At 39.9% G+C, this 144179-nt stretch overlaps 3 protein-coding genes and 1 pseudogene across 3 annotated transcripts; 2 read left to right on the top strand and 2 right to left on the bottom strand.

Moving 5' to 3' along the window:
• Positions 1 to 13976: 13976 nt before the first annotated feature.
• On the top strand, positions 13977 to 15168 carry LOC111147478 (annotated as a pseudogene).
• Positions 15169 to 34945: 19777 nt separating this feature from the next.
• On the bottom strand, positions 34946 to 56066 carry LOC111147867 (adenosine deaminase, tRNA specific 2). Its single transcript, XM_022504132.1, has 6 exons — positions 55968 to 56066; positions 46101 to 46205; positions 42765 to 42915; positions 41224 to 41330; positions 35667 to 35739; positions 34946 to 35551 (listed from the first exon to the last, which is right to left on the bottom strand). Exons 1-6 carry the CDS (start codon positions 56064 to 56066, stop codon positions 35508 to 35510), a joined length of 579 nt encoding a protein of 192 aa, XP_022359840.1. The 3' UTR covers positions 34946 to 35507.
• A 116-nt stretch (positions 56067 to 56182) lies between these two features.
• LOC111147832 (peroxisomal biogenesis factor 3) lies at positions 56183 to 89765 on the top strand. Its single transcript, XM_022504086.1, has 12 exons — positions 56183 to 56538; positions 64958 to 65089; positions 69849 to 69930; positions 74293 to 74336; positions 75538 to 75662; positions 75954 to 76020; positions 76126 to 76180; positions 76731 to 76899; positions 79600 to 79670; positions 82373 to 82495; positions 86265 to 86361; positions 88906 to 89765. Exons 1-12 carry the CDS (start codon positions 56466 to 56468, stop codon positions 88987 to 88989), a joined length of 1122 nt encoding a protein of 373 aa, XP_022359794.1. The 5' UTR covers positions 56183 to 56465; the 3' UTR covers positions 88990 to 89765.
• A 3662-nt stretch (positions 89766 to 93427) lies between these two features.
• LOC111147647 (alpha-L-fucosidase 2) lies at positions 93428 to 110743 on the bottom strand. Its single transcript, XM_022503841.1, has 7 exons — positions 110505 to 110743; positions 107103 to 107290; positions 103607 to 103946; positions 101862 to 102072; positions 101459 to 101649; positions 96116 to 96224; positions 93428 to 94203 (listed from the first exon to the last, which is right to left on the bottom strand). Exons 1-7 carry the CDS (start codon positions 110741 to 110743, stop codon positions 94063 to 94065), a joined length of 1419 nt encoding a protein of 472 aa, XP_022359549.1. The 3' UTR covers positions 93428 to 94062.
• Between the last annotated feature and the right edge of the window lie 33436 nt (positions 110744 to 144179).

Below are 144179 nucleotides of genomic sequence, written 5' to 3' on the forward strand. Positions count from 1 at the left end.
AATGTGGCAATATTAAAGATCGTATTGTTGAAAGGGTGTAAACACACACATGAACACAAACAACTCCTCGGCTGTATGTATGTCCCCAGGGTTTCACGTGGCCAGGGTGCTCCGGACCGTCCTTTCTCTTAACTCTCTCCCTAGCTTCCTCTGAACATCCCGCCCGAGCAGGCCAAGGAGATCGTGGGCTGACTCCCTGATTTGTACAGGAGGGACTGTCAATAGTTTTAGAAAATAGTTTCAATTACACCTAAATGTAAATTACAAACGACCTGGATGGTAAGTGTGTGTTTGAGGCCATGCTGAGCAGTGGGCTGACGCTAGCTACAGCATTCAGCAAACCCGGACGGGCAGCCTGACTCTTCTACATTTCCCATTTAAACCAGATACCTTCTATACACACCACTCCCAACTTCCTTGCCTTTAAGAAAGGTTTGTTGGCTACTGGGATTTTTATCCCCTTGATGTCCTGGACCATGCTGGTTAGGCTAAAGGATTTTCACCACTGTTTTGTTAAAGCGTGCCTTGCTTTATGCTCTCTTTACCCACTCCTCCTTACAAATGAGTATGTTTTTATGGTTTCTCTTCATAAAAACTAATTTGGACACCAAAGGATATTATTTTAAAATAAAGACTCTTTAAAAGAAAACATTTTGGGGGTGCCTGGGTGCCTCAGTTGGTTAAACGTCCAATTCTTGATTTCGACTCACGTCATGATCTTGGGGTCGTGGATCGAGCCCCGTGTCAGGCTCCACACTTACTGGGGAGTATGCTTGAGATTCTTTTTCTCTGTCTCCCCCTACCCCACATCTCCCCCCACTCTCACGTGCTCCCTCTCTTTCTCTCTCTCTCAAATAATTACATATATCTTTTTAAAACATTTAAAAAAATTTGTTCTCTTGAGGAAATAGTTGCACTCCATCAATCAGAGTTGCAAAACAGGAAGAAATGGCTCAATATAATGCTGGGGATACTGAGGTGTTCTTTTGAAGCTATTTACAAATAGGGCTGTTGTTCAAACCCTGGAGGCTGGGTCACAAAGTCTAAGTACATAACAGAAGCTTCCGTGCCCAAGAGAAGTCTGGTCTTCATCAAGAATGCATCAGCAATTGTCCTAAGGTCAAAGACAGCCTGTGGGGAAGAAAGGTGTTCAAGAGCTCTCCTCACTGTGACTGCCTACAAACAAAGCCAGTTGCCAAAGGTGGCAATCTGTAAGATATCAGAAAAAAAATTAAGAAAAAATCTGGCACCGATTAATTTGGATTTCCACACTCAACTCTTTATGTATTTGGCCAAATCTTCCTACTGGAATGAGCAGTCTATTAGAAGAAAATTTAAGGGGCACCTGGGTGGCTTAGTGGGTTAAAGCCTTTGGCTCAGGGGAGGAGTCAAGATGACGGAGAAGTAGCAGGCTGAGATGACATCAGGTAGCAGGAGATCAGCTAGATAGCTTATCTGACCATTGTGAACACCTACAATTCCAACGGGAAATCAAAAAGAAGAAGAGCAACAATTCTAGAAACAGAAAATCGATCACTTTCTGAAAGGTAGGACCTGTGGAGAAGTAAATCCAAAGCGACGGGAAGATAGATCACAGGGGGAGGGGCCGGCTCCCGGCAAGCGGCGGAGCATCGGAGCACAAAATCAGGACTTTTAAAAGTCTGTTCTACTGAGGGACATCGCTCCAGAGGCCAAACCGGGGTGAAGCCCACGCTGGGACAGCATAACCCCAGGTCCCGCGGGGGTCACAGAAGGACCGGGGGTGTCTGAGTGTCACAGAGCTCGCAGGTATTAGAGCAGGGAAGCTGTCTACAGCGACAAAGCCGAGGTGTGAGCTCTCAGCTCGGGGTTACCTTGAACTGGGCACAGGCTGGGTGAGCTCAGAGCATGGCCGGAGGCCAGGGAGACAGAATGACTGAGCACTTTTCTCTAAGCACGCGGCTGGAGGCCAGGGAGACGGAAGCAACCGAACACTTTTCTCCAAGCGTGATCGAGCGCTTTTCTCCAAGCACGACCAGAGGCCAGGGAGACGGGAGCGATTGGGAGATTTTCTCTGAGGGCGCACTGAGGAGCGGGACCCGAGCTCTCAGCATCTCCGGACCGGAGAATGGGAGGCCACCATTAGTATTCCCGTCCTCCGGAACTCTACAGAAAGCGTTCAGGGAACAAAAGCTCCCGAAAGCAAACCCGAGCAGATTACTTAGCCTGGCCCCTAATAAGGGCGGTGCAATTCCACCTCCGGCAAAGACACTCGAGAATCACTACAATAGGCCCCTCGCCCAGAAGATCAACAAGAAACCCAGCCAAGACCAACTTCACTCACCAAGGAGAACAGCGGAATTCCGGAGGAGGAGAAAGCAAATCTTATCTGGACAAAATGACAAGGCAGAAAAATTCACCACAAAAAAAAGAACAAGAGGCAGTACCGAAGGCTGGGGACCTAATCAATATGGACATTGGTAATATGACAGATCTAGAGTTCAGAATGACGATTCTCAAGGTTCTAGCCGGGCTCGAAAAAGGTATGGAAGATATTAGAGAAACCCTCTCCAGAGAGATAAAAGCCCTTTCTGGAGAAATAAAAGAACTAAAATCTAACCAAGTTGAAATTTAAAAAGCTATTAATGAGGTGCAATAAAAAATGGAAGCTCTTACTGCTAGGATAAATGAGGCAGAAGAAAGAATCAATGACATAGAAGACCAAATGACAGAGAATAAAGAAGCTGAGCAAAGGAGAGACAAACAAATACTGGACCACGAGGAGAGAATTTGAGAGATAAGTGACACCATAAGACGACACAACATTAGAATAATTGGGATTCCAGAAGAAGAAGAAAGAGAGAGGGGAGCAGAAGGTATATTGGAGATAATTATTGGAGAGAATTTCCCCAATATGGCAAAGGGAACAAACATCAAAATCCAGGAGATGCAAAACGCCCCTCAAAATCAATAAAAATAGGTCCACAAGCCCGTCACCTGAGAGTAAAATTTACAAGTCTTAGTGACAAAGAGAAAATCCTGAAAGCAGCCCGGGACAAGAAGTCTGTAACATACAAGGGTAAAAACATTATATTGGCAGTGACCTATCCACAGAGACCTGGCAGGCCAGAAAGAACTGGCATGTTATATGCAGAGCACTAAATGAGAAAAACATGCAGCCAAGAATACTATATCCAGCTGGGCTATCACTGAAAATAGAAGGAGAGATAAAAAGCTTCCAGGACAAACAAAAACTGAAAGAATTTGCAAACACCAAACCAACTCTACAGGAAATATTGAAAGGGGTCCTCTAAGCAAAGAGAGACCCTAAAAGTAGTAGATCAGAAAGAAACAGAGACAATACACAGTAACAGTCACCTTACAGGCAATACAATGGCACTAAATTCATATCTCTCAGTAGTTACCCTGAATGTTAATGGGCTAAATGCCCCAAGCAAAAGACACAGGGTATCAGAATGGATAAAAAAACAAAACCCATCAATATGCTGCCTACAAGAAACTCATTCTAGACCCAAAGACACCTCCAGATTTAAAGTGAGGGGGTGGAAAAGAATTTACCATGCTAATGGACATCAGAAGAAAGCTGGGGTGGCAATCCTTATATCAGATCAATTAGATTTTAAGCCAAAGACTATAATAAGAGATGAGGAAGGACACTATATCATACTCAAAGGTTCTGTCCAACAAGAAGACCTAACAATTTTAAATATCTATTCCCCTAACATGGGAGCAGCCAACTATATAAACCAATTAATAACAAAATCAAAGAACTCCATAGACAATAAAACAATAATAGTAGGGGACTTTAACACTCCCCTCACTGAAATGGACAGATCATCTAAGCAAAAGGTCAACAAGGAAATAAAGGCCTTAAATGACACACTGGACCAGATGGACATATATATTATGTCCATATATATTCAGAACATTCCATCCCAAAATACATTCTTCTCTAGTGCACATGGAACATTCTCCAGAATAGACCACATCCTGGGATATAAATCAGGTCTCAACTGGTATCAAAAGATTGAGATCATTCCCCGCATATTTTCAGACCACAATGCTCTGAAGCTAGAACTCAATCACAAGAGGAAATTGGGAAAGAACCCAAATACATGGAGACTAAACAGTATCCTTCTAAAAAATGAATGGGTCAACCAGGAAACTAAAGAAGAATTGAAAAAATTCATGGAAACAAATGGTAATGAAAACACAATGGTTCAAAATCTGTGGGACACGGCAAAGGCAGTCCTGAGAGGAAAATATATAGTGGTACAGCCTTTTGCAAGAAACAAGAAAGGTCTCAAATATACAACCTGACCCTACACCTAAAGGAGCTGGAGAAAGAACAACAAAGAAACCCTAAACCCAGCAGGAGAAGAGAAATCATAAAGATCATAGCAGAAATCAATGAAATAGAAAGCAAAAAAACAATAGAACAAATCAACGAAACTAGGAGCTGTTTCTTTGAAAGAATTAATAAGATTGACAAACCCCTGGCCAGACTTATCAAAAAGAAAAGAGAAAGGACCCAAATAAATAAAATCATGAATGAAAGAGGAGAGATCACAACCGACACCAAAGAAATACAGACAATTATAAGAACATACTATAAGCAACTCTATGCCAACAAATTCGACAATCTGGAAGAAATGGATACATTTCTAGAGACATATAAACTACCACAACTGAACCAGGAAGAAATAGAAAACCTGAACAGACCCATAACCAGTAAAGAGATTGAAACAGTCATCAAAAATCTCCAAACAAACGAAAGTCCAGGGCCAGATGGCTTCCCAGGGGAATTCTACCAAACATTTAAAGAAGAATTAATTCCTATCCTCCTGAAACTGTTCCAAAAAAATAGAAATGGAAGGAAAACTTCCAAACTCATTTTATGAGGCCAGCATCACCTTGATCCCAAAACCAGACAAGGATCCCATCAAAAAAGAGAATTACAGACCAATATCCTTGATGAACACAGATGCAAAAATTCACACCAAAATACTGGCCAATAGGATCCAACAGTACATTAAAAGGATTATTCACCATGACCAAGTGGGATTTCCAGGGCTGCAAGGGTGGTTCAACATCCATGAATCAATCAATGTGATACAATACATTAATAAAAGAAAGAACAAGAACCATATGATACTCTCCATAGATGCTGAGAAAGCATTTGACAAAGTGCAGCATCCCTTCCTGATTAAAACTCTTCAAAGTATAGGGATAGAGGGCACATACCTCAATATTATCAAAACCATCTATGAAAAACCCACTGCAAATATCATTCTCAATGGAGAAAAACTGAAAGCTTTTCTGCTAAGGTCAGGAACACGGCAGGGATGTCCATTATCACCACTGCTCTTCAACATAGTACTAGAAGTCCTAGCCTCAGCAATCAGACAACAAAAGGAAATTAAAGGCATCCAAATCAGCAAAGAAGTCAAACTATCACTCTTCGCAGATGATATGATACTATATGTGGAAAACCCAAAAGGCTCCACTCCAAAACTGCTAGAACGTATACAGGAATTCAGTAAAGTGTCAGGATATAAAGTCAATGCACAGAAATCAGTTGCGTTTCTTTACACTAACAACAAGACAGAAGAAAGAGAAATGAAGGAGTCAATCCCATTTACAATTGCACCCAAAACCATAAGATACCTAGGAATAAACCTAACCAAAGAGGCAAAGAATCTATACTCAGAAAACTATAAAGTACTCATGAAAGAAATTGAGGAAGACACAAAGAAATGGAAAAATGTTCCATGCTCCTGGATTGGAAGAATAAATATTGTGAAAATGTCTATTCTACCTAAAGCAATCTACACATTTAATGCAATTCCTATCAAAATCCCATCCATTTTTTTTCAAAGAAATAGAACAAATAACCCTAAAATTTATATGGAACCAGAAAAGACCTCGAATAGCCAAAGGAATATTGAAAAAGAAAGCCAAAGTTGGTGGCATCACAATTCCAGACTTCAAGCTCTATTACAAAGCTGTCATCATCAAGACAGCATGGTACTGGCACAAAAACAGACACATAGATCAATGGAACAGAATAGAGAGCCCAGAAATAGACCCTCAACTCTATGGTCAACTAATCTTTGACAAAGCAGGAAGGAATGTCCAGTGGAAAAAAGACAGCCTCTTCAACAAATGGTGTTGGGAAAACTGGACAGCCACATGCAGATGTTGACCCCAGAAACCTACTTCACACGAAAATAGACTCAAAATGGATGAAGGACCTCAATGTGAGAATGGAATCCATCAAAATCCTTGAGGAGAACACAGGCAGCAACCTCTTTGACCTCAGCCACAGCAACTTCTTCCTGGAAACATCGCCAAAGGCAAGGGAAGCAAGGGCAAAAATGAACTATTGGGATTTCATCAAGATCAAAAGCTTTTGCACAGCAAAGGAAACAGTTAACAAAACCAAAAGACAACTGACAGAATGGGAGAAGATATTTGCAAATAACATATCAGATAAAGGGTTAGTATCCAAAATCTACAAAGAGCTTAGCAAACTCAACACCCAAAGAACAAATAATCCAATCAAGAAATGGGCAGAGGACATTTCTGCAAAGAAGACATCCAGATGGCCAACAGACACATGAAAAAATGCTCCACATCACTCGGCATCAGGGAAATACAAATCAAAACCACAATGAGATACCACCTCACACCAGTCAGAATGGCTAAAATTAACAAGTCAAAAAATGACAGATGCTGGCGGGGATGCGGAGAGAGGGGAACCCTCCTACACTGTTGGTGGGAATGCAAGCTGGTGCAATCACTCTGGAAAACAGTGTGGCGGTTCCTCAAAAAACTGAAAATAGAACTACCCTATGACACAGCGATTGCACTACTGGGTATATATCCTACAGATACAAACGTGGTGGTCCGAAGGGGCACGTGCACCCGAATGTTTATAGCAACAATGTCCACAATAGCCAAACTATGGAAAGAACCTAGATGTCCATCAACAGATGAATGGATAAAGAAGATGGGGTATATATATATACAATGGAATACTATGCAGCCATCAAAAGAAATTAAATCTTGCCATTTGCGACGACATGGATGGAACTAGAGGGTATTATGCTTAACGAAATAAGTCAATTGGAGAAAGACAACTATCATATGATCTCCCTGATATGAGGAAGTGGAGATGCAATGTGGGGGGTTTGGGGGAGTAGGAAACAAAAAAAATGAAAGAAGATGGGATCAGGAGGGAGACAAACCATAAAAGACTCAATCTCAAAAAACAGACTGAAGGTTGCTGGGGGGAGGGGGGACGGGAGAGGGTGGTGGGGATATGGACATTGGGGAGGGTATGTGCTATGATGAGTGCTGTGAAATGTATAAACCTGGCGATTCACAGACTGTACCCCTAGGGATAAAAATACATTATATATTTCTTTAAAAATTTAAAAATTAAATTTAAAAAAATTGGAAAAAGAAAAAGAAGAAAAAAAAAGCCTTTGGCTCAGGTCATGATCCCAGGGTCCTGGGATCAAGCCCTGCATTGGGCTCTCTGCTCAGCGGGGAGCCTGCTTCTTCCTCTCTCTCTGCCTGCCTCTCTGCCTACTTGTAATCTCTTTGTCAAATAAATAAATTAATTAAATCTTTAAAAAAGAAGAAGAAGAAAATTTAAAACAAGCAAAACAAAAAAAATTTTTTTCAACAGAATTGACCATTCTTTATGGAGGAGTTGCTTCTCTCCCCCTGCCTCTCTCTGAGATGGACATACAAACAGCCACAGCCTAACAAACCATTCCACCAACCCTGCTGCCTCCTGAGAGTTTAGCTAAAACACTCATCCTGGTCGACTGGAGCTCTGAGCAAGCAATGCATGGTTTAGTGTTGTTTACTGGAAATGGGTGAATTATTCCATGATCTAAGTGTTGATCCCACTAGAATGCTTTTCCAGTAGCTACATTCTTGAGAAAACTGAAAAAAAAAAAAACCCCACAGAGAAGAGCGTACATGACTTGAAGGAGTCTGGGAAATATGGTGCAGGCACAAGAGTCAAGGGAAAATTGTTTTTGAACAATACGGTGTCACTGTAGCAATCTAAGGACGGGTTCCCTCAGCGGAGAATGTGATGACTAACACAAGCCAACTAGGAGTGAGTAAGCAGTGCAAAGAAGTGAAAAATGAAAGACAATTCAAATAAGTTATGATGTTATGTTTCTGAAATTAAACTTCCAGTTAAACATGATAAAGGAAGGAGGGATTTTATTTTACTCTCCTCTCTTAAAACTCACTGAAACAAACAAACAAAAAATGAGCTGGCCCCATACAGAACTACAGCACATAATGCCAAAAAACTCTAAAGCCTGGACTGAGGTGGGGAAGAAGGGTGAGGACCATACCCTAGGGCTCAGGCAAAATGCCAATTTCCCAAGTGTCAGATCTGATAGACAAACCAGCAGTGCCCTACGAAAGGATGCCTGGCCCAGGCAGTGAGTGGAAGGAGCTGGAATCAAGCTCACTCTCTGTTCTGCAAACAGAGATAAATCCTTTTTCCAAATCAGGCAAAGGCAACATCTGCTCACCAACCATGGGCCCACAGGGTTGTTCTCACCCAAAGTGATACCTTCTTGCAAATCACACAGGGCTCTGTGTGGGCTCGTTGACAGCCCTGGGTCCTCAGTTAGAGACTGAAGGTCCGGGAGTAAGACAGGCCGTGGGTGAAGGGGAGAAGTTCTGAGTGGAACGTGGCTCCACATGGAGTCAGCCCCTATGTGTGTGTCGGGGGGGTGTTGAGGTGGGGGCACATCTCTCCGTATCTGCTCATTCCTCTCCTTGGAAATACGTCTCATTTATTTTTAGCCTCCAAGAGTGAGGGTGGCTCTCAGTGAAGTCCCTGAAGTAAAAAATAACCTGCTCGTAGGTGCTCCTCCCTCTCTAGGCAGACAAGCATAAGAAGAATACAGGGAAAGCAGGTGAAGAGCTTACAGCACAAGAAGACATGACTAAGGAAGCAAATTTCAACCAGCAAGATTTCTAAAGATAAAAACAAAAAAGGAAGAAAGTGTGATGATTAATTTTACGTGCCAGTGTGACTGGGCTAAGAGATGCCCAGATAGCTGGTAAAACATTATCTCTGGGTGTGTCTGTGAGGGTGTTTCTGGAAAAGATTAGCATTTGACTAGGTAGCCTGGGTAAAAGACATCCACCCTTACCAATGTGAGCCAGCATCATCCAATCTGCTGGGGACCTGAATAGAACGAAAAGGAGGAGGAAGGGGAAATTCGCTATTTTTGCTTGAGCTGGGTCAACCATCTTCTCCCGCCCTCCCACAGCAGTGCTCCTGCTCTCAGGCCTTCAGATTCTGACCAAGACTTAGTCTCTGACTCCCTGGTTATTGGGCCTTTGGTCTCAGACTGAATCACCCCACTGACTTTGCTTGTTCTCCAGAATGCACCTGGCAGATAGTGGGACTTCTTGGCCTCCATAATATTGTGTCAACCAGTTCCTATAGTAAATCTCTACATCTCTTATAGATAGAGACGTAGATCTAGATATACAGACATAGATAAAATCTCCAGTTGGTCTCTTTCTCCAGAGAAACCTGACTACTATAGAAAGAAAAGACACAAAAACTCAAAATAAATGATGAGAAGATAACCAAAAGTAAACTAGCAAATATGCATATTTCAAATTTTGATCAACACTCTTAACTGGGCATCTACAGAGGTCCATCTCTCATCAAAATATAGGTTTTCCCACATCCATGTTGACTTTGGATGTTTTCAATCTTTTAGATCGGAGTAATCTGTTGGATGAAAAATAATGGCTTCTCAATTTTAATTAGCATTTCTCTGATGATTTGTGAAGTCAAGCATGTGTACATATATTTACTGATCATTTGTATTTGGCTGCCCCTAGAAGGAGCCTCCTATGGTGGGCGGAATCCTCAAAGAAATGTGAATGACATTCTCAATTAGGAGAAAACCGACTCGGTGCTTTTGAGGTCAGACTTTGCTGGAACTTCAGCTGTAGAGTCAGCTTAGTCATTAGGGACAGACTTACTTTTGAGAAAATCTAAAGGGCCAAATTATGTTATGAGGTTTTTTAAATTTTGGGTCAGCCAAAGGCACAGAAAAGAGAAGAAACAGAATCGAAGGAGTCAGAGGAATCTTACTCAGGGTCAGACAAGGCAGCCTGCTAACCCGAATGACTGGGATAAAGGGGTCAAACCGAAAAAAGCCTTCATCTACCAAAGTATCCTTGCTAGAGCCCGAAACTTAGAAAGCTATGCTTTTGGGGTCAGGCTTTGAATCTTTAAAAGTCCATGAGCAACCCCAAATTTGTGCTATGTGCTGGACACTGTCCTAGGCATTGAGGAAATCAAAAAGCACCATGATTCAGCTTGGGCTCTGGGTTAAGCAGAGGTAACAGAAAATCCTGGATCAACTAATGATAGTGGAAAAATGAGGATAAAAACATCCAGTTCAAAAAAAGAAATTCTTTTTAAAAGAACCAAAAAGAAACACTGCCTCATCAACGACTTGGTTGGTTGGAGTCGTTCTTACAAAGAGGGCACGATAAACGATCCCTTCCCTTTATTTGCTAGCTTGTAAAAAAATAAAAACAAATCCCCAGTTCATAGAAAGCTAAAATAATTGGATAGAAGGTATGTAAACAGATTTTTGTCTTGGACAGAGTAGCTGCTCTGCAGATATTAATCCTCCCCCCCTTCCTCCAATTCCCGTTACCAGTTAACATGCCATTTTCAATCCCTGAAATGGAACCCAGAACTGGGGACACTGGGCTCCTCCAGCCAGGGAAGCAGCATGAGTGGTACCACAGGAGAAAAGCCATGACAAACTGTGCTTGCTTCCCAGTCTTTTCCCAAGTGTGACAAGCCATGGTGTACCGTATTCCTATCTATGAACATATGTGCTAAATTCCATGCAGCGAAACAGCGCACGATGCTCTAGGGGAGGGAGTTCCAAGAGGTCTCATGTCTGACTTTTTTTGGCAGGAGGGAAGTGAAATGTGTGTGTGGAGGGCAGCACTGGTGGGGGTCCCATGGGACAGGGAGCAGGGTGGGACCCAGGACAGAGACACAGACGACAGCGGGGCCCCAAACTGACTCTCCACTTAGGGCTGCAATGTTTTCTTCCTGCAAATATCAAACCGGACACCATCGAAAGTGCTTCGTTTATCATTAGCATTTTATTTCATCAAAGATTTTCACTTTACAGTAACAATGCTTTAGAGAGCACTCATCCAAGGTACCATTCTCAAGGCTATTTAAGGAGAGGAACCCTTTGCCATCTCCACAGGCTCTGAAATAGCCCCAAATGTGAGAATTTGCATCAGCTCTTGCTGTGATGCAAATCAGAGAGCGGCTGGTAGGGTGGCCCTGTTTATTTTCGTCAATGTGTGGGTAGGGGAGGGAAAGTGGCTGCTTAAAATGCATTTAAAACTTTTAGTTTCAAATTAGTGAACTCTGGAAGAAAGGACTTAGATTTACCAGGAACAAAATAAAACAAAGTTTACTTCAGAAATATGTCGGGCATAAATACACTTGACCAAAACCCTTTAGCCACATTGTTGATGGCTGGAATTAGAGAGTTGAGGATTTTCCTACCGAGCAGATAATATAAACTCATCTCATCTGCAGACTCGGAACTGGTGGGCTCCCACATGGAACCCAAGGGCTCTTTGCCACCCCCTGTATACAGTCATGATTCCCCAGCCTCTTCTGGGCCTGATCACTGCTTCGGAACTTCCAATCTGATGCTGTAGCCAACTGTGACTTCCGGGATGCACTCTGACCCTGGGTTTGCCTCCTACCTCTATGACTTTCCTCACCCCATCTGGGGTACTAATACCTGGTCCTCAATCTTCTTCCAGGGCCCAGGTATCTGCCGGAGACTCCCATTGGCTAAAGTATTAACTGTTAAAGCAAACGTTACCTCTGAGCTCCTGAATTGCTTCCTCAGTTCCGCTAGCATCACATAATTGAATCATATTAACTATCAAGGACAAGTTAGTATGGAAAAATAAAATGTACACGAATAGCTGGGAAATCAATTAAAATGCACAGCTGTAGGGGAAACTAGTTCTACCAGGCACTGAAGGCTACTCTGGGGCCTCTCTTTCTGAAACAGTCTGGAAATGGCACATGATCCAGCAAACAGACCAGAAGAAGAGAATAAAGAGTCCCAAAAGAGACCCAAGTATGTATGGAAATTTAGTGTGTGATAAAGGGGGCATTTCAAATTGTTGGGGCAAAGATGGAGAAAACTGGGTACTTACTGGCAAGAGATAAAATCTGTATCTCACACCATGCATAAGAATAAACTTGAAATGGATCAGGAATCAAATGTAAACATTTAAATTATAGAAAAACTACGAAGAACAAGGGTAAATTCCTCCTTGATCTTGGTACAGGGAAAGTCTTTCTAAGCACAGCTCACAATCCAGACAAGATAAAAGAATCGATCAATAAACATGGCTATATAAAAATATAAAAACATTTGCACAGCAGGAGGACCTTACATAAAGTCAAAAGACAACAGACACACTGGGGAAAAGGTCTGGAACTTACACCACAGATGATGGGCTAATTCCCTCAATATTTAAAGAGTTCTTAAAAAGGGAGAAAGGACCAAAATCAACAGAAGAATGGGAAAAAGATAGGATCAGAAAATTCACTTATAAACATAGACATGGCATTTAAACCTGTGAAAAGATATTCAAATAGCTCACAATTAAAGACATGCAAGTTAGGACTACACCATTTCTCACCTATCAGATAAGCAACAATTTTAAAGTATTACAACACATCCTGTTGGCAAGGCTAGGGAAAGCAGGCACTTTCATGTATGGCTGGTGGGAATACAAATTGGCACAGCCCTTTGAAAGGGGAACTTGGCAATGACTAACAAAGCAATTCATGGACTGACTTTCCAACTGAGCAATCCCACTTCTAGGAATCTACCCGGAAGATACATCTCCAAAAATACAAAAAATATGTATGCACACATTATTCACTGCAGCCTTGTGCAGAAACAGCTTAAATATCGATCCTTGAGAGAGTGGCTGGGTAAAGTCTGGTACACTTAGGTTAGGCAGTGGAGTACTACACAGCTGTAAAAAGAATGACAAAGATTCCTGTGGACTGGCGTGGTACGCTCACCAGGAGAGACTGTGACGTGGAGAAAAAAGCAAAATGTAAAAGGATGTCAGTAGGATGCTACCTTTTACGGAAAAGGAAATCAGAAATTATGCACTTATCTTCTCAATAGTGCAAAAGGAAATAAAGGATAAACTAGAAACTAGTGAGACAGAAACAAGGAGTAGGTGGAAGGAGTTGGAAAGCGTGGGAAATGAAAGCAGGACAGAAGGGAGGGTGAGGGGAGGAGAGTGACTTTTCCTAGGAAGTCTTTTTATACAGTTTGTACTTTAAGCGACCGTCGTCGTGATGCACTTACTGAGGATAGAGAGATAAATAAAATCAGCAAGGATGGGAAAGGGAATCCACTATGGGGTATGTATGAGTCAGGGTCACATCAGGAAGCAGAAATCACACAGTCATTTGAACAGGGAAATTTAATATAAACTTGTCACGGGGGAATAACTGGAAAGGTGTGAAGAGAACTCTGAAGAATGCTGTCAGGCAGAGACGGAGAGCCCAAGGAATGAAGAAACTTGGAAAGGGCCTCTCCCCAAGGATGAGATTCAGATCTCACTGGAGAGGGTGTGGTAGATGGAGACATTCAGTGAATGCTAAAAATTGGTGGGTTGCCTGGCCCAGAGCTGCCCCACAGTCACCAAACAAGCAGGAAATACCCTTCCGGGGTGCAGGCCGGCAGAAGCTGGCAGGAAGGAATTGCGGCCAGGGCCAGCAAGACAAAAGCACTCCCCTGGGGTAGATGTGGCCAAGACAACAGACAGGCACACAAAAGGGGTTGGGAGACCGGAAGCCCGGTCACCAGAAGAGCAGCATGAGGCCCGGAGTGTGTGATGTCCACAGTGGGAGCGCCACAGTGAGGTGGTCGCTGGACGGGGACCAAAGCTGTGAGCTCACCAAGTGACTATGTGGTCTGGACAAGTAGCTGGGGCCGAACGGCCCTGGATTTTTCCACACACTGCTGGCAGCCATGTGGTAGGAGTGAGGGGACAAAACAGCAGCACACTGGAACGGGGAAGAGAAGCACCTGTCACCTATAATGTCCCCTCAGTGTCCTTCCCTGGTAAATCGTGCTCTCTGGGGAGGAGAAATGCTTCATTTCCAGCCCCGTTATTATGAGTAGGTCACAAAGGGTGAATTTGGATGAACATGAATGACAGGGTGAGAAGACCAAACAAATGAACCTCACTACATAATAACAAATCAGGAACAATACCGCACAGAAAGGAAAGGAGAAACCCAAAGCAATGAGTGCCCAGATCTGGGTTTCTGCACACCATTCTCCAACAAAAAGAACCGGGGCTTTTCAGAGAAATGGTCATGCCATGGCCAGGCCAGAGAAAGTCCAAGAGGAGCCTGGAACATCTTGTCATGCCAGAACATAAGTGTTTTAAAGCAAAAGGTTGGGAGGGCAGTGGTGCTGGGAGCCTGGTGGGCACTGCCCGGTCCTCACAGCAGCCTGGTGGGGCCGCAGGAAGGGAAGCTCCGTGCTGAGCACATTCCAGAGCCTGAGTGGCCGCTGAGACACCGTTTGCCCCCACCATTCCCGGGACACCCCCTGTGCTGGTGCAGCCACCCTCGCTCCCTCTGATCTTCCTCCCTTCCTCAGCCCCTGGATGAACAGCTGACTGAAGGACAAATCCCTGAGTTCAGGGAGGCTTTCTCCCTATTTGACAAACTTGGAACTGTTGTGAGGTCACCGGATCAGAGCCCAACAGGAGCCAGATTTCCACATCTGATTGACAAGGGGGATGCTGATGGTCATGGCATTATTGACTTCCCACAATTTTTGACTACGACGGCTAGAAAAATGAAAGAGACAGTGAAGAAGAAATTCACAAGGCATGCAGAATCTCTGACAAGGATGGTGACATCAGTGTGGCAGAGCAATGTGAGGTCATGACCAACTTAGGAGAAAAGCTAACAGATGAAGAAGATGAAATGATCAGAGAAGCCATGGACAAGGCAGCTATGAAGAATTCCTACTGATGATGACTGCCAAATGAAAACCTACTTTCAACTCTTTTTCCCCCTCTAGAAGAATCGAACTGAATCTTGAGGAAAAAAAAAAAAAAGTCCATGTAGTCATTCTGTTTCTGTATAGCAAAACTGAATGTTAAAAGTGCCTTGTGTGCACACCCACAAAAACTGCACGTATTGGTTGGTGGTTCCTGTGCCCTAAAGATCAAGCTACACGTGTTTTACAGTATAAACCCTTGTCCTATCTTAATGATAAGGAAGCACTTAGCAGACTCCTTGCTGTTCCATTTGCTCGTATTAATACACTGTTTGGGCTGGCTAGTTTTTCATGCATGCATCTTGACAACGGCGCACAGTCAAGCATTTGTATTTAAAACAAAAAAAAATGAAAAAAATTTAAAACTTATTTAAATGGGTTCTAATTCAATTCGTTTGTAGGAACTGTCATAGCTGGTTTACTGGAAACAAACACTTAAAATTGGTTCATTGCACGATGCTGTGCAGAAACATGGGTGAAGAATAAACTGTCTAGATGTCGCCCCACCTAGTAGGACGGCCCTTTCCCACTTCCAGGTGCCCCCACCCTGGGTGACGACGACACTCATCCTGGTGGCCTGCTGTGTGTGTGGTTTCAGCATTGTCTGTGTTGTGCTAGAGTGAAATGGGTGTCGGGCCATACACTTTTTTAAAAAAGAAACTTTTAGCAAGAGGATATCCCTGGACTCTCTGTTTTTAAAACCTTCTGAATCATGACTTCGAGGCAGCAAAGTAGTCTGGGCTGTGGACTTCAGCACAAGCATCCACACTGCTGTACAAGAAATTACAGTTTACAACCATTTCAAGTTCTAAATGCAAGTCTTTTTTTTTCTCCCCAAAAAAAAAAAAAAATTCGCTTAAAAAAATAAAAATAATACAACAAAATGATGGGAAACATGTCAAAAGGCTAACAGCCAAACTTGAAGGGGCTCTTTCGGCCAAATAGGGGACAGTCTGGACAAACAAAATAGCCAATAATATTAATATACCCCACAGAATATAGTAAGAATCCATGAGTCGATATTGATATAAATAAATAATTGAATAAGAAGGGAAGAAGAGGAAGCTCTTCCTTATGATGGAATTCCAATTAATATATGTATGAATAATGATGGAAAAAGAATGCCACCATTTTTAAGGACTATAATAATCATTGTTTTAGGCAAGAATCATCAATGAATGATAAAATTAATGGCTAAGGTATTATGAGAAACCAGCTATTTACATAGTTGCAAAGTAGCTCCCCCAGAAAATACTAATTAATAAAAGAGGAAAAATATTTACTTCACAGTGGGGAAATCTAGCAGATACTACCTTAGCCAAATGATCACAGTTGAGATCACCAGTGACGTGACAAATCATGTATCTCTTGGTAGGATGCTGAGAAGGACACAACATAACTTCCATAGTATTTTTACCAAAAATGCACAATGCAAATTTATTCATGAAGAAACATCAGACAAACCCAAATGAGGTACATTCTGCAAGAATAACTGGCTAGTACTTTTTTGAAGTGTTAAGGTTATGAAAGACAAAGAAAGACAAGGAACTGTTCTAGTTTAAAGAGATGAATCGGGCAAAGGGGCTAAGAGGGAAATGGGAGGTGCTCACCCCCGAGATCAGGTCAGCATAGGGTTGGCCCGGAAGGAGACCAAAGAGACATGACATCTAAATGCAGCATGTCATCCTGGTTTAGATCCTGGGCATGAATGCGGAAACTGGGAAAATTCAAATAAGTTCTGAAGATGATGTAATAGAATTGCATCCATGTTAATTTCCTGATTTTGGTCATTGTGCTGTGGTTACAGAAGATTAACATTTGAGGACTCTGAATACACAGGAATTTTTGTTTTGTACTATTTGTACAGCATCATTAAGTTTAAAATTAATTTAAAATAAAAAGTTTAAAAGTTTTTAATTAAGAAATATTAAAGACAAACAACAGTAAGGGAACAGGCTGCTGGTGGAGAGCCTCGCATAATGTCACAAGTGGGAGAACTTGAGAAGTTAGGAAATGATACTGCACAGTGAGAGCACAGGCTCTGGAACTATCCACACGTGGCCTCAGTTCTGACCTTGTTACTTATTGTGTGATGCCCTAATCTTCCTAAGCCTCAGTTTACCAATACGTAAAGTAGATTGTCATAATAATACCTACTTTTTATGATTGATTATGATTATTTACATTCCTATCCCTATTGTGATGATCTATATTCAATAAACAGTATTTGTAGAGAACTCAATACAAACTCAACTTAATAGAATTCTCCGTGGTTGTTATTGAGACTCTTATGATTAGCCCCATCAACAACTAGGCTATTCCTTGTGAATGGTTATATCCTGTGCACTAATGAGCCCCCTCAAGAACAGAGAGATCCCCCAGACTATGTTTCTAAAGTGTTGATGCATCTCACTGTAAGTAAATCTAACACATGACATTTTAAACAGATACATAATAAGTGATTATTTTTTATTAAAACATGATTCATGGGCTTTGGGGGGGAGAATAGCATTTGGCTTATTTTAATTTTTGCAGAAACAGGTCTATGGCATAAAGCAAATATTTGTGCGTTGCCTTAAGTAGACTGAGTAGGGGCCACTGCTGGGTGGCTTAGGAGTGGGGAGATTCTGGCTGACCAATAAGCCTTAGAGCTTGATGCTTTCTAAGGTGTAAAGAGAAGCCAAATTCCCTGGTTTGTCTTTTCTAAGCAGATTCTGAACTACTTAAATGTGATGACATAGATCAAATATTTGAGGTTACAGATTGCTTGTAGGTTCATGCTTTCTCCTTGAGTCCATTTTTGAGATAACTCCAGCATAAATACTGGAGAAGCATGGAAGAAGGTTGAAAATGGCTAAGCATATTCTATTCAGTGCTATTTCAGTGCTAAGTCAAACACTGAAACGTCTGGTGTTTCTAGTAATACATTTATTTTATGAAATGATATAAGACCAAGAGACGTCTGTGGCAACCGCTCCGTGTGTAAATAAAGGGTGCAAATCATCACAAAATATGCCAATCTGTCGTTTTCCAAATATTTCCAATAATCCTTTAAGTCTAGGAACAAAAGTTAAATTCCTGAATAAACTCTCTTATCTTTAAAATCTGCTCCAGGGCGCCTGGGTGGCTCAGTGGGTTAAGCCGCTGCCTTCGGCTCAGGTCATGATCTCAGGGTCCTGGGATCGAGTCCCGCATCGGGCTCTCTGCTCAGCAGGGAGACTGCTTCCCTCTATCTCTCTCTCTCTCTCTCTGCCTGCCTCTCCGTCTACTTGTGATCTCTCTCTGTCAAATAAATAAATAAAATCTTTAAAAAAATAAAATAAAATAAATAAATAAATAAATAAAATCTGCTCCAAAGGTTTGGAAACCCTAGCTTTTGAATACTAACCAAAAAGAGTTTCCACCTAGTCATTGGAAACTTTGCTCAAATTCATGCTAACTTTAACCAAGCAGAGGTGTTATTTTGTAATTGTTCACTGACTCCTTGTTGATTCCTAAGCACTGTGGCCTGAGCACACTGGATATTCTAAAGCATCTTCCTTCTGAGTCTCACCCAACATTACTCCCCTTCACTCAGCAGTGATTTCTACCTCATGTTGCTAAGACTTAGTATATTTAGAACAAGTGTCATCTAAAGCATTATGCTGGTGTCTCCATCCCCACCTAGTCCCCATCCTGTCCTTCAGCCTTTGGACAAGCAGCGACTCTCTCCTTCTTCTTTTTTTTTTTAAGATTTTATTTATTTATTTGATAGAGAGAGAAACACAGAGAGAGAGGGAACACAAGCAGGGGGAATGGTAGAGGGAGAAGCAGGCTCCCCCCAGAGCACGGAGCCCAATGTAGGACTCAGTCCCAGGACCCTGGGATCATGACCTGAGCCAAAGGCAGACACTTAACAACTGAGCCACCCAGGCACTCCAATCACTTTCTCCTTTTTCAAGACACTTCCCTTCACCTGTGTTCTCAATCTCATACCCAAAGCTTCTTCCAATGTACCATTTAGTTTTCTGATTTTCTTTTAAAAATACATAGACTTCTCCTATGCTTTCCAGGGAATGTTTTCTGTACAATTAGCTCTACACTTATTTTTTTTTCTTTTTTTTTTAATTTATTTATTTCTACACTTATTTTTTTTAAAGATTTTATTTATTTATTGGACAGATAGATCACAATTAGGCAGGGGGCGGGGGAAGCAGGCTCCCTGCTGAGCAGAGAGCCTGATGCGGGACTCGATCCGAGGACCCTGGGATCATGACCTGAGCCGAAGGCAGAGGCTTTAACCCACTGAGTCACCCAGGTGCCCCATTAGCTCTACACTTACTGTTTCTCTGCCTGAACTGTTGGTTTATTGTTTAAACCTACTATCCATCCTTACTTCACTACAGAAAAAAATCCTAGGATCTTTTATTGACATCTGTCTTCTCTGTCTCCACCAGTTCTGCCTTTGGTGAACACATCAGGCTCAGTCCTAACCCTAAACCTTTTTTCCTCTTGTGGCCCTGGCTGAAATCTCTCCTCTTCTTGATTTATCTCACGCCTACCCATCCTTAAAGGTCCAGCTGAGTCCCTTTGCATCTGTGAAGTCTCACCAGAATCTCCCTTCTCTGAACTCTTGTAATACCAGGTATAGGATTCACTGCATCTCAGAGGGGCCCCTGAATTGTGCTCACGGACCTACATGGTCCATTCCTCACGAAGTCTTGCCTAGCTGCTCTTTCTTGGCCAAACTGTGTGAGCATGTATGCTTCATCATGCCAACTGGACTCTGTCTCCAAGGAATGTGACCCTTGTATAGAGTGATGGAAGGAGAAAATGGATGGAGCTCAACCGGCCAGGCTGCAGAGACCTGGTGAGTCTTCGTCAACCCCCTAGATTCTCAGAGATACATGATTGTGCTGGACTTGGCTCTTCATATGTCCTTCATTTCTGTGAGCCACACATTCCCCCCCCCTTAAGTTGGCCAGAGTAAATATTCCTCCCTACAACCAAATAAACTTAACTAGGACCCTCCTATTGCCTTTTATTACTGTTTAATTTGAGGAGAAAGAAGCTAATGAAGTCTTGCAAACCAATGAGATAGAAAATTTCTTAAGGGCAGAAACTCTGTCTTATGACTCTATATTCCTTACATAAATTTTTAACAATTCAACTGCATGACAATAACATATGAAAATCCTCATCTAAACACAAAGAGACAAGAACAGCCACCTAAGATCATCTTTAGATTCTCTGCTGCAGTTGGGGATCATTCATTCATTCCATAAACACATTCCAAGTACCAACTATTGAACATGTACTAAATTGGGCACAGGAGTTGTGTGCAAAATGAAAAAAATGGGGGCAACTCGGTGGTCAGCCATTAAAAATCTGCCTTTGGCTCTGGACATGATCCCAGAGTCCCAGGATCGAGCCCCGCATCGGGCTCCCTGCTCAGTAGGAGGCCTGCTTCTCCCTCTCCCACTCCCCCTGTTTGTGTTCCCTCTCTTGCTGTCTCTCTCTCTGTCAAATACATAAATAAAATCTTTAAAAAAGAAAAAACAAAAGATAAGTCCCCTTCCCTGGCTCCTGTATCTGGAGTTCCACTTTTCAGTTTAACTTGTGTCTTATACAATGATAGTACCTAGTATTAATTTGTACTTTTACTTCTGAAGCATTTTCAAATATAACACATTATTTGTTATTCCAATTGGATACACAGGAAAGCTGCTGTTAGGTCATGTGGCCAAGATCAAAACCAGAGCTACAATGAGAAGACAGGTCCCTTGACTTATAGTGATATTCCTTCCCTCTCTACTGGAATGAGAAACACATCCTTCAGGACACAATTAAATATGGTATTATATTTTATTTAATTCCCACATTACATCCAACTCATAGGTTATTCTTTTCTTATACCAGATAAAGGCAGTTTCTGAGTTTTTGCTAGAGGAAAACAATAGAAGTACTAGCTGGTTCCGGGACATGTGTTTAGCAAATATTTATGTAGTGGACACTAATGCAATGCATTGAGCTACCTTGTCTTAATAATGCCAGTCAAGGGGCACCTGGGCGGCTCAGTCGGTTAAACTCCTGCCTTCAGCTCAGGTGATGATTCCAGGTCCCACACCGGACTCCCTGCTCAGCAGAGTCTGCTTCTCCCTCTCCCTCTGCTCTTCCCAGCCCCACTTGTGCTCTCTCTCTCATGGCTTTCTGAAATAAAAAATAATAATAATAACGCCAGTCAAGACACACACAGTCCCTGCCTTCATTATTTATGGTCTTGTGGGAGAACAGGTAAGGGCCATATGTGAAGCGGGTGCTAGGATGAGAAGACAGAGCACGTACCCAAGTTCCCCAAATTTTTATGTTCACAAAGAATCTGAATTGAATTTCTGTCTTTCTCCATCATTTGTATCTTGATTGAAACTGATCAGCCTTGGTTTTTCCTTCATTTCAGAGCCAATGTCCCTTCATCTTTACAGTATCACCTCTCTAAATTTCCCCCTTTCTTCGTTATAGTCCCCTTCCAAATTCTGAATTTCTAAGGAGATCCCCAACACCTTTCTGACCCATGGGGCATTCACAAAGACCCTGAAGGACCCTCAGCGGTCCTCAGAGGTCCATAAAAAAGTTCCTTTCAACTTCTTGAAAGCAGAAAGTTGTGTCTGTGTTATAGTCAGTGCTCCAGGACAGGACCAGGATGTCGAGAGCCAAAGGGTACACCATGGAATTTCTTTAGGAATGCATTTTCGTCAAGCACCAAGTATGAATGTGTCCTTCTGATGTTTTGCTCCCAGGGTCAACAGAAGTATAAAAAAACTTTTCAACTTTCTTCAAAACCCGGTGCTATGAAATTGGCTTAAGAAAAGGAATAACAGGGGTGCCTGGGTGGCTCAGTCATTAAGTGTCTGCCTTCAACTCTGGTCATGATCCCAGAGTCCTGGGATAAAGCACCACATCAGGCTCCCTGATCAGTGGGAAGCCTGCTTCTCCCTCTACCACCGCTCGCTGCCCCCGGCTTGTGTTCCATCTCTTGCTGTCTCTCTGACTATCAGATAAATAAATAAAATCTCTTTTTAAAAAGTCTTCAAAATTAAAATAAAATAAAATAAAATAAAAAATAAAGGGAATAACAATAGTAGCAGCAAGTTACGAGGCAAAACCAGGCCAGGAAGCATTTGTTGAAAGGACACTTGATACAAAGACTAGATTTTTCTATCAGCTCAGAGTCCAAATTTGTCATTTGTCAACTGCCAAAATGTACAACTTTCTGGCCAGTCTTAAAGACGCTACTGTCACCTGGAATTTTTGAAAAAGGAATCTGTATAGAGTATCATCGTCACGTATAGTTACTGCTAATATAGGCAGATTGGGGGTACCACTAGGATGGTTTGCCAAGGAGGAGTAAGAGCATTAAGAGATTTTATACCCAGTACAATTCTAAATTCTGGCAGGTGAGAGAGATCTGAAAGACTACAAAATGTAAAATGAGGTCAAGCACTGATTTAAAAGTTTGTATATTTCTTTGATCATAATACCTAGCACTTGTTCAGAGAATTTGCTAACATTAACGACTCCTCACAGCATTCTCATTCTATAATATCAACAGCTGCATTTTGTCTTCATTGGTGAAGATGCATAAAAAGGGAGCAAAAAGATTGTTCATATCTGGAAAGGAATTGGAGGCAGAACTGGTTTCTAAATCTTGCATTTATAGTACCTTATTAAGAGTTCCAGCTCTGAGAAAAGATAAACCCGGGGTCAAACTTAAGCTCTGCTATTTAATATCTAGGCAAGCCACTTACTTCCATGTCTCAAGTTCTTTGCCTGTTTAAAAAAAAAAAAAAAAAAAAAAAAGGACTATGTGATCGATTACAAAAATGGGCCCAGTTGTTCTGCATTGCCTATACTCATGCCTTTTGCCATACTTTTTCCCAATGCTCTCCCAAGGGATGGAGTGCATAATTCCCCAACCTTATATTTAGCTACATGACTTGCTTTGACCAAGAGATATTAACGGAGACACTGCGAGCAGAAAGTTGAAATGCACTTATGCAATCAGGCTTGTTCGGAGTTTGCAATCAGAGCTTGCAGCTCTTTAATCACCAACAGAACATGCCCAGCCCAGCCTGATGGAGGATAAGAGACAAATAAATGGAGGAGCTGAGTTGCCCATTCATCTGAACCAGGGCCAGGCGAGATCAGTCCTCAGTGAGCCAAACCCCATGTGTTGTAAGCCAGCCCAGCCAAGATTGGCAGATCTGTTTAGCCAATCACTCTAGATGTAAAAACAATAAATAGTTATTTTTGTATGCCACTGAGGTTTTGTGGGTTCTTGTTATGCAGCATTGCTGTGATAGTAGGTAAGTGATACATGATGGTAAAACCTATCACATACGTATTAATGTGAGAATACATGTAAATCAGTTAGCACAATACCTAATGGTAATAATAACAATAATAGTGAAAACGTGTGCTGTTGTTTTGAGGAAACAATTACAGACTACGCAAAGGTATTGGTACTTCATCCATGCTTCCTTAACAGGACCCGTCTTACTGGAATTTTTTTTACAGAATCATGCAATTTTATTTCCAGCTTTTGAAAAGAACCAAGCTGATGATCCAATGGTATTCTTTTAATTTTATAAGTACCCTGGGATCTGTTCTCACAAGTAAAACAGTTCTTTTCCTTCTAGAAGATGTGCTTTATTAAATTTTTTTAAAATACAAGACATACACACACAGTAGAAAAAGACATTCAAATTCATTACCTACTGAAAGAAGACAAAAACTACCCTCATGAATAAACCCAAGTTATGGTGTTTTGTTTCAGTGGAGGGCTGGGCAGGAAACAAGATTCAGCACCCTTTTTGTTCTTTTCCTATTTGGGTAACCTTCTCGAAATAGTTTACTATGATGGTTAAGAAATGTGAGCTTCCAGAGTTTAAATTCTGGTTCTGTTCTGACTAGGTCTGTGATCTTGAGCAAATTAAACCCTATAAACCTCTGTTAACTCACTCCTTAAGTGGGAAAAAGAACAAGAGCCTCCTAGGTTTGCTTCCAGGATCATGTAATAGGTGCAAAGCCTTAACAGCTGAGCCTGGCAGCAATAGAGAGGCTAGGAATATTAGCTACTACTACTTCTTCTAATGAAGGAGCATCCGTCAGCTTCATTTCTAACTAGGCTACATTGCGGAGAACACTATCTAAGTAAGGTGAGCTTATAGGCCTCGATTCAAAACAGACCTTTGGTGTGGAACTACCCATAGCCACCCTAAATGTAAACCAAAAACTGAAATCTTAGACATTACATTCCAATGTAAGGAAAAGCCACTCGTGAGAGAGAAGATACAAGGTTTGGACAAATGCCAAGAGCAATATTTCCCAGCTGCTTCCAAGCCATCTTTCCCAGCCTCAAATGAGATTTCAAAGTGTCTTCTAACTTTGCAGTGTAGTTCTGTCCATTAACATGGACACAAATCAATGCTCTTCCCCTAACTAACCAAGAGCCTGAATAGAGAAGTGTCTTACCTTCCCTTAGACACAGATATTCTCCCCTTGTTGTCTATTTGTCTTATTAAGCCAGTGAAATTAATCAAAGCCACTCCATGCCAAGGGATGCTTTCCCCCTCAGAAAGGGAGGACAGGAGAGAACATTCTTCTTCATGGAGCCACTTTCTCCATATCTTCTCTTCCCTTCTCTTTTTCCACATTTTCTTGGTGTCAAAGAGAAGGCCACTTCATCCCCTTGGTGCTTTTATGAGTGCCTCTCTGTTGTGGCCTCCAGAAGCCACTAAAACAGGTCATGACATTCATTACATTAAGCCCCAATGCCACAGGCAGCCCCACTTCTCTTTCTCATCTTGGATCCTGCTCAGCTCCGCTAGCCAACCAGGCAGGGTGAACAATGAGCACCAGATGAAAATATGGCCCAAATAATATGCCAGTCCTATAAAACTCATGAAATTTACTGGGCCACCTTATAAAAGTTAACAATACAAACTTTCTCCCATTATCAATTCAATCTGTTGCTCCCACAGAGAAATTTCAGTCCAAAATGCTGCCCTACCCTATTTCCTTTTACTGACTCAGTTCCAGACAGAAGAGGTGGTATTTGGGCCTTCGGATGGAATCTGGGATCTTCGTCAGCAGCTGCGCCCTGGGCCGTCTGCCAATATAATCGGAGTGGAGCCTTAGCACCTCCAAAGTCTGATTATTTCAACCCTCAGACTCTCATTTCCCTCTTTTCTAAAATACCTACAGGTCAACGGAACACATGAGAATATCACAGCACCAGCCTTAATCCCACAGAATTCAGAAGCACAAACAAATTCCCAGTAATAATCTAAACGTCAGTTTCCATCTGAGGGCAGTTCCCAAGCAGAGGATTGCATTTCCCAGAGTCTAACACGTTACACTCCAGATACTTGTTGCTAGTGCCAACTACAGATCATTGTAAAGATCTGGTGTTATCCAGGTCTGCAAAGGAAAAAAAAAAAGTTCCAGAAAAAGACCTCTGTCTTCCTTTTGATTTCAGGATGCCAGTGAATTCGTACCAAAGGTTCGAATTCAGGTCTTGGGAAGTCAAGTTCCCAGGGAGAGAGCAATCCTGTAGTGAGACGTGAACCGTGCCATTGTGTGCTCATTGCCATGATTTGCCGGCACAACTGAGCTTATATACACAAACAGCAACTTAAAAAGATGAAGGATGTTCAATGGCACTCCTTGCCCTCCACTGTTGCCAAGAGTAATCAGCAATGAAAAGATAAAGCCATCAGTATTTGAATTTAAATGTTAAAATAATAATAAATCTTATGGTCTCCCTAAGGTTAGTTTATAATAAAAATAACTTCTTGATCCTGGAAAACTTATCTGGTTTCTTTCTTCCTTTCATTCTCCACTTAATGGCTGAAGTTACTATTTCCATGGTGGTCTCCAAACCACACTTGGTTTCTATGTAGATTGGCATGTCACCTCCAACAATTTCACCAGCTGCCTTTTCCTCTCCAGGGGATATGATTAAAATATTAATCCAGTTTCTGGACTAATCTAGCAAGCAAGTTATATAAATCAATTTCCACACAGCATCTGAGTTGCTCTGAAATAGGCAACGTGTCATCTCTTTTATTTGTTACCCCTCCACAAGAAAGGTAGTTTCTAGGAAGGCAGATAGATATTTTTAACCTCCCTGACCTTCTACGGCTTCCTGATTTCTCAAACCTGAAAATGGGAAATCACAAGCCTCAGTCCAAAATGTAGGTTTCCAAATGAGAAGAGATGAGCTAGAGGAAGACATCGGAATCATCTCAGTCGTGCTCCCTTGGCTGCCACACTGTCTGGCAGTGACGGTCTTAGCAAAAATGCTTATAGACCAAGTCTGTTCAGTCCAGAAGGCTGGACAGTGTCCTCTTGGGAGTGCTAATTCACCCATTCGCCCTGACTCCTGGAAACCATCCAGAGCTGCAAATCCATCACTCAGCAAGCATTTACTGAAACCGCCTCTGGGCCTAGCATTGGGCTAAATCCTTGCTTTGGAGGAGCTTACGATCTAATTACTGTAATTAGAGACCAATTGAGATTAAACTATGTGACACTAAGTAGGAATTTTGAAGAAAACGATCATTGTGGGCTAGAGTCGTTGGAAAAGATTTCATGGAGAACGCAGGACTTTGAAGGGAAGAGCAAAATCATGCTAGAGGCTTATGAAGTTGATAATAAAAGAACACTGTGTGGTGTTGCGGGCTTACCTGAGGAGGACGTCTACGGGAGCAGGCAGCCCAAGGCGCTCAGCACAGCCTCTGCCTGAGAAGATGGGATTTCTCTCAGGTCCAGAAGAAATTTAATCTTTCCTGAAATTGTTTAGCATTTGAATCAGGATGGTGACATTGCCCCTATGAGAATCAAGCTGACATCCTTAATTTATTTAGCCCTCCAATACAGAAATGTCACTAAAAGAAATGACTTTCAATCAATCCTGGCACAGGCGAGATTAAAAGCTGGAAGCACTTTCCTGTGAAGTTAGGATCACTGGTGGAGTGACAGGATCACTGGTAAGACCTCCTAGGATTAGGACGACAACAGGCAAGCAGTAGAATTCTGGGCCATTGATTTGGAAAAGGCCTATTGTAGGTTTCAATCTGAGTAGTGAATAAAAATGGTTACTACTTTGTTTTATTATTTTCCCTTAATTATTAACTTGGCATGCATCTGCGTATTTTAATTAAACTCTGGGCATTACAGGACCAACGTGTGTCTGGAGGAACCGTCCGGTTTATCCAGCTCTCGAGATCGACGCCAGAACAGACGGGCCAGGGCGCAAACATTTTTCAACATGGCAAACCTGACTTTCCAAAGAAAACACTGTCAAGGCCCATTTTCTCCCTCATGTTTAGCTAAATTGTTGATTGAATCAACTAGGGTAGTCGGGTAACTGTGAAATCTCAACTGTAATTATTATGTAAAACAGAGACATACCTTTATTTCAGTTTCTCCTTTTCGGGAAGTTTTATTTTTTGCGTTTTGGGTTTTTTTGTTTTGTTTTGTTTTGTCTTAATGGAGGAGGAACAATCTCCTATCGTTCCAAGGGCCATTTGCAGATCCGGGTTTCCACAAAGCAGACAGACGGGTGAAACCTGTGTTTCTGAATTATTTGTCAACACTTTGGCCTAGGAACCGACAGCAGAGTGGGCTGTGGTAGAAGGGAGAGCTGGGCTTTCTGTGGGCCCTGAAAGGACAGTCAAAAGCAGTGCCATGTTCCCTGGGCTGTGATGAACCCAGTCCACCGCACTCCCTGTAGAGACTCTCTTGGAAGCCTGGACTCCACCACTCACTCTCCCAGTTCTCAGGTGCCCATGATCCTATCAGAAGATCACAGTCATACGGGTGGGCTGCAGGTTCAGAGCCGCTTCTCAGCCACCACCATCCGGGGATGGACCACAAGCCTAGGATGCTTCAAGAGAAGCAACTCCGGTGCTTTGCAGCCCACATACGTGATGCGTGGTGTGCCTGTGTGGACTCACACCCAGGGGCGTTCCCAGGATCCTGCACAATTCCCTGAATGCTGGCTCTAACCGCACCCCTTGTCCAGAACAGGAAAGCATGTCCATGAGAGGGAGTCATGGGGAAAGGCTCGAATCTGCTCTAAGGTATGCTTTGAATAAGAATAAATAATTCATAGATGTCAGCCTGTTATTAAGAAAAAAATGAACTGAAACGTTTTCACAGGGTTGCGACATCATGTTGACAACTGCTGCCTGGGACACCCAGTATCGGTGTCACATGAGACAACTGCAACTGGTCAGTCTCGAGGGAGGGCTACCCTGACTGGTGGCCACCAAGTAGGGCAGCTGCCATGATGCTGTCCTTTCTCGACAGGGAAGGGACCAACACCCATGACTGTATGGGGTGATAAAGACCTCCCACTCTGGGCCAGCCTGTCTGAATTTGAGTCCTGACTTCACATTTTCTCCTCTTCATTGGGTGGTTCACAAATACTGCAATTCTCCTCCTTCTGACATAGATGGTAGATTACGTCTCCTGCCAGCTTGACGTTAGACATGGCTACGTGACTTATGTGAGCAGAAATGACCTGTCACTTCCAGGCAAAAGCCAGTAAGCAGTCCTTAATCGAAAGGGGGCCCTGCTCCCTATAGGAATGCCCCGGAGGCTCGCTAGAGATGCAGAAGGGCGGCCCATCCCTGGCCTCCAGAACTAACGTGCATTGAATGAGCCCCTTGGGCAATTCAGATGCACATTCAAGTTGGTGAAGCCCACCCTGTTCAGAGATGCAGAGCTGTATTCACCATCTTCTCTTATCCCTGCCACGGTGACTGATGGCCATCCAGACAGTGGAGTTTAACCTGAACCCCTGGCCTGACCTGAGATGGACAAGAAGTGAAGCATAAAGAAATTAAAACTTTGTTCGAAGGCACAAAACCCTGAAGCCTACTACCTTGGCATAACCCAGTCGACTCGGCTGACACCGTCTCTTAGTACTCTGCGACCTGCAAGGTACTTCATCTCTCTGGGCCTCAGTTTCCCTGAAGTAAAGGGGAGATGGGAACAGTACGAGGATTAACAAGGTAACATATGAATAGAACCTGGCAAGTTTGACGTGAATACTAGCGTCTAATATCGACACACTCCATCCCCCCAACAGCTCAAATCTTGCCAGGTGATGTGTGGTTCCAGTCTTCTTACCACAGTGACTGTGATGTCAGAACCTTCGTCCCTGGCAAGGCCCCACCCCAAAACACACATACTCCAGGAATGAGTAGGAAATCACACATCAGAAAGAAGGGGGAAATTACACTTTTAAATTAAAAAAAAAAAAAGATTTTATTTATTTATTTGACAGAGAGAGAGATCACAAGTAGGCAGAAAGGCAGGCAGACGGGGCGGGGTGGGGTAGGGGAAGCAGGATCCCCGCTGAGCAGAGAGCCCGATGCAGGGCTCGATCCCAGGACCCCAGGAGCATGATCTGAGCCGAAGGCAGAGGCTTAACCCGCTGAGCTACCCAGGCACCCGAAAAATTACCCTTTCTCAGAAAAAAAGGAGATCTTATGATAACACAGCCCAAGCATCCCATCCCTATGTCTTCACATGACAGTAATCTACTCTAGCCCCCACTACCATGCTGTCTCACCTACCTTCCAAACCCCACCCGCCTTTCCAAGCACAGCAGGTGTCCTTCTCCATAAGTCTCCTTCCAATCCTGCTTTACTATACAACTTAGAGTTTGGTTTTTTTGTTTTTTGATTTGTTTTCACAACTTAAAAATTTAGACATAGTATTTGTCTGTTAGACGTAAGGCTTTGTCCTAAACTCAATGCCGGGTAAAATAAACAAATTTCCTAATAAATTTTTTTTTGTCTTTTCTCCAAACTCAGCGTATGTAACCTGTTACAGAGAGAACTGGGGGAGGCACAGTGATGGGGATGGTATAGAAACAGTTTCTATTTGAGTTCTGGTTTTTAAAAGGATCCACAGATTTCTGCCATTAGAGTAACTTTTTACAGATGATAAATACTTGATAATATGTTTAAGGTGAAAATCATAAATAAAATATTGTTTATTCTTACCAAAAGAAATTGATAAATGATCTTTTCTCCTTGCCTCTTAAAGTGGATGTAAGGAAACCAAATATTCTAAGCCAGAATAAATATTTTAGGAGCTTGGATTTCTCTTTCATATTTATAAACCAACTTAAAGAAAAAAATCATGGTACTAAAGCAATTTACCATGCTGCCCAGTGAGCCACACTCTTCAGTTCCAACATCCTAGAACTTCAACAAGCACCTTAGAGATCGAACCTCCACATTTTCTATTCTTTAGACCAGGGGGCACAAACAGTGTCCTAAAGAGCCTGACACAAAATATTTCGGGCTTTGAGAGGCACTGGCCTGTCACCCCTACTTCACCCACTGTAGTAGCGAAGGGGGAACTCCAGACCACACGAAAATGGGCGCGCTACCCTATAATAAAGCAATCTGCGGACAATGAAATTTGAATTCCGTACAATGTTCACAGGTCACTCAAGTCTTTTGATTTTTTTTTTTCAACCATTTCAAAATATAAAACCATCTTTAACTTGTTAGCGGTACCAAAAGAGGCAGTAGGCTGGGTTTGGCCCACGGGCCATATTTTGCTGACTTCTGTTCTAGACTCACAAGATTCATGCTTCTTCAACCACACGACACGACAAGTCTCCCTAATAGTCACAGACACATGGTGTTTAGCTCAATATTCACTTAAAAACTGGGTGTGAAATAATCCCATGAGCCTCTTTTTTATTAGCTCAACTTGAAAAAACATAAGATCCTAAAGATGTCAAACTTTCACCAGAACTTATGCCAGGCTTACCCATAAAAATAACGTCACCCATCACCCTTTTCTTCACCACACACAATTAACAATTTACGGAGTAAGAAAATAGTTGGCAGTTGTCTTCATAGATGAAGTCAGTGTAGTCTCATTCCTTTGCCAAAAGGCAGAGAAACCAGTTCTTGATGCCTCTTCTCCCCAAGGCTATTCAAGGCCAGTTGATGAAGAATGACTAGGAAGGACAAGCTTTGGCTTCAACGTGGATTTTTAACCAGGAACTTTACTACTTTAAAAATTTTTAACGATTTTTTTAAAGAGCCTTGGTTTTTGCTATTTTTACTGACACTCATTTTAAAAGCAGCAGTGTTTAAAACATTTTAAGTCTAGATGTCTCTATGGAAACCCAAGAGAACTCCGCTTTTATGGCCAATGACTACCTACCTAGATTATACATCCTACTGGATCACCGTGGGCCATCTGTGATACCAGAAACATCTCAGACCTATGTTTCCAAAACTCTCTCATCAGATGTAATTAAATTGATGTAAGTATTAGTTTTGCTGAGGAGGAGAAGAACTTATTTGAGACTTCCTTTTCATTTTTATTAAGACAGCCCTATTTGAAATATTCTTATTACAAAAAGAATTTGTAAATTTCAGCAGACATAATAAAAGAGGAAGAATAACCTGACAGTTGCTCTGAAATTCATATCTTTGATTTTTCCTCCTCCTTTCCACTAATGTCAAATACATTTTCCTTTAAAAATTTAAGTTTCTCTCCCCAGATTGCTTATTCATTGCAAAGGGGGAAAAAAAAAAAACAATAATTATATCGCATAGAACTAAGGTGATCAAAATTAACCGGGTGACCAAAATTAACATCACCAGTTAGGAACTGATGCCCTTTGGGTGCCTTCAGCTGTGATATTCTGAGAACATAACATCTCCTAAAATGTATAACCTGAATCTAATCACGAGAACACACCATTATTGAAAAAAGAGAAAAGTTGGGCGCCTAGATGGCTCAGACGGTTAAGTGTGGGACTCATGATTTCAGTTCAGATCATGACCCCAGGGTCTTGGGATGGAGCCCTGCACCAGGCTCCCTGCTCAGTGGAAAGTCTGCTTCTCCCTCTGCCCCTCCCCCTGCTTGTGCTCTCTGAGAGCAAATCTCAAATAAAGAAATAAAATCTTTTTTAAAAAATAAAAGAAAAATTAAGAGTTCTTTTCTACATTGGCATTCTTGGCTATCTATTTTACCTCTGTAATATTCCAAATACAACACAGGAAGAGATGCTTGTACCATGTAACAAGAAAATGCAAAGTTATTTTAACATAATCTTTTATCAGTGATCTAAGCCTGCCAAAGCATTACACACCACCCATTCTCAGCAGAGTCCACTGCAAAGACCAGCAGACACTGGATACTCTAGCAACTTAGATGCAATCATTTCCTACAAACTCCTCCAAACAGGGCCGTGATTCTAAGACCCTTTCACATCCCACAACTTCCAGATTCATCCCATGCACAAAACAAGTCTCTCAGCAAATCTCTTAGACTGGCACTATCCATGTCAATCAGTTGGATTCTATCTGAACTGTAGCTTCCTAACATTTTAAGCCATGTCTAAGTAGCTAGAGAATGTGGAGCTCAGGGAGCAGGATTACCTCATCATACATCCACAACTCACCACAGCTTTGAAACTGCCTTCAGAAACCCGTAGACTTGACTGACATCTATGCCCTCACAAAGCTCCCATCTCAGCACTAGAGGCGCTGACCGGCAATCTGCCATATGCTGTCTGACCTGATTTTTTCCCCAAAAGCAGAAGAGGAAACTCTGCCTAAGACTAAAAATATAGGAGAGACTTTTCTATAAGTCAATCAATCACTGGAGAGAGAATCAAAAAGGTCGTAACCAAAATTAAAATTTTCGGCCATGCTTAGAAATGAGGAAGCACCCATTCCCCAAAACAAAGCAGAGACAGAATATATGTATATCAGTAAGTCTTTTCTTTCAATCCTTTCTGGTTTCATTTTATTACTTTCTTCACACTTTCAATATTGACAATTTTAAAGCTAAAATGCCCATATACTATTTTGGGCTTTGACTATTTATCCTAGATATTCCCCTTATTATTTTCTCCAAACTTCAATCAATAATGTTACTTAACAAATGTTTACCAAGAACCTACTTGCCATAGATGCACTGGACAAACTTACTGGTCCTTACTGGCACTGGAGGAAAGGTCCCAGGTTTTCTGTCTAAGAATAATCCCTGAAAAAGCGATGATATGAAGACAGTAAGTGCACTAACATCAGCTTGCAGAAAAGCATAAGGAGCCAGAAATGAATTATGACCAACTGCAGAAAGGAATAAACTAGTCAAAGCACTAAAATTTAATGAAGAGATAATTTTTTAAAGTAGGTGAAATTGAGAAGTTACATGTAACATTACTATAGATTTAAAATTATGCATATTCTTCCCCATAAAATTTATCAAATGCAGTTAAAAACACACATGTACAAAACCAAGCAATTATAAATCCTCTGAAGCATGTAACTGTGATTAGCTGCTACTCTCAGCAATATAAAAATACTTTTACCACAATTACATTCCAGCCTGTAATGTAATTCAAAACAAACAAGTCAGACATCGCTCAAATGGCAGAACCAACAAATACAGATGCTTTGCATCAAGGAAATGAATCCACTGAAGAAATGCAACAGGGGCCCGGAGCTGGGCTTCTGGTGGAACAGCGAGGCCCCCTTCTGGGCAGACGCAGTGGAACCCAGCAAGGCTGTGCAAGCTTGCTCGCTCACCAGCGTGGGCCCCTTACTGGCTGCAGTCAGAAGGCTGAGTATCGGGGACTTCCTGCTGCAGAGACCCTTTCCAAGGTTGTGTGCACATTTTTGCATTTTAGCTTTCAATTCTAAATATGGACTTTAATAAAAAGAAATAATTTGATTTCAGATTAAACGAACCATTCTATTTACTTGCACAACCAGCAGTCCCAACCCCAAATGCCATGTCTATCCTCTTTACCCTGTTTACCCTGTTTTTTTTCTTGTTGTCCTAATTCTTTTTTTTTTAAATTTTTTATTTCTTTTCAGCATAACAGTATTCATTGTTTTTGCACCACACCCAGTGCTCCATGCAATCCGTGCCCTCTCCAATACCCACCACCTTGTTCCCTCAACCTCCCACCCCCCGCCCCTTCAAAACCCTCAGATTGTTTTTCAGAGTCCATAGTCTCTCATGGTTCACCTCCCCTTCCAATTTCCCTCAACTCCCTTCTCCTCTCCATCTCCCCTTCTAAAATACTATATAATCTAGGTGGCGTCTCCCCCTGCTACAACAGCAGCTCCATGTTTTGTTTGAGGATTCACTTAATGAATAGAGCCTGGCATAGGACAGCTGCTTGATAATAAAGAAGGAACTGTCTCATTTCCACTTTTACCTTTTACTTTTTTTTTTAAGATTTTATTTATTTATTTGACAGACGGAGATCACAGAGAAGCAGGCAGAGAGAGAGGAGGAAGCAGGCTCCCTGCTGAGCAGAGAGCCCGATACAGGGCTCAATCCCAGGATCCTGGGATCATGACCTGAGCCGAAGACAGAGGCTTTAACCCACTGAGCCACCCAGGCGCCCCTTACCTTTTATTTTTAAGAAAATATTCATCTTCTTTTTTTTTTTTTTGACAGATCACAAGTAGGCAGAGAGGCAGGCAGAGAGAGAGAGAGAGGAGGAGGAGGCAGGCTCCCTGCTGAGCAGAGAGCCCGATGCGGGACTCGATCCCAGGACCCTGAGATCACGACCTGAGCCGAAGGCAGAGGATTTAACCACTGAGCCACCCAGGCGCCCCTCATCTTCATTTTTAAAGAAGGCATAAGGATGGTTTTATGATAGCAATATGCTCTGAGTTAAAAATGACGCTCAAGCACTTGTCTTAAAAATATGCATTTTTTCTGCTTTATAAAAGCAAAAAAACAACAACAAAAAACCTGTTCTGAGGAGCAAACATTCATAGTCTAGATGTACATAACTCTTCTACAGATTCCAAGGAAGTCACGGCCCTCAACCCCTGGGAGAACAGAGTGACGACAAACAATGAAGCATCCAATTCTGAAGAGCCAGGCATAACGCAGGTGTCCCCCGCGTGGTACATCCAGTCCAGACACATGCCAGCCCACTGGGTATGGAGGCACATACGCTGAAACTCAGTACTTCCCTGACCTGGGCACAGTGATTTTTGGCAAGAAGGTTATGCACTGCTTACTGATTTCTAAAACCTCAATCTTTGTTTTTTTCCCCCTTCTTAAAATGTTCTTTAAGCTTACAGAAAAGCTAATCATTGTTCACAACTGGGAGACTTTTTAAAAGTGCTGATTTGTTCCATCAACAGAGCAAATGGGGAGAGATGATTTTCCCAGGAGTTAAGGACATATGTAAACATGATTCAACGATGTCAACAGCTTTCAGTCCAAGAATGTCACCGAGAGGCATCAGCCTTCCATTAGAGCAAGTCAAGGTTTCTGACATTCCTTTTTCCGAACTTTTGACTTGGGTGCTGTGAAAAGAATAGAAAAGGAAAAGAGAAAATGAAGAGGTGGGCCCTTGTCGAGTCTCTTCACACTGATTTGTCTTCAGTGAGGTTACGTTCTGTACAACAGGGGAAAACTGACCATTTGGATTTTCCTGTTTGTAGAAGGTCTTTAACATTTCCACCGCTTCCTCAGCCCGATATCCGGGAATGCACTGATGAAATGAGAAAACTGAGAATGAATTTTGGCATATGAAAATGTGGCCTATATCCCATAAACACAGCAATGTATACATAATTACATAAACTTATTTCAGATAACATTAATATACTTTGGGGATAGCAGCAATGTGGGTAAGTAAGAACATTACCAAAAGAACAGATGTACGGACTCAACATCACTCCAATCAACTATTCTTTCTCAACCACGTACTAAATTATTAGCTGTGTGATCTTCCGTATGACAGTTAAACTCTCTGTGCCTCAGCTTTCTTGTGTGTAAAAGGTAGGTAATTATAGCACTTACCTCAGAGGGATTTCATGAAGATTAAATAAGATTACAAAAATAACACCTGTTACATACCTCGCATATCTTCAGTGTTTGTTAAGCATGAACTATTTTTCTCTACTCCTATTTACCAGTGGCCCATCTTGGGGTGGTGAGGTTGGCCCCCGGGAGGGGCTCTGTGTTTAGTGCAGAGCTGGCCTTCCTCTGCCCCCGCTCCTTGTGCTCCCTCTCTCTCAGATAAATAATCTTTTTTAAAGTGTTCAGTTTGATCTGTCTTTGGTATCTAACTAGAGAGGAGATCGATACGTGAAAGAATAAGAAACTGTGATAATGGTAAGGAGTGAAATTACATGAAATATTATAAGAAGACGAAATCTGAACTTGTCTTAAAGATAGCAAATATTTAAGATGTCTAGTGGCTCAGTCAGTTAAGCATCCGACTCTCGATTTAGGCACAGGTCATGATCTCAGGATCATGAGATCGAGCCTCTAGACGGGCTCCCCCCGAGGCACTGAGCATGCTTAAGATTCTCTCTCTCTCGGGGCGCCTGGGTGGCTCAGTTGGTTAAGCAACTGCCTTCGGCTCAGGTCATGATCCTGTAGTCCTGGGATCGAGTCCCACATCGGACTCCCTGCTCGGTGGGGAGTCTGCTTCTCCCGCTGATCTCTCTCTCCTTTCATGCTCTCTCTCTCTCTCTCTCTCTCTCTCTCTCAAATAAATAAATAAAATCATTTAAAAAAATTTAAAAAAAAAAAGATTCTCTCTCTCTCTCTCTCTCTATCCTTCTGCCATATCCCCCAACTCGCATGCAAGTGCACGTGTGCTCTCTAGAATAAATAAAAATTTAAAATTAAGAGAAAAACAAATATTTTAAGACACTGAGCAGAACAGTTCAGGGAAAGAGTAAGAATAAGCTTGGGCTGTGTGAGGAAACCAACTAATGGGGGGTGGGGGCCTATAGATAAAGAATTAGATAAAATGAGGTCAAAATATGCAGGGCTTTGAAGCTGTGTCACAGGAATTTGGACTTGATACATGGCATCCTTCTAAGGTGCATGAAATGATAAAATGGACAGAGATTCTGGGGAGGCACATCTGGAAGCAGCCACAGGAGGGGAGGCTGGTAATGAGCACCGACACAAGGGCCTGGCTGGTGTGGTCTATTGGTCAGAACGAACCTCCCTTTCTCTTGTGCCTTCAGTCAGCTCTTACCTGAGCCTCTATGGCCTACATAAACCTTCCCCGTTAAAAGAAATAACCTTTAAGAGTTCGATGTTTTTAGACTGCATATGTAAGTGAGATGATACTGTATTTGTCTTTCTCTGACTTACTTCACTCGGCATAGTACCCTCAAGGTCCATCCACACTGTCTCAAATGGCAGAATTTCCTTCTTTTTTACTGCTGAACACTCTATTGCATATATATAATGATATATATAGCTATAAAACACTTTCTTTATAGAAGCAGAGAGTAGAATGGTAGTTGCCAGGAGTGGAGGGGTGGGGGGTTGGAGGGAATGAAGAACATTGTATCCCAGGATACAAATTTTCAGTTCTAAGGTAAATTCTGAGGATCTAAGGTATAGCAGGGCGACTCTAGTTAACAATACTATATCGTGTTCTTGAAAACTGTTATGTTAAGAGTGTAGAGTTTAAATGTTCTCACCATAACAACAACAAAATGGTAATTATGTGAGGTGGATGTGTGTTAACTAGCTTTATTGTGGTAAATATTTCATAATCTATACATCTATCAAATCCTCACATTGTATACCTTAAACGTACACAGCGTTATATGTCAATTATAGCTCAGTAAAGCTTGGGGGGGATCCCAATAACCTCTCTTCCACCCTGCCCCTCAGGCAAACTGCTACCCTGCTGGTCCCTGAGAACATTCCAGACTCCTCGCTCTTGCTCGTGTGATTCTCACTTCCTCCTCAACCTCATCCTCACTGGCTTTGCTTCCAGATATCCCACAGGCCCCTACTGACCAAAACACTGGTTCCCTTTCCAACCTCCTCAACTCTCTGCAGCTGTGAAGACTACTGACCATTCTTGCTTCCTTTTAGAGCTCTCTCCTCCCTTGGCTTCTCAGTTCTCACAACCTTCTCAGATCATGCTAACCATGGTGGGTCAGTCCCCTTCTCCTCACACCACATTAAGCGTTCATGCTGCTCAGAGCGCCACCTCTCATGCTCTCATGAACACCAACTAACACAAAGCACTCTCCTCTCCTATGAAGTTAGACCAGTGTTCCTCCACCTTGGCTGCTCAGTGGAATCACCTGGGAACTCTGTGGGATTATGGCTGAACGCCTCTCTGTCAGAATCCCCCCCAGGTGGAAGATAAGATAGTGATGTGGAAACTTGGTTGGTCCCCGATAGCTGGTCCCCCTGCCGTCCCAGCCCAAGGCTGCCTGGGCGACCCCACCCCCTCACCCCCACAGTCCCGTTCGGAAAGGGTCTGGTGTGGTGAGCCCCTCTCCTGAGAAACAGGGAGAACACATAAAGGGGCCTGTCCCCTCACCCATCATCAATGAATGTTCATGGAAAACCTGCTTCTGGGTGAAGGGTTTCTCACGTAGCAGAGCAGCTCCCTCCCTGCAATCTAGTGAAAGTTAGCCCTGGACACAGAGTTTGTGAAAAATAAATAAAACTAAAAAAGAAAAAAAAATATTATATTCTCTTCTACCCTCTCACCTTCTTATCCAATTGGTCTGGGGTGGGGACCTCCCACAGCCACACCTAAAAGCTCTGTAATATGCAGTCTGGGATGAGACCCCTGAGTTATAGATGGAGAAGGAAACTGCATCACTCTGTGATACCAAGACAGTATTTTCAATTATTCATTATAACTACAAATTTGTGGCTTTAATAAAAAGCACACATTCTTATTAAAATAAATGTTTAAAAAATGGACCAGGTCTGTATTAGAAGGTAATCACCATCTTCTCGGAAAAGAATAATTCTATAGGTCTCCTCTATGAGCTTAATGCTGCTTAGAAGCATTAAATGACTCTATGACTCTGCAGTACAGAAACAGCATCCCACCTCCCACAAACTCTCCTACCCAACCCAGTCCAATAAAGGGAGAAAACACAGGATCCAGAAACCTAAGGTATGTTTTCTTTAGAATCTCAGACACTGGGGCACCTGGGTGGCTCAGTGGGTTAAGCCTCTGCCTTTGGCTCAGGTCATGGTCTTAGGGTCCTGGGATCGAGCCCCATATTGGGCTCTCTGCTCGGCAGGGAGCCCGCTTCCCTCTCTCTGCCTGCCTCTCTTCCTACTTGTGATCTCTCTCTCTCTCTGTGTCAAATAAATAAATAAAATCTTAATTTAAAAAAAAAAGAATCTCAGACACTTAAAAAAAAAAAAAAACTAATTTGGCATCGAACCTGGAGATATGGCTTCAAATCATGGTCATTCATTTCCCTGGAGCCACTTTGGCCAGATACACACACTACAAACAAACTTACTCTTCAGTTCAGCCAGATCCGCCCTGTGCAGAGATGCGTAGGCGAGGACTGTTTATGCACCAATGTCACTGAGGTGTTGGAGAGAAATTTTCTACCCGTGTCTGATATCTAAAGGCACATCCTCATTCTGCCCAGAAACTTTTAGAAATTCTTTACCTCTTTTTCATAAATGAAGTACAAAGTCAGCAGCAATTCACTTGCAAAGAGTTAGGTAATCAAAATTCAAGCTACTGATATAAGGGATTGGAAAAATAAAATCACTTTGCAGATTTTTTTAAATGGTCAAGCTGATTATATTGTTTACTCTCCATCATTTTATTACAATTTCTTTCCTGATGTGATGTTAAATGTCATCTATTCTAAAATGTACAGAAGTTGTTAGGAAAACTAATGTTCAGCTGGGAAGACTCAAAATAGAATGTTTTCCAAAACTTATTCTCAGTGGGATTCAGCCAAATTTAGCCCTTCATAGGTACTCAGTATTCTCCTAAGAATATCTGAGGGCTTTGAAGTTAACCACCCACCATGTCCAGCATTTATTAAATCCTTTTCTTTTTAAAACATTATATTTCAGGATTAACCTTGGAAAAAACAATCAAACCAGTTTGCAAAAAATGCTATGTGTCTGTAAGCCAAACTCTGAACTACCAATTCTTAATGCACATAGCCTCAAACATAAAAACTTTGGGACAGGTGGCAAGATTAAAGGGAAAATAAAATTTTTAAGAAAAGATGAAAGCAGGGGTGCCTGGGTGGCTCAGTTGGTTAAGCCTCTGCCTTTGGTTCAGGACATGATCCCAGGGTCCTGGGATAGAGCCCCGCATTGGGCTCCCTGCTCAGCGGAGAGCCTGATTCTCCCTCTCATACTCCCCTTGCTTGTGTTCCCTCTCTCATTGTCTCTCTCTGTCAAACAAATAAGTAAAATCTTTAAAAAAGAGAGAGAGACAGAGAGAAAGAGAAGATGAAAGCAATGTGGATACTAGGGTCTGGGGAAAATTTCAATATTAAAAAGACAGGGGGAACATAATGAAAATACAAGTATTCATTGCTAGACACAAAAATAGTACATAGCAACAGGGATGCCCGGGTGGCCCAGCTGGTTAAGTATGTGGCCCTCAGTTTTGGCTCCATTCATGATCTTAGGGTTTTGAGATTGAGCCCCATGTTGAGCTCTAGGCTCAGTGCAGAGTCTGCTTGTCCCTCTCCCTCTGCTCCTCCCCCACCCACACTCTCTCTCACTGTCTCTCTCATAAGTAAAATCTTTTTTAAAAATGTAAAAAAAAATAGTACATAGTGATAAAGCAAAAGGACTTTGAGCAAATATATTGTGTGTGCATCATAAATAGTATCTACTGTCACTGACAGAGGCCCAGCTTCACATAAGCATGGGGCAGCAGGGAGCTGGGGACACTCACCGAGGGAAAATGTCAACAGTGACAGCGTCTCCAAAACAGGCGCTGGTGAAACCATCAGGAGATACCTGAGAAGGCCATGGACTCTCCTTCTGGAGAGATTCTGCTAATTAAGAGAGGCAAGCACTCACCTGGAAATGATTACCTGTCTTCTACTGAGGCACAAATGAACTTGATGAGAAGTCCCAGAGTCTGTCTAGTCCCAGCATGGCTTTCTGGTGTACTGACCACACATGAACTATTCCCAAGCCCGTGAAGAGATCAAAGTCATTAGCAAGAAAGAGCATAAATGGGAGACATTACCTGAAATGGTCTCCCGGTATTTGGTAAATCAGCAGAGGCAATATTTAGGACAGAGCCACAACCACCAAACCGTTCGTTCTGACAGCCATACACAACCAGCGGGATTTATGAAAAAGAATTAAGGTCCTGAAAAGAGTATGCAGCTCAAGTGCATAGAGTGACAAAACCAGGCCACCCTGGACAGACAAGCTCAGGCTACTCTTAAAAACAGTTAAGTTTAGGCTTAATTTTAAAAATCATACAATCCCATTACACAAAAGAAGTTTTAAGGATTTAGAGATTAACATCTCACAATTGCAAATATTGAAGTTGAAAACCAAATACATAGTTGCTGAATGTTCATTGTTTGGTGTTCTCTCTTGTCTTTCCTAATTCACTTTCCTTGAGTCATTAGAGAATTGGAGTCAGAAAGGAAGCAGGAATTTAATCTGGGGATTTTCACCTTTTTAAAAATAGGATTGTCCCCTAACCTTTTGCCAAATAAAATATAACCCATGCCCCAATATAAAACAGACCAAAGTTGAGCCACCCTGTGAGGCAGGATGGGGAGAAAGTTCTAAGTTTACCAGAACCCCCTTCTTCACAAAGTAGAGACTATACATGTAATACTCAAAACCCTCTGTTATTTTTAAAGTGATAAAAATTTTTCACATATACATAGCAAAATAAGTACATAAAAAATGTGCAAGTATGAAATTGAGTTTTTGAACAAGTGAGTAATTTTTTAAAGATCTTAGAGACAAACTTGCTAACACTCGGTGTTTGTGTCACTTACTCTATGAAAGACACAATTCAAAGAGCTGTAACTTTCTTAGGGGCGTCTGGGTGGCTCAGTGGATTAAAGCCTCTGCCTTCTGCTCAGGACATGATCCCAGGGTCCTGGGATCAAGCCCCACATTGGGCTCTCTGCTTGGCAGGGAGCCTGCTTCCTCCTCTCTCTCTGCCTGCCTCTCTGCCTACTTGTCATTTCTGTCTGTCAAATAACTAAAATCTTTAAAAAATAATAATAATAAATTTAAAAAAAAGCTGTAACTTTCTCAATTTCCCATTTATTTACAATTATAATATCATCAGTGACTTGTTTTTTACCTTATGTTTACTTTTGACTTAAAATTTTTCACACAATTTAACAGGTATTCTTGGCAAAAATATATAAACAAAACACATACAAACAAAAACATATAAACAGAGAAAGAAAAATTTTAAATCACTTATTATTCAAAGGTACATATTCTTCAGACATTTTCTCTGCAGTTTTATAATCCACTTTAATTTTGTGACTTATCTTTACATAAGTTTGTTAGCTCTTAGTTTTTCTTCCTCTAGTTTATTTGGTTAATAGTTTTACATCTATTGATAAAAAATGAAGAAATCCTATGATTTAAAAATCCTTCCTAAAAATTTTTGGCCAAGGGGTACAATCTATTTTAACTTGCTTCATAAATCTGTTTTTGCATATGAGAAAAGCAGGTTATGTGTCTGGCCATTTTCAAGGTTACAGGAAGGGCACACGACATTTAACTCACGAAGTCAAAGGATACTCATCAGGCGGAGAGCAGCCGCGCACATAATACAGGGCTCCACGGTGACATACAGCACGGTGTGTTCAAATACTTCAGAAGGACTCTTGCCACTTCGATGACACCAGTCTAGGGCCTGGTCAATGGCCACCATTTCTGCATGTCGGGTAGCCTGGAGAAAGAGAGGCTTATTACATCAACATGTAAGTGTATTGTGCAAACATATGAAAACCAATACCAAAAAAATGGGCCTAATGCTTCTGCCAATGTTTTAATGAATAAACATTTGGGGATGCTCTTAATGCTTGGCAATGTGTCTCCCAGTTCAAGTGCCATAACCTCACCAACAAAAGACATCAAATAGGAGATAGCATGAGAATTATGCTGCATTTTTAGTTAACTACCTGTTAACTAAATGCTCTTTCAATTAAAATGACATAGAGAATATTAGTCTCAGGGAGGAAAAAAGGAATCTAGAGTTTGTGAATATTCGAGGGGAAGCCTGAAGTCTTCACAAGCATGTGGGCCATTCCAGACATTTCCAAGGCCGTCTCTCACTTGACTCTAGGCAAATCTGTAGGTAGTTAGTGGGATATCATCACTTACATTTTCTTTGGGATGAGATTTTTCACTCTGGCAGACTCTAGAGAAAAGCAGATTTGGTATCAGTCTCAGATACCTCCTGAGTGGCACAGATTATAGGAGAAATCACACAGTGTGTGGAAATAACCATAGTTGAGTCTGAATCCTGACTGTGACATCGCTTATTATGTGGCCTTGGGCAGGTTACACAACTTCTCGAAGCCTTGGTTCCCCCGTATGTAAAACAGGATTCACTGGCATCTATACCTCATAAAACACTGAATTACAAGAAGCATATGCTCCTTGCAGTCCACGTGCTCTGCCATGCAAGAATTATTAATGATATTCAGGATAATCACATTTATCAATAAGCTTACGCTAATTGTTAATTATGTACAAGCCATCGTGCTAAATCCTGCATGAGGTTACAAAGTCTGTCCTCAGCAAGTACAGTATCTGGTTGGGGCAAACAGGAAGTGCTCATGAACCTGTGGTGTGGAGTAGGGTGTGAGAGATGCTGGCACAGTGGCACGAGGTGTCACAGAAGCTACAGGCAGGTGGAAGCAAGGCTGGTCCTGAGTTACAATCTCAGAGCTGGAAGGGACTTTAGAGAATAGATTCCCAAAGCTGCCTGCATAGCAGAAGTAACTGAGGAGCTTAAAAAAAAAAGTTTCCCCAATTCAGGGGCTTTTTAACAATCAGCCTCAGAATTACTGAGTCAAATCTGCCCAGAATTCTCAATAAGTAACTATTTATCTGAATCCCTGCAACCAACCTCTCTTTTTTAGAAAATCCAGAGTGATGTAGTGTCCTGGAAACAAGTAAAGAAAGTGTTAGGTTTTTTGTTTGTTTGTTTTTTGTTTTTTTTTTTTAAGATTTTATTTATTTATTTGACAGACAGACAGAGATCACAAGTAGGCAGAGAGGCAGGCAGAGAGAGAGGGGGAAGCAGGCTCCCTGCTGAGCAGAGAGCCAATGCAGGGCTCGATCCCAGGACCCTGAGATCATGACCTGAGCCGAAGGCAGAGGCTTTAACCCACTGAGCCAGGCACCCCTGGGCTTTTTTTTTTTTTTCTTTTTTTTAAGATTTATTTATTTATCAGAGAGAAAGACAGAGAGAGAGAGAGAGGAGGGGGAGGGGCAAATAGAGAGGGAGTGGACTCCATGCTGAGCATGGAGCCCGCCTTGGGGCTCGATCCCCAGGACCCTGAGATCATGACCTGAGCCGAAATCAAGAGTTGGCTGCTTAACCGACTGAGCAACCCTGGCGCCCCTCCACCCCTCCAGAAGCTAATTTAGGACATGTTAAAAACACACAGCGGGAGAGGTGATGGTAGTATCAGAGCCAAAAGCAGGACTCAGGTTTCCTCATTTGGGGTCAAGAGTCTTTGTATAGTATTTTATAGGGCAATCTTCTATCAGGTACAGAAACCAAAATAAATGCAGGTTAATTTCAAGATACAGAAGAAACCCAGGTCACTGGGGGGTTAGATGGACATCGGGGCATTCAAAGTTCTGATATTAAAGATATTATCCCAAACCACAAAATACACAAAACAGGGAGAGAGGGCAATTACTTAAAATACAGAATTCTACTCCCCGACAAGTATCTGTGTATTTACTAATTGCTACATCATGCTTATTACTTACCTCACAAATGTTTTGATATCCAAATAATAATTGCTCTGTGAATCTGGGTTCCTACTTTGCATGTGTTTTCTTTTTGACAGATGTGATGGATAAATATTAAATACCCCATAGCACCAGTACCAGCCCCAGCCTGTTCTCTGGTTCCCAGGACTGAACGATAAGATCAAAGTCTGTGTGAGCAGTGTTATGGTTATAAGCTGTGAGTCCACCTAGTATTTCTGATAATCCTAAAACTGGAATTCATTTATACTTACTGTGACACACTGTTGTGATAGAAGAAGCGTTGCCTTAATTCACGAACTTCTCAACCTAACCACAATAACATAAAGGCACACAAACTATTAATGTGTAATATCAGGATGCCTGGGTTAAGCATCCAACTCTTGTTTTCAGCTCAGGTCATGATCTTGGGGTCATAAGATCGAGCATTGGGTGTGGAGCCTGCTTAAGATTCTCTCTCTCCCTCTCCCCACCACACTCATGCATGTGTGCCCTCTCTCTCTAAAAAAATAAATAAAAATTTTAAAAAATAATAAAGTGTATACCACACGTAGGTATAGAGACAGCAGGTAGTAGAGACTTTATTCCATTGAATTATCTAGTAAACGAACAGTTTCCTCTACACAATCCTTTAATACCTCTAAAGGTATAAACTGAAGGTGATTTTTTAATTTACTGGAAGGAAAACATTATTTAAAGGTACTACATAATGTGATATGAGTTAAATTGATGAGTTTTGTAAAGTGGAATTTTTCTGTATTAGATTTGCTTAAGATGGAGATTAGATAGATTCATTTCTTCAGTACTGACACTCCAAAGTAATAAAATTCTTTCTTGAGTTTCACTCAATGCTAAAGTAAAACTCCATGAAATAGAAAATTAGCCCCAAAGATTGTATTGTTTCATTAAACGTTTTGTATTTTCCAAATTTTAAAAAACCAACATGGATCACTTTTATAATCAGAGAGGAAGGCATTCAAAAAAAGAAAAGTTAAGGGAAACTACTCTTCCATTCATACCTACAGGTCTTGACACAGACCCACCTTCTTGCCAACTGTGATGAAGTGCAGTGCACTCCTACCCTTACTGTTGTATGTCTGCAATTAAACTATTCAACCGACATACATTTTTGGTTTGATTAACTTCGTTTCGTCCCTTCCCCACAACTTCATTGTTGTAGACCATAAGGCAGCCAACAGGAACTTCAATATTTTCTAGGGCTTCCTTGGCCTAAAAGACAAAGTAGAAAATTTAAGAAGTAATGTTCAATACTTGAAAAGACTACACATATCCTAAGCACACATGTATAAACACCAGAACAAAGAAATACAGCTGAGCTTTCCCTTCCCTCACATACAGTTCAGTATTTAGTGCCTCTGTTCTGTTCTATCTGTATTAAGGGAGACTCGGGAACAAACCCCCCTCACTGGTTCCAAGCCCCTGGTTCTTTTTCTTCTCACTGGAAGCAGAAGTGAGCAAAAGGCTGCTGCTATTGCCTCTTCCTACAGTGGCAGGGCCTGTGCAGCTTTTCGGAGATCACATACATATTTGCAAAGGAAAAGAATATATAAATACTTTTATATATAAATATAAAAGAATGTATAAGAGAAATGTATAAAACTCTTATATATATATAAAAGAATGTATAAATATTTTACTGAAGTCCTCTCCTTGTTGAAATTCTACTTGCTTCATTTTTTTGTTTCACTAAATATTATAGAAGATACCCTCTCGAGTTCCAACAGCATGAAGGTAACCAGCCTGGACGTCTCTCTGTGCTATTTCTGCTTTGACACAAGAAAAGCTTTGGAGCGCTCTATGCTAAAATGGCACAACCACTTTGGAGAACACTTGGGAAATTTTTCTAAAAAGTAAATATACATGTAGCCTATGAACAAATTCTAATCCTAAGTATTTATTAAGAGAAGGGAATACATGGCCACAAAAAAAAAAAAAAATCTTGTAAAAGAATGTTCATAATAGCTTGATTCATAATAGCCCAAATCTATGAATGGCACAGGTGTGTGCCAACAAGAGAACGGGGAAACAAACTGCGGCACAGTGGCACGATGGACTGCTAGTGAGCGATGGAAAGCAACAAGCTCGAGATACGCACAACAACACGGGTGAGTGTCAGACACGCTGAGTGCAAGAAGTCAAACACAAAAGCATACAAACTGTATGGCTCCCTTCAGGTTTAGTACTAGAACAGACAAAACTAAACACAATGATAGCAATTTCTTCCTGGAAAGGCATCTATAGACTGATTGGAAAGGGACACAAGGAACTTTTCCAGGGTGGTCAAAACTCTATCTTGTAAAGGGGGTGGGTTACACAGATGTTTGCATCAGTCTAAACTGAATGGACAACAAATCTAAGACCCGTGTATTTCATTGGCTGTAAAGAACATCTCGACTGAAAAATATCCATTAGAAAAGTAAGCTTAAGGATATGTCCACCACCCGCATCCTGGAAAGGGCAAACCACTGGTTATATTTGCAAAGTCTCCTCCATCAGAGGCTGTCCATTTTTCTCCTGACTTTGTTGCTGACTGAACCACAGCAGTTGAGGCCCAAGATAGTTAAAGAGTACTTCTTTGGGCAGAGGGCAAAAGCAAGCAGGTTATATCTGCATACTCCTTGATCCTGTTGCTGAGAGCGAACAAAGGAAGAACACAACCCTGGAACTAGTGTGTAATCATTTCCAACTCACTGTAGTCAAGAAACTCCAAGTATAGCTGTTTTTAGAAAGGCACAGCATTTCTTATTTTGACAGACCTGAAGACACTTTGGAAAACCAGATTACCAATTAAGTGTTGGTATTCACATACAGCCTAAGGCATATACAGTATAAGGTTGAAGATATTGCTTAAGACTGCATATTGTACCTCTTGCACTAGCCCCAATTCCCAGCTATGTTTTATTTAGAGTAGCAATAATTTTCTATCACCATGCTAACATGGGTTACTTAGCCACTTTAACCAGGCTCTTAACTGACACTTAACTTGTCCTAGGGCCAATAAAGGTGAAAGGAGAGGCACACAGCACAGAGATAGCAAACTGTATCTCTCCTTCCTCCTCCAGAGTGGTAGGACAGAGCTAGGGCCTACAGAGATGTAGGGAGAGAGTAGCTGAAGCAGTAAGACTGCATTCTTCTGAACTGGGTCATGAACCACCCACAGGCTAGCTCTGTTCAGTTCTGTAACAATGGCTAAAGCATGCCAGGTTATGCAAAACTCGAAAGTCTGAAGAGTTCCAAGGTTTGGTGAATATATACAAATAATAAATAAATACACAAATAAATAAATACACAAATGCACCATTGGCTACTAGAGAAAGGAAAGCCAGGAGGACGACTGACAGCTAGCGAGGATGGTGATGCTGAGTACCCACATAGTTAAGGCAATCAGCACACGAAAAATGTTATTTAAAATTAGATTGGGAGTACACAGAACCCTACGCACACACAAAAGAGAAATCATTTACTAGTCCAACAAATATTTATTGAATATCTTGAGACAGGAAAATTATCCTGGGTTATTCGGGTGGCCCTAAATGCAATCACAAGTCTCCTAATAAGAGAGGCAGAGAAAGAGATTTGAAGACGTTATACCGTTGGCTTTGAAGATAGAGGAAGGAGCCATGAGTCAAGCAAAAAAGCCATGAGTCAAGTAAAGAATGTTGCTCCAGAAGCTGGAAAAGTTGAGGAAACATATTCACCTCTAGAACCTTCAGAGGGCATAGCTTTGCTGGCACACTGGGTTTGGCTCAATGAAATGAATTTCAAAAACTTGGCAGCTAGAGCTGTAAGAGAATAAACTTGTGTCGTTTTAAGCCCCCTAGTTTGTAGTGATTTGTTACAGAAGCCACAGGAAACTAATACACTGTTACGAAAAAGAAAGCACAAGCTAAAACTGAAAGAAAGTATTTGCAAACTGCATATCCCACGAAGGTCTACTATCAAGACTATACAAAGAACTCTAAATTCAACAACAAAAAAATCCAAAAACAATCCGACTAGAAAATGGGCAAAGGACATTAAAAGGCACTTCACCAAAGAGGGCATAGAGATGGCAAATAAGCATATGTAAGGATACTCATAGCATTAGCTATTAGGGAAATGCAAATTATAACCACAATGAGTTACCACTACACACCATCAGTGGCTAAAATAAAAAGTAAAAACACCAAACGCTGGTGAGGCTGAAGAAAAATGGGGTCACTTACTTATACACTGCTGGTAGGACTACAAAATGGTACAGTCATTCTGGAAACCAGTTTGGTAGCTTCTTAAAAAGCAACACATGCAGTTAACATATGACCCAGCAATTGCACTCTCAGGCATTATCCCAAGGAACCGAAAGCTTATGCTCATACAGTACATAAATTGATATAGAGACACAAATGTTTGTAGGTATTTTATTCATAATAGGCAAAAACTGGAAATGATCCAAATGTCCTTCAGAGGATGAATAGTTGAACTATGGTACGTCCATCCCATAGAATACTACACAGCAACAAAAGGAACAGACTACTGATTCACTCAACATTTGGATGGGCCTCAAGGAAATCATGCTGAATGAAAAGAACCAACCCCTCCCAGAAGATTCTATATTCACATATATAACATTCCTGAATGCAAAATTACAGCTACGAAGAATGGATTAGTGCCTGCCAGGGCTTAAAGGCTTGAGAGAGAATAGTAGCTATGAAGGGTAGCACGAAGAAGCCTTGTGGTAACTGAGCAGTTCCGGTGGTGGGTCAACAAAACCAACCATGACAAAATTGCACAGAACTCCACACACGTGTGCATACAAAGCCAGTTCAATCTGAATAAGCTCTACGGATTGCAGCAATGTGCTTCTCCTGGTTGATCATTGCACGGCAGGTACCTAAGATGTTAACACAGAGGAAAGCTGGGTGAAGGGTACATGAGCTTTCCCTATATACTTTTTTTTTTTTTTGCAACTTCTGTGAATCTATAATTATTTCAAAAGGAAAAGTTTAAAAAATAATAGTAAAAGTAGAGTAAACGAGAAATATCTTGCAATGGAGGTTAAGAAGAAATGCCTAGGAAGGTAGGAGGAAAATCAAGAGTGTCAGAGCAACTGGGTGGCTCTGCTCAGGAGGGAGTCTGCTTCTCCCTCTCCCACTGCCGCTCCCCCTGCTTGTGCAATCTCTCTAAAATAAATAAATAAAATATTTAAAGAGAGAGAGAGAAAGAAAGGAAGAGAAAGAAAGAAAGAAAGAAAGAAAGGAAGAGAAAGAAAAAGAAAGAAAGAAAGAAAGAAAGAAAGAAAGAAAGAAAGAAAGAAAGAAAGAAAGAAAGAAAGAAAAGAAAGAAAAGGTGTCTGCTGTTAGGGAAGATGGGGGGGGGAGCCGCGGGGACGGGGGAGGGACACAGACCAAGAAAAAAGGGTCGGTGACACAGATGCAATTTTAGTGGAAGGTGAAAATGAAAACCAGTGGCTTGAAGAGTGACCTATCTACAGGTTAAAATTTCTAGCTTCTACCTATTACCATAGACTATTATGTCTACATAACAATTGTTCTAATTCTGAGCTTGCAAATTATAAGAGCTTACAACTATAGAAAAATTTACTTTGATGGGGCGCCTGGGTGGCTCAGTGGGTTAAAGCCTCTGCCTGCCTTCAGCTCAGGTCATGATCCCAGGGTCCTGGGATGGAGACCCACATAGTGCTCTCTGCTCAGCAGGAAGCCTGTTTCCTCCTCTCTCTCTCTGCCTGCCTTTCTGCCTACTTGTGATCTCTGTCTGTCAAATAAATAAATAAATAAAATCTTTAAAAAAAAAAAAAGAAAAGAAAAGAAAAATTTACTTTGACCCAGGACTATTTTAAGCATTTTATCATTATTATTGCATTTCACTTACAACCCTATGAGATCGATTCAGTGAGCTTCCCCAGCTTACAGATGAGTAAATGGAGACATGGGGGTGTTAGGGGATTTGCTCCTGTTCAGAGGACAAGGCCAAAATCCAGGCAATCTGTTTCAGGCATTCATTTCTTCAACAAATATTTATGGAACACCTACAAGGTGCAGGTTCCTGGCCACCCGGCCTCAAATTTCTACTCTAGTCACCGCTGACCAGCTACTTTGTCACTTTTGGGATTCAAAAGAGGCCTAGTTCAAGGAACAAAAGGAGAGTGAGACCTAGAAAGTTGAAGGCTAAAAAACTGCAAGAAACAAATGAGGGGGCCACGTGACACAGATTTTCTATAAAACTATCTCCTGAAGAGGTAATTCTATGTGTGGCTGTGTAGCTATCTCAAGCATGTAGAAGGGAATTCAAGGCCCAATGGGGAAGGAGTGGCAGAGGACAGGGAGAACCTGTGGAGCCCACTGTCTTTCAAGCCCTGACTTAGGTCACCTGGAAAAAAGCCCAGCAGCCTCCTGCTCCACCCAGGCCCCCAGGTGACTGGACGTGTGCCTTTCATACTTTCTTTCTGATTCTCTCTTTTTCCTTCCAGCAAATGTAGCTCCTTTATTCCACGTCCCTTCTTCTCTTCCACTGTCCTCCTATTTGCTTAGAGTAACTAGTTTTTTGTGAAAAGCCTTCAACTGGTGTCCAAATGAGAGAGAAAACATGAGCGGTGGGGCAAATCAGGTTATTAATGAGGAACTAACCCAGCCCACCATGCTGAGGGTGAGTGGTTGAGCAGCTGGGAATGGTGGGTTAGAGAGAAGGTGGTGAGAACAACCCTAAAACCCCACGAAAATGGGTTTAGGTGAAATGCTGTTCAATAAAATACATATTTGTTTTGCTGTCAAGTTCAAAATAGAATTAAACTAATTAAATAATTTACATAGTTTTCAATCCATCTCCTCTCATACTTTCCAACTCTCCCACCAACTTTCAGTCAAGTCTGATCATTTCTTTGTGAATTTGCGTTGTTACTTTGTACCTTGTCCTTTTAACATGCAGAAGTTTTTAATATTTATGTAATTAAAACCCATCTATCTTTCTCTTCTGTTTTCTGCCTTTGATGGTATAAAGAACCCATCTCTATTCCACTAACATCTACTTACCACGGGCTCCTTTCTGGTTTTCTTCTTATGCTATCTTCTTTATTAGATTTTTACTAAAAAAGCATAGTGAAAAATTTCTTTAAAATTACCCATATCTTAAAAAAAAAAAGACCCATATCTTTACCATGTTAACTAATTATTTGTGTGTGTGTTCTCCTCTAGTCTTTGTTTATTTGATAAAGAAAAAAAAAACAGCTTTTATTTATTGAGCATAATGTGTCAGGGACTTTACAAACATTATCTCTTTTAATCTAGACAACCCTGTGACATAGATATTATATACCCATTTTACAGAAGGGGCCTCTGTGGCTGAAAGGTTAAGAACCTGTCAAGGTTAGCTGGCTGTCAGTAGCCATTCTAGGGTTTGAACATAGGCCTAACCTCTAAATGTATATGTATAGTATAAAATAATTTGTATTCTGCTTGCTTAATGTTGAAAATCATATGTAGCTGTGATAGTTAATGTCATGTTTGTACCTAATAGCCATAACCGTTTTGATAAAAGCACATTATTCAACACAGTAATATACCATAATTTAACCATTTGCCTTCATCGGAAGTTTGAAATGCTTCCTAGTTTTCCCTGTTACATGAAACACTGAAATGACAATGATTACTTTTATCTTTCTAAACTATTTCCTTAAGCTAAATGCCACATATTTATCTTACTAAGTCAAATGATATGAACATTTTTTTTTTGAGGCTGTTAATCATATTATGCCAGGTTGCCTTCCAAAAATGTTATATCTGTTGAACTATTAGGGTTGTATGGCTTTTTGCTCAGACTCACTTACTTTAGACAACATTTTAAAAAAATAGATTTTAAGCTTTCTCAAAAACTGTTTTCCTTTCTTTTATAATTCAGGCTTATGTCTGTAGATTAAAATCATAGACTAGGATAGAAGTTTTCTAGCACAACCCCTTTATTTTAAACAGTAAGACCCAGAAATTATATGACTTGGCTGGTCCAATCAGAGCCAGACATTCTACTTATCCGTATCGGCCATTTACATATGTCTACTCTGCACAAATGCTATGAAGATGCTAGTATCCTCCCTACTACATGTACCCTGCATATTTCCCTGTCAAATTCCTCAGATGTGAGCACATTTGGCTCTGTCTATGCTTCTTGTCGAATCTTAAACTCTTCTCAGAAGTACATAGTAAACCTTGAATTACTTCAACAATCTTTGAAGTAGTTCAAGCTTTGAAGTTTCTGTAGTGGGGAGGGAGAGACTAAACAAAGCACAAGATTTATGACAACCACTTTTCCCCTTCTTTAAGACCTAGAAGAACATGTATAGGCCAAAACCAAAATACAAGAGCTAAGTTAAGGTCCTTCTTGACCTTATGTAGGTATAGGAAAACTAGGTAATCACATCCCCTAGGTTTTTATAATCCAATTAAGAGGGGCTCCTGGGCGACTCAGTTGGTTAAGCATCTGCCTTCCACTCAGGTCCAGATCCTGGGAGTCCTGGGATCGAGCCCCACATAGGGCTCTCTGCTCAGCGGTTAGCCTGCTTCTCCCTCTCCTCCTCACCCTGCCTTTGCTCTCTCTCTGTCAAATAAATAAATAAAATCCTAAAAAATATATAATCCAATTAAGAGACAAAAATGTCAAAGCCAGAGAGATCTGAGAAACTATGTGGAGTACAACCATCTCATATTACAGGGTAGGAAGGGAAGGGGGTAGGAGATGACTTGTGCAAGGTCACAGCAAAAAGTAGTAAAAGTACTTAAGTATTAAGTCCAGAAGTCTAGAGAAGAGTGCAGAGATAGATAGAGGAAATATTCCAATATATTATGACCAAAAGACACTTCAAGGAAAATAAAGACCCAAAATGTGAAAGGATAGAAAAAAAAAAAATCCCAGCTCTGCTACATGAGCAGGAAAACCCAATGACTGATACAGTTATCTGTTTTCAAAAACACTATTAAGTTCTCCATGGTAGCATCTCTGAAAATTTCACCTAAGCAGCCTCCGCAAATAAATACTCTGAGGAGAGAGCTCCTGAAGCAAATGAAAATAAACAGAAGGGCTCATAAATTCTGACTTCTCAGCATTCAGGCATCATCTGCCCTCTGGAACTCTCGTCCATGGAAGGACACGAATGCAGCTTACTCTAGGGAATTTTAGCCTTTTTGTGTATAATTTATCATCTTCACTATTTAGGAAGAAGCTGCCCGGCATACGCATTATTGAAATGATTTGGAGAAGGGAGAGTGAGATGTTGATATCACGTGCAAACTCCTTGTCTCCAATGTAGAGGATTTAATAACATAAAAGAGGTTCAGGACAAACAAATCCATATGACAAGTTACAAATTAATTTTTAAATGTATATGTGAACAGTAAAGTTTTGGAACGCTACATATCTTGTAAGTTTATTGGAGGAAATAAATTATGAAGTGAGCTCAAAGAATGGGTCATAAAATCAAGTTAGTGGGTCAGGACCAGCATTTTTTTTTTTTTCAAAAATGGACGAAAGAGCGTTCTGCGCTGGGGCGGTGGCGGGGGCGGGGGCGGCAGGCGCGCTCTGGACCTGCAGGGCGATGCTGGCCAATTCGTGGACCTGGCTGGACCTGCCGCGGAATCGCTCTGCCAGCAACCGCACCATCCGCACCACGGCTCACGGTCCACTCAGACGAACGTGGTTGAGTGACCAGACAACAGGCAGATTCAACTACCAGTTTACACTACGCTATCTGAGGGGCCACTACCAGGATGGGTGAGTCAGACGACTCCATTCTCCGACTGGCCAAGGCCAACAGCATCGTTCTAAAAAACTTCTGACTGAAGAGGATCACGGATGTGGAATATTTGTCAGAAATACAAGCACACCCCTCCCCCACTCAAAAAGTACCAGGAAACCTGTACAAAGGAAGGTTAAGTACTGTTCTGTGAAACTTTTGTTTCGGTGATAGCTACGTGTGTTATTCACTGGGTTGTAATATAAAATGGTCTTTTTTTACTCTGGATCGTTTTCAAAAAAGTATGAGAAACACGTTTAAAGGGACATTCTGTAAGTAGCAGAAACAAATGGATAGACGCTGTCATGCATCCGGGCTTAGAGAAAAACCTTTGGCTGTAATAGCGAATGAATGCCGGGGAAACAGTATGAACGCAGAACAGAGAGGAATATACCAAAATCAGTCTCAGGGCTGAATTCCCAATGCCAAGCATGGTGAACTCCATAAACATCTGCAGAGTGAATGAATACATAATTATGCAATCAATTAACTACTGGAGACCAGAGGCCACTAGGAAAATACAATCAGAACCATGTATGAAAAAAGATTTCCTTTACAGCAGCTTTAGAAAAATGTGAAACGGAAGGACATTTTACATACGTATGCCAAACACACTCTTCTCCCCCATGAAAGGGCTCACTGGCACACAGAAGTATGGGGAAGGCTTGGATTGTACACAAATCAGATCAGAGCCCTAATTAACCAGCCGTCCTGGAGGGAACGAAGGAAGGAAGTGAAAAGGCCAGAGGGCAGGAGGACAGATGAATGACTGGTAGGATCTGGCTGTGCAGGGATTTGTTTTTATCCTCATCTATCAGCGTCCTTTCTCCTACTGGAGAGGTTCAAGAGGTCATAAATACGGGAGAATGTGACTTTCCGGATTTGCGAGGGTGTCTGGGGGAAAGAAGGGGACTCAGCACGTTCCGTGCCAGCAGCAGCTGAATGAGGATGTTTGGCTCAGACATGCCAGTGAAAAAAAAGAAATGATTTCTCTATTTCCTCTCTGTGAGACTAAAGCACTGTGAGACTAAAGACAATTTCAGGGCAGCAAAGCCAGCTGTCCACCCAGAAAACGTGACCGCCATCCAGATTCCGGTGGCGAGAAAGCACACCCCGGGCGTCTGCTCAAATGCTCGGGTCACGAAGGGGGCTAATGAAACTTCCCACCCACGGCGTCCACCTCCTGCACCCCTCACCATCTGCATCGCATCCTCCATCCACTTTTCGGTCTCCTCCGCGGTCACAGAGCACACGCCGCCGCCAGGAGCCGGCGTGGCTGCCGCTTTCGCCTCCATGCTGCACCGGGGCCGCGGTGCTCGGCGCCAGAGGCTGGGGCCGCGGAGGAGCGCGGGTAACGGAACGCGGCGACCGCGGGCCACGGTTTCCAGGGAAGTCGAACGGCGACGCACTGGGGAGCGAATTCTGGACGGACCTGGGTGCCCGGGACCAGTGAGCTGGGACCGCGGCGCGGCGGCAGCAGCAGAAAGCGCAGCTGCTCAGCTGTATCCCACGCCCCCTTCCCGCCCCGGTGACAGTCTCTGCGGAAAGTCGCGTTTGTGATTTCTGGAGAGCACCCAGCGGGACGACGGCGGTCTTGCCTGGTCGTTCGGGCCAAGCGACGAGGAAACGGTTTCCCGGCGAACTGCCCACCCCACCCCGCGCCCCTAGGCAGCCCGTACCTGTAGGGCCTGAAGATGCTGAGATCTATGTGGAATTTTCTAAAACGTCATAAAAAGAAATGCATCTTCCTGGGCACAGTGCTCGGAGGTGGGTGACAGCGTTCTCGGAAGGGACTTTGGGAGCCAGGGGCGGAAGAGAGGTGACTGTCCTCTAAAACAGGCCGGGCGACCATAGTCCCGGATATGCAGAGCAGAGTCGCTCACCCGTCGGACGCGGCGCGGGGTGACCAGCCTCTGAGGTTCTTCCCACCTCTGCAGTCGTGGAATTTGTGTCTTTGGTCCTGACACTGCCGCTTACTCTGCTTCTCTCCTATCCTTTTCTCTCACGGACCTTGGGGGAAGCCGCCACACTTAAGTGTTTCAAGATACCATTCTCTTACAGACACGTATTTTTAAGTTGTGGTTTTTCCTGTGAGATTCTTCATGGGTATTGCGTTCTCGGTAGTTTGGCTTTTCACCCTTCTCAGAGGTTTCGTCATAGTCTAGGAGAACCTAAAGCCTGCACTCTCCAGTGTTGTTTTAAGTTCATTTTTTTTTTTTAAACCGCACACAGGTAAAGGACTGGAAGATGTGTACTAGACAGAGAAACGCAAATCGGTATTTTAGTTCTGTGTCTGCTTCTTGAGAATACAAGTTATGCAGTGAGAAGGTGTTTGGAAGATGTTGTGCAATCTTCCTCTGGATCTTCAAGGTTAGGATCAATGCCCGTCTGTCTGGCTGACATAACTGAGTCAGCTTAGGCTGAGAAGACATTAAGATACAGGTGGGATAATGGTGAGAGCCTTTTCCTTATATAGTGGTCATGTCATAACACGCAGGGATTTGAAGGAGAGAATAAAAAGCTTTGTGAGATAGAAGGAAATGTAGGAACGTTAAGAAGAATCTTTAGCGTTTGATTTTTTTGAGAAATATCACTAACTACATGCTTTGGTTACAGAAGTACTTAAAAAACAAGAACAAGTTTTCTAAGGAATTTGGTTGCTTTTATCTGACTATTAGGTAATATTCTATTGCCTCCAAACAGTTTGAGATTAACAATATTTTTGGCATCAGTAACTCAGATCTGTTGATTCTGGAAAGTTTGAAATCAGCTTATTGATGAGGTAAGGAGAGTCTTCCTCATCTCTGAGGTCTTTCACAAATCAGTACATTTTTATGTGAATTTTTACAGCCTTCTCTGAGAAATCCTTTACAAATAAACTCTCCAGTATCTTCAGCCACTGACATCTAATGTACAGATCTCCCTCAACTTGCAATGGGGTTATGACCCATTAAACATATAGGAAGTTGAAAATATCATAAGTCAAAAGTACATTTAATATTAGCTCACCTACCAAACATCATAGCTTAGCCCAGCCTACATAAAATGTGCTAGGAACACTTAGTTTAGCCTATAGTTGGACAAAATCATCCAACACAAAGCCCGTCTTGTAATAGTGTTAATATCTCCTGTAATTTATTGAATACTGTACTGAAAGTGAAAAATAGACTGGTTGAATGATTACAGAATGATTGTAAGAGTTGTTTACTCTCAAAGATTGCATGGCTAACTGGGAGCTGGGGCTCACTGCCACTGCCCAGCATCACAAAAGTATGTTACCTCATATTTGCCAGCTCAGCAAAAGATCAAAATTTAAAGTATGGATTCTACTGAATGTGTAGTACTTCTGCATCATCATAAAGTCAAAAATTTGTATAATTCAGGGACTATCTATATAATTCAGTTATGCTAAAACCACTAAGTCCATTTTATTTGCAAAGTTAAAGATATACATATGATGGAAGAAGTACAAATAAAATATTTTTTGCCTCTACTGAAGTAAGGAAAATAATCTCTCTAGCAATCTCAAAATAGCATACCCCTTCCGATTTATGGAACAACTTAATGGTAGATGAGAGATAATCATAGGGGAAGCTAAAGAGTATACTTAAGACATAGTTACAGATTTTTTTCAAAAAAATTTTTTGAGAGCTTATAATTACAGATTAAGGAAAATGAGAGAGGAAAAAAAGAAGTTCAGAGGGACAGAAAGAGAAAATAATCCAAGTGTTTTATATCTTCCTATAACATTTGAAATGTTACATTTCAGTTAATCTAAGACATATTTATCCAGTGCCTGTAGTCTTTACGGTAGTATGATTGGAAATGCAAGAGTTACAGATTTTTCAGTAATAGCTACCATTTACTGGGTGTCCAGTGGGCACTGTGCTAAGCTCTTGTGTTCAGTGGGCAGGACAACAAGAGTAGTTATTGTCATTTCCATTCAAAAATGTGGAAATTAGAGTCCTAAGAATTGAAGAAACTTGCCCAGGATCTCAGAGTTAATAATAAGGAAACTAGAATTCAAACCAGGTGTGTTAGATTCTGAAGCACTTTCTCTTTGCATACTTTACCATTCTGCCTTCATGGACTTCATGGTCTGACGGGAATGGAAAACAAGTGTCTTAGTCTGCTAGGGCTACTATAACAAAATACAATGGACTGTGTGACTGTAGACCACAGAAATTTATTTCCCCCAATTCTAGAGGCTGGATCAGGCTGCCAGCAAAGTTAGGTGAGGGCCTGCTTCCGGGTTGCAGACTTTTTGTGTCATCACATGGCCACAAGGGTAGAGGTCTCTGTGAAGTCCCTTTTATAAGAACACTAATCCCATTCATGAAGGCTCCACCCTCATGACCAAGCACCTCCCAAAGACCTCACCTCCTAATATCATCACATCAGGCATTAGGATTTCAACATGTGAATTCTGGGGGGACACAAACATTCTGAATATAACAAGTATATAAATAATTAAAATACAAAACAATAAGAGAGCTGGGGGAAAATATGGCATACAGATCAAACCAGCAGATAGCGTGTGCAATTGGAAAAAAGTAGAAAAGGTCTTCATGGAAGAAGTGGCATATTTTGTCAGGCTTGAAAACCAGGTACAATATCAACATAGATGCTCAAAGAAGTTTGGCTATCAGTGGTGGGAAAAAAAACTAAAACTTTGAGGTACAGGCCTTTCATAGGAATTTCCTACATTTTGGATGAGTAACTGCTTTAGACCAATTTGTACAATTTGACCAGTTTATGAAATGTAAACTTTTTGGTCTGAGGTCTCCTTTATACTTGTAAAAATTAAAGACTCTAAACAGCCTTTAAAAATTATATCTATTAATGGTTGCCATATTAGAAATTAAAACAAAGAATTATTTAAATATTAAATAACAATAGTAAACCATTACATAGTAACACAAATATTATTTTTTAGTAATTTTTTTTTGAAAAGAGAGGCATCATTTTACATTTTTGCTAATCTCTTCACCGTCTGGCTTAATTAAAGAAAGCTGGATTCCCATCTTTCTTTCTGCATCTAGTCAGTTTTGTTACCACGTCATGTAGCCTCTGGAATACTCTGCTGTGTGAGAGAATGAGAATGAAAAAGACAAAAACTACAAAAATGGTTTTGACTCGCAGATTCCATGAAAAGGTATTGAACACCCCCAAGCATACCCAAGCCACATTTCGAGAACCAATACTCAAGAGAAAATGTTGCAGAACAGAGAATAACCAGATTATATTTATTAGCTTGCTGATTTCTAAAAATCTCAGAGCGTTGACTTATAATTTATATCTTAATCCCTGTAATTTTTGGTCTCTTTAGTTTTCCATTTTTTTCATTCAACAAATACCTGAGTAAGAGTGAGTGCCTCTTCCCACTTTATCAGGCTCTGGGAATACAAAGGAATAAGATAGTTCTTGACTCTGAGGAACTCTTGGTGCTGACTGGAAAGCAGTACAGTGATGATACCATAATAGAGTACCATAGTAGAGCTGGTGCTGTGAGGACTTAGAGGAGAGAGAAATAAATGTGAAGGTGTCTGGCAGGCTTCACTCAGGAATTCACTTAAGTCAAGTTGTACAGCTAGCAAAAGAATGGGACACAGCTGGAAAAAGGGATATTCAACAGATTCAAATATATTGCTTGTGATGAATCAGTGTATTTCACTATGGCTAAGAACAGGGAATAAATAGGGAGCAGCAAAAGATGCATTTGGGAAACTAGCCTGAGTGCAGTTTGTGAAGGGCCTTCTATATTGTGCCATTCTACAGAATCTGGACATTATCTTGGGCACCAGTGCTTCTCAATTTTCTATGATAAAAATCACTTAAGGGGCTTAATAAAAACATAGAATTTTCTCTTTTTTTTAAGATTTTATTTATTTGTCAGACAGTGCACGCAAGCTGGGTAAGTCTCAGGCAGAAGGAGAGGCAGGCTCCCCGCTGAGCAGGGTCCTGGGATCATGACCTGAGCCAAAGGCAGCCACTTAACCAACAGAGCCACCCAGGCATCCAAAAACATAGTTTTCTTTCTCAGATTCTGATTCTTCTGGTCCAGACCAGTTCATTTATTCATCAGTTATCCAGCAAATATTTATTGAGCTTCCTCTGTGTAACAATATATGTATTGGGAATGCAGTATTGTATAAGACAAAATATTTGGGGATGATTTCAGGGAACTCCCTTAAAAGCTATGTTTTTAACGGGTGCTTCAAGTAATTCTGATGTTAAGTGAAACAGGGAATCCATCTTAAGAAAAGGTGGCAGGGTGTTGAAAAATTCTAATCACAGGAATATGTAGTCAGATTTAAATTTTAGAAAATTATTTGGCATATGAAAGGTGGATTGGAAAGGTGTGAGACCAGAAGAAGAGAGAAGAGGAAGCTGGAAACCAGTTCTTAAGAGCATTATTCAGAATCTGAATGAAGACAATGGTAAAGAAGTTGGAGTAAAGTGGCAAAATTTAGAGAATATTTCTGAAATAGAATCAGACTAGCAGGATTTGATATTTTGTTAGATTTTGAGCAGTGATAATAGATTATATTCAAACTCTTACTGAAATTATTAACCTAGTAATAATCTGGTAAAATAGTTGTATTCCAGGGATTTTTGTCCAGAAAAAGAAAACAACTAAAAGACAGTTTGGAAAAAAAAAAAAAAAAACTGAATTTATAATGTAGAAAGACTAGAAGATGTTTTGCTTTACCAGCGATGTTCTGAAAGGAAATCTCAAAACATTTTACATTGATTTGGAGGGTGGAGGGAGGATTATTTTTGTTTTTGTTTTTAGATAACTCAGGGGTGAGGGCAGAGACCTGGGAGGGAGAAGGAGAGAAAATCTCAAGCAGAGTCCAAACTGAGTGCAGAGACCAACACAGGGCTTGATCTTACAACCCTGAGGTCATGACCTGGGCTGAAACCAAGAGTTGGACACTTAACAGACTAAGCTACCTTGCGCCCCCATTTTCTGAAGTATTTAGTGATTGTTTCCATTATTCATAAATAAAACCTTAGCTACAGAAGAAACTTTTAAAGCACCTTACAATCCCAGCCTGTCATTTTATGGATGAAAAAAATTAGATACAGATAAAGGAAGAGACTTGCTTCAAGTTACCTACCTAAATGGTGCCATAACCATCAATATCTATTGTCTTCAGTCAGATGCAGGTAGCCACTCGAGTATAAAGATGATCCTGAATCCCATATTTTAGCTAATAAATTCTGTGCCCTCATACTTATTTTCCTAGGTAATAAAAAAAATCAGAATTAATTAATTTTAGGAATGAGAGCTTGGCTAAATTTGCCTTTGTATAGTAACTTACTCCAGTGCTAACTCAAAAAAAATAATAATAATGCGTTGTGGGATTTTAGCCTAATTTCATGTATTTGTTTGCTATTGTTTCCATAACGAAGTACCACAGACTGAGTGCTGAAGCAACAGAAATGTATTGTCTCATTGTTCTGGAGTCCAGAAATCTAAGATCAATGTGTTTCAGGATTTGTTTCTTCTCAGGGCTATAAGAGAAGGATCTTCTACAGGCCCCTCTCCTCAGTTTTTAGATGGTTATCGCCTCTGTGTCTTTATATCATCTTCCTTCTACACACGTCTGTGTCCAAATTTTCTCATACCAGAATACCTTCATGTTGGATTAGAGCCCACCCTAATGACCTCCTTTCAACTTGATTACCTCTGTAAAGACCCTGTCTCCAAATAAGGTAACATTCTGAAGTAGGGAGACTTCAACTTATGAATAGGGAATGGGTGTGTGTGACATAGTTCAACCCATAATAATTCATTTTCTTTTAGCTTTAGTTAGAATATACAACACTTATAAAATACAGTAGCTCCTGAAAATTTTTTATCAGACACTGTTGAGAATCTAATGAAAGCAGTATACCTTTTCTCCCAGAAAACACATATATCAGTCATTTATTATTATTCCAGAAAATTCTTAGATACGCAAATGTCATCATTGCAGTGTTTCACCTTACATTATTATTATTTTTATTTGAGAAATAGTAATCATTTTACACATAACCTTAAGCAGCCTATTGTGCAAATAAAACACAAGCAATTCATTGAGAAGTAGTTGTTACCCAAGAATTGCCTATCAAAGAGTTACTTTGTGAACTATAAGTCCGTTTTTTCATTCTGTTGGTGTTATGGCACTGTCATCAGTTTATTGAGGGTGGATTACAAAAAGGTTGCTCTGAAGCCACCTATATAACTTTCATTTGCTCTTTAAGCATGATTATAATACATGTATTTGCATATAGCTGCAGTCATAGTTTATTTCTATTTGCAGGACATACCTTTTACTGAACTATTATTTTTTTTAAGATTTTATTTATTTATTTGACAGACAGAGATCACAAGTGGGCAGAGAGGCAGACAGAGACAGAGAGAGGGGGAAGCAGGCTCCCCACCGAGCAGAGAGCCCAATGTGGGGCTTCACCCCAGGACCGTGGGATCATGACCTGAGCTGAAGGCAGAGGCTTTAACCCACTGAGCCACCCACGCACCCCTGAACTATTATTTTTAAAAATATATAATATGTTATCAGTTCATCTATAATGCTTGTATTAGTGAAAATATTTCAGGATGTGTGTTTTCTTTGCAGTCCTTACAGGGCCATCTCCTCCCCACTTGTGACAAACAGACTAACTCCAATTATTAGGTCCTGCACAGTTCTTAGGTTCTCTTTGATAGATATTGAGGGCCTCAAGCAGTTGGAGATAGGTGAGGATTTGTTACAAATTTGTTGCCAGGTTATAATGAAACACATGCTGGCACACATAAAAGCATCTGGCTAGCCAGTATAAATAAGTATCATAACTTGTTTTATAAGCTTATTGAAGTCCCAGCATTCTCTTCCCGTGCTGCAACAGAACCTTGCATAAAAAGGTACGGAGGTCAAACCCTTGGTATTTGCTTTCTCCCTCTGCCTCTCCCCCACCCACTTCTCTCTAAAAAAAAAAAAAAATTTTGCCTGAAGCAAATGTTTTGTAGGATTCTCTTGGCCACTTGGTTAACTCCTTTGACTAAGGATCCTCCTAAGTAGCAGCCGAGGATTCAAGGCTAAGTCATTCCTAAGGATAAAGGACTTTCTAGATTCATATATTCTTGCTCAAATGAGTATTACTAAAACGTTTTGGCTAATCCCGTATCTTAAACACCACTAATTTAATCTATGAAAATCCATTCCTAATATTCATTATGCTAGATAAAAGTTAGTTGAAGTACTTAAACCTTGGAGTGGGCTTTGGTCAAATGCTAACCAGCCACTCAGGAGTATTCACATTCCCAGTTAGGACAACTGACTGTGCCTGGGGCATAGACCAAAATGTGCACATTTATATCATCTGTCTATCCTAAAATGTGTTCAACAAAATTATAGGCCTCGTGACCCCACCTATATTTTTATGCTGTGGTGTTATAATGTAGGAATTTCTGTACCTTCTTCCCTCTCCCTTTTCCACTGAAAGTGCTAGTTCTCGATGTCTGTCTGACTACCTACCTTTCTTGTATTCTTTTTAATCTTTAAATAAATAAATATTTTATCTTACATTTTTAAAAAGTATTATATGTTGACTGAAGAAAATATGGAAGATGGAAAGAAGCAAATAGAAGAAAAAGATCAGCTACTATCCTACTGCTCAACAATGATTATAGTTTATGTTTTTTTCCATGTATCTACTTATATTAAAAAGGGAGACATCAAGATCTTATTTTATAAACTAACAATATATATGGATATTTCCTTGAGTTGTTGGCTAATTTAGCAAGGCAGTTGTTAACAGCCACATAAGATTTCACAAGATTTTTGTATGGATAGACCATAATTTACTTAATGGTCCCTTATTGCTGGACACTTAGAATATCTCCACTTCACTATTAAAGGCATTGCCAGACTTTGTACATTTAATTCCTTTCTGTTTTCTTCAGACATAGCTTTATGTACCCATCATTGGCTGTTAAAATGCCTATCTCCTTTTCCTTATATTTAGGTCACAATTCCTATGTAAGTCTTTAATTTAGATTTTTAAAAGTTGTGATTTTTAACTCTTCATTGATATAAACCTTATATTTGGATGAAGCATGTTAAAAATACTGTTTGGAATTTTTACCACCCTAATTAACTAGATTAACATACTTGTTTGTTTTAAAAAATAATTTTAGGAGTATATATCCTGGGAAAATATGGACAAAAGAAAATCAGAGAAATACAAGAAAGAGAAGCTGCAGAGTACATTGCTCAAGCAAGACGACAGTATCATTTTGAAAGTAACCAGAGGACTTGCAATATGACAGGTAAGGCAAAGAGAAATATTTATACATGTATATAAAGTTACTTGATGATTTATATTAATTTGCATACCTCCAGGACCAAAGAGGAAAAAGCAAAAGGATTTATATGATTTAACTGAAATACATCATTAAATGTTGATTTTTAAAATCAGTATAAATCAATATGCAATATACAATAAATGCTTGTTCATTCAGCTTATTTATTCATTCAGCAAATAATTGAGGTACCTAGAGCTGGGGAAATAAGGAGAATGATTAAAAAAAAATCCCTGACATTTAGAATTTATATGCTAATGAGAGTAACAAATGATAAACAACATATAAATAACTTAAGGCAATGATGGCTACTATAAGGAGAATAAAGATGTGTAAGGGAGCGGTTCTTTAAGAAATGGCAATCAGGAGAGTCAGGCCTCTTTGAGGAGGTGACATATGAAGAAAACCAAATGATTCAATGGAGGGAGCCATGCAGAATGCCTTCAAAGGGAACGGGCTTGACACTCAAGAATGCAAAAGGGGTATGTAGCTAGAGCAGAATGAGCAATGTAAGAGTAGTGGGAAGTAAGGCTGTAAGGATAGGCCTGATTTCATTAGGCCTAATAGCTGCAGTAAAAATTCCTGAGTGTGTTAAACTTACAGTAGGCAGCTACAAACCCGTGAGTGCAGCACAGAAGAGTACACTACTCAACAAGGATTAATGGTAATGATTTAACCTCCAGAGTTGGAAATCTACTGGGAGAATGCCATAACAAAATCAACTGCTCACATTTGAAGGGAATAGGCTTTATAACTGGTATAACCCCTTAAAGAATTAGTTCTCAAATCCATGTCAAACCTGGTTTTCTTTGTTATTGTTTAAAGCTTAATCTTTTCTCTAGCACTTCTTTTAAGAACAGTTAATTTAGAAAGAATTTGTAAAAGTAGGTTCTCTTTATTTACTTTTGAAAGCAGAATTTTTTTCTGAGTTTAAGACTTTAAATTTAGTACAATAATAGTACTTCATTCGATAAAGCAAATAGTGGTCATCAATACTGCATGTAATGACAACTCAGATAAAACACATTAGGAGGGCGCGTGATGTAATGAACACTAGGTGTATATGCAGTTGATGAATCACTGAACTCTACCTGTGAAACTAATAATACACTATAAATTAATTGAATTTAAATAAAAATTTTTTTAAAAACAGTGAGTTCCTAGGTTTTCCTTATAATATCCCTGTATCTTTGGGCAAATCTATATCTCATTTCTCTCTTCTATAAAATGATCATCATAAAACCCACTTCATAAATGTTTTATAGAATGTGAAGAGATAATGCATGTAAAGTGCTTAGTGCATAATACTCAGTAAATGATAACTTTTATTTAAAAGTTACATAATTTTTGGGGTGCCTGAGTGGCTCAGTCAGTTAAGCATCTGACTTTTGATCTTGGATCAGGTCTTGATCTCAGGGTCATGAGTTCAAGCTCTGCATTGGGCTCCATACTGGATGTGGAGCCTACTTAAAAAAAAAAAGTTATATAATTCTTTAAATTGATATTTAGCATTCAATGAAGTGATGCTATCAAGGACATGTTAATGACTTTTTAGAAAATAAGTACAGTGCATTTCTGGTTATTACTCAGATTTTCAGAAAATAGAAATAGGTAGTCTAGAGTTTGCAAATCCATCTCCATTTGACATGGACTTTTGTGTCGGTTTGGGTTCCCTGGAAAACAGATGCTAAGATGGGATTAGATGTGCAAGAGATATATTGGGGGGGTGGGGAACACCTGCAAAGAACAAAGGGGAGGGAGCAGAGGAGGCGAGGGAAGCTTTCAGACCATAGTGCAGGTCTCACACATGAATGGAAAGGGAGAAGGAAAGAAGATTAGATAAGAAGAGTTTCAGCCTATAGCACAGTTTCAAGAAAGTTTTGGCAGGCCAGTGGGGAGTCCTTAAGTCAAAGCTCTCTGGAACGGATCTCTGTTAGTATCACCACACCACTCTTCCAGCTGGGAGCGTGCAGACATGGTAATGGATCCAAAGGGGTCACAGCTGGGCTGCCAGCCAACCATGCTCCTCCTAGCAGATTTGGTGGAACATTTCCATGACCACCACAACCCTCAGATGAATAAATGGCTGCAGATAGGTAATTAAAAATAAAATACGGTAGGAGCCAAATAGAAGCTCACTGGAACACTTTCCAAATTAGCTTTCTGGTATGCATTGATAATGGGGTTATAAATCATATGATTAAATTTCTATCCTTTTGAATAAGGTGCAATGGATATACTAGAAAAATGTCATAGCTCTAGGTATATATGACTAGTTTTTTTTACCCAAAAAGTTGGCCCCAACTTGAAAGATACCATCTAATAAAATGTTTCTGTATTCTGCCCTATGGCTTTATCTTCTTCATGATTTTTACTGAATATTCAGGAGAAATACTTATTAAATTTATATATGACACAGTGCTAGGCTGGGATAAATGAATTGTTCTGCATTAAAAGTCAGTTGTACAGATACACAATTATCTAAGCTTGCTTGCAAGCAGGATATATGAGTAAGGTTTGGGAGTTCTAGTTGAGCACAAACTGGTTATAAAGACTTTAATATGATTTCTAGAAGTACTAATTTAGTCTTAGACCACAAAAATAAAATCTGATTCAGATCACAGGTAGTTGCATCATGCTCTGGAATCGTCAGAGTGCAGGTCCATTTCTGCCTCTCATATGTTAAGAAGATACAAACTGGAGGGGTGCCTGAGTGGCACAGTTGGTTAAATGCCCAACACTTGGTTTCAGCTCAGGTCATAACCTCAGCCTCATGAGATCCAGTCCCAGGCAGGGCTCAACGCTAAGTGCAGAGTCTTCCTGAGATTCTCTCTCTCCCGCTGCCCCTCCTACTCATGCTTTCTCTTTCTCTCAAATAAATAATTTTTTTAAAAAGAAGAAGAAGAAGAAGATACAAATTGGAGTGTATCAGAAAAGGCCAAACAAGGATAATAACAAGGGCTGACACTGAGCGTTCTCATGTGCAAATATTCTAAATGCTTTGTATGTCTCAGTTAAACCTTACAACAATTCTGTAAGATAGATCCAAAGTTATCCTCAGTTTACAGAGAAAACAGAGGCACTGGAGGGTTAAATAACTTGCTCAGGGTCACACAGATTCAGTAGCTGGTGAAGGGTTGTCTTGTGATTTGTGGTTGGACTGGGGGGTGTTTATCATGGAGACCAGATGTCTAAAGGAAAACATGAATGCTGCATTCAACTAGGTACAGAAACATATTTGTTCCGTGTTTTTTAAAAAACTGCCTGGAAGAAAAGAATTGACTTGTCTTCGGTTGAATAGACTGAAGGGGAAAGTGAAAAGCTCTTATCTTTCAGAATTGTTGAAGAGACTCCTCTCAAATCATGTTGTTTTACCGCATAATCTTTAAATTCATTCCTTACTAACTCCATTTTCTGTATGTAGGATTCTAAACCTTAATTTTTCTTGGTTGGCTAACATATTGCATTTGGGCTAGGCATATGTACCAAATACGCTGAGATAAGCTACCTTTTCCATTGGCTCTGAGCTGTGACTTTAGTAAATAATCTAAATGACTTAGGTGATTTAATCATACGGCTTGAGGAAATACACTGAAGCTCCATAATACAGCACTGAAATAGGTGTCTAGAGTAGGCTAAAAGCTAAATGTTCTATAGAAAAAAATAATATGGGTTTTATAATTGGTATGTCTGACGTAGTCAAGAAATAAAAATCACCCACTGAAGTTTTTCCCTTTTAGAATGTGGTATTTGTGATCTCTTGATATTTTTTCATTTTGTTATCATTACTTATTTAGTGTTAGAAACTCATTTTAAATTATTATATGTGCATTTCTCCAACTTTTCTTATACCATGCAGGAACCATAAATAAAGTAACTTCTATAAATTACATGCAGTCTTTTTTCCATAGAGCACTATGTCTTAATGTTATTCTTGGGGAGTTACAGGCAATAACCTTTGGCAAAACCAAAGTACAACTCAGCAGTTCTTAATTCCCAGCCTGATGCACTTTTGTCTAGGTTTCAGTACGTGCTTACTGCTTTGTAATATTTAATAAACTTTTCTAAAAATAGAAATAAAATATGAAACAGAAAGTGTAAAGATAAAAATGTTGTTTTGTTCATTTTATTATATCAGAAATAAATTCATTGTAAAAAAAAAAAAAAATTGGGGATTGCCTGGGTGGCTCAGTGGGTTAAGCCTCTGCCTTCAGCTCAGGTCATGATCCCAGGGTCCTGGGATCGAGCCCCACATCCGGCTTTCTGCTCAGCGGGGAGCCTGCTTCCCCTGCTCTCTCTGCCTGCCTCTCTGCCTACTTGTGATCTCTCTCTCTGTCAAATAAATAAAAAAAAATAAAATCTTTAAAAAAAAATTTGGAGAGTACAGAAAGAAGAGAAAAAGAGATGATTATTATTATTCCATCATCCAGAGACCACCACTTTTCACATCTCAGAATAATTCTTCCCATTCTTTCTTGTATGTTTACATTGCTATAGTCATAGTATATATATAATTCTACCACTTAATGTAAGCAGTTAAATGATTTGTTAGCATAAACTCAGTTTTTCTTATTCTTAATAATAACAACTTGAAACTCTACCCCCAACATTCCCTCCCAACCCTTGCTAGTTGTTAGTCCAATCATATAGCCTAAAACAACATGCGTTTCTCAGTGAAGGCAGTCATATCACTTGCAACCTTTTTTATTTTCTGTTTGCATCACAGTGTTGTCCATGCTTCCGACACTGAGAGAGGCCTTGATGCAACAACTCAATTCTGAGAGCCTAACCGCTCTGCTAAAAAACAGGTAAATGCAAGTTAACATCATTTTTTGTTTATACAGGTCACTTAAATTTATAGAATGAACTGAAATATTTTTCAAACATCTTTGTTTCTTTATTTTTCTAATTGATGCTTGTAATATACTCATTTAGAAAAAGTACTTTGTGACTCTGTCACTAAATTCATTCTATTTTGTCTGTGTATTTTTGTTCTACCTTGGTGCACAAAGGAGGCCAACAATATATATATTTAGGTCAACAATATTTATGTGCATTCTGGTTTTCATATAAATAGATCTTTTATCACTTTGGCCTTATTCAGAAATGTAATTATTGAGTGCTTACGGAATGTGTTTCTGAACCAGATGTTGTGAAGCTAAGTTATGTTAAACATTGTGCTTCTTAAAGAGTTTACAGTATAATAGGTAAAACGTGAACATTTTGAGAAAGGCATATGAATTTACATTTTATATTATTAACAAAATGAAGTGCAAATATAATATGAGTGTACAATAATAATAATTTACCTTACCATCACAGTTCTCTGAGCACAAAGCACTTTTTACACATAGGACTTTATATATGGAGTACAGCATGTGTTGGGATTTTGTAATTTAGTGTGATGCTGTGTTCATTGAGGAAACTTCCAGAAGGAAATGGCAAGATGAAGGGAAATGAACAAGATGAAGGGAAATGTTTTATTTTATTTTATTTTAATGAACAAGATGAAGGGAAATGTTTTCAGTAAATAAATTTTCATCATTGTGACCTTACTGAAGTATTCACTTCCCTTGTAATTACCTTCCAATAGCCAGGGAGAAGGAAATACTATTTCTAGAGGGTCTCTCTATGCTGAGCCCAGGACTAAACACCTTATGTACATGCTTCCATTTCATTTTCACAATATTCTTGTGAGGCAGATATTATCATCATCTGTATTTTACAGAGAGGAATTTACTACTCAGGTTAAATAACAAGCTAGAGAATTTCTTTAAAAGCATTTTCTCTATTCAGAGAATTCTTCCCAAAATAACAATGGATTTGCTTGCTTGGGATTTTTTTAATCTGATTAAAGTATAATGCTAGTCATACAAATTTTATCATTTGTAGAGGATGATGCATTTTCACCACTCGATAGTTATAAAGTTTAGCTTATAAATTAGTTCATATAATTATATACATAAGAAACATGAAAGCAGATTTCTCTTGGTCAAATGAATGCTTAATTACCACCTATGGGTACATAAGTAGAAGGTAAAGAAATATGTACCTGGGGCACCTGAGTGGCTCAGTTGGTTGAGTGTCCGACTCTTGATTTTTGGCTCAGGTCATGATCTGAAGGTGGTGAGATGGAACCCTGCATGGGGCTCCATGCTCAGCAGGGAGTTAGCTTCTCCCCCTCTTCCTCTCTCTCTCTGCCCCTCCCACCACTCAGTCTGTCTCAAATAAATAAATCTTCAAGGAAAAGGAAAAATATACGTAAGAAGTAGATAAAGAACAGAAATAGGTTTTAATTGCCTAAGTTTTAGTCTTACTAGGAAACTAAGACAAATGAAATAAGTGAATAGCACTTTATAAAAGCAACGTAATAACAGACATAAAAAATATAGTAGCATTCTTCCCTCTTGGTGACTGTTTCCTGCAAGGCCCTGTGTTGCCTATGTTTTGGAGTATTTGAGATAATTAAGATCTCTTTCCCTTTAAGACTTTGTCACCCAAAGAAAGGAGTATATGACAAATTATGATAATTCAAGATATATTGTGTTTAGTCTATGATAAAAAGTGAAAGGAAAATGTGGGCACAAAATGTGGGAGGCTAAAGAAGGGATTTATTTTGATGGATAACCCTGGACAGCTTTCAAGAAGAGGTGTCATTCCTCTTTTCTTAGTACACAAAATTCCTTAAATTCCTGAGTTTATTATTCCTTACTTACTGTTTCCTTTTTAAGTCTCTCAGTGCTATTTTTTTCTTGCCTTTCTTTTGACATAAAATTACTGTTTGTAGTTTGGGATAAAAATGTCCATTTGAAAAATATTTGCATAGAGAGGGGCTTGAGCCCTTACAAACGTGTTTAAATAAGGAAATGATTTTCCTTATTTCATGATTTAAGGACCTTGCAGGATGTACACCATACATCTTGAACTTGTGTCATCTAGGAATGGGATAACTGAACTCTAGAGTCAGTTCAATGGCAAAGAAAGATAAGAAGCTAGTTATATGCCACAATTGTAATGGTAACTCAACTTTTTACTAAAATGTAAATTTATGTCTAAATATAATAATAAAGAATATGGGTTTATAGTTTGTATATCTTTGTGGCTTTTTATTTCATTTTCCTTCTAATTTATTTGTATTGTATTTTACAAAAGTACTAGTTTGTGACAGATTGGAAATAAAAAAGGAAAATAAAATTGGTCCTTCCATGTAGATGATTTGAAAAGCACTGAACTCCATCTACATGGTATATCTACACAGTGGCGCACTGTGCCATGGTAAAAAAAAAAAAAAAAAAAAAAAAAAACAACTAAAGAAAATGCGTATAGTATGCTACCATTTATCTAAGAGGGCAAATTGCATATATAAGGCAAAACAATGATAAGTTAAAGTAAAAATTTTTAATAGTCACCTATGAAGAAGGGAGAGAGTAAAAGGGAATACAAACAGACTTACTTGAATATACTGTGCTGTGTAAATTTGACTTTAGAACCATGTAAACCTTTTACATATTTATAAAACTAGTGTTTACAAAACAATGTCTAGAAAGAGATAGTAAAATAAACCAACCTAAATGTGTAGTTGCTGTTATAACCACAAAGATAGAAACTATACCAGGTACAAAATCCTTAAAACTCTTCAATATTGCTATTGCTGTTCTGAGACTGTTGTTCATAGAGGGAAGGATGAAGCAAATTAGTAATTACATTGGTTTCATTGATTGCTAGTGTAGGCAAAAAGAAATAAATGTAAGATCAAGGAGATGAAGTTAAAAACCCTGGTAGTTTTAACACAGTTACTAGCTTAGTCTACCAAAAGGGCTTAGTAGCAATTAACATCCTTAATCAGAGATCATAGTTACGGACTATCATTTTCTGCTACAAAGAAGCAGGACTCTTTTTTTTTTTTTTTTTTTTTTTTTAAGATTTTGTTTATTTGTTTGTCAGAGAGAGAGCAAGAGCACAAGCAGGGGGAGTGGCCGGCAGAAAGAGAAGCAGGCTGCCTGCTGCAGGACTCCATCTCAGGACCCTGGGATCTTGACCTGAACCAAAGGCAGACACTTAACTGATGAGCTACCCAGGTGTCCTGGAAGCAGGACTCTTGGAGAAAGGGTGATTTCAGGTCTGCAGCAAAAATTAAACAAGATGAACCCATGGAGTGCTGGGTGGCTCAGTTGGTTGAGTGTCCAACTCTTGATTTTGGCTCAGGTCATGTTCTCAGGGTCCTGAGATCTAGCTCCACAAAGGACTCCATGCTCAGTGGGGTATCTGGTTGAGATTTCTTTTTCTCCCTGTCCCCCTGTCCCTTCCCTCTCCCCACTTATGCACTCTCTCTCTAAAATAAATAAATAAATCTTTAAAAAAAAAAAAAAAAAGGTGAACCCAGAACAACTTTTCTTGTCAGTAAGCAAGGAAGCTATCAAAAACTAGTAGGGTAATGTCAAAAGGATTCAGGAACCAGTCTGAAATAGCACCCACAATATTGGGTCAAAGACGGGCAATTTGAACACCAATAAGAATAATAAATACAGTGAGTCAAACATTAAATATATACTTATATATATTTAAATTCTTATGTTTACAATGCTATTTTAAAACAAAAAATACTTTATTATTTACCTTTGAAGGATTACTGACATGCTTCATTATTTGTGAAATGGTAAATGAGGGAAAGAAATAAACAATTTTCTTGATTTTCCTATATGATTTTATGGTATATATGCATATGCTCAGAAGGAGGATAAGAACCAGAAAGATATATACCAATACACTAGTGAAAATGGTTGTGGGTTTTGTTTTTTTTTTTAAGATTTTATTTATTTATTTGAGAGAGAGATGTAGAGAGAGCAAGCATAAGCAGAGGGAAGAGGCAGAAGTAGAGGAGAAGCAGACTCCTCTGAGCAGGGAGGCCAGTGCTGGGCTCAATCCCAGGACCCTGAGATCATGGCCTGGGCTGAAGGAAGACGCTTTGAGATACTTAGGTGCCATGTGAAAATGGTTGTTATCATTGGTTACTGAAATTACAGGTTTTTTTTTTACTATACTTACTATATTTTGTGGGCTTTGTTTCCTATAGTTCCTATAGTTATCCTGTAATAAAATAAAATTAATTATAAAGATAATAAAGTTCTAAGTTTTTTATTAGATTACCTGATTACTATTCTTTACATTAGGCCTTCAAACAAGTTGGAAATATGGGAGGATCTGAAGATAATAAGTAAGTCTTCCTACTTTGTGTGACAGCACATCTTTAAAATACATATAAAGGGAAATTTTTATACTCTTTTATGTGGATGACCCTTTTCTACCTCATAAAGTTGTCCACATTAAATAATTCTCATAAACAAGTTGATCAATATCTGGTCCTAGAAAGTATTCAGGAAATATTAGTGGTGGTGGTAGTATTACTGTTGTTATTATTATGATATGTAAACCTGTCCTAGACCACATATGCCTACATTAGGTACTGATACCTACAATATTATGTCTTTTTTTTTTTTTTTTTTTTTAGAGAGAGGGAGAGAAAGAGTGTGTGAGGAGACTGGGAGGGGCAGAGTATATAGTGTATACAGAGTATACACACAGGTCTCAGTACTTTATACTACCAAGCATTCCTACATTTTCCCATCCATTCATATGATCCTTATCAACTAAATTATGCTTTAGCTTTGCCTATTTAAAAATAAATTAAACCTTTATAGTACTCTGTTTCAACCACCCCTTATATAATACCAAAGACTTCTACATTCTTCCCTCCCACTCATTCCTTGACACCCTAGAGCCTGACTCCTACTTCTGTGTCTCCACCCAAACATATCTCACAAGCACCAATAGTAACTTCTGTGTTACTAAATCTACCGGACATTTTCCTCCTTCTAGACCTCTTGGCAGCATTTAACACCTTTGCTTTCTCCTCTGTTTTGAACACTCTGTCCCAGGCTGCTGTGAAGCTAGTCTCTGGGTGTCCCCCATCTGTCCCTTTCTCTAGCCCTTAGATGGTCTCAGCCTCCTTTACCTGCTATTGCAAACTGGAGTTCTTCCATGCTCAGCCCTCTACTCTCAGCTCTCAGCTAGCTCCCTGAACAGCTCAGAGTTCTGAGGCTACAAATCTCAGTGTTTCCCAGGTTTTTTGTGTTCTCCTTTCTAACTAATAATATGTAACTCTTTACTCAATATATTGATTATTGCTTTTATTAGTTATTTTTTCAATTAAGAGATGATACCTAATTTACATTAAACACGTTGTAAGGAGATAGACAATGAATATTTTGAATTGATATATTTTTGTACTTGAAACAACTGCAAATGTATTTCTTAAAGTCATCTTGTAAAAAAGAATAACCATAGGGATAGTTTGTGATTTTACATATTTGTTTGTTTTAATAATAGTACCAAATGGTTATCTTTTCTCTGTGAAGGTTTCACAAGAAGTATTGTAGCAGTATACAGTACTTGTATGCTGGTGGTTCTTTTGCGAGTCCAGTTAAACATAATTGGTGGATATATTTACCTGGATAATGCAGCAGTTGGCAAAAATGGCACTGTAAGTTTCATAAACTTAACATACATAAATGCCCTTTGTATTAAGATTTAATTGGATTTAACTGAATATTACTTACCCTATTAATTTCTATAAGATGGGAATTTATATTTCATGTGATTATAAACTTCTAGCATTATTTTTCATATTTTGAAACTAGACTTTTTGTTAGGTTAAAGAATATTATTTTTTCTATCATTTCAGGTCCTGACAAGTCTCAGCTCAAGTTATACTTTATAGTAAACTTATATAGTATATATTTATAGTAAGTAACCTTGTTTCTATTTTGTACAGACAGTTCTTGCTCCCCCAGATGTCCAACAACAATATTTGTCAAGTATTCAGCACCTCCTTGGAGATGGTGAGATTATTTGTGACCTGGAAACTAATTTTAATTTGTTCATTTTTATTATTGAGGAACTTAAAGTGAACAAGGCTTTTATGTTTGTTTTTCCTTTAATAATAGGCCTAACAGAATTGATCACAGTCATTAAACAAGCTGTGCAGAAGATTTTAGGAAGGTAAGGCATTTTGCTTTGGCTTCTCTGACTTCCTGATTCTGGTGAATAAAAGAAAAATAAGAATTGTTCTAGTGAAGCTGGTGATTTGACAAATGGTAGTTTGTAAAATTCTTTGTAACCTTATATAGACACAGCCCTGAGATACTGCATTGTGAATCCATTTTCTGCATTAGTGCCAACCTTTTGATACTAAGGGAACAGGTTTAATATTTAATTGTTTACTGATTGACTTCCAAACAAACCAGAAATATTTGGGTCATAACATAAAATACCTACTTTAAAATCTGCCTCTGAGCCTTTTATCTTCCATTTATACTAGTACTTTCTATAATTACAGTGGGAATTTTCTTGTGAAATCTACAGCAAGACTTGATGTGGCTCTGTAATAATGACACTTAACTGATGACTGATTTCTTAATCTACTCTAGTGATTTCAGTCAGCAGTTTCAGGTTTGAGTGGATCTCAGAGAGTAATCTGTTTAAAAAAGAGTGTGTATAGGATGTGTTGTATAGTTTCAATTTATCCCAATTCCCTTTTCTCTGTTTCTAGCGTTTCTCTTAAACATTCTTTGTCTCTTTTGGACTTGGAACAAAAACTAAAAGAAATCAGAAATCTAGTTGAACAGCATAAATCTTCTTCTTGGATTAATAAAGATGGATCCAAATCTTTATTATGCCATTATATGATGCCAGATGAAGAAACTCCATTAGCAGTTCAGGTGATTAATTCATAACCATTTAACCAAACCAGTTATTCTATATTTAAAAAATTTTTTTTACTATCTCTTGAAATTTAGATTTCTGAGGTTCTTGAAAGACTCATGATTAAAAGGCCTGTATTCCGGGGCACCTGGGTGGCTCAGTCATTAAGCATCTGCCTTCGGCTCAGGTCGAGATCTCAGGGTCCTGGGATTGAGCCCTGCATTGTGCCCCGCATTGGGCTCCCTACTCAGCTAGAAGCCTGCTTCTCCCTCTCCCACTTCACCTGCTTGTGTTCCCTCTCTTGCTGTCTCTCTCTCTGTCAAATAAATAAATAAAATCTTTAAAGAAAAATTAAATAAAAGGCCTGTATTCCAATAACTTAAATAAAACTTCATTAATTTAGAAAACAAACAGCAATTATGACTGATTTCTAATTAGAAACATAATTTTAGATTTCAGCAAATTTTTATTGAGTATTAGTTATGTGAAAGACACTGTGATATATGATTCATATAAAAAATGAATAAAACCTGTTCATTATATTTGGAGGAACTCTTGAGAAAAGTTCAGTTTATGTGGCTAAACTATATTGTATCAGACTAAGTAGCAGAAGATAGAGCTGATAGCTGGGACAAGATCATGATCAAGATCATGAGCTTCAATTTATAGAAAAAGACAAATTTTAACCAGACCAATACCACAATTACACAATCTGCTTTTTAAATAAATCAATGAAGGCAATATCAAAATGGACTAAAGGAAATTTTAGTCATCCACTTGAGAAACAAATAAGGCCTGACCTAACAGTTATCAGCTATGGTGTTGCTCCGTACAGGTGTGTCCTGGGCAGTTGTGATTTATTCATTGATTAAGAATAAGAAAAATGTTGGAGCACCTGTCTGGCTCAGTCAGTGGAACATGCAGCTCTTGATCTCAGGTCATGAGTTTGAGCCCCATGTTGGGTGTAGAGATAAATAAACTTAAAATTAAAAAAAAGAAGAAAAATGTCAAAGATTGCAGGTTATATATATCATTTTAAAATATTGGGGTTTTTTCATATGTAAGCAGGTTATACCATTCTTTACAGTTAAGAGAAGAATATCTCACTTGACAACTGGAGAAACCTTAAACCCAAGAGGCTTCTAAGCTATACCTTGTCCTAGAGGCCCCATTAGAACAAAGACTACCATGGTTTTCAATGCCAGCTGTATTTCCATCCGCAAACATAGTCCTGTTTGGGTGTCCAGAGACCTTGCCTTCATGACTAGGCCAAAGAAAGGGTTGTAGCCATTTAGGGGAACCCCATGACCTATAGGATGCAGGCTAAACTGAATAAGTGAATAGATGAAACAGAATTAATGAAAGAAAAAGGAGATAACTTATAAATTCTTCTCAAGAAGATGCAATATTAAAGAAACTTTCTGGAACAATAAAACAGTTTCCAAATTTTAAAATTCAACAGTGGAACTAAAAGAGAAAATGGTTCAAAGAACAGGTGAAGAAAGGAATGACAGACTCAATCTTACCTGAACTGAATTAAACCCTGAAACTTTAGACTGACAGGACACACAGAGCCCCAGACAAGACTAGACTTGATGAAAAAAGACATGGAGATTTTGATAAAATGTCTTACCAATTAAAGAAAAAAAAAAAATCCCAGTCCTCTGGAACCTCAAAGGACTCTTTTTCTTTGTAAATATATTCTAGAAATGTGCTCAACAGGGTCCAAATAAACAAGGATCTTACAAAGTATAATTTTACTTTGACTCATTTTTTTAGTAGAGTTGACACACAATGTTGCATTAGTTTCATAGGTAAAAATAGTGATCCCAGTCCCACATCGGGCTCTCTGCTCAGCAGGGAGCCTGCTTCCTCCTCTCTCTCTGCCTGCCTCTTTGCATACTTGTGATCTCTATCTGTCAAATAAATAAATAAAAATCTTTAAAACAAAATAGTGATCCCATAAACCTATACATTATGCTATACCACAAGTATAATTTCTATCTGTCCCCATACATCCCTATTATAATATTATTGATTATATTCCTGATGCTGTGCTTTTTATTCTCATGACTTACTTATTCCATGACTGGAAGCCTTTATCTCCCACTCCCTTCACCCATTTTGCCCAGCCCTTCACAACCCTCCCCTCTGCAACCATCAGTTTGTTCTCTATATTAATAAGTCATATTCTGCTTCTTGTTTCATTCATTTCTTTGTGTTCCACATATGAGTGATACCATATTGTATTTTTATTTTCTTACTTCACTTAGCACAATACCCTCTACATCCATCTATGTTGTCTTAAACGGTATCGTCTCATCCTTTTTTATGGCTGTGTAATATTCCCATGCACGTGTGTGTGTGTGTGTGTGTGTGTGTGTGTGTGTGTGTGTGTGTGTGTATTGTATGAGCCAGTAATTCTACTATTGAGTATTTACTCAAAGAAAACAAAAACACTAATTTTATACATACACTCCTATGTTTATTGCAACATTATTTGCAATAACTAAGATTCTGACTCATGCTTTAAATAGTACTCACCTATACATATGAACTTTTACAGTTTTCTTGAGTTTAAAAAACTTATTTCTTGATTTTTAATAAAACATAGACTTGTAGATTTCCTGAACTCTTGGGGTTTTTAATATGATTAGTTTCGTCATAACTTTGTGCTAATATTTGAAACCCTAAAGTATAGCATTTTAATTTCACAGGCCTGCGGGCTTTCTCCTAGAGATGTTACCACTATTAAACTACTCAATGAAACTAGAGACATGTTGGAAAGGTATGTATACTGCATGTAACAGAAAACATGTGTTTCTATTTTGAATGTACTTATGACTGTTTTTTAGCTTTTCTTAAACGACATATGCAATGTAGTATCTTGTTAAAATTATATTTTGAATCTGTTCCCTGTCTTTAGGTAAGATTTCCTATCTAATGTTTCTTTTATTAAGGTGATAAGAGAAACAGATTTTTATCAAGATGTCCATGCCTTCCTCAAGCTACTTCCTTAGCCTAGAGATTCTGAAATACTAGTTGAGGGACTAGAACATAGTAAGCATTTATATTTTGAGAAAAGCTCTCGGGGGTGATTCTGATATACCCAGTGTATTAGTAAATGTTTAACAACTAGCTCTGTAAAACAAACAAACCAGAAACTGAAATTGTAGCGGCAGCAGTTCTGACTACTAACTTGAAATCACTTGATACCGACTTGAGGAGTTGGGGAGAAGTGCACTTTCAAGCCAGAGATAGCCAGCTCCAGGTAGTCCTCATATATACCACACGCACACATATGCAATATGTGTACACTCCCCCCCTACACACACACACACACACACACACACACACACACACACACACACACACTCAGTTTTGAGAATGCTCCCCCTAATCCTCTAATCCTCTCAGGATAGACTATAATGTCCCTAAAACTTTGAGGGATAAAAATTTCACATCTTCCCCAAATTGAGTATTACTGTTTTAAGTCACCCAGAAGACAACCAGAGTGTTAAAAATGGAGAAAGCATCAGACTATGCAGTAGAAGACTGGAAGACCTAGATTCAGTTTTGGCTTTCCTGCTCATTAGCTGTTCAGCATTGGCTGAGCCACTTAAACTCTTTGAGGTGATTTTATCATTGTAGAATCTGAGTAGTAGTACCAGTCTTAAGTGGTTAATATATCAAAGTTTCTTTTATCCTCAAGATAATTTAGAACCATTTTCTTTAGTTTTATTTTTGGAGGAAATTATCGTCTCTACTTATATTTTCTTGATCATGACAAAAATCAGCAAATTTGGAGTTTAACTCAGCTATTGAATCTACTGTATGATTTATCAAGTTCTAGTCTCTTGATTTTCTACAATAGCCATTTCCACATATTTTCTTATTCCAGTTTCCACCAAATCACTCGACGAAGTTCTTCTAGAAAAGGTCATCATTGATCTCTTGCCAAATCCAGTCAAAAATGTTCATCTTACTTGGCCATTCTCTGATAATTAACGCTGTTGATCAAGCCTTTCTTAAAATTCTTTTCTCAAGTGGCTTCCATGACCGTTATCTCCTAATTTCTCTCCATATTCTCAGATTATTTCTTCTTAGTTTCCTCTTTATCTGTCTTTCTTACAAACATTAGTTTTCTAAGGTATTTGTTCTTATTTCATCCTCAGCTGTCCCAAGTAATTTCATATTCCCCCATTGCTTTAACAACTATCTGTATGCTAATAATTCCCAAATGTATAGCCCCTTGCCCAACACTCCCATGCACTTGAGATTTCTAGATGTCAAAGATCAAATTAATCTGTTCAACTAGGTATTTTCTAACTTTATAACACATATATATTATTCTTTTTTTTTTAAGATTTTTTTATTTATTCATTTGACAGAGAGAGAGAGAGAGAGAGATCACAAGTAGGCAGAGAGGCAGGCAGAGAGAGGAGGAAGCAGGCTCACTGCTGAGCAGAGAGCCCGATGTGGGGCTCGATCCCAGGACCCTGAGATCATGACCTGAGCTGAAGGCAGAGGCTTAACCCACTGAGCCACCCAGGCGCCCCTATTATTCTTTATATCAAAGAGGTTTGGGGGCTTATGGGTAGTTCAGTAAGTTAAGCATCCAACTCTTGATCTCAGCTCTTTAGCTATCCTTTTTGGATAGATGATCTCAAGGTTGTAAGTTCAGTCCCCAGACTGGGCTCCAAGCTGGGCATGGAACCTACTTTAAAAAAAAGAGAGGTTTTGTGTTACATAATGTAACAAAAAGAGCTTGAACTTTAAGATCAAAAAGGCCTGGCTTCAAATTCTAGCTCTCCCATTTACTAATTACATACCTTTGGACAAATTTCCTCATCTCTTAAGTATCCATTTTCTCATCTGTACATGATAATAAAACTTTCTGTCTCACTGGGATGTCATGACACAGTATGTAAAGCAAACCATTATCTGTGACTTTAAGATGATTCCTCTTCAAGAGTTTCCTAAAGAGGGGTGCCTGGGTGGCTCAGTCAGTTAAGCATCTACCTTCAGCTCTGGTCCTGCTCTCAGGATCCTGGGATCAAGCCTCTTGACATTAGACTCTCTGCTCAGCGGGGAGCCTGCTTATCCCTCTCCCTCTGCCTACCCTTCCCCCTGCTCGTGTTCTCTCTTTCCCTGTCAAATAAATAAATAAAATCTTAAAAAAAAAAAAAAAATGTTCCCTGGAGAGAAGTATTACCGTTATTGATATTTTTGAAAACGCATTGTACAAAATGCTGGATGATATTAAAAAAACTCACAAAATCATTGTGTTGTGCTAAATAATAAGCTCACTTTTTATGCTTCATTGTTAAAGATTAGCTCCTTGATATAATCTTACAATGTTTTAGGCTATAAAAAGCAGTTTGTAACTAGAAATATTGGTGGCTGTCAAAGATAACAACATAGTTACTGAATTTATTTCCTTTTCCATTGAGAATCTAAAAAGCAATTTATCCTTCTTATTTTGTATAGTCCAGATTTTAGTACAGTTTTGAATACATGTTTAAACCGAGGTTTTAGCAAACTGCTAGACAATATGGCTGAGTTCTTTCGACCTACTGAACAGGACCTTCAACATAGCAACTCCATGAGTAGGTAAGATGACAAAAAATGTTATGTGTCTAATGAATACTCTAATAAAAGAGTGCTTTGGATGTGTTTATTTTTTGTTCCAGGTAATTAAAAAAATCTTAGAGGATAAATTTGATTGATCATTTGTCAACAAATTAAACTCCCTTAAACCAATGACTCTGTAGAAGCTCCTTCTGGATTCAATATTAAAAATTTCATTTCTTCCCCAAATTTTGCCACTATATGGAAATAAACAGTGAAACTACCTTTCTGTAAGCCAAGTTCCAGTTCTAGTTCTTGGGTTTGGTTTTTTTTTTTTAACTCTTTAGAATATAAAACTGAAAATGTATTTAATTACTATAAGCCATAATTGGCCCACATAATTCAGTAGTTTGGACATTAAAATAACAAAGCAGTCTTGTTATAAATTCCCATTTGATGAATTATTTCTTACTTCTACAACTACATAATGTATTCATTTTTAGCTCTTATTGTAGGATTGGGAGTATTTAGTTAGTGCAATTGTTAGTAATTTTAATCACCATTATTTCTAAGTCATATAGTCATACTGCTAAAATATATCATATGGTTTTATTACATTCTTATTTTGGCATGAATATTTTGGGTGTCCTAGCAGAATTTATACTCTTTAATAATCTATTTTGTAGATTTTTTATATTAGACTCAGAAAACATTAAGTACTAAACCAATGTTAACTGACTATAAACTAGTCCATTAAAATGAAAAGAAACAGTAAGTGATATGCAGTATGTATGTGTAACGTCCAATTTAATTCATAAATATATAGGGTAAGAAATTATTTACTCAGTTCTCTGGAACCCTTCTTCATTGTATAAAAAAGAATAATTTGCAATTAACATTGAGGATTTGGAATACTTAGAGCAATAACATTTATCTTCTTTAACAATTTAAATATCACCCTAAATTTTTTTTAGATTTAAGTTATACAAAAATAAATTTCAGCCCCTGTATACTCCCTAAATCAGGTTGTTCCAATTAATAAAACTTCACTGTAATCTCTGCCTAGCATGGTGTTAGTTATTTCCTGAGTAGGGATAAAGAATTATAATAGTTGTTTTAATACAAATACTTGACCTTATACCCTAAAGAATTACAAAAATTTTGTTATAACCACATCAGCCAGTAGTTTAAACTCCTACAGTTTTCCATATTTTACTTTCTCATACAACCTACATTTTTCACCTCAAATCATGTTCCTCAGTTATATTTTAATGCTTCTCTCAAAGTCAGAGATTATCTAATGCCCTTGCATATCTCATTACACACACAAGGTATTCAGTAGATATCTCCTGTCTTAAGTTTTTTCTCTTCTGTATCAGTAATCAACTTAATACTCCATAATTCAATACTAGAAATATTTCCATTATGCCTTATGCTATTCCTTTTATTTAAAATGTAGTGAAAGTTCTAGCCATCACTGCAATTCAAGAAAATAGATTTTCAGTTATTGGCAAAGAGACAAAATGGTCTAGAACCTTTAAGAGATTCAACTGGAAAGTGATGCTAACTAATACAAGCTCAAATTATATAAATATATATGTGTGTGTGTGTGTGTATGTGTGTATTAATATGTATATCTTCCCATAGTACTATATACATATAACATATGCACATAATATATAATATTCAAAAAATTATTGAAAAAGTAAGCAACAAATATACTTTCCTTATAAAACATATAAGGTGAAATTATTAGAATAATATGTTATTCATAATAGATAAACCAATAGAATAGTATGTAAAATCCAGAAACAGGTTCTAAAATATACAGGAAATTAGTACATGATGAAGGTGAGGAAGAGATGTATTATTTAGTAAACAGATTAGTCATTTTACAGTGACTATTGTAAAATAATAATAAATTTAGACCCTTTTGTACCATACACATAGCCAAAAAAGCCAAGAGGTTTAAACAATAAAAACAAATGAACAGGTGAATAGGAAAATGGGAATTATGAGATCAAGTTGGAGAATTGAGCACATACAGATTATGGTTGTCATCTTGAGAGTCCTGGGGAACCACAAGGGAAGTGGCAGGAGAGTTACATGATGGAATTAACATTGTAGGATCACTTGGATTGCTCTGTGGAGAAGGAAGTGGGAAAGGAGAATCGGGGTGGGATATAGCAATGGATGAATGAAGACTTCTTTAATTGATTCAGCAAGTACATATTGAGCACATACTGTGCATCAGGCCCTTTACAAAGTACTGGGATAATACAGTAAAACAGACATGTTACCTAATCTCACAGACCTGTATGATAGTGGTGTCTTCAGTTTCTATTTTAGAAAAATTAATGTACAAAGAAAGACATCAAGCAGGTAAAAACGTGACAGATTTTGGAAAATGCTATCATAAAGGACAATAATGTGTAATTTTCTCAGGAACACATAAATCTCTACACTGCTTTTTCTTTTTATGCATTGCCTCAAATCTCGGCATAGCATACTGGTTAGACAACATAGCTTCAGCATTTTCATGATGTTTAAAAGGAAATTTCTAGTGTAGCCTCAGGTACAAATATATGAAGTGTTTCATTTAATGTAATAAACCTACATCTATAACCCACACACAAAAATTATTTCATCATTGTTTACAAATTGTTTCATCATTTAACAGTCACTATATCATCCGTAATCACACATTCATTTATTCACCAAAAAAATGATTGTTAAGCACTTACAAGTTAGAAGGTCACTGCTAAGCAGACAAGAGAAACTGCTTAGCCTGGACTAGGTTTGGCCGTAGGGAGAGGTAGACCCACTTAGGTAATATTTAGGATTGTGGAGGGATTTGATATAGTCAGGATAGAGAAATGCCCAAGTCTCCTCTTATATAGCCAGATAGATAATGGTGTAGTTCACTGGAATAGGGAGGAGAAACATTCAACATTGCTAGTAATTGAGAGAAACATAGACTAAAACTGTAAGATACTGTTTTGATCTATCAGACATATCAAGACTTTTTTATCAAGATTTTTTTAAAAACGAATGCTTGATGTAGAAAGAGGCATAATGGAGCAGGTTTTCTCACACACTGCTGCAGAAGCAGTGGGCATCTTTCAATATACATTATAAACCTTAAAAATGTTCATACACTTGAGGCGTCTGGGTGGCTCAGTCAGTTAAACGTCCAACTCTTGATTTGGGCTCAGGTAGTGATCTCAGGATCCTGAGACCAAGCCCCTCCTCATGCTCTGCCCTCAGTGGGAGGTTGCTTGGACTCTCCCTCTCTCCTTCTGTCTCTCCCCCAATTTCTGCTCTCTGTCAAACAAATAAATAATCATATCCTTTGACCCAGTAATTCAGTGTTAATACAAGAAACTATTTAAGGAAAATGAGACAAAAACTTAAACACCCAACTCCAAGGAGCTAGATCTAAATTGTCACAGCTAGAGGATGAATTAGCTTTATAATCATTAAAAACTAGATAAAAACTTCAGAAGAACTTTTAGTAAAACGGAAAAATGTTCATGACATAATAAAATACAAAACAATATTGCTGGGGAGGTTATAGTCTTGTGTTTAAAAAACACACAAAAAAGCATAGATATGTATAAAAATTACTGGAAGAAACTAACCATGATGTCAGTTACAGTTGTTATTTCTAGGGGGTAGAATTATGTGTGATTTTTATTTTCTTAATACATTTTTGTGAGTATTCTTCAGTGACTGTATTGAACTATAATTAAAATGTTAAGTTCCCATAAGAAAATTTCAGAAAATAATTATCACTATGATGATTTTTCAGTCTTTCCAGTGTCAGCTTGCCACTAGCTAAGATAATTCCAGTAGTAAATGGACAGATCCATTCAGTTTGCAGTGAGACACCTAGTCATTTTGTTCAGGTAAGAAGAAAGTTTGGGGGTATTATTAAAAAAAACATTGTATCTTTGGTTGTGGTTATATTTGTCTGAAATAAAATTACATTTCTCTCCTGTGATATTTATGTTCAAAGAAACCAAAAACTTAAAATCACACATAGAGTGTGGTAGCATGCCCCATGAGAGCAATAGTGTATCATGGCAAATTTATGAGGTTGGGAATACCTTTCTCCATGTTAGGTCCAATAGCAATTAGCCTGCATTTTTAGTCCACATACATTCTGGTGGTCGATTGAACTTACTGTGTTAATGTTTTGCATTAAACTATTGGTGATAAGATTGAGCTGTGAGATCAGTAATCCAGTTCCACAAATTTTGAGGAAAACTAAAAAAATTTTGTGGAGAAGTAAAGCATTCTAGATTTAATAAATATGACTGTTAATAGTGTACCAATAATCTCATGAAAAGCGGCATAAGACAGTACTACATATAACTCCATCCTTTCTTAGAAAAGCATTTTGGAATGCATTAAGACTACTATTATTGAAATAGTAACTTTGAATCTATTATTTTTTGTTGTTTTTTTTTGTTTTTTTTTGTTTGTTTTTGTTTTTTCTGAGTCACTTGCAAACTTGGATTAGAAAACTTGGTTTAAAAGACTAAAACTTGTATTAGAAGTAAAAACTTGTTTGCGGGGTGCCTGGGTGGCTCAGTCAGTCAAGCCTCCAACTCGTGATCTCAGTTCAGGTCTTGACTGCAGGGTCATGAGTTCAAGCCCCATGTTGGGCTCCACACGAGGCGTGGGAAAAAAAAAACGTAAAACTTGTTTGCAATACACCTCAATTCCAAACTACTGCAATAGTGGACAATGAGGAGACACTAAGGCTGGAGTGTCAGGATGGCATCTTCTCAGTAACCTGTGTCTCAGACAAGTCAGATTATATTCATTGTACTATCCACTTGGGAATGTGAAAAGCACTGAGACCACAGATTGTGTTTCTTCCTTTCTGTGTATAGTTGTCCTTCGCATGTCCTTCTCATGCTTATTTTCCCTCACTGTTCTCTTCAGTCTTTTGTGTCATCTTTCTCACCCGTGACAGTTAGACGTTCAGACTGCAGAAGGATGAGTGAATGAGACTGATCTCCTTTCACTTCAAGTTTAATTTCAGCTCAATTTTTTTAATCAAAAACTTAGTTTAAATTTTAAGTATCAGTGGGAGAAAAAGGTTGTAACTTCTGGCATTTAAACCTTCACTTTACCTTTCTCCACTTTCATAAAAGTCTCTAGTTTCGTCAGTAGGCTGTTCGTCTTGGTAACGAGTGAGAAATACAACCAGGCATACGTAATATACCACCAGCTTCAATCCTTAAGTAATTCATACACTACATTAATTAAAATCTGAATAATTTATAATGAAAACAAAAGATTTCAATCTAATAAAAACACCATTGATATTGTTTAAAGTTTTTGAGTGTGACTGAATGTAGATTAATATACTACACTATTGCTTGACAAGACTCCCACCAGTTCTTTTAACCATAATTTCTATGAGTTAAAATGCCACATTGCCTTCAGAGAATTTAATCATGAATTTATTGAGATCAAGACTTGTCTACAGATCACTTGGGCTTTCTGATACTTAAGAGAGAACACAAAGGACAGTTTCACTTACCGTTTCTCTGATGTTCACCAGGGCACTCCAATTCTTCTGTGTCATGGATCTTTTCACAATCTGGTAAAGCCTACAGGCCCCTTCTCTGAAAAATAACTATAAATGCGTATTACAAAATACATGAGTTTTAAAGAAAACCAATTATAAACAGTTTTCAAGATGCTTTTTAAAATCAAATTTATGAAGAAGCAGTATTGCTTTTTTTTCACGCATTAAATAACAAGCTATAATAGCAGTTCGTGCAACTTCCACAACTATCGTACATGAAAATGTCTGATTTCTATTGAAGACAAAGTCATGGGCCATGCTAATACTATCATAGTTGGTTGGCAATTTCATAACTGAAAGATACTAGGTTTTAGTTAAAGGTTAATGTAAATAAAAATGTAATTTTTTCTTATTCTTACATTTACAAATTTCTTAAGAATCCTTGTTCTAAAGTGTCTATGTGCAGTTTATGTACGTATATGCAATAATATATGATATGCTACATGTATTCTATGTTAGATCTTTTAAAAAAGTAATATATCTCACAACCATGTTACATCAGCTTCTAGCAAAAGTACCTTTAAATTTGTATCTTTAGACCATAATTATTCATTCAACATATAACGTATCTAGCCCTTGGCACACATAAAAGTCCATTTGTAGACTGTTTTGGGTCATCTTCTCAAAGTCACACTTGAGTACTTATCATTCCATCATTCACATAAGAACCTAAATAATAAGTATCTCCTAAATTTTATTATAAGAAAAAGTATTCCCTTCTTTAAATTTAGAGTTTCTTTTTGGCCTTAGTGCCATAAAACTTAGAGCTAAATTTATTGCTCAAATTGCAGATATGGATTCAAATGATCTATATTTCTTACAAATTGTTTTACTCTTATTTTGCTAGGATCTGTTGATGATGGAGCAAGTGAAAGACTTTGCTGCTAATGTGTATGAAGCTTTTAGTACTCCTCAGCAACTGGAGAAGTGATTTCTTTTGCTTCCAGAAAAACTACAATGGAATTCATTTACTTTTAAAAATACACTGAATAAATCAACTACATATAGGGTAATGATTTGTTACCAAAATGCCTAATAAAAATATATTCTTAATCAGAGTCTTCATTTCATAATAAAATGTTTTATTTGGCATCTTAATATATTTTTTTAAAGTCAAGTCACCAACAGACTAGTTTTTGTGGGCATATCTGAGTGTACACAGTGCAAATATTTGTTACACCATGGATATTAATTCCAAACTGATTAAAAACTAGTGTAGATACTTTTTTACTATTATATGAAATGTAATATACATTGACATTAATACTGAGAAAAAAATATGTTTGAGAATTAAGTGTGAAGTTTAGAAAAAAATGTACTTCTTAACTAATCATAAAGTTCAGTGGACTGAAGTATAGATGAGGGAATCAGACTTTTCTTCAGTTACTCTTCAAAGGTATAAATTATTTATTGTAAATAAACCTGATGAAGCACTTTTCTTTTTATGGAAATCAGTGAATTTAACAACCGTGATCAGTAATTTTTTTTTTTTTTACTATTGTTAACAATTCCTAGAAAATTAGATATTGATTTAGAGGCTAAAATTGTGCTGATGCTCTTTACTCAACAGCTATTATTAGCTACATAGTTTCATTCATTTTTATGTAAATAATTTTAATAACTTTGTATTGATTTTGAGACAGTAAATATCTTATTGCAATAAAATATTTTAGTAAAATGTGGTTTTGTTGAGTTAATACCTTAGAGCCATTAATTTTATTTGTCCCATAGCATTTTTTTGCTCTTATTTTGGGAGAATATGCTAGTTTTCAAGTTTTATTTTAACTGGTAATATAATTGATGCTTTCTTTTAACTTTTTTGTTTAGAAAAAATAACATTTCCTTCTGAAAAGAAATATTTCATTGTCTCTAGTTAAATCTATATTCTATATTTATAAGGGTAATTAGGACAGAAATATATGAATCATCAGTATAGTAAATACATTTTCAGTAATATAAGAATATTTTCAGTGACATCACTTTATTTTCCTCAAGCATAACATTACAGCTGAGTAGTAGAAGGTACAAATTAATTTTGAAGTCTCTTCCAAGGAGAAGCAGGCAAGGCCCAAAGCCAACCACTAGGTATTCTAGGTCTACAGTGTTTTAAAAAAAGAAAAGAAAAAACAGATGTAAAAGTGGTAAGAAGAGCAAATGCTTCTCTTCAAAATTTGACAGAATACAGTGATACTATTTTCTAATAGGGTAACTGAAAAACTACGTTTTAGAAAATTAGTGACTGTGTATGTAATAGGGCATGCATCTCTTCCAGCAATATTAACCCAGGATTTCATTCAAGGAATATTTGAGACTGAATAGGGTGTGGCCTTATAAAAGAATCAAAACCTGGTCAGCTGAAAATTTTTACCTGGAGTCCTACATCTGTGGAGTTGTGACAGTTAGAGATGACAAGGTAAAAACCACATGTATTTGAAGCTATTTGGGCTTAGACATTCTAAATTTGTCTTCAACTAGTACAGTAAGAGCCCTCTTATTGGAGACGCTTAGTTGTTTGGTTGATCCAAAAGGTCACTTAAAGCAGGGTATCATGCACCAAAAACTCATTCTTAGGGGCGCCTGGTTTGTTCAGTTGGTTAAACGTGTGCCTTTGGCTCAGGTCAGACAGATCCCTACATCAGGCTCTCGGTTCAGTGGAGAGTCTGCTTCCCCCTCTGCCCCCTCCCTACTCATGTGCACACATTCTCTCTCTCAGAAAAATAAAATCTTTAAAAAAAAAAAAACTTAATTTTTATATATTTTAACTAAAAATTAAATATTCTTTGTCAGTTATTAATGTAGGACCCAGGTCTTTTCTTTTTAGTATAAGGTGTACTTAAAGGTGTCCTCCAATTATCTTTCTTGTACAAACTGCAAACATTGTATTACATGCTATAGTTGGGAAGCCAGGATACAAAATTTTTGTAGATTTTTGCTATATTTTCCTCCAATCTTTTAGAACTGTTTTGCCCACAATTAATTTATGAATACCTTTAAATTTTTTTTTTAAAAAAGCGAAACACTTTTTTTTTTAAGATTTTATTTTTAAATCATCTCTACCCAGCTTGGGGTTCGAACTCACAACCCCAAGATCAAGAGTCGAGTGTTCTTTTGACAGCCAGCCATACTCCCCTAAAAGCAACACATTTTTATCTAGTCTTTCCAAAGTTCAGCTTGGTTTTTACAGAGACTACAACTCTTCAAACTCACATTATCACAGTTTGTATAATCATGATAAAAAGTTCAACTGTCATAATCTGTTTGATAACTTTTAATTTCCTAGAGCCACTATAACAAATTATAACTAATTGAGTGACTTACAACAACACAAATCTATCCTCTCACCATTTCTGCTCCTTGGAAGTCCAAAATCAAGGTGTCAGCAGGACCATGCTCCCTCTGAAGGCTCTAGGGAAGACTTCAATCCTTTCTTGACTTTCCCAGCTTCTGGTGGCCCAAGTGTTCCTTGTCTTACAGCAGCAAACTTCAGTCTCTGTCTCAGTCTTCACATGGCCTTCTCTGTATGTCTGTGTATCTCTTACAAGCATGCTCTCATTTAGGGCCCACTTACGTACAGTATGATCTTACCTCAACAGTTACTTTAATTACATTTGCAAAGACATCATTTCCAGGTAAGATCACATTCTTGGCTTCCAGGTGAACATGAATTGTTGAGAAATACTATTCAACCCACTATAGAGACAAACTCAACTCAGCTTGGTAAACATACACTGATTGCAGCAAGTAGAAATCGAAAGCTGTGCCAGACAGAAGTGTATTAACAGAAAACATGTAGCTTGCCCTAGGAACCATCAGTATGCTTTTCCAAGAAGATGGAGAGCATCAGTTAACCCAGTAAATTGGTTGAATGGAGATTACTTAAAACTGCTTCTACTTTTTCTCCTTCAAACTTATATAAATGTGTTTGTTACTGTGTATATATAAAAATTTGATAAGACCATTATTTTATTTGCTTGGAAAGTAGGAAGATTTGATCTAACGAGTTTTTTCACTTACAAAACTGAAATGAACAGAAGGCAAAACATCTGTCTTGTCTTCTGTTGTCTTGATTCATATTTAGTTGAATAGCCTGACCTTTTAGAATAATTGTGTTGCTTGAATATGGTACTCATAAAAAAAGAGAGATAGAATCTTAATACAGTGGTGTCCATATTTAAAATATCAATGACTAGATTATTCAGTCTAATAATCTAGTTTGTTTTGCCTTCAACATTTCTCTAGTCATTAAAGGAAAACCAGAAGTTACTGAAATTCAAATCAGGCCATTTTGTACCTATTTAATAACTCTGGGAAAATGATTATCTGATTGGAGGATAAAACTATTGGCTTAAAATAGGTAATGAGAGATCCGATTTTTAATTATCCTTACCATAATTATTGTCCTCGTATCACAGATATTTTTTTATATAGTTGGGTTCAATGCTGAACTGTGTTTTGTCATTTAGGTCCCTCATAGCTACCAAATAACGAAACTTCCTTTTTTTGTTTTTTCTTAGTATAGTGTTTGGGATCATATAAATCTGTCCCAAGTTGGATCCCTAATAAAATATTAATTGGAATTTAGAACTGTTAATATATTTATGTATATAAATACCTTGGCATGGTTTCAAAAATTTGGTAATTTTAGGAACTTTAACAGTGAGTAATTTTTTTAAAGGTTTCAATGATAGCATGATTTTAGGAAATAAATATGTGCTTTGGTTTTATTCTCTATTTGAAGCATTTTTTGGAAACAGTGACATGTCTGCATTTGACTAATGTAACAAATGGAACCTGCAGTACTTCAAATAAAGATCTGGCCAATTAAACATCTTTTGTTGAGGACAGAGAGTTCTCTAATCATGTTTCTTTAAATTTACATCAAAATCAATATTATTTTTACTTCATTATTTTGCTTCATTCTTAGGCAAGATTTGAATAGAATTCCTAATTTTCAGCTAGGTTTTCAAATCCAATTTGCTTGAAGGCAAACATAGGAAACATATTTATTAATTTAAATTGGAGCTAAAATTAGCTCACCTACAAAAATTGGCCTATGCCTCCAATCCCATATACCCTCTACCCACCTCAAAAACCCTGAAAGAATATGTACTAAAATATTAACAGTGCCGTTCTAAACAGTGGCTTTAGCATTGCTAACATGTTTTGAGCATTTTTGTATGTTTTAAAATACCTAGATACATATATATACATATATCAGTTTTATTACCAAGATGGAAAAAAAAGAATTTTTTTAAATAAAAAGACAATTACTATGTGCATTGGAAATATGTATTAGGTCACATTTATTATATACCTATCCACCTGTATTAGTCTGTTAAGGCTGCCATAACAAAATACCAGAGACTGTGTGACTTAAACCCCAGTAATTTATTTTCTTACAATTCCAAAGGCTGAGAGCCCAATGTGTTGGCAGATTGGGTTTGTCTTAAGGCCTCTACTTGGCTTGCAGATGGTGCCTCCTCCCTGTGTCCTCACCTGGCCTTTCCTCTGTGTGTTTGCATCCACAGTGTCTCTTTCTTTGCTTATAAGGACACCAGTCATACTGGATTAGGTTCTCACTCTTATTACTTTATTTAACCTTAGCTACCCCTTCAAAGACTCCGTCTTCAAATATAGGCACATTGCAGGTTAGGGCTACAAATGAATTTGAGACACAATTCAGGAGACACAATTCAGTCAGTCATTACCACCACCAATTCCTAGCTACTGTAAAACAAAAATTCCCACTTCTTAATCACACATGGAGATAAACTCAATGTGAAGAGACTTTGATGGCTAAAGTACACTGCAGAGTTAAAACAGTTAACATGGGTAATTTAAGAAAAACATTAAGGAGTAAGAGGGGAAAAGTCTGAATTGCCTAAATAATTACTTGACTTTCCTTGACCAGTTTTACAATTGCTTTCTCTAAGTGCTACAATTATAGAAACCTGATATTTTCTAGTCTCCAGTGTACCTGCAGCATGAACCTCTCTGCAGCAAATTAGATCACATTAGTTAATGCTAGAGCCCAGCCCCATTTACAGGGCATCTGATGCAAGGTTAGATGCGGCAGTTCTACCAGTAAGCCATTTGGCTTCAAAGAAGTCCAGTTAAGTGGCTGTCCATTTCCCAGCAGTTTAATCTGAAATTAAAAGCACACACAAATATCTCCGAATGTATCTCTTTGACTCACCCACTTTATTTGGAAAGAGTAGCTGGTATTTCTTTAAAATACTGTAGACAGGAGACTTAGCTTTTAGTTTTATTCAGTGGTTCATACACTGTTTTAACCCTTGATCCAAATCTGCATACATGTATCTTACTCATGTATTCCTCTCATATATAAGTATTTGAGAGTTGGAAAAGAATAAGGTTGAATAGTGTCAGTAAGGAAAACACTGAACAGAGGACTGGGGAAAAGGACTCTGGAACCAATCTGCCCAACATAAGGCCTGTGTAGTTCTTGCACAGAATGTTTGGAGAAAGTGCCCCCCAGCCCTACCCCTTATCTAGTAACCCTCCCTCCCCGGATTTTCCAGTAACAAATCAACAGTACATAAGTCTGATCAATTATTACTGTAATTGTTTCATATCCTTAGTTTTACACTAAGTGGATTTAGATATAAGTAATTTCCTACATATCTGTAGTTGTTTCGAATAAGAAAACTTTGCCTATCATGTAGAGCAACACAAAAACAAAGCCCATGAACTTTTAAATAACAGTATTAGTGGGAGTCAAACAATACAGATCAAATAAAAAGCTGATGTCATACCCAGGCCACTAAGCTGTAATTAAACATTAAATTTGAACTCTGTCTTTCTGCCTGATCTGCCTGTAGAGATGAAATATGGAAAACACAAGGAGAAGCATATGAACAATTTACATCCAAGGCAATTGTCAGTTTCTTAAAAATAAGCTATAAAATATATAAAAATGAACTCAGTGCCAGATCTGTTGGTTACAACTGTTAGATTAACTTTCTCCACATTTTTTAAATGACCTTAAAATAGTGACACCACACATCTTACTTTTATTCAGATATTTTCTGGGATGCGATGTCTGGGGAAGAATCTGAATTCATTTTATGTATGTCTGCATGTGTATGTATTTGTGAATTCCAGAATTCATTTTGGATGCTTGCAGAACTTGAACAACCCAAAATAACTGTGAGAAAGAATATCTATTTTACATTGATATGCAGGGAGATAACATAGCCGTTTAAAGTTTAGTTTTCTGGGAAATTAAAACTTCCAAAGCTTTGGCCAAACATTACCATTGAGGAAGTTCATTTTCAAATTACAGTATCCTTCACTTCTTAACAGTTTGTGTTATGCCACGTCACTTTTATGAAGGACCTACAGTAGTTAGTACCTCTTTCTGTAACAGAGAGAAATCTAGAGAGGATTTTCACTTTTACAAAAAAAAGGCAAAAAGTGGGGCGCCTGGGTGGCTCAGTGGGTTAAAGCCTCTGCTTTCGGCTCAGGTCATGATCCCAGGGTCCTGGGATCGAGCCCCACATCGGGCTCTCTGCTCAGCAGGGAGCCTTCTTCCCCCTCTCTCTCTGCCTGCCTCTCTGCCTACTTGTGATCTCTGTCAAATAAATAAATAAAATCTTAAAAAAAAAAAAAAGGCAAAAAGTAAAACCAGCAGTCAGAGTTTGTGTTGCAGGGAGCTGGGTTAGAGGCCATGCCCAGCCCAAGCAGCAGCCCGAGCGGCAGCAAGTTCCTTCCTACACTCAGCATCTCAGCATCCAGCTGCCACAGCTTTCAACTGTGTGAGCACCTGTGCTTTGTCGCAGTTCATTTTGTGCACCTATTAGCAAGATGCGTTCTAAGGTTTCAGAAGAGCCTAAGGTTACTTTTGGGGTCTGGAACTATTCAAAAAAAACTTCCACGTAAATCAATGGTAACTGCATCTTTGCTTTACACCGTTTCAGTTTATGAAAGGCTTCATAGGCATGCTCTGCTTTCAGATAGTGGGGGAAACCTGTAGTCTTAGGAGATATAAAATAACATAAATAAAGATAATTTAAATAAAGATAATATCCCCTTACCTTTGTTACTCCCAGAGTAGCTATCGGTTGGCTAAGAAACAGATGCCTTGATGTGGGCCATTCAAGAAATATGGCATAGACCAATTTTTGTTTACGTTTGGATGTGTACCTGATTAAAAGGGGAAAAAAGTATAGTAATGGTTTTCATTATAGGTCAGGTTTGGAATTATTTTACAGAGATACTTCCATGTAGTAAATATTTACCAATGTCTTCATTAATGGAGGGAAAGAAAAATAACTCCATGGTAGAATAAAAAGCACCCAAAAGGGGTACCCAATTCCAGGCTGTGTATTAGGGGCTGGGGAGGAATCCCTACCTCACCAAGCAATTCTCAGACACAAGTTGGTTGTCCTACAATTCTTCAATTCTGACTCTACCTGGAGATAGTGTCAGATTTCCACGGGTCAAAGATTCCATCCTACAAGACTGCTTGCCCGCACCACTCTCAACTTCACACACCAATCACAAGTCCAGGTTATCACCTGGTCTTCTAACCCACAAGCTATAGATGGGAGGTTACAAGGACGTCCTCCCTGGGTTCAATTAATTTTGTATAGCAGCTCACAGAACTCACAGAAACATTTTACTTACTGCGTTATCAGTCTGTTACAACAGGATAAAACTCAGATACAGCCATAAAAAAGGGATGCATGGGGCAAGGTATGGGGACAGGGCTTGGAGCTTCCAGGAACTCTCCAGGCACACACTCTCCCAACAACCCTCAACCTCTCCAAACCCCATCCTTTTGGGTTTTTAATGGAGGCTTCTTTACATGGGTATGATTGATTAAATCACTGGCCATTGGGGACTGATTCAACCTCCAGCCTCTCTCCCCAACCTGGAGGCAGAGAATGGAACTAAAAGTTCTAACCCTGTAGTCACAAGGTTGGATCTCCAGGCAACCAGCCTCACCCTTTGGCGAAGTGGAAAAGTCACCTCAGTAACGTAACAAAAGACATCTTTATGATTCTCATCACTTAGGAAATTCCAAGAGCTTTAGGAGCTCTGTGCCAGAAACGGAGACAAGACCAAATATATACTTGTTATTGTCAATCATGATATCCTAGCCTCTCTCCCCCCACTTCCCCTAACTAAAAGGAACAGATATTTTTCTAATATTACTCTCCATCAGACAGTTCTCATGGAGCTAGAAATAGGCAAGGGAATATCAGCAAAGAAGGTAAGTTGTGAGAGTAAATGCCTTTCCACCTGCTGATTCCAATCATCATATTCCCTCACCAACAGATACGCATGTGTCAGTGCTGGGCCAAGTACTGAGGCTTGTGTTAGGGATACAAGAAAAAAAAACAAAACATACTTAGTTCTTGTTCTTACAGAACTTAGACTAGACTGAGGAAGACTGATGTTCAATAATCACAAATAATGTCAAAAGTGTGGGTTTTGACAAGCACAATGAAAGAAAAGGAAATTGAAAGATTATAACAAAGCGATCTCTTTAAATGAGACCATCAACAAGAAGCCTCCCTAAGAAAATAACATTTAATCTGAGCTTAGAGGATGAATGAGAAGATAGAAGGGTAAGAAGCGGAAGCTTTAGACAAAGGAAACAGAACTCTCATTCTTTTACTTAATTTTTCAACAAATATTTATTGAAATCTTAAAATGCTAATCACTTTTCTAGGGCTGGAGACATAGTATTGAACACAGTCCCTGTCTTCATGGAACTCACACGGTAGTGGGAAAAATTAGAATGAGGTGATGATTAAGTGCTATGGGGAAAACAAGCCAGGTGAGGACAGAGCGTGCTAGGTTGGAAAGGAGGAGTGTAGATGTTATTTTGAATCTAATACTCAAGCAAGACCTCTTTGAGGAGGTGGCATTGAGGAGACCTGAAGAATGTGAGGGAGAGACGTTGAGTATCTAGAGGAAGAGAGAACAGCAAGCACAGAAGTCCCCATGCAAGAGTGTGCTTGGCCTGCTGACACGGCAGCAAGGAGGGCAGAAGGAGAAATGAGGGATGGCAGGATGGCAGACAAGATCAGAGACAGCAAGGAACCAGTTTTGTTTTGTTTTGTTTTTTTTTAAGAATTTATTTGAGCGAGAGAGAGAGAGCAAGAGAGAGCGTGTATGCACATGAGTTGGGGTAGGGCAGAGGGAGGAGGAGAGGCAAACTCCCCACTGAGCAAGAAGACCTACTCAGGGCTTGATCCCAATACCCTGAGATCATGACCTGAGCCAAAGGCAGATATTTAACTGACTGAGCCACCCCGGCGCCCCAAGGAACCAGTTTTTATAGGACCTTGTAACTTCTATTAGACCTGGCTCATTCTCTAAGCCTAGATGCCACTGGAGGAATTTGAGCATAGGAATTTGGCTTTATTATTTAAAAGGTTTTATAGCGGAAAGATTAAGTGGGTAAGGACAGAAACAGATCACTCAGAAAGCTACTGAAATAACCAGGGGAGGGATAACAGAGACTAAAAAGAAGAGAGTTACCACAAGAGAGGATGAGAAGCGGTCAGATTCGAGATACACCTCAAAGACAAAGATGATGACATTTGCTGATGGGTTGGCTGTGAGATGTAAAAGGAGAGTTAAGGACTCCAAGATTTTGGCCTCACAACCACCTGAAAGGATGAAGCTGCCATTAACTGAGATTGGGAAGACTGCATGGAGCTGGTTTAGAGCAAAATTTAAAAATTAGGAGGACCTCAGTTTTGGACAGTACCAGGTTTAAGCTGCTTACGCTTCCAGGAGGAGCGGTTGACTAGGAAGTTGATTATGAGTCTGGAGTTCAAGAAAAGAGGTCAGCACAGTAGAGGTCCTCAGTGTGGCATCTGAATCTGTGAAAACAGATGTGATCATCTGGGGAATAAAAATAAATAGGAAGAATGGAAGTCCAAGGCCTAAGCCTCAGGGCACTTCAAGGTTTAGTGCTTGGCAACTGGAAGTGGAACCAGCAAAGGACACTTAAGAAGGAGCAGCGAACAAGAAGAAACGGTAATCAGGACGCCTGGGCAGCTCAGTCAGTTAAGTCTGCCTTCTGCTCAGGTCAAGATCTTAGCATCTCCCTTTCCCTCTGCTATTGTCCCCGCTTGTACTCTCTCTCTCTCTCTCTTAAATAAAATAAATAAAATATTTTTTTAAAAAGTGGGGGGGAGGAGAAAAAGAAGAGAGGGCAATCAACAGAGTCAGATGCTGCCATAAACTCAGAAAACAGGGACCATGAAATGACACTGGATTTGGCGAAGGGCAGCGTATCAAGGGCCTTTGTAACAATGATTTTATGAAGTCTGGGGGTGGAAGTCTGACCAGAGTGGGTACATGAGATAACTGGTGCAAGAAACTGGAATTGACAAGTAATAATAACAAGAAATAGTAATAAAATATTTTAACATGTTTTACTATACAAGAAAGGAGAGAAATGGGGAGGTGCCCGGAAATCTAAGAGTTAAAAGAAGTTTTTTGTTTGTTTTAAGAGGTAAGAAGTAACACATTTGCATGTGGACAGGAAAGGATCTAATAAAGAGGGAAAATTGAAGATGAGGAGCAAAAGGAGAGAACTGCTAGTATGATATCTTTGAGTATAATTAGGGTTGGGATCTGGGACACCAAGAAATACGTGTGAGTGTGTGTGTCTGTCTATGTCTGTGTATTTCAGTCACATGTGGCTACCCAAGGGCAGGTATGAAATAAGAGCTAAATTTAACCAAAGTTGAGGTTTTAATCAAAGTCAAGTGAGTATGACAGAGAGAAAAAGTGTGTATGCAATGGAGTGACAAGCCACAGAATCTGACCAGAATCAGGAAGAGGGCTGAGGGACAGAGAAAAAGTGAGCAAGTCACAGATGGTATCCTTGATGGATTATAGATCCCTCCAGAAGCCCAAGTGCTGTGTGGAGTGAGCTGAGATATAAAAGGTGGTAGGACACCGCAGAATGCTTCAAGCTGAGAGTGTGGAAGAGGTTTGGTTATTGGCAATGTAGGACCTAAGGCATGACCCGAAAGGGGGTGGGGGTAGCAAAGGGAGAGTGGAGAAGGTCCCTAGAGGAGAGAGTCCAGGAACTGAGGGACCAGCAAATTAAAAGAAATGTGAATATAGGTATTCAAATCACTACGACTGATGTTAAAGTAGTTCTGGGGACAGTGACAGGGCTGAAATCTTGAAGGATATTAAGGGGGTCTACAGATGACTACAGCAAGGAGAGGCAGCACACACGGTATAGGAAACACCTTCTACTGTGGGGTTGGCAGTGGTTGGAGGGGAAGGAGGGCCACGTGGGGCTGGTGAAGTTGGTAGGAGCCAAACAAGGGGTTTCACAAGCCTTGTTAAATATTTTGGCTTTTATTTTTATTTATTGAAATAAAACTTAATGGAATATTGGTTAATACTTGCGAAATCATGATCAGACCCCCTTGTAGTCAAATATATTCCCAGACACAAATTTCAATACCAGATTTAAACTAGTCTCTGTAAAATGAAGGACTGCTAGTGAGGTTCTCACTATGGCTTCTCCCAGACATTTTAAAGTTCTACAGTTAGTTGCTTCTATCTAGATTGTTCTACATTATTTTCTTCAGTGAGCTGACAATTAGTTTTAAGTCATAAGTCAAGTAAGATCAAAGAAGAACATTTAGTCTAATCTTTTGATTTATACTTGACCTGGCTATATTCACCTGGTGCAAACAAAAGGTAAAATTTTAGAGCTTCACTGATATGACTCTTATTTATATATTTTAAGACCCCACATCAGAAACCATCGTATTTGTAAAGTGTGGTTCAGATACTCATTGGCATATGAACCTTAGACATAAGCTCTGACATAAGCCTGAAGCAAGGCTTTTAAAGAAGATTCTAGTTAAAAGAAAAATTAGCAAGTTAAAATAATGTTAAGGAAACTTCAGGTTTAGAGTTATTAGAATAACATGAACAAGTTTTAAGGTTTTTGTGGTTTTTTTCAATTAAAATAATGCTATTATTTGGGCTAATTTTAAATATATTTTCTACCCTTCGGCACCTCATTCTTGCTAATTTCATAAGATGGAGCATCTATGAAAATTAGAATTAAATGACTAAATATAAGTCTTCCTTTTGGATTAACCACTCAACATCTATCATTTTTCTGAATGGCTTATGATTTTTATAAGAACTATTTTTCACTAAAATTTGCCCACTATTATGAAGTTTCTAGAGATGATTTAAGCTCACTTTGATAAACAAGTATTCAAATACATGCTGACTTCTTCTAAAGTCTGGAAAGTGCTTTGAATGAATAGGCATGCATCCAATTTCCTTTTTTATCCTACTTTTCTCTTCACATCGCTGAGAAATTTTAGATGCCTTCCTCCATCAAACAGTACTTGGTAACAAGAAGAACTTACCACACATTTGGGGTGACATCATCACTCTGGGACCTCCAAGGGTGGGTTTCATAAATGGCTTCTCCATTGACTTTTAGCCAGGTCCCCATCTGCCTCAATCGCTCCTCAAAAATTACAGAAATGGTGCCATCATGTGTGGGTCCAATATTCATCAAAAGATTTCCTCCACATGAAACTGTTTCTACAAGTTCCTAAAAAGTTAAGAACAAATAAAGTTCTTAGGTAGAAGAAATGATTCCATTGTGAATGTGTTAATGATAAGTTGTATTTGTGTGCTTCCACCCATATGTAATCACCATCCAGAAGAACAAACACAGAAAATACAAACTATAAAAATGTAATTCTCACATACCCACACAATTGAGAATATTACCTTAATGGTCACCAGATATTTTAACTGTACCTTCACTAGTTCTTCGATTGTAAGATAGTCATTAATTCCAGCATCTCTCCTGTAGCCCCAGGAAAACTTGTCTATTGTCATGCAATTTTCCCATTTATGAGGCAAAAGATGTCCTGGGTTGTACCGATCACTGCAGGTATAATAGCCACCATGCTTACAGATGGTACCATATCCCCAACGGTCATTGGTCACAACTGTGTCCCGAACTGGGCTGAAATATAATTGTTTAAATAAAACATAAAATATTTTACATAAAAGGAAATGTCACTGGAAAGAGGTCTAACTGAAATCCACTTCTGAAAGATCATCATAGCATAATATAATGCAAAGCCCATGGTTTGGAAGTCAAATAGACATGGGTTGGTTGCAATCCTGGCTCTGTCACTTTCTAAGCTCCCTACCCCAGTGTAAGGGACGTAACTCCTCTGAGGAATCAATTTCCTCAACTGCTATTAGAACAGAAATAATTTATGTAAAATACCTAGCCCAGTAATCAACACATAGAGCACTTATAAGACTATCATACTATTATTTGAAGCTCCTTGTCCCACATATTATGAATGATAATCAGATTTGAATTTACACTCAAAATATTCTTCTCACCTATGACTGAATAATCTCATACATACATTCTAGTCTTCCTCCTACAGTTGTGTCTAAGGTTGAAAAATCTCCAGCAAGTGGACTGCTGCCATCATGGAATCTACAATGGCACGAAATAAACCCCACAACCTTATCATCAGAGCAGGTGTGAAGCTCCTGCCCCTCCCCGCTTAGAAGAGACAGTTTGCTTTCCAAACTGAAGTGGATCGTTCCCAGTCTTTCCCCCTGGAAGAAGTCCCTGGAGAAACTGCTGCTTTAAGTAGAAAGAGCTCTCCAGAATGTTCTTATGCACACCCCAAGTGTGTCCAGGGAACACACACAGAACATTCCCGGACTTCAGAACACAATACCAAGGGATGCCTGGGTGGCTCAGTTGTTAAGGGCCTGCCTTTGACTCAGGTCATGATCCCAGGGTCTTGGGATCAAGTCCCACATCAGGCTCCTTGCTCATCGGGAAGCCTACTTCTCCTTATGCCTGGCACTCCCCCTGCTTGTGCTCTCTCTGACAAATAAATAAATAAAATCTTAAAAAAAAAAAAAAAGAACACAATACTGAGTATTTTCTAGTTACAATATAAATTCGGTCCACATGGTTTAAGTCTCATAGAGGAGCTTGGTCAGAATTCTCTGTTCTAACGTGGCAGTCTGGAACATGCTAGAAAGCAACATGTAAAGAACAGGAAGTGGCGAGAATGCTGATGAAGTAAAGGAGGAGGCAGACGAGGGTGACAGCGACTGAGCAGCAAAGATTATCAAAGGGTCAAAAGATGAAAAGAAGGAATCAGAGGAATTCAAAAGCACATAATCACAAAGAGTGATAAACTGTTGTCTCAGAATAGGAGATGAGAAGGGAGACCCACAAAATTAATGTCTTCAAAGTTCTTGATTCTGTGATGCTATCTTTTCTCAGTGATTCTAAATTATTCGGGATTTTAGTGATTTCAAAATCAGACTATTGAGTTATAACTCTTGCTCATTGATTACTCTGAGTAAAAACTGATATATCTACTAGGCATTATTGACAACGATTTCCACCTACCCCACACCATAGATGGGCCTGACAGGGAAAACTTCACAAAGCAAATGCTATACACGAATGAGGAACACGGAGGGTCATGACAGCAATCTAAGCGCACCCACACCTTCTGTTATACAGCCAGGCCAGGAAACCTGTGCTGTTCCAGTAGTGGTCAGGAGCATCGCCATCACCATCCGACCACAGGATCTCTGGCTGGTACTTGTTCACTAACTCATAGAGTTCCGGCAGCGTCTTAGAAACTGGAAACTGCTGCTGTTGGAATGATCTGGACTTATCCTCAAGGAAGAGTGGATGAAACCACTCAAAAAGGGAATAGTACAGTCCAAAACGCAGGTCAGTCCTCTTCCTAATGGCCACCTCGAGTTCCTTGACGAGGTCCCTCTTCGGCCCCTCATCTACAGCATTCCAGTTCCAGGAGTACTGGGAGCCCCACAAGGTAAAGCCTGCACAATGATATTGAGTCTTTGTAAGAACATGAATTTGTTCTAGCAAATTTCTACCTATACAATGCCAAAACAAACTAGATAGTACGTGGGACATATAAAAATGTCTACAACAACAGTTTTATGGCGTGTTTTTTTCCATAGCACGTATTCTACTTTTATATGAATAACAAATGAGAATTTCAACAAGGTGGGACGAAGAGGTTTTTTTAGTGACTTTCTGGGTGCCCCCTTAAGGTTTGTGGAGTCTGACCTAACTCTAAGAAGAACAGAGTTAGAAGAACTCTAACTCTAAGAATATTTTCCTTCTTAGAATAGAAGCTCCTTGAGGGACAGCATCGTGCCTACAGCCTTCTGTTAGCACAAGATCTAGCACAAAATCAACAACACAAACAGAGCAGAGCTAAGAGGGGGACCTACTCCACATCTACCGTCCTTAACAATGACGCTACTACTTATAATGGAGATCCTGAAACGCACCCCTGCAAGATTCTTACTTGTCTCCTAAACCAAAGATTAAAGTATGTTCCCTGGTTGGGGATGACTTTAGGTAGTGTGAGTCTTAGAACACAGGCGATCCATATCTAATAGTACATCCTGAGCTTCATTGAGCTTCATCGTTCAACCTTTATCACCAGAAGGGGAAAAGATATGCTTCCCCAGTAGCTCCGTACTTTGAAATATTCCCACCATTTGTAATCTCATCCTTCTCTAAAGTCATAAACTCAGATGGTGCTCTTTAAAATAACTGCAATTATCTACCAATTAAATGGTAAGAAAAACAATGTCTGCCATTAAATAAGCACTTTGAAATAACTCATATTTTAAAAGGAATTTGCATTTAGATTGTTCTATATAAAAATAATAGAAATGCTATATAACGTGAAATAATATAAAAGCCTCAAAAATTTTAGTGCCTAGGAATGTTGCTAGGAATGCATTGTTACTATCCCACTGAAATCTAAAGAATCTTTGAGAATAGACATAATAAGGCACTCTGTTATTTACTCTCATGAATTAGGACAAGTCTAAGATGGACACAGTCTTCGGATTCCTTTTCAGGAAGAGTTTAAAACATCTCGCTCTTATTCCAAAGGAGTTTGTGGTAAGCTTCAAAGCAATGTCTTGATATTTAAAGTCCTATGCAAAATGTTTCAAGTTGGCAGTATCTGGCTGGCTCAGTCAGTAGATCGCACAACTTTTGATCTCAAGATTGTGGGTTTGAGCCCCGTGTTGGGTTGTAGAGATTACTTAAAAATGAGAAAAAATATTTTTTTAAAAAAATGTTTTGAGTTGACAGGCTCTGTTGCCAGATAGTACCAAAACCACATGGGTCTTCATCACTACCATAAAAGCTCACGGAGAGATCTTCCTGCCTACCAAGCTCAGTGGGTTTTTTTCCATAAAGCCATGAAAACATGAGTCCTAGAAAGTTTACAGATGTGGGCTTCATTATCTTTCCTCATGGTATGATTAAAAGTTATTTTGTTTTGCTTTTAAATAAGCTCACTATGGAATACTTTGTGCCATGCAGCTTAAAGAGTTCCTAGACATCAGGAAACCAACATGTTCAGGCAAATACATTTTCTAAATATCTACCTCAGTAGGAGAACCTCTACAGGAGAAAGTCATTAAGCCACTAGAATGTAGCCAAAGGGAAAAGTATTCTAAGATAATTACAGATTTTTTGTTTTGGTTCTTTCCTCCTATTCCCCTTCCTACCTCTGCAGAAAGCACTGAGGCAAAATTTCTTATACCAGGCAAAGATGGTCACGCAAAGGAGACTGTCAAATGAATTAAAATGTGGTTGGGATAGTAACAATTTGTTGACATTCCCTTGATCTTCTGGATACTAGAGCAGTAATGGGTAGAAACTATCCTATTAATGTAGGACCCCTGTGATGGATAATTTTATCTGTCAACTTGACTGGGCCACAGGCTCAGGTATTTGATTAAATATTTTCTGGGTGTATCCATAGGGGTGTTTCTGCATGAGATTAAGGTTTAAATAGGTAGACTGAGTAGCAGATAGCTCTTCCCAGTGTGGGTGTGCCTCATCCAATCTGTTAAAGACCTGAACAGAATAAAAGGCTGAATAAGAACTCTCTCTGCCTGTCTGAGCTCACACTTTCTGCCTTTGGACTCAGACTTGGACTAGAACCTAAACCATCATCCACACTCCTGGTTCTCAGGCCACTGGCCTCAGACTGGAACTGTACTGCCAACTTTCCTGGTCTGGACTTCTCAGCTCCATAACTGCATGGCCCAATGTTTTATAATAATAAATCTCTTTATATGAACATATTTCCACTTGGTTTTGCTTCTCTGGAGAAGCTTCACTGATACAACCACTGTGTTTCCTTGTAGATATTCTTCCGCCACCTCTGACTTTTATGGGCACCATTGCAGTCCCATCATCTTTGTCCCTCTGGATGATCTGTGTCACTTTCATCACTGGCAAACCATCCACCATTTGGCCACCTAAGAGTTGGCCGAAAGTGCAGCAAGGTATGTGGGTAATGACACAAAACTATAGCAGTATAATCCCCATGGTGAGGGAGCCTTCCCAGAATGCATTACAGAGGGGCAATAAAAGCAGAGAGGGCAGGGCACCTGGTGGCTCAGTCAGTTAAGCATCAGCCCTTGGTTTCAGCTCAGGTCATGATCTCAGGGCTAGGCACAGAGTCTGCTTCAGGGTCTCTGTCTCTGCCCTTCCCCCCACTTGAGCTTGCTTTCTCTCTCTCTCTCCAATAGGTGAATAAATAAAATCAAGAAAGAAAGAAAGAAAGAAAGGCAATTCTAATTATAAACTTGGAGCTGCAACCTACATCTCACTTCAAATAGCTTTAAATGAAATCTTGGAAATATTGTTAAATAGGCACATAACAAAATGTGATTATTTTTCTTTTTTGTTTGTTTGGGGGTTTTTTTGTTTGTTTTTATGTGGTGGTGGGGGGGTGTCTGATCGTTCTACAATCCTAATACCTCTCAATTGGATGCAATACGTGGTCCCTTAAATTACAGGCAAAAGTCAGTAACCACTAACTGCTGCTCCTAAGAGAAAACTAATTTCATGTGCTTTAGTTTCTTCTTCTGAAAGAACTACTTTACATTTCATAACTACTGTCAGTGTTTGCAAATGTTGCATTTATTTACCTTCATGATGTTTGGAAGTTAAGACAATGTATTTGGCACCAGAAGCCTGAAAAATATCTGCCCAGTGGCTTGCATTAAAAAACTTTGCTGTAAATAGTGGTCCAAAATCTTCATATTTGAAATTAGGAGGGTAATTATTTTTCATAAATTCCATGTACATCGGTATCTTTTTCTCTTGCCAATACCACCTAAAGGAAGGAAGAGAAACAACACATAAATGACGTACACATAAACATTTGAAATAATTGCCCCAGCTCCCCTTACTAATTCCCCCTTACTCAAATATTGCCCAGATTCTTTCTCACTTCCCCAATAGTTTGACTTTGCCTTAAAGAAAGCTTACTGTAAACTTTCCTTGCTTTCCATCTAACCCTCTGAATATTCTAGACAACCCAGCCACCTGTTTGCTCTTAATTCTTCATTTTCAAATCACAAAATGTAGTATGTATCTTTATGTAGTCTTTTGCAACATAAGTGACAGTCTTCAAAAGGGAGATCACATGCCTGAAACAGCATGCATCTTTTATATTCACTAGCAAAGAACAAGCAGGGGAGTTGGCAACAGTAATATTAAAATGATACTGTTATTTTAACATATTGACTCAGCCTTTAAGAATTACTTGCTATGCATTCATTCTGAGCAATTCTTGCTGCCTTTGGTTGTGTGAAGCAATGCCTGGCTGGCTGCTATCATGTCACCATGAAGGACAAGTCAACAGGCTGAGGATGACAGAAATAAGTAAGTTCTTTGATTTCATCAATGAGACAACTACCTCTACATTTCTTGTGTTGAGTAACAAACCCTTATTATTATATCATTTACTTAGGTTTTCTGTACGTATCCTAACTGATCCATGATGCATTTCTGCCTTTTAAACTGAACTACAGGTACACCTGGGTGGCTCAGTCAAAGGATTTCTGCCTTCGGCTCAGGTCATGACCCCAGGGTCCACAGACTGAGTCCTGCATCAGGCTTCCTGCTCAGCCAGGGAGTCTACTTCTCCCTCTGCCTGCCACTCCCCCTGCTTGTGCACAGGCTCTCTCGCGCTCTCTCTGGCAAATAAATAAAATAAAATCTTTAAAAATAAACAAACAAACAAACAAAAACACTGAACTACAAAAGACAAACTGGGACAGTCAGAAGGTTGAACAAGAATGAGGGATTTTGGGCGCCTGGGTGGCTCAGTGGGTTAAAGCCTCTGCCTTCGGCTCAGGTCATGATCCCAGGGTCCTGGGATCGAGCCCCGCATAGGGCTCTCTGCTCGGCGGGGAGCCTGCTTCCTCCTCTCTCTCTGCCTGCCTCTCTGCCTATTTGTGATCTCTGTCTGTCAAATAAATAAATAAAATCTTTAAAAAAAAAGAATGAGGGATTTCTTTTTCCCCAGTACAATTTAATTTGAACCTTCATTCTCTACTATAGTTTAGAGTTACTTTTCAAATCCCATACTAATAGAGATGAAAAGAGGCACTTACTATAAAGAATCCATCGTTTATATCTGGGTTTGAATTGCTATTAAGGAGAGTCAAATATACTCATCTCTACTGTTGACTGTTTGCCTGTCCTGAGTGAAACTGGCATGGGACCAGAGGTTTAGAGGAGACAGAGGGAGACCACAGATAATTAAAGAATCTTCTACAGGGCTGGGATGCCTGGCTGACTCAGTCCATTGTGTGTCTAGCTCTTGATTTTGGCTTGGATCATGATCTCAGCCCAGTGTAGGGTTCCATACTCAGTGCAGAGTCCCCTTCCCTCTGCTCCTCCCCCCACTTGCACTCTCTCTCTCAAAAAAATACATAAATAAAATCTTTTTAGAAAAATCTTCTACAGGGTTAATGCACTTATTATTAGAAATATATTCTAGTTAGTTTCACATGAGCAGTATCTTTATTCTTCTAGGTTAAAACAAACAACCTTGTGTTTATTTGTAGAAAATGAAAAATTAACCATTGCAAACAATAATAGGACTCAAAACTAGGTATTTTTGGCACAGCACTAGTCTCAATTAACATCAAATCCTCTTCTAGCACCAAATGTATATTTATCTAATATTCCTAGTTGAACAAAATGATAACATATAATTTATTACATCTTAACATGAGGATAAGAAAATCTGTTTATGTACCTGCTAATCTGAAACATTTTAAAAATAAACTCAAAATGCCTTACAGCACAAAACTTGCAAACAAAGATTTATAACATCCTGAAGTAACTATGTCTAGTAATAGACAGTATGGGGGAAAAAAGGCCCTTGTTTTACAAGTTGATTTGAAAAAGAATGTATGGATTGTGCCCCATACCCTACACATTCTTTTACATCAGTTGGACTAATTTAATTAAAAAAGGTTATTGCTTGCAGAAAGTCAATGTCTTTGTAGAAAGTGGTATAATGTAATAATGTAATGTTAATATAATATATATAGTTTATACTCTATTATATCTATTCTATATTGTATATAGTTTGATACATATTATTATATAGTATAAAATAGAGTTAAATACTCCTTTATTTTCTTATTTTAAACAGGAATACATTATACATGTGTGCACATTATATATGCATACATTTGGTAACTTTTCTGTCTTGAAGAACTTAATATCTCGTGTATTTAATCAGGAAAGGTAGATAAAACAGTTCAAAGTTGTAAGAGATTACATGGGCATGTTGGCATAGATTTCAGCAAAGTTTAAAGAGCAATTTTTTGTGCAGCTTTCCATATAACATTAGGGAGTCTTTTTAGGATAATATTCTAGAAGCTTTTGTTGTTGTTGTTTTGTTTGTTTGTTGTATTTTGTCGTTGTTGCTCCCCATGCAGCGCAGAGCTCAACAGGGGCTTGAACTCAGCACTCGAGATCAAGACCCCTGCTGAGATCAAGAGCCAGGCTTAACCAACTGGGCCACCCAGGCTCCCCTCTACAAACTTTTTAATTCCCAGAGCCACACATGGTAATATTTTAACACTAAAGAGCCAGTGCATGCCCAAATGAACAGAAGCATCACAGACTCCTAAGTTATGTCTTAACCATACTTTATGGCTGAACAGAGATGGACACCAGCTTAGGCCCAAGCCTCGCGGTTCCTGGTCCGACCCCCACACAACTGGAGTCACTTCTGCCGTCTTAGTCCCTGGGCGGTTCCAGGGCGGGAGCTCCGGCGTGACACGAGCAACCAGCAGGACGCTGAGAAGCAAGGCGAGGCTGCCCGAAGCGCCCAACGACGCTGCAGCCCCGCGGAGGAGAAACGCACTGCTCTTCCCGGCACTTACGCAGGGACTTAGGCACCGAACACCCGGAAGTGCCGACCGCCGCCCAGACCGCGGGAGGCAAAGCCCTGGGGGCGCCACAAACCAGCCCCAACCGGGGGCTGGGCGGGGGCGCAGGCCGGGGGAGGGGGGCGCGCTCACCAGAACCATTCGCTCCCGAAACTGGGCACGGAGAACACCCCCCAGTGGATGAAGATGCCGAACTTGGCCCGGTCGAACCAGACCGGCAGCGAACGGGCGTCCAGGGACTCCCAGGTGGGGTCGAAGCGCGGCGCGCGCGGAGCGGCGCCGGGCGCGAGCGACGGCGACAGCAGCAGCAGCAGCAGCAGCAGCAGCAGCGGGAGCGCCCGCGGGAGCCCCGGGAGCGCCTGGGGCCGCATGTCGGCGCCGCCTCCCAGCGCGAGCCCTTCCGCGTCTCCAGCTAAGTAGGCTCGGCGCTGTCACCTGACCGCGCGGTCAGGACAAAGGAGCCTTCCCTGCTGGCGCGGGAGCGGCTGCTGTCCCAGGCCGAGGACCCCAGGGGCGCGGCAGCGTTGGAGGGCAGCGTCAGCGAGGCCGGTAGTTGCCCCCGGAGGCCTGAGGCTGCTGACTTATCTAAAGCTCCCGGTCTGACCGCCTCGTGGGGAAGAAAGAGTCAAGTTCAGGGGCCCGAGGGAGTGCGTATTTGCTGGAGCAGAACGACCCTTAGAAACTGCCGGGGAGCGCGACGTTGGCCGACCGGTCCGGTTGGAACCTGGGACCCGCAGGCCAAGGCAGGAACCTCGAGCAGGTCATCCAGTCCTTGCAGGTCCCACGCACGCAAACAGCCCAGGTCATTCTCGGCCTCTCTATCCACCCCCGCCGCCCCCACCAAGCTTCTGGGTGTGTGAGAACCGTGGCAGTCAACAGGGAGTCTGGGTCAGGTGAAATCCCAGCAGTTCCCATCTCAGGTTGGGGGCCCCAATGTGCATTTCTAACGGAGTCCTGGATGGTGCTGATGGTGCTGGGGTCGGTTACCAAACTTTGAGAATCACTGCATTAGAAAATGTGGTGAACTAAGGTGAGACCAGTGGCGTGAGTGTTTAAGAAATCTGCAGGCAGGGGGGAAGCAGCCAGAAACATGGAAGGATTCATCAAGGGACCCCATCAGAAGCTCCGCTCTCCCCTTCCTAAAGGCTTTTAGAGTAAAACCAGAATCCCTTCTGCTCACATCACCTCCTCCCAACTTTCTGTCACTATCTTCCCTGCCAGATGTTTTACTACCCACTAATTGTTCCAATTAACATCTTGTTCCAACCACGAATATAGGATCCCACTGATCGTTTTGTAGTTAGGAGGACAACGATCTTTTTTCCCATTAGGCGGTGAGCTTGCTGAGGACTGGGATGGCAACCATTTCTGTAGACCCTGAATTTAAAGCAGAATCCGGTACTGAGGAGCACTTAAAGCATATTTGTTGAAGTCCTTCAATGAACTGGGGTTCTCATGATTGAGCTGTATGAAGGAACAAAGAAAGAAAGGACCCTAACTGTCCCATCTCTGCAAAGACATGGGAGCAGCACCCCAGGAAAAATGGCAGTTACCTCTTGATGCACTGTGAATGGCTCCCCAGGATCGCAGGTCCACCGTAAGGGACCTGGTCCTCCCTGGTGAGGTTCTCCTGGAAGAGAGAAATCGGCGAATCTGCTGAGTATACATTAATGGCAGTAGCTTCAGTTCGTGATAAAGTCGGGTGATCATTTCTATTATTCTCGGAGCAGAGGATAGGCTTCCCCAAGATGGGCCACTTTGGCACGAAGATTATTCTGAGCTGAAGGCAATAGAGACCCCAAGGGCTCAAGAGAAACTTTTGCCCCCTCCAAACTATATCACTGGAGGTCTTTCCCAGAGTAAGTGTTATTAGCTGAGATCAGTTTTATCGGAGTGACCCATCTGGATGGCAGGGCAAACATCTAATGACCAAACTTCTGCTCTTCTTCTTGCCCTGCGAACGGCATTTCTTTCCTCCAAAGTTCCATACCACTGCTCCTTCCTCCTTAGTTCAGAATGACACACAGGCCTCATTTTGCCTGACCGTCTTTGGAATTTCCACGTCTCTGTGGATTCTCCATCTGTACGCTATCAACTTCCGTTTCCTCCTGTTAGTCTGTCTCATGTCAATTTGATTCTTCATCCAGCTAGACAGACCTTGAGGGGACAGGAATTCCTGCTTCCTGACAGTTGGCCTCGTCAGCAAGACACTAAGTCACAGGACGTAGCTCACCCCAGTACTGCTCTAGTTGAGAGGTCCTGGGATGTGGGACATAGCACCAGTGGAAGGTAAGATTTCTTACCATGTCAGCCTCCCAGAATCTCTATCTGCGAGTCCAGTGGAGCAAGAGTGACATGAGTCCTTTTTCTCTTTGTAAATTTAAATCCACAGGAGAAAATATTTGTGGCACCAGTTCCTTGGGCCTGACAGCTCTTTGGCTGAATGTGTTAGAGTACTCTTCAGTTACTGGTCCACCTCCTCCCAGAAATGGCCTTTGTCTTCCTTTGTGTCTTTCATGTTGCTTGTCATCCATTGCTAAGGGACATCTTGGAAGTTAAAGCTGCAAAATTCAAAATTCATGGGCACAGGCTGAACACTTAAAAGCTATCAGAGTGGTGGCCTCCTCAAGAGGACTCCTGTGGTAGGATAAGTTTGTCACAGAATGGGTTAGATTCACACTAGGTCACCTGCCAGCTTCAAGAAAACTTCCATGCAGTGAGGTACTGTTGTATAGCAACACGCCTTCCCCAACCATGGCAAATAACTCGTAGGTATTAGTTCGATTCCAAGAGACCCAAGGCTTAGATAAAACTGTTATATTTTTCTCTAAGTCTCTTTCTGTGTCCTGAGAGCTTGGCTTTGTGCAAGAAATTTCTCTTTGGTCTCCACGACCTGGGTGGAGATGCCCTTACTCGGGAGTACTTACTGGGGTACTCCTTGGTGGCCAGTCAAATAGACTTGGGGATCCAAGTATGGATCCGGCAGTGCCAGTTCTCAGGAATGTGTGTCATGAGAGGTTTTAGCCTACGGGAACTTTTGTTGTCTCAGCCTGTGTTGCTTGGTAGTGCTGGAACATCTCATTCCAGAAGCATTTGTACAGTGTCACAAATGAGTGGGCCTGTGACTGGAGGCATCTCATATTTTCATGGGAGACCAGAGACACCATTTTCACTACACCATCCTTACTGTCTGTGCAAAAAGACCTTTGCTTTCATTACTCTCAGGATTAAACTTTTGGATTATGAGGACTACATCATCTGTGCCTTTCTGGACACTCCTTGTGTCTTTGATTAAGCAATTAGAAGGCTTATTGATTTGAGTCACTATTAATAGATCCTATCTGTCGATGGCCAGATGATGGATCATTTAAATTGGCTGTATTTAAGTAGATAGATAGATGGATGGATGTATAGATAGATAGATAGATAGATAGATAGATAGATAGAGAGAGAGAGGGGGGGGGGGGGGTGTGTGCCGGGGGGGGGGAGGGGGGGGGGGGTAGAGGGAGAGAGAGAATCTTAAGCAGTCTCCATTCCAAACATGGAGATCAACACAGGCCCTGAGATCATGACCTGAGCCAAAATTAAGAGTCAGATACCTAACCCACTGAACCATCCTGGTGCCCCTATATATATATATATTTTTTATAAAGAACTCTCAATTGTCTTAGAACAGCTAGCCTTAGGGACTCCCTTGACAAGATAAAAGTATAGAAATTAGACTTAAGACTCAAAAATGAATGTCCACATCCAATGTTGATTCCTCTTCTTAAAATCCAGCTTGGGGCATCTGGGTGGCTCAGCTGGCTAACATCTGACTTCAGCTCAGGTCATGATCTCAGCCCTGCATCAGGCTCCCTACTCAGTGGGGAGGCTGCTTGTCCCTCTATTCCTGCTCCCCCACCACTTACGCTCTGTCTCTCTCAAATAAATAAATAACATAAATTTTAAAAAAAAGAAATCCAGACTCACATGCCTGTGTTAACTTCCCTTTCCTACAAGATTTACAGAGATTACTCTGGCCTATCTCTAGGCTCTAAGTATATAGGTTGCTCATGTAAATGCTGAAAGCCAGAAAATAAATTTAACCAAAGCATCCAAGATCGGTAATAAGGTTTGGTTTGCCCCTATCTTTGAGCTCTGTAATTGGCTTCTACCTGTTTTAGAAGTCCCTATACAATGTTCCTTGCAGGATTGTCCTAGACCTCCCCATCACCACTACAACAAAATTTATGTCCCCTGGACAGCAGCAGATCTTTTAAATTATACAGCCATTTTACCCCTATTACCCTACCAAATTTAGAGAATAATTAGAAAGATTATTTGACTATATTTACAACCTTCCCTTTCCTGAGGAAATAGATGACCACAATTTCTCCTAGGCCCTCCTAGAAATGGTGTGCAAAAGGCCAATATTCAGGGGCTAATAGAAGCCAAGTTTAAATTGTGTACCCAGAAAAAAAGGCTTTTGTTAAAAATGCTTTAAACAGATTTTACAAAGGCATAAATCCTTCAGTTCCCATTTTAGTTAAAATTCTCCCTGATATAAAGGAGCAAATTTAGTTAAAAAGATGAGCCATCCCTTGATATTTGAGCTGTAATCTAGGTCTTTGGGGAATTAGAAACAATGGCCTTTATCTTACAAATCTCTACAAAACCAGGAATACGACTCCAGAAACAACTTAAATCCTACCTATCCTTACCTTAACTATTCCTCTCAAAATGTTTGTCACTATTGTAAAAGATCAGGGTATTGGAAAAAAATTGTTCTCTACTTAAAAAAAAAAAAAAAAAAAAGTAAATTTTAAATAGCAGTTACCCAGAAACTCTAGAAAAAAGTTTTTACATTCTTTCTCTGTCCCTTGAAATTATAAATCTTATCACATCTTTGAAATGTAAACTCAGCGCACAGTCTCCTGAGACTGAAGAAAAAAAGAGAAAAGTATTTAAAAACTGGGCCTGCAATGTCCTCTCCAGAAATATTAGTAGAAACAAAATTAAAATTTCATTTACATCTTGTCTGTGTATATTGTATGTGTGTGTCCATGTATGTTATAAATGTGAGATATTTTCTCTACCTCTGGATGGTATTGCTAAAATTAATTTGTGAAAGAGCTTTATTTAGCTGATTTGAAGGCACACACTTGTAAGGGGTGGGCATTCTAAAACTCAGATAGAAACTAACCCAAATGTTTTTCAAGTTCACGTGATCTGGGAACATACTTGGTGTTAAAGCTAATCTAAGGTTGTTGGTTTAATTAAAATAGACCTGTCCATAGAATTATCAGCATTGAGTATAAAACTTTTATTCTGCTTGTGTTTTCTAAAAGTCACATAATTTCATGGTATCTCTGTTACAAAATTTATCAAAAAACCCCCAGAATAATGGTTGACTTTGTCTAATGCCCCATGAAGTTTTGTGGGTGGTCTAAGCATAATTGTTAAGAACAAGTTAATTAAAATAGATGTATATAAGATAAAATAATGAATATATGCTTACCTACTTTTGTCTTATAAAGAAACTAAAGAGAAATTTGGGTTTGTTAGTAAACATATTTTATGCTTTATTGAAAGATTGTACCACTGGGATGCCTGGGTGTCTCAGTCAGTTGAGCCTCTGACTCTTAATCTCAGCTCAGGTCTTGATCTCAGGGTGGTGAGTTCGAGCCCCTCAGTGGGCTCCATGCTGGAAGTGGAGCCTACCTTAAAAAAAAAAAAAAAAAAAAAAAGGAAGGAAGAAAGAAAGATTGCACTACAAAAACAACACATTTCTAAAAATTATGAAATATATTAATAAATTTGCTAATCTAAAGAATTCTAGTGTAACAAGGTTCACAATTATTAGTTTTCACTAGCAATTGAGTTGCTAAGCATTAAGAATTCTACTAAATATAATTAAGACTATTAGAAATAATAAAGGAAACAACTCTGTATGTGAGAAAAATAAGATACATGTTTTTGGTAAGAGAAAGTATAACGAATAAAAATATATATTTGTTGGGGGAAAAAATGGTTTTGTCCTAAACTAAGGCTGGTTATTTAAAGATGGAAAATTTAGGACAGAATCTAAATGTGTAAAAAAAAAAAAAAAAGTTATAGAAGATTTATGGAGGAAAAAAACTTTGGAAAGAAATTTTATGTGTGCTCAGTACTTGCTAAGATTGGGATAATTTAAATAAGTAAATGAATCTTGATATCAAAAGTACATTGATGCAAAGTTTTTGTTTTCTCTTTGTTAAAAGTACAATTTTCTCTATAACCATTGACCTGCTCTTCATAAGAAATTGTAAACAAAAGTTTTTCTTTATCTTTTAAGTCGTCTGCCTAAAAACAATGATTTCATGTTTGCCAAAATAATTTCCTGTGTTTATCAGCTCTTTGATTTTTTTTAAAGATTTTTATTTATTTATTTGACAGAGAGAGATCACAAGTAGGCAGAGAGGCAGGCAGAGAGAGAGAAAGGAGGAAGCAGGCTCCCCGCCAGCAGAGAGCCCAATGCAGGACTCGATCCCAGGACCTTGAGATCATGACCTGAGCCGAAGGCAGAGGCTTGACCCACTGAGCCACCCAGGCACCCAGCTCTTTGATGTCTTAAGAAAACTGAGTCTCATATTAAAGAAACTAAATTTTGTTCACAACTAAGTGATCTTCTGCATTTACCTTTGAAATCTTTCCTTTGTCACTTTGGTTAAATAGATAATGATTCTTTCATAATGATCTATAATCCTATTTAATCAAATGTTGAAACCTTTTGATATTTCTTTTACATACTTCCCAAAATCAAATTTTAAAATGAAGTATATTGACCATAGTCTAGCTGAAACTTTCCAGTGAGCCCCTGGAACATTCAAAAAATAAATTTTTTATGAGAAATTCAGCTAATGAGCTTATTTGGTATATCAAATAAGTGATATTAAACCTTACATAATATTTATATAGATATGTTATTAAAATAAGTTTGTAAAAATTATATGAGACACCTAGAAATCTGATGTCCTGATATGTTATTATCTCGAAGGGTTGTATGTCACAAAAATAACCAAATTTCCATGTCAATTGCTTTGTAATAAACTCTAACCAGGTCTTTAACTGTGGCCATTTTTAAGTCTTTTGTCATTTATAGATGGTTATACTTTTATTCAAATGCCTTTATAAAAGTTTCCTGCAAATGTGCTTCATCTTCTATGAGACTCATGGGGAAAAAAAATACTGAATACAGGGTTCTGGGTAACCTTAGATCTTGGATTATAAAACTGAACTAGGTAAAAATTTGCAGAACTAGAAGAAAAACTGGATTCAATCAGAACAAGAGTTAGTAACATGGAGGGGACTGAATACATCAAAGAAAATAATTATACTTTTTATGATTTCTTATTTGAAACATTGTTGACATTTTTAAAAATGTTTTGTTTTTTTGCAGATTTAAGAAACTCTTAACTGATTCACAGCAATTTGATAAAATATACCTTTGTGAACAAGTTGAAACATTTATCTTTTCTCCCTACCCTAGCCCTCTAAAATTCACAAACTCTCAGCGTATATTCTTATATTTTTGTGACAATATATTTATTTACATAAGGCCAGAAGGATCTGTTCTCTTCATGACAGGACACAATCAGAAATATTGGTTATATTACCAAGGCTTTGACTAGAATGTCATATTTGAGAGAGACGTGCATAGACTCAGATGTCATCAGACAGCCTTAGGTGACTAACACTGACTTTATAAAGCCAATAAAGCTCTTGGAAATATCAGCCAGATACTTTGTTTACAGAGTTCCCAGTAGCCTTACCAGGTAAGTAAGGAAGATCACTTCCTGACAGATGCAAGAATCTCATGATATTAGGGGTAACTTAAGAAAGGAATTCAACCAGGGGTGCCTGGGTGGCTCAGGGGGGTTAAAGCCTCTGCCTTCAGCTCGGGTCATGATCCCAGGAGCCTGGGATCGAGCCCCGCATTGGGCTCTCTGCTCAGCAAGGAGCCTGCTTCCTCCTCTCTCTCTGCCTGCCTCTCTGCCCACTTGTGATCTCTGTCTGTCAAATAAATAAATAAAATCTTAAAAAAAAAAAAAAGAAAAAGGAATTCAACGAAATTCATATTATAGACAAAGTATGATGACAAGTGTTTGGCTTGGCTTCTGGTCTCAAGATTGTTAACAGTTCAATCTAGAACTCTAATGAAAAGTTCCAGCAAAGCAGGTTTTAAGGAGTTTATATAGTAAACCATTAGTCTTGCTTTTATGTAAGTAATCAGGCCAAGTCTTTTTTTATTTTTTTTAAGATTTTATTTATTCATTTGAGAGTGAGAGAGAGGCAGAGAGAGCACAGGCAGGGGGAGAGGCAAAGGGAGAGGGAGACACAGACTCCCTCCTGAGCAGGGAACCCAACATGGGGCTCAGTCCCAGAACCTGGAGATCAGGACCTAAGCCAAAGGCAGAAGCCCAACCATCTGAGCCACCCAGGCCCACCACCCAGGCCCATCACCCCCCCTTTTTTAACTAAACTTATTTTGCAGACAAATTAGTGTTAATTTGGCTGTTTTTGGTAAAAAATGAAATTGATTATAAGGAAAAAATATGCTTCAATAAGACAGGCTTGTAGATATTAGATTTTAATACTATTTATTATAAAATGGACAAGATCCTGATTTCTTACAGTCTCCTCCAATGCTTGGCTACAATTCTCCAACCTAACATTTTTTTTTTTTTAAGATTTTATTTATTTATTTGACAGAGAGAGAGGCAGAGAGGCAGGCAGAGAGAGAGGGGGAAGCAGGCTCCCTGCTGAGCAGAGAGCCTGATGTGGGGCTCGATCCTAGGACCCTGAGATCATGACCTGAGCTGAAGGCAGAGGCTTAACCCACTGAGCCACCCAGGTGCCCCCCAACCTAACATTTTGATTTTTCTCCCTCCTTTCTGACTTGGAATTATTTGAGAACTAAAACGGCCCTACAAACTAAATATAAATGACTTGATGTAAACTTCAGAGAAATTGCCACAGTAGCTCACAAATAGACCATCTTCATTCCTGTTGCTCAGCGGGCCACTCAAAGAACATCAGAGACATTTGAACTATAGACCGGGAGGGTCTGTCAGATTGCCACCACCTGCCCTCGCTCTATCTGAAGATGTTTGAATCTGACATTTAAAAGTCTCGACTGCCTACCCTTAGAACTCAGAAACCAGCTTAACACTTGATCTGATCATTAGCCATTGTTTTACCTTTTCTTTCCATAAGAAATGCCTCTTATTTAATATCTGATTATTTGAACCATAGGTTTAACTTTGAGAATTCACCTGAAATGAGTTTGATTAAACTAACCTATTATCAGGACTAACAGACTGGTTAAATAAGGTAGAAACAACCTCCCAGCTCAAATTTTAACATGTGAAACTTCAGGGAAGCAGAGGAGGGAACTGTGAGGCCGGGGACTTTGAATCCTCAGCCACCTATCCCATTCCCGAGCTTAAGGTAGCATATACCTCATTTTACCTTTCTGTCTATGAATCTCTCATTTATTCTGGGTTCCTGTATACATACAAAATTAAATTAGATTTTCTCCAAGTAATGAGTCTCCTGTCAGTTTAATTCTTAAACCAGCCAGAAGAAGCTCCGAAGGCTAAAGAAAATCTTTTCCTTGCCAACAGTTTTGAACTCTCAGAGGTGTCAGCAAACCCTCTTCCACCACTCTAGACTCCAACAGTTAAAAGCAGAAATAGACAAGACTACTTAGCTCTGGCTCTAATTAAAATCCATTGTGCTTATTTCTCATTGCACTTTCTTGAGGCATCAAAGAAGACATTTTCCAACCACCAGACCAGAAAAGCCCTGGTAGCAATGGAATGCCTAGAAGACTATACTCCACACATTCCCTTCCCTGCCCATGATCATGGACTGAACACATATGGAGTCCCACTTGGGATCCTGGAGCTCTCTGCCTGTTCTCTTGCATGTACCCCCCAACCTTTTCTTATAAAGCTCTAGGTGTCCCTCTTGTCAGTGGAGAGGTCAGTCGTCAAGGCTTGCGCCTGCCATGGCTGTCAACACCTGAAGTAAATTTCTCCCTTTCTCTTTTCCAAACCCTCATCTCTTGAGTGAGTGGCTTCTCTCGTGTTCAGTGTAACTGAGTTTGTTCAGGGAACAGTATTGACAATCCCAGCTGGGAGCTATGCTTTCGATTTGTCTAGCCCTCTCACGATTCCCCAGTGGAGCCCCGGGCCCCCCAGGCGTGGGCCAGGGCTTCCCCACTTCTACCCTGAGTTAGTGGCTATGATAGATTGATCAGTAACAAAGGGACAGTAGTCATAGCTGTCGTGACAATGCAACAGTGGGGTTCTCTTGGTTTTCTCGTTAGACATCATCTGGCCGTTGAACCCCACATTTTGAAAGTTTCCATCTTCCAAACAAATTTCTTCTATCATGTAATAAATTATTTACATTTCCATTTATTTCAGCTAAAGAATGCTAATGAGTTCTGGTCTGTATAAAATGTCACTTAGGTCATATATTATTTCATTTAAAGACAAATACATTTTTTTTTTAGTTAGCAAGTACAATCTTATCATAAAAGTACAGTTTCTGTAGGAAATACTGAAAGTGGATGAAAGGCCTTTCTTATTGCCCTTGTGGACACATAAGAATCCTACGATACTAGATGGGGAAACATTGATCCAGGATTTGGAATAAATAAGAAATAGATTTATTCCTATGAGGGAGAAGAGATTCTACTCAAACAATACTTGTCAAATAACTGTAGAGTGAAATCTATAAAATATTTTAGAACATGATCACTTAAGGAGAGACCTGCACATCACCTTTTATAAGATGATGCTTTACAAAGCCACAGTCTTTTGCACTGATAGCTACTGCTAACTGAGGAGGAGACTCTCCCTGCACCAAGGCTTGTTAGAAAGAAACAGACCCCAAATGGAGTCATTTATGTTGAGTTCCACCAAGACTTAATATCTACCTTAACTGCAGTTGCTACCTCTCCCAGAGTGAAATTTTAGACCAATTGGTCTGGAATCTTCTGATCAGTCCTAGCAAGGTCACCTGCATGATGAGACTCCCTGTCACTACCCCTAAGAGAAGGTGACCTTGCCTGAAACCATCCTTTATTTTCTTTTGCTAATAACATCCTTGTCCCACTATCCTTTCTATAGCCACTGTCCATTTGATACAACCCCTCAGAGCTTCTGGCTAGATGAAATGCTGCCCAATTCATGAATCATTGAATAAACCAATTAGACCTTCAGATTTACTCAGATGAATTTTTTTCTTTTTTGCTTGTTTGTTTCAAGTTTTTATTTAAATGCTAGTTAGTTAACACGTAGTGTCATGTCGGTTTCAGGAGTAGAGTTCAGTGATTCATCACATACATACAGCACCCAGTGTTCATCAGAAGCAGTGCCCTCCTAGAACCCATCACCCATTTAGCCCCTCCCCCACCCACCTCCCTCCATCAACCCTCAGTTTATTTTCTACAGTTGAGAGTCTCTTAAGGTTTACGACCTCTATTTTCTCCCCCCTCCCCAAATTTTTGTTCTTTAACAGACTTAAACTATGTATTTAAAGGTTTTGATAGAGAATCCCAATAACTGAGACAATAGGTTCTCCAGGTACACGTGGCTCACTTGTAGGGTATTTTGGGGGGCCTCAGGTCTCAGCAGGGAACATGGTCCAAGAGCCCTGATCACAGCCTGTCTGTCTGAGATCACCTTGGGGTGCCACGCCAAGTAGAAGGGCAAAGTCTTCGTCCCTGTAGCAGGAGATGCCAGCAACCACATGGTGGGCAACTATGGGTCCACACGGTGCTTCCAGCGCTCACTGCTCCTGATCTCCCAGGCAGGAAAAGGCAGGAGGCCAGCCCTGGCCCACTTCTTTGTTGCTGCCAGAGGAAGGAATCGTTCAGCTGATCTCCTCAGGGCTAGCATTTGTCGTCCAGGGCGGAGCTGACATCTGAGTGAGGCTCACAGAACACCATCTGGGTCTCCATGTGGGCGTTGGGGGACTGCCATCAACTGGTCTCACCAGTTCCCAGAAATCCTCCTGCCCTAAAATTGCAGTAGGTTACCAAGGTCAGCCTCCTGTGACCCTCTCAAGTGACTTCAGGAGAAATCAAAAACAAGAACCGGAAAACCAGTTAAGTGGAGGCCCGCCAGGCTATATTTTTGAACAATTAGATATGATAGAAACCTAATTCATTAAGATGACCTAGGGGTCATTCATGTGTCCGTGTGGAAATTAGTAACCTTAATTTTTACAGCCCAACAAATTATACCTTGTGATGTGCAATTATACTGCTGGAGGACTGTTTGCAAGCATGTAGACCCTTTCCCTTTTGCATCTAAAGCCCCGTAAGTAGACAGACGTGGAGCTGCTGTTCAGAGCAATCTGAAAGACTCTCCCGAGCTATAGTCCTCAGTAAGACAATGAATAAAAGCATTTACTAACCTACTTTGAGGTTGGCTTCCCCCCCCCCAGGCACTTCCAAAGCAGACTGTGGAAGAAGTGAAACTTTCGCCTCACAGCTAACATCAACACAGTCTTTCTCTAGAAACACAGAAGAAAAGCCTTCAGAACAAACTGAGCCCACTCCATTCTTTATATGGTAAATAATCCAGCTTCATGATCGAGAGCACTAGACATGGGGAAATAAGATCTTGCCCTACTCTGGTGTGGGGGCAGGGAGTAGAGCAAGGAGGAGTGAAGGGAGGAGGCCAAGGGGTTCAGAAGAGGCAGGACAGCAGCACAGACCAGAGTAAAGAGCTTGGATTCTGCAGCCTGTGGCCCGCAGGACTCCCATCCTGGCTCCACCCTTTCTCATAGGGCTGTGTGATCCTGGGTGAGTCATTCGACCTCTCTGTGCCTCACACCTCTTAGATGGGCATGGTAATAGTACATCTTCCTTATAGGGTTGTTGTAAGAATTAAATCATGTAAAGCGTGTGTTAAGCCTTGTCTATTTGTAGATTAGTATTACTATATGTGTTAGATAAATAAGGGGGAAACTAAGGGAAGGGACATTTCTTTCTTCCTTCCTTCCTTCCCTTCTCCTTCCTTCCTTCCTTCCTTCCTGTGTTTATGAGATAGAGAGAGCAGGTGCACATGAATGGAGGGGAAGGGCAGAGGGAGAGAAAGAGTGCGAATCCCAAGCAGATTCCATGCTCAGCATGGTGACTGACCCAGTTCAGTCCCAGAGCCCTGAGATCATGACCTGAGCTGAAATCAAGAGATGGGCACTCACTGTACTGAGCCCCCCAGATGCCCTGAAAGGGGCATTTCTGTCTGGCTTCTCACTTAGGGCTCTAGATGGGGTGTCTTAGGCTGACAAGCAAATTTAACTAGGTGGAGCCATGTTGTTAGGCTGAGGGAGAGGCTGCTTTTTAACTTTCCTGGGTGACCTTGATACTTGAGTGATACAAACAGGACCCAGAAGTAGCTGAGAACTTAACAGGAAGTCTGGCTGGAGTGTTTCCCTGTGGCAGAGCCTCTATACCAAGGATGTGGGGTTTGAAGTCATAGCTCAGAGGACTCTAGCTTACCAGTGAATACAGAGGTGGGTCCAACAGAGACCAGATCATGATTTGTAGCAGCTTCAGGCTTCATCTGGGAGCACCAACAGGATAAGTGTTGGCACCAGTGGGATCAGAAGAAGCAGAGGTATCATGATCTTTACGAGTACCTGAAGGACACCTAAGTCTCCCTGCCCCCAACCCTTGCCGCCTGAGAGAGAAGTAGGGGAGAGGGAAGCATCTGAGACTCCAGGCACTTTAACCCAAAGGAAAGCCTAAATATTTGCTAAAGAGGTTGCTTACTTTTAGAGTTTTTCCACATTTCGTTGAAAATGAACAATTCATTTTGCCCACCAGTGAACTGGTGTGTGTATGGGAGAGGAAAGATAAGCTGGTCTGCAAAAGCAAGGTCATATATAAACAAACCAAAGAAGCTGATTTTCTCCGCACGATGGTGGGTAGCACCAAGCTATTCTATGATGCTGATACACAGCTAAACATCAGAAAGTACAGCACATTTGCCTCCAATTCCTCTCCTGCCCAATGTCTTCATTGAATAATGAATGATTTAATTCATGCATGAAGGCCCAATTCTGGGAGAAGAGGTCTGTGTCACACATCAAGTCTCCTTGCCAGGGGTCCTCATGGCTGGGGCAGCTGATGTCCCCAGGGCTCTGCAGGTCAGAGCAGAGAGTGGAGTTTCCACAGCCCTGGTTAGCAGGCTGGGGGAGGGTGGGCTGGGGGTGAAGGGTGGAGAGGGCCAGGTCCTCAGAGGAAGAGGAAGCAAAAAACAGAAAAGGAACAATTTTTCTCTGACAAATAAATAAAATCTTTTTTAAAAAGGAGAAAGAGCGAGCTTGGAAAAAGAAAAAGAACTAAGAGAAGACTGAAAAGGGATTGGGCAAGGGAGAGAAAGGAGACATATGGAGATTGCTCAAAAAATTAAAAATAGGGCACCTGGGTGGCTCAGTTGGTTAAGCGACTGCCTTCGGCTCAGATCGTGATCCCATCCTGGGATCGAGTCCCACATCAGGCTCCCTGTGCCCTGGGGAGCCTGCTTCTCCCTCTCCCTCTGCCTGCCGCTCTGCCTACTTGTGCTCTCTCTCTCCCTGTCAAATAAATAAATAAAATCTTTAAAAAACAATTACAAATAGAAGAACCATATGTGATCCAACAATTCCATTATAGGGTATTTACCCAAAGACAATAAAAACACAAGTTCAAAAAGATATATGCACACCACCTTTATTGCAGTGTTATTTACAACAGCCAAGGTAGAGAAAAAAGCAACTTAAGTGCCCATCAAGAGAGGAATACATATAATGGAATATTACACAGCCATATAAAAGAATGAGTTTAAGCCATTTTGTCATTTGAGACAATGCAGACATAGGGGGTATTATGCTAAGTGAAATAAGTTAGACTGAGAAAGACAAATACCCTATGGTTCCACTTATAAGTGGCATCTAAAGAAAGAATAAACCAAAAGCAGAATCAGTCCTAGAAATACAGAGAAGGAAGTGATGGCTGCCAGAGAGGAAAGGGATAGGGGGATGGACAGAACGGGTGAAGAGCGGCGGGAGCTACAGGCATCTGGTTATGGAATGAACAAGTCCCCGGAATAAAAATCACAGCGTAAGCAATATAGTTAACAATATTGTAATAGCGACGTCAGAGGGCAGAGGGCAGCTACACTTGGGGTGAACACAGCATCATGTATAAACCTGTCAACTCACAAGGTTGTCCACCAGAAACCAACATAACACCGTGTGTCAACCATACTCGAAAAATGAAATGAAAAATGAAGAGAGAGAGAGAGAGAGAGAGAGAGAGAACTGAACTCAAGACCATGGAGCTAATAAAAAGAAAACAGAAAGGTAGCAAGAGAAACAGAGCCTGAAATTTAGGAACCAAAAAGAAACTACAATGCCAAGAAAGGCAGACAATGCCCAAGAACAAGGAGTGAAGAGAAGTCAGGGAGGACAAAAAAGGTGGAGGGATGACAATGAAATACGGAAGACCCAGCTCAAAGAGAGAGCCCCGCTCTGTCGAGGGAGGAGGCGGCGGAGGGTCCCGGCCCGGTGAGCGGGGTCAGGAGATCTGCGGGAGGACAGACGGGAGAGCAGAGGACCCAGCGACCAGGCGTGGGCTGGTGAAGAAGGGGAGCCAGCCCCTCTGTAGAGCCTGGTCTGGCGGAGCGCCTTTCTTCTCGGAGGGTAGAGCCGGAACAGCAAGGTCCCCTGCTTCTGGGATGTCCCTTCGCCACCTCCCATTCAGATGGGGCGTGCCTCGTGTGAGGCCACTGCCCTGGTATTTCAGTTCTCCTTTCTGTTTACTGAAACGGCAAGACTGATGCAGAGCAGCCAGCTGGTGCTCTGACTTCCCTGGTCTGCTCCCTTCATGGGCACCTTCCACCTCCACAAACAGATATGTATATACGATAGCTTTGTTGCTAGAAAGGCAAATATAGGGCCGCCTGGGTGGCTCAGTGGGTTAAAGCCTCTGCTTTCGGCTCAGATCATGATCCCAGGGTCCTGGGATTAAGGTCCTGGGATTGAGCCCCGCATCGGGCTCTCTGTTCCGTGAAGAGCCTGCTTCCTCCTCTCTCTCTGCCTGCCTCTCTGCCTACTTCTGATGTCTGTCAAATAAATAAAAAATAAATAAATAAAATCTTTAAAAAAAAAGGCAAATATATTTGACATATTTCATAATATGTAAAACACATGTATAAAGCATATATAAAAGGGAAGTATGTGAAATATACCTAAAACAAAATATAGTTCATTTATATTGCTATATATAAACATTTTCTTTAAAGAACAAGTTTGTTTTTCTCTTTCAAACTGTAGAAGAAATTAAAACATTTTTACGGGCCTTGACAAGTACTTCTGGGACCTGGGCACTGTGCCTATTGCACTGATAGGTAAGTTAGCCCTGGGGAACTTCGAGAAAGAGGATAATAAGCACTAAAAATATACAAAGAGAGTAGATGAAATATTTATATTGTGAGACGGGAAGTGCATTAGAAAAGCAGCAGTTGAATGCGATGATCACAAAAATGCCATGATCTCAGAGAAGCAGGTTTGGGAGGTGCTGCTGGGATATACTGTTTGGTGCTCACTAGATGCTGGCCTCTTTCCTAAGCCCCATTCTACAGGAAGCACGAAGGGCCTAGAGGTGTCTGGATGGCACTGTCCATTAAAGCTCCCAACTCTTGATTTTGACTCAGGCATGATCTCAGGGTCTCGAGATTAAGCCCCAAGTCAGGCTCCATACTGACTGTGAAGCCTGCTTGAGATTTTTCTCTCTCTTCCTCTCCCTCTGCCCCTCCTATCCCCAACTCACATGTGTGCTCTCTCTCTCTCCCTCTTTATAAAATAAATAAATAATTCTTTTTTTCTTTTTTTTTTTAAAGAGCCGAAATACCTTGCCCAAATAGACTATGCCTATATTTTCAGCCATCACACTAAACTCAGAACTGCTGCAACTGTCATTACTCCTTTATTTCATTAGGTGAAAATATATTTATTCAGCCCCTACTCTGCACTAGGCATTGAACTGGGCCCAGCAGTTACAGTGCCAGGAAAACAGACCCAGTCCTATCCCTCATGTGGCTTACTCTCTAATGGAAAATAAGTGGAAATGACCACCCAAATAAGTGCGGAATGCTATGAAAGCATATGGCAGGGGACCCTGATCTAGTCTGTGGCTTGGAGATGGGAAATTAAAATGCAAACTGAGGTCTCAAGGGGATGAGTAAGTTAATTAGGTTAGCCAGACAGTGGGAGCAAAGGTGTTCGAGGCAGATGCCATCAGCATAGGTCGGGTGCCCAGGATATAAATCCAACCCTCCAGAAGCTTCCAAGAACTGTGTTTCCCTCAAAAGCCAGAGTGCCCTGTGAAGAGATAAAGTATCCACAGAGATAAGCAATGATTAAAGGCTGCTGTGAGAGACTTGTGTGGAGCATTTAAGTAAGGGGAGGGAAAGCACTGGGGTGAGAGAGTCTTTGAGGCAACCATCTATGGATAGACCTGTAAGGAAGCCTCTAGCAATTTTCACAGGAGGCAGGCAGAGGATCTTATCTATTTTGGAGCACTGATGGCTATTCACCAGAGTAGCTGAAGACATTAAAGACATCAGAGGCAGTCCTGGAGACAGAATCTAGGAAGAAATTCTTTCAATTTTCTCATAAGATGACCAGAACCCTGGGGCACCTGTTTGGCTCAGTCAGTAGAGCACGCCACTCTTGATCTCTGGGTTTTGAGTTAGAGCCCAACATTGGGTGAGGAGATTATTTTAAAAATGCAATTAAAAAAAAAAAATTTGACAACCAGAACCCCATGTGAGGCTACGGTAAGTAAGACCTATAGAGTTATCAAAGATTGTATCATGACATGGTGGTCAAAATAGAGAAGGGAATGTGTGCACTAGTGAGGAGATGGCTGGCTTATCTGAAGAGATGCCATGCCCTACAGACTGGCACCAGGCAGAGACCCCTTTTTCATGTTATTATCTGTAGACCCTCTAATGGAGGAATAAAGATGGTGGCATGTGTACTACAGGTGACTGCAATTCCCAAATTCTCCAAGTGGGGGCTACACCCCAATTCCCTTTATAACATTCTCTTCATCCATGGATACTGACACCTTGAGAACTTATCAGAAAGAACTTCGTTCATTCTGTGAAGATCAATACAGTCCACATTATTATCTGACCACAAAACTCCCTAAGTGTTCATTCTAAAAACTAAAAGATTCCCTCAAATGTGTGTATAAGATTTATTCTTGATATTTTATGTTTTCCCAATTTTCACAGAAAATTTAAAATTTAAACGGTATAATAATTCATCAGTAAGTAAAATGGAATTATAAAAATGAACCATGTATTCATTTCAGTTTTTTAGAAACTACTATAAAATCTTGCTTAATTTTTTAAAGTTTTTTTTTTAAGATTTATTTATTTATGAAGAGAGCTGGGGAGAGAGGAGCAGAGGGAGAGTGAGAGAGAGAATCTCAAGAAGACTCTGCTGTACATGGAGACTGACCTGGCGCTCAATCCCGTGACCCTGAGATCATGACCTGACCTAAAGTCAAGAGTTGGAGGCTCAACCAACTGAACCATCCAGGCGCCCCAAAGTCTTGCTTAATTTTGAAGGCAAGATCCATATCTAAATCTTCTATATCAGCTACTGAGCAACATAACAAATAAGGAATTGCAGGACTGCCTCACTTTTGTAAAATGTTGAAACATGATCTTACATGTATGGATTCATCCTTAGAATAGCAGGATTTTTTCATTTACTTTTTTTTTCCTTAAGGGCAGTTGGATCCTATCTTTACTTAGATTTTTTTAAATTTTATTTATTTATTTGAGAGCAACAGCAAGAGAGAACACAAATGGTGCAGAGGGGCAGAGGAGGAGGGAGAAGCAGACTTCTTACCGAGGAGGGAGCCGGTTGTGGGATCCTGGATCCTAGGACCCTGAGATCGTGATCTGAGCCCAAGACAGACACTTAACCGGCTGAGCCACCCAGGTGCCTCTATTTAAAATTTTGATACCTTGCTTATCGTGTTTCATTTGTTTTCATTAATTCTGACTCAAGTATCTACTTATCTTTTTGGCAGAAAGCTTTCCACATGAGCTGTTGTAGGTGCTCATGATAGTTTAAAAAAAAAAAAAAAAAAAAAAGTAAGTCCCAAATTCCGTATCCTAGTGGGGAGAGCATTGGTGTTGGACCATCCACAACGGCCCATTTCTTGCTGCTCCCTGAGCTGTTATGAATTTTGTTGCCAACTGCCCTATGGAGTTGAACAAACAATCCTGGTTCTGAGCTATGGCCCATTTAGGGCTGGTCCCCTGGGTTCTTCAAGGGAGGATATTCTCACAGTCCTTCCTTCCCACTCATGGTCATTTCCCTGATGACTTTGCATGGGTTGTCATGACAGTGAACTTGCCATGGCTAGAAAATTGAATTCCCATGGCTGGCGATCTCTTGCATGTCCGGGGTTGCTGGTGTGTGGTTCTCAAAGTGGTAGGTCTTTGTAGTCAGCTCCTCAGTTCACACACTATTGTAGGCAAAATGATACCCACCCACCAAGGATGTCCACTTCTAATCCTCAGAACCATGGTGAATATGGAGTACGTTATGTGGCTAAGGGGAATTTAGATTACAGGTGGAATTAAGGTTGCTAATATGCTGACCTTGAAGTAAGGAGTTTCATTTGGATTATTTGAGTGAGCCCAATGTAAATCACAGAGGTCCTTAAATGGGGAAGAGAGTTGCACCAGAGTCCCAGAGCCAGAAGGATGGCATCATGAAGAAGACTCGACTGACCATTGCTAGCTTTAAATATGGAAGAGAGTCAGGACCCAAAGAATGCTTGCAGCTTCTAGAAGTTAAAAAGGCAAAGGAATAGATTCTTTCCCAGAACTTCCAGAAGGAACATAGATCTGACAATACTTCAATTTTAGCCAAGTGAGACCCATTTTGAATTTCTGACCCGCAGAAATGTAAGATAATACATTTGCATTGTTTTCAGCTACTAAGCTTGTGATAATTTGTTACAGTAGCCATGAGAAGCTAAGGAACAACCCCAAATCCCCAGGGTACTGATACTTGGGTTTTCAAGGTGGTTGCTCTCCATGGTCACTCCTTTTGGCTTGCACCCCAGACAGCATAAGGGTCCATACCTAGCAAGGTGAGACCTCTCCATGATAAGCAATTTTGGCATACTTGTATGGCCATCTCTCTTTGTGCCTAGACTGTGAGCCCTTTCTATTTACACGCATGGCCATCTTCAGAATGTCATGAGTGGTTCTGGAGTCTAAGGCCTCTTGGGCTCTGCACATCTCTTCCCCTTTCCCTCCCAGAGAATAAGAATCAATGCCAGGAGTAAGTACATTTTTTCTTGTAAACCCTCAAAATGCAAAAGATCTAACTCACCCTCTCTGACCACTAATATTAGAGCTCCCCACTAATCTCTAGTCAAATTATCCTTGGTGCTTCCGGGGTACCTCACAGGGACCTACCTTCTAGAAAGGTGGGTATGGCTCCTTGAAAGATAGAGAAAGGCTACTGTTAGCCATGCCAAGTTTCTTTGCTTTTCAGGGGGCTACATGTACATTTCTAGAAGTGGGAGTAGAGCTAAGTTAAAAAAAAAAAAAGTAGATATAAAAGAGTCTATTCAGAATGTCCATTTACATAAAATTCTAGAAAATGTCAGTTAATCCATAATGACAAAAAAGCAGGTCAGTGGTTGTCTGGAGTTGTGGCCAAAGGGAGAGATGGATCTTAAAGGAACAGGAGAACACTTGTGGGGGTGTCAGAAATTGTCAGCGTTTGATTGTGGCAATTTCTCCAGTGTGTCCATCTGTCGAAATTCATCAAATTGTACATTTAAATTGACACAATGTATGTGAATTAAACTTCGGTGAGGTTGATCTTTACAAAGGGAGGAGGAATATTACCCAAACAAAAATCAAGGGGCTGTTTTGTTTTGTTTTGTTTTGTTTTTAAATTGTGTGCCAGAGAGAAAATAGTTCAGGAGGACTTTTTTCCTGTCCTGAAACTGAATACTAGTGTATTGTCTGCAGCCTGTTACCATCTTTGATAGGAATAATATCCTGCTACATACAGTATGTCCTTTTAAAAATTAGACTAGAAGGGGGTGCCTGGGTGGCTCAGTGGGTTAAACCGCTGCCTTCAGCTCAGGTCATGATCTCGGGGTCCTGGGATCGAGTCCCGCATCAGGCTCTCTGCTCGGCAGGGAGCCTGCTTCTCTCTCTCTCTCTCTGCCTCTCTGTCTACTTGTGATCTCTCTCTGTCAAATAAATAAATAAAATCTTTAAAAAAAATTAGACTAGAAGGATCATTCCTAAGATAGTCATTAATTTCTATATCAAATCAAGAGCCGACTTCCTACTTAAGAGTGAAATTCTAGGGATATTCCCATTAGAATAAAGAAAAAAACTGTGATATTTATTATCACCAAGTTTGCTGGAAATTCTAGCTAAAAAAAAAAAACCTCATGTCAAGCCTAAATAAGAGTTTTATTATTAGCAAGAAGGAGAAATTATCCTCTCTCCTCCTTTCCTCTTTTCCTCACTCCATCCCTCCCTCCTTTTTGTAGATGATATTATTATGGACCCAAGAAACCCAAGAGAGAATAAACTGAAAACTCTTAGAGCTAAAAGGAGCTCAATAAGATATTGGACACAAGATATAAAAATCAATATTTTCTTGTATATGCAACAACTGACTTGAAAAAAAAATCCATTAACAAGAGCAACAAAAAATGTAAAATAGAAACTAAAAGGTAAAGAGTGAACTGGGAGAATATGTTTTCTACAAATACAAAAAAAAAAAAATTGTACTATTCTCAATCTACAAAGTGCTCCTACAAATCAATAAGGCTAAAATCCCCACTGGTAAACAGAAAAAGAGCATGAGCAACCATTTCACAAACAGAAAACACAAATGGCCAATAAAGAGATCACATAGGTATTCAAAATCACCAGACTTTTAAAATGCTAATTATAACAACAGAAAGGTACCATTTTCTTTCTTGTCAATTTCAAAAACGTTTTCAAAAATTTTATGGCCAATGCTGGCAAAGTACGAGTGCTCTTAGACACTCACGCAAGTATATAAATTGATGCAGCCTTGTGAACCACGATGCAAACTGGATACAATATTTCTGGAAAGCAATTTACTTTTCATTTTGTTTCTGAATTCTTTCACAGTATAGTTCTTAATTTGTATGAAGTCAGACCTATTGATTTTTTCTTTGTGATTTCTTCCATTACTTTCAGTTCTAGAAAGTGCTTTTCTATGCCATTTTTCCTTCTAACATTTTGTGGTTTATGTTTTTTAGCATTTAACTCTTTAATCCATCTTCATTTAGTGTATCCCTATTCGTGAATGTGTCAAAAGAAGGCTTACAAATTAGTTTCCAAATACTCTGGAAAAAATTCAAACACTATAAATTCCCATTGATTTGTGATGGTGGCTTCATGATAGACTAAGATTGAGATATATTTGGGACTTGTTAGGATTCCATATTCTGTCCCATGAGCTTAGCCATCTCATTGGCAGGAATGGGAAATGTGATGTGTGGTTAGATCGTGTGTTCTGGAACCAGACTATATAAGAGCGCTGGGACTTGGCGACATTTTACTTAACCTTTCTGTGCCTTTGTTCCTCAGTCTTAAAATAGGGCTACAAAATCCTTGTTTTTGTGTGACTTAAATGTGTTACACACCTAAAGTACTTAGTCATGACCTATATATTGTACATATTTAAGTAAGTCTTAACAACTATTAATATGCCAGCACCATGTTGCTTTAATTATTATAGCTTTGTCTTATTTTTTTAATATTGAATATAACCAGTCTTCCTCATTTCTATTTCTTAAATTAAAAAAAAAAAAAAGCTAACTGCATCACTTATTTTCAAGCCAGAATTCTTGGAGTGACCCCAATTCACTGCTTTCCCTCATCTTCTACCTCCAATCCATTCGTATTTGCACACACACACACACACACACAATCCCAAATGATGTATTCAGATCATCTCACTCTCCTGCTTGAAATCTTCTGGACTTCATTCTGTTTGGATTTGTGAAGGCTCTGACCCCCCACCTTACTTCTCTGTGAACCCACCAACCCTTCCTCACACTTGCTCATTACTTCCCAGCCTCTCTGGCTGCCTTTCCATGGCTCATCCTTCCTGCAGAGTTTTCCAATCAGCCGGTCGCTTCTCCTTATGGCGGTAGCCTCTGTGCCCTTGGAACCTATAACGTCTCATCTTTTAGATCTGCACACAGATTCCATCTTCAGAAAGTCCTCCCCTGGCCCGCCTGGGTGAAGGACCCCCTTGGCCAGCTGTTTCCTGTTACACCACCCTCTCTATAATCTTCAAAGGATTATACCCATGAGAAATGGCCGTGTTGGTCTATTTCCTTTTTCTCTTTCCATGTCCCTCTGCACTGCCCAGTTCTCTTGAATTCCCTGTAGTCTCCCTCTGTCCCTTCACCCCAGCAGACCCAGCCTACAGAACAAATCCTGTGGTGGGATGCTATTCTGAGCAAGAATATAGCAGAAAATATTTAAAGAAGTTTTATTGACTTTTTTCTTTGTTCCTGCAGGATCATCTCCTCAAAGAATTAATGGTAATTTTTATTTACTCCTCCCCCTTCTGAAAGTTCAATTTGGGAGTTATTTGCTTAAAACCCAACAAACTTGAAACGTGAGGTCCAAAATACAGCCCCTCTGCTGACATCTCTGTCTCATTGTTTGGGTCCCCACCCCCACCCCATCCTCATGCAGCTGCAGACGAATCAAGAAGGGACAAAAGATAATTTTGTCTCCCTTCCAGAAGAGTAGACCTTTGTTTCCTGGGAGTCATATAATAGCACTTTGTATATGTGAGAGCAAGGCCTGCAAACCAGAGAATTTTCTAAGCAAAGAACAACCTCTAAGCAGGTCTCTGTTTGCTGAAAATTTTGGCGACTCAAGGAAATTTGGCCAGATTGTCCCTGAAACCGGGGATGCAAGCCCCCACAGACCCCACAATTTAGACACATGACTCCTCGCTGCCTCTGACCACAGCCTTTGGTTACTGTTAAAGAAACCCTTTACAATTGCCTCAGGACATAACATAACACTGCCTCCTGAAAAGTCTGTGGGATGCTCCTCTGCCTGAGATCACAAACATAATGTGCCGAGTTTGCAGGAAAATAATAATAATAATAATTTGTAGCGCAGTAATCATCCCAAGATGGAGAACTTTTGCCTCTGTGCTCTAGAGATGACATCGCCAAAGCCATCTTCCCAGGATGTCTTGCAGTTCCAGGTCTCTAAAAGAGAACGACCAGGCCCCTGAAGCAGAATGACCAGTGCATTACAATCACACCAAAACCAGACAGAGTCACCAGAAGGGACAAGATGATCAAGAAAGGAAATATTGATTGTGCCTAATCAGTCAGCATGATCTAAGATCCTAAGACACTTACCCTGATTTTTCACCCTTTAAAAACCCCGGCTTATAAGCCATAAGGGCATTTGGGACTTGAGCATTAGCTCTCATTCTCCTGGGTGACATCACACCAATGAATAGCCTGTCTCTCCCCACAGTAAAAGTCCAGGGTCTGGTTTTATTGGCTTGCTGCAAATTGGGTGACCAAACTCTCATTTGGTTCCAGATTTTGTGACCCCAACGGGAACTTATCCCTAGTGGGGACTTCCACCTGTGGTTTGTTGGCCCCTGGCCCCAGATGGAATGCTAGCATCCAGCCTTGTGGCTGCAAGGACCAAGGTACTCTGGTGTAGGGTCAGAGCATTCATAGTTAATGGAGCATCTAGGATCTCCGGCGCTTTGGGTCTTCCTTATCAGTAGAAGAAACAATGCATGGGGCTTCCTTTGGTCCGGGATGCTGTCTCCTGGTAAGGAACCCTGCCATATGATGACACCAAAAGGAACTTTCCCTTTAACTTGTTGTTATAAACTTCTTTGGGGGTTATATGGTTAATGGGGACTTCCCGTTCTGGTCATATAAGGGAATGGCCTTTCCAGGACTTATTCTGGTATCTGGTTCTGTTTATCACTGTCTGTATTGTTAACAATGGAATGAAATACACTACGTTCAATCTTTTATGATTTTGTATGAAAATAAGCTGGCCCAGAAAAAATTTTAAATTTTATTCCAACACCATGCTGACATTAAAATGTCTATGTTACTGGATCCCAAAAAGGGGGGCAGGGGGAGGAGGGACTTGGAAATAGGGCCTTTAATGTCCTCTTCATAAATATTAGTAAAACAAAGACTTGATTTTGTTTGCATCTTGTTTGTGTATGTGTGTCCACGTGTGTTATAAATGTGAGATACTTCTCTACCTCCAGATGGTATTGCTAAAATTAGTTTGTAAAAGAGCTCTATTGAAGTGGTTTAAATGCAAGAGTTTATGAGAATTGGGCATTTTAAAGATCAGAAAGACAAAAGCTAATCCAACTGTTTTTAAGTCCATGTGATCTGGAGAAATATTTGATGTTAAAGTGAATTCAAGGTTGTTGGTTTAATTAAAATAGACATGCCTTTAAAGTTACCAGCATTAGAATTAAAATTATTTTTCTGCCTGGGTTTACATAAGTCAAAAACGTTAATTTGATCCCTGTTACAAAGTGTTATATATCTATATATGTAAGTGTTATATATGGATATATAAAACTTGAGAGAATAACTAACTTTGATATAAAGTTTTTAATGGGTCATCTAAGCATAGTTGTCAAGAGTAAGTAAATTAAATAGACATAAGGAAGGGGAAAAAAGGGATTTTTAGATAAACTTTTAAATAGCTTCTGACATCTCTGGTAACCTGAAACTTTAAAGCTTTGCTAGGTTAAGTGATAAACTGGGTTAAATTGGATATCTAGATCACTTCCAAATAAGATAAATAACTGAAACATTAATTGTGAAGCATAGATTTATCTGGTTTTGGTTTCCTATTACAAGGAACCTAAAGATATCTGTGTCTGTTAGTAAATGTATTTTGTGATTTATTAAAAGATTAGACTCTGAAAAAACCATTTCTAGATATTATAAAATGTATTTACACATTTGCCAATCTAAAGAATTCTGATGTAACAGTTCACAATTGTTCCCTACTCAGTTTTTTTGGGGGACTAAGGTTTCTAAGAATTCAAATTCTAGTCAATGTAATTGAGACAGCTGGAAATAAGAGAAGCAGCTCTGTATGCAAGGAAAGTAAGAAATGTGTGTTTGTAAGAAAAGTATGAGGAATGAAAATACATTTTTGTTGAAGGAAAAGAGTAATTTGTCCCTAGAATGTGCTTCATTATTTAAAGAGGGAAAACTTGGGGTGCCTAGGTGGCTCAGTACGTAGGACGTCTGACTGTTGATCTGCTCAGGTCATGATCTTGGGGTTGTGGGACCAAGAACTGCATCAGGCTCTACACTCAGCATGGACTCTGCTTGGGATTCTCTCTTATACTCTCCCTCTGACCCTCCTGCTGCTCTCCCTCTGCCCCTCCCCCTGCTCATGCTCTCTCTCTCCCTCTCTCTCACAAAATAAATAAGATTTTTTTAATGTATTTTTAAAAAATTAAACATAAAGAAGCAAAGCTCAGGGCAAAATCTAAATGTAAAAAGAAAATTGTAGAAAGTTTGTGAAAAGGGAAGGTTATGATTGGTCAGAACTGAGTAAGATTGAACTGAATGAGTTTTATTTTTTTATTTTATTTTTTAAAGATTATTTATTTATTTATTCGACAGAGAGAGAGAGAGACAGGTAGAGAGGCAACACAAGCAGGAGGAGCAGGAAAGGGAGAATAGGCTTCCTGCTGAGCAGGGAGCCCAACGCAGGGCTTGATCCCAGGACTCTGGAATCATGACATGAGCTGAAGGCAGACGCTTAACGACTGAACCACCCAGGCGCCCCAAACTAAATGAGTTTTAATACCAAAAGTATACCGGTTGGAACTGGAATTTGGTTTTTCTCTCTGTTAAAATGACAAAGTTTTCTTAGATGATTGGTCTATTCTTAAGAAATAAGAAATTATCAATTTCTTAAGAAATTATCTTAATTTAAAAATATCTTAAGAAAATAAGAAATTATCAATTTCTAAGATAAAGAATTCTTTATCTGCCCAGAAAAACAAAGTTTCTGTTTTGTCTTTATCGGGACTTGGATTACTTAAGAAAGTGGAATCTTCTCAATATTAAAAGAGCTAAATTTTTGCTAACAGTTATGTAATCCCCTATATTTGCCTTTGGAATCTATTGTTGCCACCTTGGTTAACTAAATAATTATTACGTTTTGTTACATTTTATATTTAGGCATGTGCTGTAAAACCTTCTGATTTTTTTAATAAAGGTTAAAAAGATGTTTTTGAGTAACCTCTACACCCAATGTGGGGTTCAAATTCACAACCCCAAGATCAAGAGTCACTTGCTACCAACTGAGCCAGCCAGGTGCCCCAAAACCTTGTGCTAATTTTTACAAAATTCCCAAAATTCAAATTCGAAAAGAAGTCTTTTTGACTAATTAGGCTTATTTTTTTGATATGTCAAATTCTATAGGGAATATTGTCAAACAAGTGATGAGAAACCTTGGGGGGGGGCGCCTGGGTGGCTCAGTCATTAAGCATTTGCCTTCAGCTTGGGTTATGATCCCAAGATTCTGGGATCCAGCCCCACATCAGGCTCCCTGCTCAGCTGGAAGCCTGCTTTTCCCTCTCCCATTCCCCCTGCTTCTGTTCCCTCTCTCACTGTGTGTCTCTCTCTGTCAAATAAATAAATAAATCCTTCTGAAAAAAAAGAAAAAAAAACCTTCTTAGGTTATATTTTATGGGTAGATACTATAATTCCTAGATATTATATGAAATTCCTAACATTTTAATATGTCCTAATATAATGTCACTGTTTGTAATTCTAATTATTGAAATGTTATGTGTCATGGAAATAACCAAATCTTCTTGTCAGTTGCATTATAATATATTCTCACCAGCTCTTTTAACCATGGCCATTTTTGAGTTTTGTCATTTACGGTCATTGTTTTACTCTGAGGCTCCTGCAATTGTGTTTTGGCTTCAGAGATTCATGGAAAAGACTTTTGACAAATACAGTTTTCTGATATGTTTAAGATCATAAAACTAAACTGAGTAAGAATTTTTGGAATAATGGGAAAACTGCCCCAAATAGAATAAGGATTAATAACATGGGACTAAATGAATTGAGAAAGATGATTACAGTTTTTATGACTCTTGCTTAAAACATTGCTAGTTCTCCAACATTTGCTCTTCCAGATTTAAGAAAACTTCTGCTCTTAAGCCATCCATGACTTGGTAGAATATTCCTTTGTAAACAAATATGAAACATTTATCTTTCTCCCTACCTGAACCTTCCAGAATTCAGAAACTCTGAGTATTCTTTCTTTCATGGCAATCATAGTTATTTGCGTAAATTCAAATTTGTTTCTCCTTGTAATAGGACCCCATTAGAAACATTGGTTATAATACTAGGCTATGACTGTGTAACAGGGATATACTTTGCATGTCTGACTTACTGTTGTTTTTTATTTTTCCCCTTGCTGCTGTGACTTACAGGTTAGGAACCTCTGCTTAGCCTCACACTTAGGCATGTTAATCATAAAAGAAATGTTGCTTACAGCTAAGACCGGCAAAAACTGCTCTTTACCTGATACCTATCTCACTCAAGGAGATAAGAAAATAGCCTGAGCCGTCGTCATCCCAATTCCTCAAGACTGAGGTCAATGGTCATGACTCAGGAGAAACCGTGTCCCTTGAATTAGTGAGGTTGAAACTAGCAGAAAGTTTACAGCTTGTTTTTCAGAGAATTGTTTCCCCCTAATGAACTGTTCTGTCTTTTTAGACCTAACAAACCCACTGGCTGTCTCTCTTCAAGCCTGGACTCAAGGTCAGCGATACGGTCCAGACTAAGAAAAGCAATGTTTATTGTTTGCCTCTAAAACTGGGCTGGATCCTGAACTCTTCTGGTCTCCTTGAATATTCTATCACTCTTTAAGGTTTCCAATTTTCCCCCATTCTTTGACTTGCACTAAACCTTGCCCTTTTCCCTGAAGTCCTAGCAAACTGAGGCCAGATGAATTGAGGTAAACCTCAGGAAAATTGCCCTAATAACTCATGTTTATACAGTCTTCTTCCTTTTTTTTTTTTTTTTTTAAGATTTTATTTATTGATCTGACAGAGAAGAGAATCTGAGAGCACAAGCAGGGGGAGCAGCAGGCTGAAGGAGAGGGAGAAGCAGGCTCCACAGGCTACCTGCAGACCAGGGAGCCCTGTGCAGGACCCAATCCCAAGATCCAGGGATCATGACCTGAGCCAAAGGCAGACACTTACCAACTGGGCCACCCAGGCGCCCTGTGTTTATACAATCTTTGTGTCTGTTGCTGAATGGGTGACTTGGAAAGATCACCAGAGGTATTCAAACGGCAGACTAGGAAAGTCTGTCCTCATCTGCTGTCTAGGAATCTTCTCACTTCAGACACTGGGCTTTTCATTTGCTTCAAACATAAGCCTGTGTTTTTCTTTTGTTTCCATAGAAATACCTCTTATTAATTAACCTGACTGCTTGCACAATAGAGCCTAACTTTGAGAGCCCACCTACTTGACTGCCTCCTGAAATAAGACATCTGGTTAATGGAACTAACCTATCTTCAAGACTACAACTGGTTTCATGAGATACAGAACAGACCTCTTCTCTAAGAACGGTTAAACTGTGGCTATGAGGGAACAATGTATAGTGTCTAAAAGTGGTGTCCCTCCCCATCAGATGGGGGCCCCCAGATGGGGGGCAACAATCGGGTGGAAGCCTGTGACCTAGGAGGTGAAGGGATTCACCTGAGGCAGAACTGAGTACAATGCAGGGGAGGGGCGGGCAGAGTAGCAGAGGACAGGCTATCTGCAAGCAGTGGGTGGGGGCTGTTTTTATTTTTTTTTATTTTTTTTTATTTTTTATTTTTTTTTTTTAAAGATTTTATTTATTTATTTGAGGGGGAATGAGTGAGAGAGAGCATGAGAGAGGAGAAGGTCAGAGGGAGAAGCAGACTCCCCAAGGAGCTGGGAGCCCGATGCGGGACTCGATTCCGGAAGTCCGGGATCATGACCTGAGCCGAAGGCAGTCGTTCAACCAACTGAGCCACCCAGGCGCCCTGGGGGCTGTTTTTAAAGAGGGAAGGTGGGGCGCCTGGGTGGCTCAGCGGGTTGAGCCTCTGCCTTTGGCTCAGGTCATGATCTCAGGGTTCTGGGATCAAGCCCCGCATTGGGCTCTCTGCTTGGCGGGGGCCTGCTTCCCCCTCTCTCTCTGCCTGCCACTCTGCCTACTTGTGATCTCTCTCTGTGTCAAATAAATAAATAAAATCTTAAAAAAAATAAAAAAGAATAAAGAGGGAAGTTGAGGAGGTATGGCAGCCTATGGAATTTTCCCTCTTGGGGTAGCTGTGCCTGGTTGTAAATTGCCCACTGCTCAGTTAGGGCCTGTGTATATTTGTCGGGGGGGTTGCCTGATGGGCCCATCTGTACTCAGCCAGGGGGTTTTGGTAAGCCTTTGGCCTTGGTAAGTTTCCATTGCTAAAAGCGGCCTCTACACAATGTTTATAGGTTACATTTTCTTGGTCAAAAGGAAGACTTCCCATCATTCTAACTGACCGTGGGCTTATCCATGTTGTGACAGTTGGAAAATAGGGGGAGGGTCTCTTCATACACCGTTTCTCTATACACAGTTCCAGTGGAACCAGTCATTGGACTAAACCTCTTAAATTATTCATTCATTCATTCATTTATAGGGGGCCGGGGAAGCAGAGGGAAAGGGACAAGCAGACTCTGCACTCAGCACATGAAGTTCCATCTCAGAACCTTGAGATCTTTCATGACCTGAGTGGAAATCAAGAGTTGGACACTTAACCAACCGAGCCACCCAGGTGCCCTAAGAGGACAAATTTTGCTATTCATTTACCAGAACATTTTTGGTGGGGAATAAGGGCTCATGAAAACATGATCAAGAATCTTTCTGTCGGATCTGGCTGGCGACCTTTAGGTCCAGTGCCCAAAAGACTCTTCCCTGGGGCTGGCCGTCTCCCTGTGTTGAGGGTGATGGTTTGGGATTTGATCCTGACTAGAGACCGGCTCCTGGATGCCTCTGAAGCCACCCCCAAGGCCACTGGCCTGGGACCCATCGGATTGTCCACCGCAGAGGGGCCCCCCACCTCAGCCAGCGCCCCAGGCTCCCCTAGCCTCTGCTTGCATTCGTGGTCCCCAACCTGGGCCCCCATGGGGGACTGCTTGCAACTGGTTCCGGGGCTCTGACTTGATAATTGTTGCATTTTTCAGATCTCTGAATCTGAGGGTTGAGTTCTTTTCATTGTTGCATGTGAGTTTGTTTTTACCACCATTCCCCCCATCTTCGCCCCCCTTCTGCCGGCCACTTAAAGCTCTCACTGTAAATCTCTATTCTTTGTAAGTAAATAAAAGATGATGCGGGGGGAATTTTGGTCAATTACTGCTCAAGCAATAGCAGCTCAATAAAAATCATTAGACTCCTTGGCCCAGGTGATTCTGGTCTATAGAATGGTCTTGGATTCTACTTGTAAGATAATTAACTCCTCCTGCTGCATTTGCCTTCATTCATCAGCTGAAGTGGACACCCACCTGAGCAAGATTAGCGACTACTCTCCTGCAACAAATTTCTGCTGAAGCCTTAGGAGCAAAATGAAATTCTAGTCTGTTTTCTAGGATTCCTCAAGGAATTTGATCAGTACTCTGAGAATTAACCAAAATGGGATTATCTATCTCGGCTCTTCTTTTGTGATTTCTCTACTTCTGAAATGTGGCATGAGATGATACCCAAAGGCTGCAAAAGCAGAAACTGACTTCATGCTTGTCCAAACCACCCAGGCTAAGGCCAGGTACCAAAGAGCGCTTGTAGTTAGAGGAGCCACATTGTTTCATTCCTGTAATCCCAACCTTGACCGCTCTGCAGCAGGGGTAGCTAGAGAGGTCCTCCTCCCTATCCCTGAAGATTTGAGGAGTGGTCAAAGACAAGGGGGACTGAAAGCACGGGTCCAAGCCCCCACAGACCCCAGAATTTAGGCCCCCAGCTGCCTCTGACCAGAGTCACATAGCCCTTAATTACTGTTTTGTTTTGGTTTTGTTTCTCCCTCCCACCCCAGCCCTTAGTTACCCTTGAAGAAACCCTTTAAAATTGCCTCGGGACATAACATAACACTGCCTCCTGAAAAGTCTGTGGGATGCTCTTCTGCCTGAGATCACAAACATAATGTGCCGTGTTTGCACGAAAATAATAATAATAATTTGCTGCGCAGTATTCATCACGAGATGGAGAACTTTTGCCTTTGTGCTCTAGAGATGACATCGCCAAAACCATCTTCCCAGGATGTCTTGCAGTTCCAGGCCCCTAATACAGAGTAGCCAGACCTCTGAAGCAGCATGATCTCCTCACTACCATCCTACTGGAATCAGAGAGAGTCACCAGAAGGGACAAGATGATCAAGAAAGGAAACACTATAGCTGGCCATTGATTATGCCGAGTCAGTCAGCATGATCCAAGACCCGGAGACCGTTATCCTGACTTTTCACTCTTTAAAAACCCCTGCTTATAAGCCAGCCATCAGGGCAAGTGGGATTTGAGCATTAGCTCCCTTCCTCTTGGCTGATACCGCACCAATGAAGAGCCTCTCTCCATGGTAAAAGCCCAGGGTCAATTTTTATTGGCTTGCTGCACAGTGGGTGGCCAAACTGTCATTTGGCGTAAATCCCCAAAGGGAAGGAAAGGGAAGACAACATGGTGGGGGACTTTTTTTTTCTTTCCTTTTTTCCCTGAGGTATAATTTAATCACAGTAGACTTCCCTCTTTTTGGCATATTATTCTATTACTTTTGACAAATACAGCTGTGCAATCACCATTATAATCAAGACGTAGAACAGTTCTATTAGCCAAAAAATCATCCCCTATCCCTATGCCCAGCATCTAGCAACTGCCGCTTTCTTTTCTGTCCCTATAGTTTTACCTTTTCCAGAATGTCACTGAAGTGGAATAATTCTCCATGAATTCACTGGGGTCTGGCTTCTTTTACTTGCTGTGATGCTTTTGAGATTTCTGCATGTTGTATGTATGTTATATGTATTGGTAGTTCCTACCTTTATATCGCTGAATAGTGTTCCATTGTACGGATGTACTTATTTGGGTTGTTTTCAGTTTTTGGAGACTGTGTGTAAAGCTGCTGTAAACACTTGCTTTCCGATTTTTACATGAACATGAATTTTCATTTCCCTGGATAACTTACCAATGAAATTGTTGAGTCACAGAGTAATTATACATTTCACCTTCTAAGAAACTGCCAAACCAGTTTCCAAAGTGGCTATGCCATATTGCATTTCCACCAACAAACTGATTTTAGTGTTTTGAGGGTTGAGTTGAGGAGGACCCAATCCCCAGGTGTGTGGGATACCTCCAACCACAACTGGGTATGGAGGTGAGACTTTTGATATCTGAGGGATGTGTACCGTAGCACCCCCTCTAACAGACAGTCTCTGGCGAGTCAAGACATGGAAGAGGTGACTTCTGGGTTGCCTGAGTGCCATGGGCACTGCATGCTGATGCCTGGAAGTCTAGGTGAAGGAACTTACAGCTGACCTTAGCAACCACAGGACAGTCAATTCCTACATTCTTGAAGCCGTAAGTATTAAAGTTCTTGTTTGATTCTAAGAGAAGGAAGGAAT

Source organism: Enhydra lutris, unplaced genomic scaffold, assembly GCF_002288905.1.
Source record: "Enhydra lutris kenyoni isolate GAN:26980312 unplaced genomic scaffold, ASM228890v2 scaffoldscaffold17, whole genome shotgun sequence".
In the NCBI taxonomy this organism is placed as follows: domain Eukaryota; kingdom Metazoa; phylum Chordata; class Mammalia; order Carnivora; family Mustelidae; genus Enhydra; species Enhydra lutris.

What these genes read in the sequence shown, in the direction of transcription:
- LOC111147832 (XM_022504086.1), top strand. Translation starts at nt 56,466, where the DNA reads ATGCTGAGATCTATGTGGAATTTTCTAAAACGTCATAAAAAGAAATGC. An exon ending in GGAGGATCTGAAGATAATAA is followed by an intron (nt 74,337 to 75,537) that starts GTAAGTCTTCCT and finishes TTCTCTGTGAAG; the next exon opens with GTTTCACAAGAAGTATTGTA. An exon ending in AAACTCCATTAGCAGTTCAG is followed by an intron (nt 76,900 to 79,599) that starts GTGATTAATTCA and finishes TTAATTTCACAG; the next exon opens with GCCTGCGGGCTTTCTCCTAG.
- LOC111147647 (XM_022503841.1), bottom strand. Translation starts at nt 110,743, where the DNA reads ATGCGGCCCCAGGCGCTCCCGGGGCTCCCGCGGGCGCTCCCGCTGCTG. An exon ending in GCCTGGCTGTATAACAGAAG is followed by an intron (nt 102,073 to 103,606) that starts GTGTGGGTGCGC and finishes ATTATATTTCAG; the next exon opens with CCCAGTTCGGGACACAGTTG. An exon ending in CTACTCTGGGAGTAACAAAG is followed by an intron (nt 94,204 to 96,115) that starts GTAAGGGGATAT and finishes TTTTAATTTCAG; the next exon opens with ATTAAACTGCTGGGAAATGG.
- LOC111147867 (XM_022504132.1), bottom strand. Translation starts at nt 56,066, where the DNA reads ATGGAGGCGAAAGCGGCAGCCACGCCGGCTCCTGGCGGCGGCGTGTGC. An exon ending in AAGTTAATCAAACCAAAAAT is followed by an intron (nt 42,916 to 46,100) that starts GTATGTCGGTTG and finishes CTCTTTCTCCAG; the next exon opens with GCTACCCGACATGCAGAAAT. An exon ending in GGCTGCTCTCCGCCTGATGA is followed by an intron (nt 41,331 to 42,764) that starts GTATCCTTTGAC and finishes ATTCTTTTTCAT; the next exon opens with AAATCCCGCTGGTTGTGTAT.